This window comes from Thalassophryne amazonica, chromosome 1 (assembly GCF_902500255.1).
Source record: "Thalassophryne amazonica chromosome 1, fThaAma1.1, whole genome shotgun sequence".
Classification (NCBI taxonomy): domain Eukaryota; kingdom Metazoa; phylum Chordata; class Actinopteri; order Batrachoidiformes; family Batrachoididae; genus Thalassophryne; species Thalassophryne amazonica.
The window spans coordinates 90,283,789-90,414,827 of record NC_047103.1 but is presented as its reverse complement, the minus strand read 5'-3'; the positions used below and the strand labels follow the sequence as shown (position 1 = coordinate 90,414,827).

The 131,039-nt window shown below is 41.1% G+C and overlaps 1 protein-coding gene across 1 annotated transcript; it reads right to left on the bottom strand.

The window, feature by feature from the left end:
* Positions 1-25,986: 25,986 nt before the first annotated feature.
* On the bottom strand, positions 25,987-126,002 carry mtpap (mitochondrial poly(A) polymerase). Its single transcript, XM_034172433.1, has 9 exons — positions 125,821-126,002; positions 122,324-122,490; positions 114,472-114,705; positions 109,129-109,353; positions 70,058-70,269; positions 55,461-55,687; positions 49,385-49,477; positions 49,120-49,193; positions 25,987-26,598 (listed from the first exon to the last, which is right to left on the bottom strand). The coding sequence occupies exons 1-9, from the start codon at positions 125,999-126,001 to the stop codon at positions 26,260-26,262; spliced, it is 1,752 nt and encodes a 583-aa protein (XP_034028324.1). The 5' UTR covers position 126,002; the 3' UTR covers positions 25,987-26,259.
* Between the last annotated feature and the right edge of the window lie 5,037 nt (positions 126,003-131,039).

The window sequence follows — 131,039 nt, the reverse complement described above, 5'->3', positions numbered from 1 at the left end:
GATAAAAGTGAAATCTGCCGGAAAATGGCTGATGTCCAGCTCTTGTGATAACCAGAGAAATTGCACACGATGGTCCCGGATCCATACAGCCATCCGTTTAGAAATGAAATGGTCGTTTCAGCTTGTTGATTGCGGCTCGGAGCGCGGCGCGCTGTGCGCCATTGTGGGCCGTCCTTAAAGTGGTAGTAACACTCCTTAATCTCTGTGAAGCCCATAAAATTTTCACCGAAAGCCATGTGAATTTTCCGAATGGTTTCCAGCTGCCTGTCTCTAACAGTTTCTGAAAAAATTCTGATGGAACAAAGCCGAAATCATTCCGCCATTTCCTCACAATGAAAAATGACGAGAGGGGTGGACCAGTGCTCACTCAAAGCCTGCCCACAGGCGAATGACGCAACCGACAGGCGTGAAAAAACTCACGCATGCGCACGAAGGTTCAAGCTTGGCTGACGTAAAAACATATGAATCAAATCCATATATTTTTTGCATAAAATAAAAAGGTCTGATACTTTTCTCACAGACCTCGTATGACAACGGAGACCCCGGACTGTTGAACAACTGAAGTCGTACATCAAGCAAGAGTGGGAAGAATTCCACCTACAAAGCTTCAACAATTAGTGTCCTCAGTTCCCAAATGCATATTGAGTGTTGTTAGAAGGAAAAGTGATGTAACACAGTGGTAAACATACCACTGTCCCAGCTTTTTTGAAACGTGTTGCAGGCATCCATGTCAAAATGAGCCAGTATTTGCACAAAACAATAAAGTTTATCAGTTTGAATATTAAATATGTTGTCTCTGTGGTGTATTCAATTGAATATAGATTGAAGCGGATTTGCAAATCATTGTATTCTGTTTTTTATTTATATTTTACACAATATCCCAACTTCATTGGAATTGGGGTTGTACTTCATTATTGTGGTGTGTGTGTGACAATGCTATTTCTCAAATCAAAAGTCACGTTGTGTAGACATCGACATGCTCGGGCCACAAACCTGCAGTGTGAGCAGGGAATGGGAAAAGTCAATCTAGGGCGCAGCCTAAAGCACCTGGGTCAAGTGAGTACACCCTCATTCTTATGGCCCGGTCACATGGCACACAGTCTTAACTGAACGATGGAAAAAAGTCCCAAAGTCACAAATCGTCGAGAAAACGTGGACAAATGAGCCTGGACTTCTCCCATCACCGAAATGTCTGCGAGTGCAGAGCACATAAAAGTTTCTGCAGCGAGTCTGTGCTGTCCACAGACACCTGCAGCTGCGTTGTCTTGACAACGTTGCTGTCATGATTCTCAGGGGAGCTGGGAACAGCAGGTGGTGGGAGACACAATCCAGACTCACAAGCAGGTGGCAGGATATAAAAGGTTTTATCGAAAATTCAGGCAGTGGGTCTGGTACACAAAAGGCAGTCAGCAAGGCGAAGGTACAGGCAGGTGTAAAGCAAGGGCGTCATCAAAAATACAGGCTGAGGTCTAAGCACTGCAAACTTAGTGACAAGGGCTGAGACAAGACAAGGTCAAGACAAACAGGCACGGTTGGCAACAAAGAACTCTGGCTAGGAAATGGGATACGTGAGCTGGAATGGAGACAGAACATCAAAGAACAAGCACACAACACACAACTCAAAGGGTTTAAATACTAGGGGTACCAGAAAAAAATCGATTCACGTCCGAATCGCGATTCCTATTTATTAAGATTCTGAATCAATCCAAAATGTCCAAGAATCGATTTTTAAAAAGCATTTTTTAAACATTTTCTTGCTTACTCACTGTGTGTACTATTTGTCAGGCAACGGCCTCCGTACTACAGCGTCCCCGCGAGGGGAGGGTCCAGCATGCTTCAAACATTTGTGAGCTGCATCTTAGCATGGCGGATGAAGAGCTAATTCAGCCAGCACCGTCTTTGCTGAAGGCAAATGTTTGGGTGCATTTTGGATTTTATTTTTTGCTGCGTAAGAAGGAGCTTGACATGACTTATGCAGTGTGCAAAATGTGCATAGGTACTTCGGAAACACTTCAAATCCACAAGCCCACATGCTACGCCATCACCCGGAGCTAAAAGAAGCGGAGCAGCGGTCTCTGCCGACTACTGACCAGCACGTACTCCATCACTAAGCTAGATAGTAGATAAGTAAATTTACATCTTTAGAATCACTTGATTAACCTTGTAAAGCTGTATTTTCTTAAACATTTTTTAAGTAATGTAACTATTTTTCAGAGCTCTTTGAATCAAAAATCTATTCTGAATCGAATCGTCACCCCAAGAATCGGAATCGAATTGAATCATGAGTTGTTGTAAGATTCACATCCCTATTAAATACACAGAAGATAATTAGCAGTGATGTGACACAGGTGTGGTGAGCTGGCAGAAGGAGGGTGTGGACAAACAAAGATGAGACACTGTGACAAGAAAGTGCAGTGACAAGATGACAGACAAAACGAGAAGTGGCCAACAGAGATAAGGAAGTGCAGGTGCAGGACAAGAGAGTGCAGGGATCAGAGGGAGACAGTGATACAAAAGAAACTAGGTGTGACTATATGAGAACAGAGATGGGGAGTGTAGACAAGGGAGTGCAGAAATAACATGGACATGACTAATAACCATAAACTAACAATACTGAAGTAACAAGACCGAGAAGAACTAATGGATAAAGGATGCATGGACTCTTGACAAGAAAAGATTAATACTAGACCATAAACAGAAAAGCAGGCATCAAGAAAATCAAAGGACCGAAACTCGAACAGAACTGACATAAACCGAAGACTAATATGATAAACCTGACAAATTAAACTAGTGACATAAGCAATCATGAAGCAATCAAAAACAGTGGATCAAAACTAAACTAAACAAGAACAGAACTCAACATGTGGCAAAAGTGTGATGAACAGAAAACAACAAGCTGTGACAAAAGCAATGATGAACAAAAATCAAAGACAGTGGATCAAAGAATGAACTAAACCAGAATGAAACTCACGATGTGGGTGAAGTGTGGTGAACAGAAAACAAGCAGTTGTGACAAAGCAAAATAAACAGATGATCAAAAAAGCAGACAAAAGAACTCAGTCAAGACAAACTGACAGAAAATCGTAAAGATCACAGATGGAGCAGGGGCAAATCATGACATTTGCAGCCAGAGACGTTGAGAGGCTGGAGAGAGAGAGAGGCTGGAGGCTGGTCGAAGTTGGACAACAATCAAACGGAACGCTGACGGTACGGGAACTACGCAAATGATGAGGAAACATCAAAACAGAAAGCAAAACGGAATACAAACGAATTGAGGTTATCGTCAGGGTTCATTCACATTTTTCAACAGTTTGAAAATTCTGACGAAGTGCCAGCTACAGAAACGAAGCTGGATGACAATTAAATGATGTCTCTGAAAGTCCAGAATTCTTGTTTCAGTTTGGCTTCAGTGTCCTTCGTTAGTGCCGTGTGACCGGGGCTTAATGTGAACTGGCCATTGTCTCACTCCACCCAGCTGTAAAGGCCCTGTCACACCTTGACAATGTAGCCTGCATCTGCCAACCGTATTAAAAATGCTGGCATACGTCTAGTAAATTAATGCAGCTGTCACGTCTTGACGATTAGCCAGCGTACGCCGACAGCCCCGTTTCCACCGAGTGGTTTGGGTCGGTACTGCGCGTTGTGGTGCGGGTCAGAAACAGAGTAATTTACCATTATTTTATTTTATTCTGTTTTGTCTTGGTGGACCATTTTCATTGTGACCACAGTGTTGATGAGTTAATGGCTGTGGCTGCCGTGAATGAATGAAGTGATGTGACTCTTTAAAGTTTTAAAGTGTCGGTCGCAGTCTTGCTTTAAAATGCTACCTTTCCAGCGACAATGCGGAATTAAAGTATTTTCAGATGTCATTTTCCAAAATCAGGAGGCTTTATGTTGGGTTTGCACCCTGTTTTTAAAGAAATGAGAGGCACAAACACTGTAAAGAAACCAGTCAGAGAGAGACAAATATATATATTTTATACTCTGCGCAGAGGAGGAGGATAAGAAGCAGCTTGTAAGTGCTCAGCTCCAAAGCTCTCCTGAAATCCCCTCCTCTGGCTCAGCTTTTTATTTAGTTCACCAACATGAGAAAAAACAAACAAGGACAGTCAGGGAGAGGTTACACATGAGTCATGTCTCCATGAGGGAGATAGCAAAGCAAGGTGGCTGGAACCTTCCATTCCTGCAACATGAGCCTTGTGGCTCGTCAAAGCAGGATAAGGCACTTATGCAAAATGAAAAATAGTTTGCTCAATCATGAAGAATGCAGACAACAAGTCTTTCTTTTTAAAACCTCCTCTTCTCACAAAGAGGAAAAGTACACGTAGTCATAAAAGGAAATAAATGTTAATATAAGCATGAACTATATAAAATAAATGATAATATAAGCATGAACTATATAAAATCCTTGACATAATCCTCCCTGTTTATCGTTTATTTACATAAGTTTGTCATGTCCAAAACACACTTCAATAGAAAATTTGTCCACTTTAACCACTTGTCTTATTACATTTTCAGCTAAAGCTTCATGGGCTAAGAGTGTGTTAACTCATCACGTCAACAGTTCAAGCTTAAACTGGAATTATGGGCTTTTCAATATCATCATAATTCTCAACACAGTCATTATAATTTTCTCCACTAAGGTCTGACTGTTTCAATGCTTGATATTTTAGCATAGTTTGTTGGAAAGCCAGATTACACTGTACAAATGTATTTGAAACCATTTTGCCAACCATTGTTTTGATACAAGGGATCACACAACAAATGCAAAGTCCAATCAGAATTAGGAATACAATAACTGGTGTCATTATTTTCAATAGTAACTGCCACCATGGTCCTGAAGTCAACCAGGACCAGGGATCCCACTGGCTCATGGCTAGAGTGTCTTTATGCATTGCATCACAAAGTTTATTCAGCTCTTTGCTTGTGAACTGCTGAACCTTTTGGGATGTTCTTTTCGTACCCAATCAAATCACTCACCTGTTTTCAATTTGGTGTTCTTTGAGCATTCATCAACTTTCACAGTCTTTTGTTGCCCCTTCCCAACTTTTTTGACACGTGTTGCAGGCATCCATTTCAAAATGAGCAAATATTTCCACAAAAACAAATGTTTATCAATTTGAACATTAAATATCTTGTCTTTGTGGTGTATTCAATTGACTATAGGTTGAAGAGGATTAGCAAATCATTGTATTCTCTTTTTATTTTTATTTTACACAACGTCCCAACTTCATTGGAATTGGGGTTTTATGTTGGTAGGTAAATGACCATATTTCATGCCAGAAATGAGGTCCAGGTTGTTAAAAGCACATTTCTCCTTTAATTTGGGTTGCCTTATATATGCATTTGTCTCCAGTGATTTTTAAACGAGCAGGCAGCTATTGATTGTATAACCTCTCAATTTTGCTGCCTGAAGGACTTAAAAATACACATCACACAGTGTTTCTCAATTGTACTCAAAAGTATTGGAACACTTGGTATTTCACACATTATAATTTGTTTATGCCATTTCAAATACCAATAAATAAAAATAAATCCAAATATATTATATTCCTTAAACTCAAACTGAAAGCAGATGACTTGATATAAATTAATTAAAAATATAAAATCCAGCTTCCCGATGAAGTGGAGTAGAGGAGTATTTTCTTAAAGAAGACCTGAACGTTCAAGCTACAATTTGTCTGAAAGTCCATTTGAGATGAAAGCCTAGATTTGATGTTTTGGTGGAAAAAAACTTTTGTATTTCTTCATAATTGATGTAAATAAAGTCCAAGACATATTCAGTGATTTTAAAATGTTCATGTTTCCATCCCCTGACTTGTCTGAAGAAAACTGGCAATAAAACTGATTATTATTTACAGGCATTATCAAGTTTTAGAGATTTGTTTTCAGTCTGAGTTTGAGGAAGACAATTTTAGAAATTTTTATTCTTTATATTTTTGTATTTCTTGTATTTGAAATGGCAAATTAAATGACAAATTAAAATGTGTGAAATACCAAGTGTTTCAATGCTTTTGGAGGGCACAGTATCCTAACCTTGTGATGAGTGTGGTATTATTACTGTTTTGTTTAAAAATGTTTAAATTTCACTGTTGCTGCACTCTGTGTAAAATCATACGTCATATATATTGATATGACAATATTGAGATATGATAATTTGGCCATATTGTACAGCCCTACTGTCAACTAGCTGAATACTTTGAATATTAATTTACATAATTAATGTTAAAGTGGCACGGGGTTAAGAGGGCTGGCATTATGGGGTCTGTGGGGTGAATCCCCCCAGAAGCTGAAAGGTTTTAATCATGCTCATGCTCCCAAGAACCATTTTACTGAAAAAAGGATGTAAATGACATGGTTAGATGGTGAGGAGTTTCCAGACATTTGAAGCAAATAAAGAAAAATACTTAAAAATGCGGGGGTCTGGGGGGGTGGAGCTCCTCCTCCACAGAAGCTGAAAGGTTTTAGCCATGCTAATGCTCCCCTGAAGCATTTACTCAAAATGCTCTGTGGGCATTTGCTTAAATGACATGTTGAGATGCTGTAGAGCTCTGCTCGGTCATGTCTGCGACATATACATATTATTTATATTGTTATGGCTTCGTAAACCAGTTGAATTTTCCTTCCTTCTTATGAGTTAGATAATGTATCTGTAAAATTATGTTTTTTGTCGATGTTGCAGCTCGTCATAATCGTTAAGATGCACTGCGGCAATGAGATGCATTGACTCACAGTCACACACAGTGTTTTCGAATAGACTGCACAATGTTCCCGATTTTGAACATTTCAAAATTTTCTTTGTGCACTTGCACACAGCCGTGTACACCTCATGCACAGTTTACAACTAGTTTGCTCTCTGGCACGCTAGATTGCGTGCCAGTGCAAGGATCACATTTGTTTAGGTGTCAAGGTGGCTTAACACACACCATCAGACTGGATTTTTTTCCACTGCAGCTGCTAGTCTTTGAGTGTTTTGATTTCTGGAGGTGTTTGTTTGGATTCGAGTCAGGTGATTATCTTCAACAGTCAACTTCTTTTCCTGAAAAGAACATGACTTGTTTTCACAGCACCCTTTGCTGCCATGCCCCTCCTAAAATTTGGTCAGCAGTTACATCAGGGAAGCACCTCCATGCATGTCCACAGAGTGACGTGCAGTCTGGGGAAGCAGGTGAGGCTGTGCCTCACCTATATTTATCCAGTGATTTGCACTATAAAGTTATTTTCCTATTAAGTTCACCAGTGCAGATTATATTTTATTCAAAATCGCTGAATTTTCACATTTGCCGTTCAGATACTGAGAAGAGACGTGCGATGTGCCTCACCATGGATTGTGCAATCACTGGGCTGATGGCACTGATGGCATGCTATGGTATTATTGTCTCTCTGTATGTTGCTCTTAAAACGGTCAAACACTTTGGTTATATGACCTTAAATTCCATAGTTTGGCTGATGTACATAATGTAGAGTGTTTAGGTCAACAGCCGCCATAGGCATAGGAGGTGGGGTCTATTTGGGGGGGCGAAACCAAATTTGCCCAAATTTCAGAAACCCCCAGCGGGTTACATTTACATTTAAACCATTCCATTTATATATATATATATATATATATATATATATATATATATATATATATATATATATATATATATATATTTATTTATTTATTTTTTTTTACACAATTATCCTTTATTGACCGAGTTTCATTCATGAAGTCAGTGGGGTGTGTAAGTGAAGAGTTAATGGTCCATGTCCTCGGATTACAGGCATGGGCAGGAAACATACACCTGTTTATCAACCCACAAAGTGAGATCTTGCATGGAATCCCAGACCGAGGGAGATTGACAGTCATCTTGTTTCTTCCACTTTCTAATAAATAATCATAACAGTTGTTGTCTTCTACCAAGCTGCTTGCCTGTTGTCCTGTAGTCAATCCCAGCCTTGTGCAGGTCTACAGTTTTGTCCCTGGTGTCCTTAGACAGCTCTTTGGTCTTGGCTATGGTGGACAGGTTGGAGTGTGTGAACAGGTGTCTTTTATACAGGTAACAAGTTCAAACAGGTGCAATTAATACAGGTAAAGAGTGCAGAATAAGAGGGCCAGAATTCTTGCTGGTTGGTAGGGGGTCAAATACTTATTTTATGCAATAAAATGCAAATTAATTATTTAAAAATCATACAATGTGATTTTCTGGATTTTTTAGATTCTGTCTCTCAAAGTTGAAGTGTACCTATGATAAAAATTACAGACCTCTCCATTCTTTGTAGGTGAGAAAACCTGCAAAACTGACAGGGGGTCAAATACTTATTTTCCCCACTGTGTATAACCTCTTTGGTTGGTCCACAGGTGGCCCTTAGTTCTCTTACTCTCCACCAGGAGGCAGCACTGCTTGGGCTTTGGACTGGAAGGAGTGGGCTTCATGCTGGCATTTACAACCCTAGACCCTGGCACTAGACTCTATAGAGTTGAAGACATCTGTTCTACTTCTACACTGATGATGGTCATCACACTTTCGAGTAAAATTTCATCATCAATTTTTTTTTCTTGGCCGTTGGAATATTTTTTAGACATAAACATATTTTCCTTAACATGGCCCATGCCCAAATTTCCCAGCCCATCTGCCCGAATTTGAGCATTTTCCCAAGCCCAGCGGGGGCGGCCCCCTGCCCCCCCCCACCTCCTACGCCTATGAAAGCTGCATGTGTGTGTAATGTGTTTCGTGTGCTGAGCGATCATAAAACTGCAGCAAAAAGGCACCAGGTGAGGCATGCAGTTCTGCCTCATGTTAGGGCCACTAGTTATACTAGGGGTTTTTCTTGCAGCAACTCCTCAGCTGCAGAATAAGTGACAGCAAGCTACAATTTACAGTTAGAAAGTTAAGAGCAACCGTTCATTTATTTTTTTTTCCTCTCGCCTGACCTTTAGTTTCAGAATGAAGGATTACATATCCAAACTGAAACAACTGTCTACTACATGTTGTGTGGGCCGCTGAAGAGGAGGTACTGCTGGCCCACTACCAAAGGGCGCCCTGCCTGAAGTGCGGGCTTCAGGCACGAGAGGGCGTTGCCGCCTCACAGGAACAGCCGGGAGTGACAGCTGTCACTCATCAACTACGACAGCTGTCACCAATCACCAGGTCATCACCCACACTACAAAAGCCGTCGACATCTCCACCTCGTCGCCGAGATATCATCTACCTACGAGGTAAAACTCTCAGCTGTTATTGTGCCGAACGCACGTAATCTGTGTTTGAAACTTTTGCAGACTTACCTGTTGATTACTCTCAGCCGGAGCTGGGGTTTGCGGATTGTGGAGCAGTCGACGCTCTTCACTCCTCACACCAAACCTGATAAGTAATTCTTCAGGCTCTGCACGTACTGTGTACTTGTTTCGAAGGTGGAGGTGTCTTTCCCACCTTAACAGAAACCATTGTTCCAAGCTGACTGTTTACTGGGTGTGTTTTCACACACTCATTATATCTGTTCCTCTGTTTCCTGCCAGCAGTACCAGATCCGACAGTCGGAGACGGTGACCACCTGGGGACTCAGGACTTGGCGGCTCCAGTATCCTTCGGCAGTGGAAATCGTGTGGGATCCGGTTCTTCTCGGGACGGACGTCTCCTATCCTCGAGCCTGCCCACACGTCACCTTGTATATTTTGATTGTAACCCAAATTCTGTGTTTGTCTGTATTCTCGTTGTGCACATTTCACAACAGTAAAGTGTTGTATTTTGGCTCATCTATTGTCCGTTCATTTGCGCCCCCTGTTGTGGGTCCATGTCATTACACTTTCCCAACAGGATATCTCGGCCAATCGTCATGGATTCCGAGGGGCGGCAACCATCGAGTGAACGACCAATGGAAGAGCAGGGTGCACAGGCATCAGCAGGAGGCGTGGTAGGTGAGTTGCAGCAAATCCTCACCGCCTTCACTGCTCGATTAGATTTCATGAACGAGCAGAATGTAATACTCAATCGCAGGATGGAGGCTCTCACCACGCAGGTGGAAGCACGCGCACAGGACGCAGCTGCAGCTTCTCCTCCTGCTGTCCTGGTGCCGAATACAGACGTTCCTTTGGTCGTTCAACGAACCCCCCCACCATCCCCTGAAGCATTCATAAGAACAATTATGAACAATTGTACAATTAGACAATCGGCTAGAGGAACGCCGTCGGGAGCGAGACAAAGGACGTGGCCGGGTACGCGCCGTCCCTCTCCCTTCTGGGTCCGAAAAGGTTCCGCCCTCCCCACGCTCCACTTCCTCAGCGCTCCGTGTGGTGATAGCTCCCCCTGCTGACGATGCTATGGATACGAGCAGGGCTAAAGTCAGAGCTACTAACAGACAAAGGAGACTGGCCCACGGGGAGTGCTTTATCTGTGGCTCAAGCGAGCATCAGCAGAGAGACTGCCCCAAACAGTTAAAACACCAATGCCCGCTCTTAGAAACTGGGCTAAGGGTGGGTCAAGAAATTCACGTGGGACAAATCCGTCTTTCTGCACGGCTCCCAGTTACGATCCTGAGTGGGGATCTAACCCTTCAGGCCCCTGCACTGGTGGACACGGGGTCAGAAGGGAATCTGCTGGACAGCAGATGGGCAAGGGAAGTTGGGCTCCCTCTGGTGGCACTTTCTTCCCCATTGAAGGTGCGGGCACTAGATGGCACCCTTCTTCCCCTAATTACACACAGGACACTACCAGTTACTCTGGTGGTGTCTGGGAATCATCGGGAGGAGATTGAGTTTTATGTGACTCCTACCTCCCGCGTGATTTTGGGCTTCCCATGGATGATTAAACACAATCCCCGGATTGATTGGCCGTCTGGGGTTGTGGCTCAGTGGAGCGAAATCTGTCACCGGGAATGTCTAGGATCCTTGGTTCCGCCCGATTTGACCGCTAACGAGGAGGTTAAAGTCCCCCCAATCTTGCGGCGGTGCCTGAGGAGTACCACGATCTCGCTGACGTCTTCAGCAAAGATCTGGCACTCACTCTTCCCTCGCAACGTCCGTACGATTGCGCCATTGATCTGATCCCAGGCGTTGAGTACCCGTCCAGCCGGCTGTACAACCTCTCACGTCTGGAACGCGAATCAATGGAGACCTACATCCGGGACTCGTTAGCTGCCGCGCTGATCCGGAACTCCACCTCCCCGATGGGTGCAGGTTTCTTTTTTGTGGCCAAGAAAGGTGGCGGCCTCCGTCCATACATTGACTACAGGGGACTGAATGAGATCACGGTTCGCAACCGGTACCCTCTACCCCTGTTAGATTCGGTGTTCACACCCCTGCATGGAGCCCAAATATTCACAAAACTGGATCTTAGGAATGCGTACCACCTGGTTCGGATCCGGAAGGGAGACGAGTGGAAGACGGCATTTAACACCCCATTAGGTCACTTTGAGTACCTGGTCATGCCGTTTGGCCTCACCAACGCCCCCGCAACGTTTCAGGCTTTGGTAAATGACGTCTTGCGGGACTTCCTGCACCGATTCGTCTTCGTATACCTAGACGATATTCTCATCTTTTCCCCGGATCCTGAGACCCATGTCCAGCATGTACGTCAGGTCCTGCAGCGGTTGTTGGAGAACCGGCTGTTTGTGAAGGGCGAGAAGTGCGAGTTCCACCGCACTTCTTTGTCCTTCCTGGGGTTCATAATCTCCTCCAACTCCGTCGCCCCTGATCCGGCCAAGGTTGTGGCGGTGAGAGATTGGCCCCAACCGACAAGCCGTAGGAAGCTGCAACAGTTCCTCGGCTTTGCGAATTTCTACAGGAGGTTCATTAAGGGCTATAGTCAGGTAGTTAGCCCCCTGACAGCTCTGACCTCCTCCAAAGTACCATTTACCTGGTCGGATTGGTGTGAGGCCGCGTTTAGGGAGTTGAAAGGCCGGTTTTTGAGCCCGATCCTAGCCGCTAGTTTGTGGTAGAAGTAGATGCCTCGTACTCAGGGATAGGAGCTGTGCTGTCCCAGAGCGGGGAGTCCGATCAGATTCTCCATCCTTGTGCCTATTTTTTACGCAGGTTGACCCCAGCTGAGTGGAACTATGACGTGGGCAATCAGGAACTCCTCGCGGTGAAAGAGGCTCTTGAGGAGTGGAGACATCTGTTAGAGGGAGCCGCGGTACCATTTACGGTTTTCACGGACCACCAGAACCTGGAGTATATCAGGACCGCCAAGCGGCTGAACCCCAGGCAAGCCCGCTGGTCATTGTTCTTCGAGCGTTTTGACTTCGGAATCACCTACCGCCCCGGGACCAAGAACCAAAGATCGGATGCCTTGTCCCGGGTTCACGAAGTCGAAGTCAAAACTGAGCTGTCGGATCCGCCGGAATCCATCCTACCTGAGTCCACTATCATGGCCACTCTCACCTGGGACGTGGAGAAGACCGTCCGGGAGGCCCTGGCATGGAACCCGGACCCAGGCAACGGACCGAAGAACCGCCTCTACGTCCCACCAGAGGCCAGAGCTGCCGTCCTGGACTTCTGTCACGGTTCCAAACTCTCCTGTCATCCAGGGGTGCGAAGGACCGTGGCAGTGGTCCAGCAGTGTTTCTGGTGGGTGTCCATGGAAGCCGACGTCCGGGACTATGTCCAGGCCTGTATCACCTGCGCCAGGGGTAAAGCTGACCATCAACGGGCACAGGGACTCCTCCAGCCGTTACCTGTGCCCCATCGCCTCTGGTCCCACATCGGCCTGGACTTCGTCACGGGCCTTCCGCCGTCCCAGGACATGACTACCATCCTCACAATAGTGGACCGGTTCTCCAAGGCGGCCCACTTCGTGGCCCTCCCGAAGCTCCCTACGGCCCAGGAGACAGCAGACCTCCTGGTCCACCACGTCGTGCGTCTGCATGGGATACCTGCGGACATCGTTTTGGATCGAGGTCCCCAGTTCTCCTCTCAAGTCTGGCGGAGTTTCTGCAGGGAACTGGGGGCCACCGTGAGCCTCTCGTCCGGGTATCACCCGCAGACCAACGGACAGGCAGAACGGGCCAACCAAGAACTGGAGCAAACCCTGTGCTGTGTGACGTCCGCGCACCCGACGGCCTGGAGTGAACATCTGGCCTGGATCGAGTACGCGCATAACAGCCAGGTGTCCTCTGCCACCGGACTCTCCCCGTTTGAGGTGTGTCTGTGGTACCAGCCCCCATTGTGGAGGGAGAGGTCGGTGTGCCCTCGGTCCAGGCCGACCTACGGAGATGCCGTCGGGTGTGGCGCACCGCCCGTTCTGCCTTGTTGAAAGCCCAGACGAGGGCCAAAGCCCATGCAGATCGCCGGCGTTCCCCGGCCCCTGCATACCAGCCCGGGCAGGAGGTATGGCTTTCCATGAAAGACGTTCCTCTACAAGGGGACTCCCCGAAACTCAAAGACAGATACATTGGACTGTTTTAAGATCCTCAAAGTCATCAGTCCTGCCGGGAGCTTCACTGCGGATCCACCTGGTTTTTCATGTCTCCAGAGTGAAACCATATCACACCTCACCCCTCTGTGCTCCCGGACCGGCGCCGCCTCCTGCCCGGATCATCGACGGGGAGCCGGCTTGGACTGTGCGTCAGCTCCTGGACGTCTGCCGGAAGGGCCGGGGTTTCCAGTACTTGGTGGACTGGGAGGGATATGGACCTGAAGAACGCTCCTGGGTGAAGAGGAGCTTCATCCTGGACCCGGCCCTCCTGGCCGATTTCTACCACCGCCATCCCGACAAGCCTGGTCGCTCTTCACTCCTCACACCAAACCTGATAAGTAATTCTTCAGGCTCTGCACGTACTGTACTTGTTTCGAAGGTGGAGGTGTCTTTCCCACCTTAACAGAAACCATTGTTCCAAACTGACTGTTTACTGGGTGTGTTTTCACACACTCATTATATCTGTTCCTGTGCTTCCTGCTAGCAGTACCAGATCCGACAATCGGAGACGGTGACCACCTGGGGACTCAGGACTTGGCGGCTCCAGTATCCTTCGGGTTCGGTGGCAGTGGAAATCGTGTTGGATCCGGTTCTTCTCGGGACGGACGTCTCCTATCCTCGAGCCTGCCCACACGTCACCTTGTATATTTTGATTGTAACCCAAATTCTGTGTTTGTCTGTATTCTCGTTGTGCACATTTCACAACAGTAAAGTGTTGTATTTTGGCTCATCTATTGTCCGTTCATTTACGCCCCCTGTTGTGGGTCCGTGTCATTACACTTTCCCAACACTACACTTTCAATTGAAGCAGGAGAAAGTTAAGACCAACAGCATAGCTAAAAGGTTTGCTTCATGCAAAAGAAGACCCGCTCTTTTCAAACGGAGCGGCACACACAAAACGTCTGACTGCGCAGACATCCAGCAAGGCACTGTTGTGGCCAGCCTTTTGTCTGCCTCTCTGCCTTCCCTTTTTAACCTCTTGTGTGCAGTTTGTCTATTTTCCCTCCAGGTGGCGCGCTCCAGAGCCAAGGAACACCTGCTGCTTGTCAGCTACTCACACCTGAGGCTCATCTGCAGCTCACCAGGAGTGGGCTACTTAAACCCCGGCTTTGAGCTCAGCCAGTGCCGGATTCTACATGTTGACTCTCCATGAGCAATCCATGGCCTTGACCTTGCCAGAATCTCAGTGTGAAGTCTGAGCTTTCCACAGCTCATCTCAAGGTAACCTGGACTCCTCTAACGTCCACATTAGAGCTCATTGATCTTTTGGTGTTTCCAGTCACCTTCGATGCTGCACGACTCCTGGCTCCCACACCACTCTTTGCACAGCGTCACTTTGGAACTCATCTGCTCTGTGCCTCAGAGCACACAGCTCTGCCACGTTCAACTACATTCCTGCATGTCTCTGAGATCTCATTCTCACACTGCTTCTGTTTGTGACTGTGCATGACCAAGAACTGTCTCCAAGAACTGTGTTCAAGAACTATTACCAAGAACTATATGAACTCATACAACAGAACTGCCAAGAACTTTCCAAGTTGATTCTGAAGCCAAGTCCTGCTTAATTGGAACTACGTCACAAGACGTGCAGCACGTGACCTCTGAAGAGATTAATGAACTGTGAACGATTTCTGAACGGTGAACCTTATTTCCTCAACAGTGAAGCTTATTTCCAGAATGTGAACATTCTTGTTTTAAGCCTTCAGTGAACTGCTTGTTGTAAAAGGCTCAGTGTTCTGATTGCAGTCACTCACCTCTGTTCGCCTCCATTATCCTAGTTCCTTGTCTTCGGCTCCACTCTGTAGGCACCCTCAATGCAGCAATATTATTTATTTATTAATTGTAAATAAATCTGTTTTTGTTCACAACCATTTCTGTTCCTTGCTTCCAGCATTTGAGTTCATCGCTTGTCATGGTTCAGTCCCGTCCGGACCTCTAATAATAACAGGAACTGCCATTTCCTGCTTTATTTTCTGAGCTTGTTACAATGTCTGGAGTCAGATGGGATATTGTGACCTGAAGAATTTACAAAGAAATCTCATCACATATGAGCGGTTGACCACTCACATTCAAAGCCACAAAAGACTCAAAACATACAGTCGGAGCAGGACTGATGAAGGACGACTTTCTTCCCTGGCAGTGATCTCCACTGAGACAGAGACTTTTAAAACTGAAGGAAGATAAGGTAAACTTCTACAAACAAGTCACTGATGATTTTGTTCAGAAGGAGTGGCACATGGACTTCATTTATAAAGTAAGACCATAATGTTTTTTTTAATTAAATGTGCTTTTTGTGTGCTACAGTTTGTATGTGTAAAGAATGCTGTTATATTTTAAACATAACCTGTTAACTGCTGCCAATAAAACAGTGAAGAAGCTGCTCTGTGGGGTTTATATGTTTGTAAATCTGATTGTGATGAAATTAGTGCCTTACCAGCCATCAACCTCACCGGATATCACTGGTCCACACCTTGACATAACGTCCTCTGTACTTCACAGGGAGCCTCAGATCATCAAAGACTTCAGCTTTCTCCATCCATTCCCCTGAGGTGCTGATTTCTCCACCCAATGCTCCTCTAACCAGCAGCTTTCACAACCACATTGCTGCCCCACCAAAATCCAAAAAAGTCACTCAGGAAAATAATCTCTTCTATTCAGGGTTGCAAGAATTTGGACAGTGGCAGCTTTTACATTTGTACCTATGCAGGCCTCGACAGCAAGCATTTTGTGCCACAAGCAGCACTCAGAAATTTTTGAAAAACTATTTTAAAATGAGACCATTTCCTGCAATCTGGCACTCTACAGTGCATCTGGAAAGTATTCATAGCACTGGACATTTTGTTTATTCAAAATAAGAAATCACATGGACATAAGCATTCACATTGGACTCGGATACTACTACAGTATTGGTGTTGCTGGATCTCCATGCTGCATTTGACACCGTTGATCATCATATTCTACTTGATAGGCTAGAAAACTGTTTCGGGATTACTGGAACTGCTCTTGCGTGGTTGACATCTTATTTGTCTGGTCGTTCCCACTGTGTTTTGTGCAACGACACTACCTCTAATTTTAGGGGCATGAAGTTCGGGGTTCCGCAGAGATCCGTTCTGGGTCCCCTGCTTTTTTCCCTGTATATGGCACCTCTTGGGAACATTTTGCGGTGTTTTGGTGTTGCTTTTCATTGCTATGCTGACGACACTCAGTTGTATATGCCAATAGCTGCTGGAAATCCTGTCCACGTAAAATCTTTACAGGACTGTCTCACAGCAGTGAGAAGTTGGATGTCTAACAACTTTCTACTTTTGAACTCTGATAAGACTGAAATGAAACTCTTTGAGATCGGATTTTAAAGTATTACTATTGGCCTATAAAACTATTCACGGACTGGCACCCTCCTATCTGACCGGCCTGGTTGAGTCCTATGTGCCGGCTAGGGCTCTACGTTCACAGGGTGCAGGACTATTGTGTGTCCCGAGGGTGAAGAAAAAGTGAGCGGGTTACAGAGCTTTTTATCACCGCGCCCCAGCTCTGTGGAATGATCTGCCTGTGCTGATACGAGAGTCGGACTCTGTGGAGACTTTTAAAGCTAGGCTGAAGACACATTTGTTCTCCCTGTTTTATCATTAGTATTTTATATGATTGTGTGTCTTTTTTATATTCGTTTTATTTCTTTTACCTTTTTATGGTTAAATTTTTTTATTGGGTTTTAATCTTATTTCATTTTATTCTGCTTTTAAATGTTTGTGAAGCGCCTTGAGGCAATTACTCATGATTTGGTGCTATATAAATTAATAAATTATTATTATTATTATTGGAGACCCCTAATGCTGGACTGCGGTTAACCAGAAAATAGAACATTGCAGTAGTCCAATTTAGAAGAGACAAATGCATGAATCATGGTCTCACCATCAGCCATAGACAGGATGGGATGAATCATCGCAATATTTTGCAGGTGGAAGAAAACAGTCCTCATAATATCTCTAATGTGGAGGTCAAAGGCCATCTTGGGATCAAAAATTACCCCAGGGTTCCTCAGTTTGTCAGTGTGATGTATGACATACAAGCCTAGGCTAAGCGTTAGCTGGTCAAATTGATGCCGATGTCTCAATGTACCAAGAACCATTTTTTTCAGTCTTATCAGAGTTCCATCCAGCTTCTCATTGATGCAAGGCAATCTTCTAAGGATTTTATGTGGATGAGATTACCAGCGGTTATCGGCATGTATAACTGAGTATCATCAGCATAGCAGTGAAAGGTAATCCCAAAACGCTGCAATATGTGCCCAAGGGGTGCTATATAAAGTGAGAAAAGCAGGGGACCAAAGACGGACCCCTGTGGAACCCCAAATTTCATGCCACTAAGGTTGGAGGTAGTGTTACTGTACAAAACACAGTGAGAATGACTGGTCATGTATGACGTCAACCACAGAAGGGCACTCCCAGTAATCACAAAATGATTCTCCAGCCTATCGAGTAGAATATGATGATCCATGGTATCAAACGCAGAGATAAGAGATCTAACCATGGGAATATAGACCTGTAATGGGTGTGCACACCTCACTCTATTAGTGTCACTAAACACAGGGTGGCGCCATTGCTAAGGGCTGAGATGAGCAGATCGTAAATAATAAACTGAACGCTTTTTTTCACACTAGCGTCGCTATTTCTTAACAGATTTTAATAAATGTAGGTTTGTTTTAAAGGCCTTTGAAAGCTCTTTCCAATGAACCTATGCATGTGTGGGTGAAAAAAAACTGAAGCATGGTGGTACAAGCATCATGATATGGGCATGTTTCTCCTACTATGGTGTTGGGCCTATAATCACATACAGGTATCATGGATCAGTTTGGATATGTCAAAATACTTGAAGAGGACATGCCCTTAGGTGTTTCAACAAGACAATGACCCCAAGCACACTAGTAAACGAGCAAAATCTTGGTTCCAAACCAACAAAATTATTGCCTCGCAGATGTGAAGAAATCATGAAAAACTGTGGTTATACAACTAAATACTAGTTTAGTGATTCAAAGGATTGCTAAAAAAGCAGTTTGAACATAATAGTTTTGAGTTTGTAGTATCAACAGCAGATGCTACTATTATTGTGAACACCCCCTTTTCTACATTTTTTTTTACTAATAGCCCAATCTCATAGCCTTAAGAGTGTGCATATCATGAATGCTTGGTCTTGTTGGATTTGTGAGAATCTACTGAATCTACTGGTACCTTGTTTCCCATGTAACAATAAGAAATATACTCAAAACCTGGATTAATCTTTTTAGTCACATAGCACTACTATTATTCAGAACACTACTGTATAAGATGCCTGAAAGTAGGTTTAGGTTTGAGACATTCCACATGGGTTGTAGGTAGCAGACACAAAACACTGGGGAGGCGACCAGATACTATTAATCAATGCAGACACAACTTTTTGGCAAGGTCACAAGTCCTCTCTATGTCCATTTTTGTGACCTCTAAGTGCTTCATCCTGATATCATTGGTGCCGACGTGAATAACTATATGACTATCTCGTGTCATGTTCCTTTGTCTGTCTATCCTTCTGCAGCGTCAGCACCCTAAGATGGGAGGCAGTGTCGGGAGCTCTGTGTTTTGACGGACATGTGTGTGTGTGTGTGTGTGCTTGTATGAAAATACATAAAAATGGACCGTCAGTCCATTTGGAAAATACGTTTATCTGCTTGTTGATTTTAGCCATTTCATGTGCCCATTACAAGACTGTCTGGTTATCAGAGTGTGTGGGGTCCAAATTCCATGAGTGTTTTTTTTTTTTTTAACCAGGGTTATTTAATTGCAGGTTTCTGTATTGCATCCCCTTTTATGTATTATTTATATCAACCCGGTGATATTTTATTTTCCTCCACTTCAGTGGTGCAATGTGTTCCTGCTCAAAAGATTCACAACATCCCATAACGACATGTTTTGTTTTGTTTTTCTGCCAATTTATTAAAAATAAAAACTAAGAAATCACATGAGACCAGGGACCTAAGTGGCTCTACTCTATTCTTTTCTACTCTTCTACTTTTTAGATATTTAAATATACCTTAGTATATATAGAAGAAATTACAGCCTCAAGTCTTCTTGAATATGATGCTACAAACTTGGTGCACCTATCTTTAGGCAGTTTTGCCCATTCCTCTTTGTAGCACCTCTCGGGCTCCATCAGGTTAGATGGGGAGTGTTGTTGCACAGCCATTTTCAGATCTCTCCAGAGGTGTTCAATAAGATTCAGGTCTGGGTTCTGGCTGGGCCACTCAAGGACAGTTTTCCTGAAGCCACTCCTTTGGTATCTTGGCTGTGTGCTTAGGGTCATTGTCCTGCTTATAGATGAAACGTTGTCCCAGTCTGAGGTCAAGAGTGTTCTGGAGCAGGTTTTCATCCAGGATGTCTCTGTACATTACTACATTCATCTTCCCTCAATCCTGACTAGTCTGACTAGTCCCAGTTCCTGCCGCTGAAAAACATCCCCACAGCATGCCTCACTGCTGTGTGCCTTTTAATAAGGAGTGGCTTCTGTCTGGCCACTCTGCTATTAGCCCAACAACCAGTCCTGAATTGGGCCAGATACTTCTCTCTCCTAGCCTGTGATTGGTTGGCGGCTGCTGATGTCAGCCCATGCGTCAGCCTCATGTTGATGTGGTGCAAGTGATCGTCAGCCTCATGTTGATGTGGCGCGAGTGCTGCTCTCCTATTGGTCGTTTATGAGAGGGAATTCCAGCACTGCTCTCGTATTGGTCATGTAGGAGTGGGAAATCTCACTCCAAAATGGAGGCCAGTATCCGGCCAATTCATAGCTGGGCTGGCTGTCAGGCTACTCTTCTCTGTCCTTCTGGATTCTGGAAGAGATGGTTCTCCTCTCTCCACAGAGGAACACTGGAGCTCTGACAGAGTGATCACTGGCTTCTTGGTCACCTCCCTGACTAACGGCCTGGTCACACGGCATACGCTGATTCCTGAACGAAGGGAAAAAAGTAAAAAGTCACAAATCATTGAGCAAAGGTGGACAAACGAGCTTTATCACCGTATAGCCTGCGAATCATGAGCACAAAAAGAACGAAAGAGGAACAAAATGAAACCGAAGCTAATGTTGATCTCGACGTTTTAAACGAAACGCACCTGGAACCACTGTTGGAGCAGCGTGTGTCTGTATCTTGGTATTCCAGGACTCGGCGCTGGGATGGAGTGCATAGGCCTGAATCCTGGAGAAACTGCAAACATAAGCGCGTGATCCGACCCACTGTGGAGATATGTTCGCACATCGGTGGATCCACCTGCTCTGGTTTCTCGTCCAGAACAAAAGAGGGATCATCTCCTTCATCATCAAAATCCTCACTGTCTGGTTCAGACTCTGACAACACGCTGCATGCTATAACTGAACTGCAAAACATCCATAAGACACCTAATTTTTTTTTTACAAAAAAAAACCCACCACCAGACTAACCACACGTGCTAAATAATCCACCAAAATTATACACACTGCAAACACACCAAATATTTCTCAAATCTCTCATATACCAAAACTCTGTTCGCTGCCTGTACACCCAAAACGCACGCGTACGCAGCCTTTTCCGCGGCGTTGCGTTTGTAGATTTGCTTGCAGCTGCGCATGTTTAATGTATACGTTCTGTCATGTGTAGCCCTTGCCACATTCCTGCCTTCGTTCTTTTGTTTTTTTTTGCACTGCAGAAATGCGCTCCATTTACAAAACGGTAAAGCAAACGGCACTCAGGTTTGAAAATGGACTCCCAACATCACACGCAGCGGCAGAAGCCCCACACTGCACAAACCAGCTAAGCTGCGGAGGAGCTGCATCTCTCCTCCACAAAAGTGCTCACAAACTGGCTTCTGCACTGTGTGAAAACATTCAGCTGGTCAAACGAATTCAAACTAAATGCTAACGTTACAAAACTAAGCAAACAATAAAAAACCGTCAAGAACTACAGCAAAACGAATTGAGGTTTTTAGTGCCATTCATTCAAATTTTTCAAAAGTTTAAAAATCCTGACAATGCGCCAGCTGCAGGAGCAAAGCTACGCGAAGGTTAAACGATGCTAACGAAAGTCCAGCTTTCTTGTTTCGTTTGGGCTTCGCTGCCCTTCGTTTGCCGTGCCGTGTGACCGGACCTTAAGGCCCTTCTCCCCCGATCACTCAGTTTAGATGGGTATACTTCAAATGATGTAAAATCATAGTTTTACCAAAATCATATTAATATATGTTTTTCCATAACATGGGTGGTAATCAGTTTAATTTTTTATGGAATGCCCCTTTAAGGTTCTAAAATTTGTCAATTTGGTACCAATAACAAAAAAAAAAATGTCAGTGGGTGTATTGAACATATTTTGAATGGTTCTGATACTTGAGATATCAAGTGTATGTTGTGTAATGGAAACAATGAATCATAAAAAATTATTTTAATAAATTAGCCATAGTGTACTCTAAAATGTCTCTGTCTTCTTTGCTTTTGTATTCTGATTTTCTTTATATGCACAAAAAACATACTTAGGCAATTTTTATATTTAATTAATGTGCTTGATGTAAAAGAGGCCAATTATGATCAATTTTGATGTCATAACCATTTTGAAGTTGGATAAAGTTAATCAATAGACCCATTTTATCTGACATACACTCAACAAAAATATAAACGCAACACTTTTGGTTTTGCTCCTATTTTGTATGAGATGAACTCAGATCTAAAACTTTTTCCACATACACAATATCACCATTTCCCTCAAATATTGTTCACAAACCAGTCTAAATCTGTGATAGCGAGCACTTGTCCTTTGCTGAGATAATCCATCCCACCTCACAGGTGTGCCATATCAAGATGCTGATTAGACACCATGATTAGTGCACAGATGTGCCTTAGACTGCCCATAATAAAAGGCCACTCTGAAAGGTGGTTTTGTTTTATTGGGGGGGGATACCAGTCAGTATCTGGTGTGACCACCATTTGCCTCATGCAGTGCAACACATCTCCTTCGCATAGAGTTGATCAGGTTGTCAATTGTGGCCTGTGGAATGTTGGTCCACTCCTCTTCAATGGCTGTGCGAAGTTGCTGGATATTGGCAGGAACTGATACACGCTGTCGTATACACTGTTCCAGTTCATCTCATACAAAATGGGAGCAAAACCAAAAGTGTTGCGTTTATATTTTTGTTGAGTGTAATTGTATTTTCATAGCTAAGACTGGCATAATGGTCTATGTAAGTTCTCTTATTGGTTTTCTTGTGCAAGAAAACATATAATTAGACACCAAAATTGTCATAATTGGACCATCATAACAGATTTTACGAATGTGACCCTTCACGAAAAGTGCGTTGACGTATTTTTGAACTCTACTCGTCAAGACGAGTAATTTGATATGCATATCAAAAGGATTGGACCATTTTTGAATTTTGACCCAAAAATGGGGGTTTTGGCCCACAAATGGACAAAAAAATGATTTTGGCATTGCCCCTGATGTGAAACCTTACTATATAAAGACTTGATCTAGCATAGATGGCTGCTTGTAACAGAAAACGCAGAAAAAAAAATTTTTTTTGAAGCACTTTTCTGCCTTCTGCTTGGCTGTCTGTTGAGACAACCCTGTCTCAGAGGTTTACAGACAATTTCTTTGACTTCATGTCTGGTTTCTGCTCTGACATGCAGTAGTGGACACAGCTAACCAAAAGGTTAGCTTCGATAACAGATAATCAGCTAACTTAAAAGATATCTTTTATGGAGCTAAACCGATAAACCACCCAAAAATGATCAGAAGCTACAGCTAACCGATAATTTTCAGTACTGTCTCCTGTACACTTGCAACTAACATGCCGAATCGCTTCTGGTAGCGTCAAAGATGACCACAAACCCAAACAATTAGTCAGCACTTGTATCTTTGTGCGCCCTGTCCACTGCTGGAAGCGCCTATTTACTACATAACTTGCAGCAGTGAAGCAGCTGAGAGGTGCATCAAAGCTCAACTCTCAACGCAATAGCAATGGTGCCATGAGGTGGAGGTCTCGGAAAATAAAGCGCTGACTTATGGTTTTGAAGTGTAAATAAAATTAATACAGATAGAATAACTCCATTAATGTCAATTCTGTCATTTGTACAAAGTTAAGACATATTTTAATTTTAAATAATGCACTAATTCTGAAGTTTTGTAACAAAAGACAGATGCCAAATGGATTATGGGTAAATAAGCCTTCGTTAACACTGATAGGTTGACTCATTCATTTTATGTAAAAACCAACATGTTAATGTGAGGTGTGTGTGTGTGTTGGTGTTTGCATATAAATGTGCTTTTGTAAAATATGCCATGTTTTTATTTGTAAAAACACTGAACACTGCCATCTACTGGTGCCCAGACGCTTAGTACTTAGGGCGAATACTGCCATGAACACTACTGGCCAGTAGATGGCAATAGAGACCCTAAAAACTTGCAGTTTTCATACGGATCATTTATTATTCCAAATAAATAATCCGTCCGTGTCTACTACATTTAAGATGCGGAGAATTTAACGCAAACCGAATTTCAGACATCTTTTATATATATATTACTCTGGAACAAAGAGGAGTCAGTGTTTGATAAAAGCAAGATGTTAAAGAACATGAAGCGTTGCAGCTCACAGTGATTCCAATTGAAAATAATGAAGCAACCTGGCATTTTTACATAAAACAAACACAGTAACATCTATAAACCCAGAGAATATATTCACGAGAGTTTTAGGCACAATATACAAAGGGTTTAATGCTGTTATCCGTGCGGAGCCTGATCAGAGCATCGCAAATGCATTTCTCCTATCGTGAATGTACTGAGATTACCCATAATGCACTTTGTGGAGACACAGTCCATAACAAAACCTTCAAAATTAGTGCGTTACTTTAAAACTAAAACATATATCTGATATTTTCACTTTATAAAACTTCAGACGTGATGTTAGTTATGTTTGTATGATGATGTTAGTTTTGTTAAAATTTTAACCATAAGTTAAAATTGTATGCCTCTGGATGACTTGGGTGATATTGCCAGCATAATAGTATGGGTTTAAAAGAAATGAACTTTTCTTTTCTGTGACCAGTTCTTCTGTGCCTGCAGAGGATAGAGCGGTTTCTCCCAGAATCAGCTCTTCTCTTTTTGCAGAGGATAGAGCTATGCATCTACTGCAAAACATTTAACAGGTAGATACTCAAATCTTTGATTTCAGACTTCATAAATGTTTGTAACTGTTAAACTTTGTTCACCATGCCTGCAAAAATAGATTAGCGGTAATATTTATCGGAAGATATTTAGTCCACTGATGGTGTTCAAAGTTATCTGAAAATCTAATCCGATAATGAAAACATTAGCTTTGATAGTTATCGGTTAGCAGAACTGTGCCCACCACTGCTGACATGCACTGTGAAATGTGGGACCTTATATGTAGACAAGCGTGTGCTTTTCCAAATCATGTCCAATCAACTGAATTTAGCCCAGGTGGACATTAAGCTGTAGAAACATCTCATAAGATGATCAGTGAAAATAGGATGCACCTGAGCTCAATTTTCACAAAAATCTAAAAAAAAAAAAAGAAAAAAAAAAAACATGTTCACATTGTCATTATAGGGTATTGTGTGTAGAATTGAGGAAAAACATAACAAAATGGCGAAAAACTGAAGTGCTGTGAATACTTTCCGGATGCACCGTATAAGATGCTAGTTTGCAATTTGGTACAAGTAGGGGTTAATTGCCTAGCCTGTCGCTGTATTTAATGGAATACACATGGATGGCACCAATTCCTTATTGTGTTTAGGAGCATGACAAAAATCCAAAGAATTGAGCCATTACATTTGGAGAAAACACTCCTTTGGGACCACCTCTAGAAGAGCTAATGCATAATGCATAACTTGTTACACAAAAATACAAGAATACTGGTGGGATCATAGACTTTTTAGACTATTTTGGAAGGAGGCTCAAACTAACACCCAGGGATGAGTGACCTTAAAGTTCAAAATGTCAAACAAAAGTGCAGAATCACAACTCAAGAATTGATGGCTCCATAACCATGGTGTAAATGGCTGTCCTTCAACAAGGAACTCATTATTCCAGAGCTGACATAAAAGGCTAGACAGAGATTTGTCGCTGATCACCAAGATAAAGGCAGAGCCTTCTGAAAGAATGCTCACTGGTCATGTGACAAAAATGGAACAGTTTGGCCTCAATCATTAGCACTATGTCTGGAGGAAAGGTGGTGCTGCCATTAATGCAAACACCATGACCCCAACTATGAAGTATGGAAAGGCAGCTTCGCGTTTTGGGGGTGTTTTGCTGAGATATGGTCTGGTGCACTCCATAAAATAAATGCATTATGAAGGAGTATTCCCAAGACTCTAGCAAGATCTCCAGACATGAGTCAGAAACCTAAAGCTTGGTTTGTGTTTTGTTTGTAAAGAAATGTATAATCTATGTTATACAAGTGATACAAGAGAAAATTTCATCAATAGTGATCGTGCTGTCATCAGTGGTAGTGAGGACACTGTTGGAACACAGATTTTAAAGTAAATCTAAAGTTTTAGACCCTAATTTAAAACAAACAAAAAAGCCTCTGAGTGAACTTGCTTCAGTTTCCACAGTATTGGTTTTAATTTTGACAGACCAGAAAATAAAGTACACATCATTCACTGGCTTTGCCCCAAAACATATGCACATACAAGTCTTAATGGCGCCCTCCGGTGTTTATGTTTAAAACTGCAGTCGAGTTTCAGTTTTTCAGCAGGTACGTAGTTTGTGTTCTACGATCTTCCCCGTGCTATGCATGTCTGTCAGATTCCCAGGACAGCAGTGAACACATCGACAAAACAACGACACTGATTTCTGTGAGTTCAGAGTATCTCAGCTGTCGTTCGTTTGATTTTGATTCATCTTCAAGTATTCCAACAGTTTGCCGATTCGTTCAGTGGTTGCCTGCCTGCTCTTCTTTTGCTGGCGGCTCCTTGCAGAGTGAGTGGGCAGGAGGAGGGCAGACAGTCCCCAAGGTGCCACAGTGTTGTTCTTACTGACACTTTTGGGTTTTTGGTTTTCACTCTGATGCAGCAGCCAGGAGCTCTCCTGACACAGCGTCACGAAGCGGTCGAGTTGGCTGTTGTTGACATTCTTGCTGACATTTAGAGACTGTTCAAATGGGTTCTGGATGTGCAGTGCGGCCACTTCTGGTTTGTTCTGCTCTGTGCCCTGGAGAGAGGCACAGAGAAATCAAAAACACAAAGCCCACTCATAATTTTGTTACTTTCTCACTGTGATGGTGATGAACACATGCTCCCAGATAAATAAAAGTTTCAGTTATTTTAGAAGAAGGAAAAAATAAAGGAAAAAAAAAAATAGGTACAATGTAGCCAATATGCCACCACCCATGCCAAATCCCCCCCCCAAACAAAACAGACAGGCATTCAAATCCAAACTGGGTACAAATTAAGGCATGATTTCTGTCATCCCCAGGTTTTGAAGGCAACAAACATAATTAGGTCCTCTAAACTATAACTTTTAACATGTTTTCAAATCTTGAAGTCTACAACACAGACATCAGAAAAGAAAAACATTCCTCAGTGGGATTTGAGGACCTCAAGTGTGTTTTTACATGCATTTTTCCCCTCCTTCAGAGAATTAAAGTACACATCATCTATCAAACCAAATACCCTCTTGTGGTTAAGGTGACATTAATGAATATCCAGGGCTACATTTATGTCACTATCTATTGATCACCTGACTTGGACTCAACTGTTTGTACAGATTACTGAAGAGCTTCATCGACACATTTTCCAGTTGATGCTCTGCCAGATTTCCACTGTTGATGTGTGCAGTTAGGATTTACCTTCAACGGGGGTGGTGGTGAATGATGAGTTTGATAAGTTGGGCTTCAAAAAAACAAAACAAAATCAAAGTGTGCAAACATATATACCATATTTTCCGGAGTATAAGATGCACCATTCAAAAAAATGCCTTTTGAAGTGGAAAAAACCCATATGCAAGTCACAAAGGTCACACCTTTTTCTGTGTTGTGAGTGCTTTAAACTGGGATTTTTGTAGTGCATTTATTACTGGCATCTTTGTTGCTCTCAACCTCTACTGGTGGTTGGCTCTCACTGCGGTATTGTATCACTTCCTGTACCGGAGCACAGCGGTGTTTTGCTGTATCTGTTAGCTGTTTAATCTGCGTAGTTAGATTGATCTAGATAACGATTTATTTCACAGTGTAATCTTCACGTGCCTTAACTAAAGCACTCTCTCTGCTGAATCACCTCTAAATTATTTTCACATTCTTCACTTTGTGTGTTTTTAGGAATCCGCTAGCTTAGCGCAGCTATTAGCTCTTAGCTGGTTTAGCATGGCGGCTTCTCCTGTCTCTCCCGCACTTTTCTGCGCTGGGTGTAAAATGTTTAGTTATTCCTGGCCTGCTTTAGCAGTAACGGTACTTGTAATAAGTGTAGCTTGTTCGTAGCTTTGGAGGCCAGGCTAGGCGAACTGGAGACTTGGCTCCGCACCTTGGAAAATCCTACAGCTAGCCAGGCCCCTGTAGTTGGTGCGGACCAAGGTAGTTTAGCCGCCGTTAGCTGTCCCCCAGCAGATCCCGAGCAGCCGGGAAAGCAGGCCGGCTGGGTGACTGTGAGGAAGAAGTATAGTTCTAAACAGAAGCCCCATGTACACCACCAACCCGTTCACATTCCTAACCGTTTTTCCCCACTCGGCAACACACCCGCCGAGGAACAAACTCTGGTTATTGGCGACTCTGTTTTGAGAAATGTAAAGTTAGCGACACCAGCAACCATAGTCAAATGTCTTCTGGGGGCCAGAGCAGGCAACATTGAAGGAAATTTGAAACTGCTGGCTAAGGCAAAGCGTAAATTTGGTAAGATTGTAATTCACGTCGGCAGTAATGACACCCGGTTACGCCAATCGGAGGTCACTAAAATTAATATTGAATCGGTGTGTAACTTTGCAAAAACAATGTCAGACTCTGTAGTTTTCTCTGGGCCCCTCCCCAATCGGACCGGAGTGACATGTTTAGCCGCATGTTCTCCTTGAATTGCTGGCTGTCTGAGTGGTGTCCAAAAAATGAGGTGGGCTTCATAGATAACTGGCAAAGCTTCTGGGGAAAACCTGGTCTTCTTAGGAGAGACGGCATCCATCCCACTTTGGATGGAGCAGCTCTCATCTCTAGAAATCTGGTCAATTTTATTAAATCCTCCAAATTGTGACTATCCAGGGTTGGGACCAGGAAGCAGAGTTGTAGTCTTACACACCTCTCTGCAGCTTCTCTCCCCCTGCCATCCCCCCAATACCCCATCCACGTAGAGACGGTGCCTGCTCCCAGACCACCAATAACCAGTAAAAATCTATTTAAGCATAAAAATTCAAAAAGAAAAAAATAATATAGCACCTTCAACTGCACCACAGACTAAAACAGTTAAATGTGGTTTATTAAATATTAGATCTCTCTCTTCTAAGTCCCGGTTAGTAAATGATATAATAATTGATCAACATATTGATTTATTCTGCCTTACAGAAACCTGGTTACAGCAGGATGAATATGTTAGTTTAAATGAGTCAACACACCCGAGTCACACTGTCAGAATGCTCGAAGCACAGGGTCGAGGAGGAGGATTAGCAGCAATCTTACACTCCAGCTTATTAATTAATCAAATACCCAGACAGAGCTTTAATTCATTTGAAAGCTTGACTCTTAGTCTTGTCCATCCAAATTGGAAGTCTCAAAAACCAGTTTTATTTGTTATTATCTATCGTCCACCTGGTCGTTACTGTGAGTTTCTTTGTGATTTTTCTGACCTTTTGTCTGACTTAGTGCTTAGCTCAGATAAGATAATTATAGTGGGTGATTTTAACATCCACATAGATGCTGAGAATGACAGCCTCAACACTGCATTTAATTTATTATTAGACTCAGTTGGCTTCGCTCAAAATGTAAATGAGCCAACCCACCACTTTAACCACACTTTAGAGCTTGTTCTGACATATGGCATAGAAATTGAAGACTTAACAGTATTCCCTGAAAACCCCTTTTTGTCTGATCATTTCTTAATAACATTTACTTTAATGGACTACCCAGCAGTGGGGAATAGGTTTCATTACAGGAGAAGTCTTTCTGAAAGCACTGTAACTAGGTTTAAGGATATGATTCCTTCTTTGTTATGTTCTTCAATGCCATATACCAACACAGTGCAGAGTAGCTACCTAAACTCTGTAAGTGAGATAGATTATCTCGTCAATAGCTTTACATCCTCATTGAGCACAACTTTGGATGCTGTAGCTCCTCTGAAAAAGAGAGCCTTAAATCAGAAGTGCCTGACTCCGTGGTATAACCCACAAACTCGCATCTTAAAGCAAATAACGCGTAAGCTGGAGAGGAAATGGCATCTCACTAATTTAGAAGATCTTCATTTAGCCTGGAAAAAAAGAGTCTGTTGCTCTATAAAAAAAGCCCTCCATAAAGCTAGGACATCTTACTATTCATCACTAATTGACGAAAATAAGAACCCCAGGTTTCTTTTCAGCACTGTAGCCAGGCTGACAAAGAGTCAGAGCTCTATTGAGCCGAGTATTCCTTTAACTTTAACTAGTAATGACTTCATGACTTTCTTTGCAAATAAAATTTTAACTATTAGAGAAAAAAATATTCATAACCATGCCAAAGACATATCTTTATGTTCGGCTGCTTTCAGTAATGCTGGTATTTGGTTAGACTCTTTCTCTCCGATTGTTGTAAACCATTACTTAAAAAGCCATCACTTGACCCAGCTATCTTAGCTAATTATAGGCCAATCTCCAACCTTCCTTTTCTCTCAAAAATTCTTGAAAGGGTAGTTGTAAAACAGCTAACTGATCATCTGCAGAGGAATGGTCTATTTGAAGAGTTTCAGTCAGGTTTCAGAATTCATCATAGTACAGAAACAGCATTAGTGAAGGTTACAAATGATCTTCTTATGGCCTCAGACAGTGGACTCATCTCTGTGCTCGTCCTGTTAGACCCCAGTGCAGCTTTTGATACTGTTGACCATAAAATTTTATTACAGAGATTAGAGCATGCCATAGGTATTAAAGGCACTGCACTGCAGTGGTTTGAATCATATGTATCTAATAGATTACAATTTGTTCATGTAAATGGTGAGTCTTCTTCACGGACTAAGGTTAATTATGGAGTTCCACAAGGTTCTGTGCTAGGACCGATTTTATTCACTTTATACATGCTTCCCTTAGGCAGTATTATTAGAAAGCATTGCTTAAATTTTCATTGTTATGCAGATGATACCCAGCTTTATCTATCCATGAAGCCAGAGGACACACACCAATTAGTTAAACTGCAGGAATGTCTTTCAGACAAAGACATGGATGACCTCTAATTTCCTGCTTTTAAATTCAGATAAAACTGAAGTTATTGTACTTGGCCCCACAAATCTTAGAAACATGGTGTCTAACCAGATCCTTACTATGGATGGCATTACCCTGAACTCCAGTAATACTGTGAGAAATCTTGGAGTCATTTTTGATCAAGATATGTCCTTCAATGCACATATTAAGCAAATATGTAGGACTGCTTTTTTGCATTTGCACAATATCACTAAAATTAGAAAGGTCTTGTCTCAGAGTGATGCTGAAAAGCTAATTCATGCATTTGCGAGGTCTGTCCAAAAAGTATCGGACCTTTTTATTTTTTGCAAAAAACATATGGATTTGAATCACGTGTGATTGCATCAGCCAAGCTTGAACCTTCGTGCGCATGCGCGAGTTTTTTCACACCTGTCGGTTGCGTCATTCGCCTGTGAGCAGGTTTTGTGTGAGCACTGGTCCACCCTTCTCGTCGTTTTTTTATTGCGAATAAATGTCTGAATGATTTGGAGCTTTGCTGCATCAATTTTTTTCCAGAAACTGTGAGAGACCTCCAGGTGGACACCGTTCGGAAAATTAATATGGCTTTCAGGGACGATTTTGTGGGGATTACACAGATTAAGGAGTGTTACTGCCGCTTTAAGGATGGCCCACAACTGCTGAGAGCTCGCCGCGCTCCCAGCGCTGATCGACAGGCTGAATCAACCAGATCATTTCCAACGTGAAGGCTTTGTTGATCCGGGACGTCGTCTGACTTCCACAAAAAAAGGAAAAAGGCGTGGACATCAGCACTTTTTCGGCACATTCCACTGTTAAAGGAATTTTTTTTTCATTGAAAGAAAAGCGGACGGATGCGTCACCGTGCCGTTCATGGTGCGGGACAAAACCACCTCCGTGTTGGTCTCACAGGATGGCTTTGAGATGGCTTTCAGACGGCTGTCGGTGGGTTTTCAGTCGTGTGACTAACCGAGAAATTGTGGATGAGCCTGGACATGCCAGAACATGTCCTGTGAGGCTTCATCACGGCGTTGCTTTGCGCCATGCGGCTCCACCGCGACGTGCGGAATTCCTCCGCTCCCCTTTCCATGACAAAAACTCCTGTAACAGTGGAATGTGCCGTTCATTTCCAAACTGGACGCTGTGTTTTATCCGGGACATCCTCTGACTAGCACAGGAATTGCGGAAGACGTGGACATCAGCACTTTTTCAGCACACTGAGACAGACGTGCGGAGGAATTCCGCGTGTCGCGGTGGAGCCGCATAGTGCAAAGCAACGCCGTGATGAAGCCTCACAGGACATGTTCTGGCATGTCCAGGCTCATCCACAATTTCTCGGTTAGTCACACGAATGAAAACCCACCGACAGCCGTCTGAAAGCCATCTCAAAGCCGTCCTGTGAGACCAACACAGAGGTGGTTTTGTCCCGCGCCATGAACGGCACGGTGGCGCAACCGTCTGCTTTTCTTTCCATGAAAAAAACTCCTTTAACAGTGGAATGTGCCGAAAAAGTGCTGATGTCCACGCCTTTTTCCTTTTTTTGTGGAAGTCAGAAGACATCCTGGATCAACAAAGCCTTCACGTTGGAAATGATCTGGTTGATTCAGCCTGTCGATCGGCGCTGGGAGCGCGGCGTGCTCTCAGCGCTCTCAGGGCTGTCCTTAAAGCGGCACCAACGCTCCTTAATCTGTGTAATCCCCACAAAATCGTCCGTGAAAGCCATATTAATTTTCCGAACGGTGTCCACCTGGAGGTCTCTCACAGTTTCTGTAAAAAAATTGATGCAGCAAAGCTCCAAATCGTTCAGACATTTATTCACAATAAAAAAGCGGCGAGAGGGGTGGACCAGTGCTCACACAAAGCCTGTTCACAGGTGAATGACGCAACTGACAGGCGTGAAAAAACTCACGCATGCGCACGAAGGTTCAAGCTTGGCTGATGCAATCACACATGATTCAAATCCATATGGTTTTTGAAAAAATAAAAAGGTCCGATACTTTTTGGACAGACCTCGTATTTCTTCTAGGCTGGACTATTGTAATTCATTATTATCAGGTTGTCCTAAAAGTTCCCTGACAAGTCTTCAGTTAATTCAAAATGCTGCAGCTAGAGTAATGACAGGGACTAGAAGGAGAGAGCATATTTCACCCATACTGGCTTCTCTTCATTGGCTCTCTGTTAATTCCAGAATAGAATTTAAAATTCTTCTTCTTACTTATAAGGTTTTGAATAATCAGGTCCCATCTTATCTTAGGAACCTCATAGTACCATATCATCCCAACAGAGCGCTTCGCTCTCAGACTGCAGGCTTACTTGTAGTTCCTAGGGTTTGTAAGAGTAGAATGGGAGGCAGAGCTTTCAGCTTTCAGGCTCCTCTCCTGTGGAACCAGCTCCCAATTCGGATTAGGGAGACATAAACCCTCTCTACTTTTAAGATTAAGCTTAAAACTTTCCTTTTTGCTAAAGCTTATAGTTAGGGCTGGATCAGGTGACCCTGAACCATCCCTTAGTTATGCTGCTATAGACTTAGACTGCTGGGGGGTTCCCATGATGCACTGAGTGTTTCTTTTTATTCACCTCTTTTTGCTCTGTATGCACCACTCTGCATTTAATCATTAGTGATTGATCTCTGCTCTCTTCCACAGCATGTCTTTTTCCCGATTCTCTCCCCTCAGCCCCAACCACTCCCAGCAGAAGACTGCCCCTCCCTAAGCCTGGTTCTGCTGGAGGTTTCTTCCTGCTAAAAGGGAGTTTTTCCTTCCCACTGTCACCAAGTACTTGCTCACAGGGGGTCGTTTTGACCATTGGGGTTTTTCTGTAATTATTGTATGGCTTTTGCCTTACAATATAAAGCGCCTTGGGGCAACTGTTTGTTGTGATTTGGTGCTATATAAATAAAATTGATTTGATTTATGCTTTTATTATTGGAGTTTATTTTGTTTCGTGATTTGATTCTTGGGAAAGTTCTACAGTGCGGTAAAAAGTATTTAGTAAGTCCCTGATTGTGCAAGTTACCCTTTGCAGAAAAACAGCCCCAAAGCATGATGTTTTTCAACCCCCATGCTTCACAATAGGTATGGTGTTCTTGGAATGCAGCTCAGCATTCTTCTTCCTCCAAACATGATGAGTTGAGTTTTTACCAAAATGTTTTATTTTGGTTTCATCTGACCACATTCTGTGGCAATGTGGCTAGCTGTGTAGAAGACCAGTCCTCTTCTGGATCATCCATATGCTCTCTGGCAAACTTCAGACGGGCCTGGACACGTATTGGCTTAAGCAGGGGGACATGCCTGGCACTGCAGGATTTGAGTCCCTCTCTGCGTAGTGTGTAGCTTTTGTTACTTTGGTCCGAGCTCTCTGCAGGTCATTTATCAGGTCCCGTGTAGTTCTCAGATTTTTGTTCACCGTTCTCATGATCATTTTGACACCACGGGATGACATCTTGCGTGGAGCCCCAGATCGAGGGAGATTATCAATGGTCTTGTATGTCTTCCATTTTCTTACAATTGCTCCGACAGTTGATTTATTCACACCAACCTGCTTGACTATTGTAGACTCACTCTTCCCAGCCTGGTGCAGGTCGACAATTTTCTTCCTGGTGTCCTTCGCTCTTTGGTCTTGGCCATGGTTGAGTTTGGAGTCTGACTGTTTGAGGCTGTGGACAGGTGTCTTTTATACAGATAAGTTCCAACAGGTGCCATTAATACAGGTAACAGGTAGAGGAAGAAGAGCTTCTTAAAGAAGAAGCTACAGGTCTGTGTGAGCCAGAAATCTTGCTTGCTTGTGGGTGACCAAATACTTATTTTCCACTGTAACTTACAAATAAATTCTTCAAAAATCCTACAATGTGATTTCCTGGATTTTTTTTTCTCATTTTGTCTCTCTTAGTTGAAGTGTACCTATGTTGAAAATTACAGACCTCTCTCATCTTTCTAAGTAGGAGAACTTGCACAATCAGGGACTGACTAAATACTTTTTTCCCCCCACTGTATATAAAGTCATTACAATTACTACTGTATTCACACATCTGAGGGCCCAGGGCTGAGCATCAGCCCACCCCCATTTTTGAAGAAAGTTGGTTAAACACCAGCCATAAACAATTTTTTAATTAAAATTTATTACAACCCACTTAAAAATGAATGAATGAATGAATGAATTAATTAAGTCCATTACCACCAACGCAAAAACTCTTCACAATGCCGCCCCCCCATCTCTTCCATGACTGACTTGTGATGTCATTGTCATTCATTTGACCTGTGCTTTTATTGTGAAAGACTTGTGCAAGAAACGGGAAGTTCTGTAACAATGTGGCTAGCTGTGTAGAAGACCAGTCACATGGTGAAAGAGCGACTGAGTTGGTTTCTTTTTGTTGACAAAATTTTTACATCTGCAAAACGACTTCCTTGTCAACGTATATCTACAAACCTCAAAGTTCTGTGCGCTTTCAAAGCTTTGAGCAGAGATGAGGTGGATACTGTCTGCACCTTCGTTTGCTGGCTTGTGGCGTTTGTCCATATATATATATATTATTATTATTATTATTATATCAGAATAATAGTAGTGCTGTGTGACTAAAAAGATTAATCCAGGTTTTGAGTATATTTCTTATTGTCACATGGGAAACAAGGTACCAGTAGATTCAGTAGATTCTCACAAATCCAACAAAACCAAGCATTCATGATGTGCACACTCTTAAGGCTATGAAATTGGGCTATTAGTAAAAAAAAAAAAAAAAAAAAAAAAAAAAAAAAAAAAAAAAAGTAGAAAAGGGGGTGTTCATAATAATAGTAGCATCTGCTGTTGACGCTACAAACTCAAAACTATTATGTTCAAACTGCTTTTTTAGCAATCCTGTGAATCACTAAACTAGTATTTAGTTGTATAACCACAGTTTTTCATGATTTCTTCACATCTGCGAGACATTCATTTTGTTGGTTTGGAACCAAGATTTTGCTCGTTTACTAGTGTGCTTGGGGTCATTGTCTTGTTGAAACACCCATTTCAAGGGCATGTCCTCTTCAGCATAAGGCAACATGACCTCTTCAAGTATTTTGACATATCCAAACTGATCCATGATACCTGGTATGTGATATATAGGCCCAACACCATAGTAGGAGAAACATGCCCATATCATGATGCTTGCACCACCATGCTTCAATGTCTTCACTGTGAACTGTGGCTTGAATTCAGAGTCTGCGGCCCTTGGACCCAAAAAGAACAATTTTACTCTCATCAGTCCACAAAATATTCCTCCATTTCTCTTTAGACCAGTTGATGTGTTCTTTGGCGAATTGTAACCTCTTCTGCACGTCTTTTATTTAACAGAGGGACTTTGCGGGAGATTCTTGCAAATAAATTAGCTTCACACAGGCATCTTCTAACTGTCATAGCACTTACAGCTAACTCCAGACTGTCTTTGATGATCCTGGAGCTGATCAATGGGTGAGCCTTTGCCATTCTGGTTATTCTTCTGTCCATTTTGATGGTTGTTTTTTCTTTTCTTCCACACGTCTCTGGTTTTTTTGTCCATTTTAAAGCATTGTAGATCATTGTAGATGAACAGCCTATAATTTTTTGCACCTGCGTATACGTTTTCCCCTCTCCAATCAATTTTTTAATCAAACTACGCTGTTCTTCTGAACAATGTCTTGAACATCCCATTTTCCTCAGGCTTTCAAAGAGAAAAGCATGTTCAACAGGTGCTGGCTTCATCCTTAAATAGGGGACACCTGATTCACACCTGTTTGTTCCACAAAATTGACGAACTCACTGACTGAATGCCACACAACTTTTATTGTGAACACCCCCTTTTCAACTTTTTTTTTTTACTAATAGCCCAATTTCATAGCCTTACGAGTGTGCATATCATGAATGCTTGGTCTTGATGGATTTGTGAGAATCTACTGAATCTACTGGTACCTTGTTTCCCATGTAACAATAAGAAATATACTAAAAACCTGGATTAATCTTTTTAGTCACATAGCACTACTATTATTCTGAACACTACTATATATATATATATATATATATATATATATATATGTACACATACACACACACTGAGGAAATAAGTATTTGAACAATTGAAAAATTATCTTCGATAAAGCTAAAATGATAAGCCACCCAAAAATGTATCGGAAGTTACAGATAACAGATAACCGATAAATTCTAGTATTGTCTCCGGTACACTTGCAACTACTAACAAGCTGATTTTGAGTTTTAACATCATGATCGCTTTTGGAAGAATCAAAAGCGACAACAGACCCAAACAATGAGTCAGCACTTCTGTCTTTGAGCGTCCTGCCCCCTGCTGGAAGCTCCTGTTTACTACATGGCTTCCAGCACAGAAGCAACTGAGAGGAGCCACAAAGCTCAACTCTCTACTCGATCACAACGCTGCCGTCAACCCGAGGTCTTGGAAAATAAAGCAGTGCTGAGTTATGGTTTGGTGTATAAATAAAATGAATACTGATAGAATAACTCCATTAATGTCAATTCGATGAATTGTGCAAAGTTAAGATATAACATACAGTGAGGAAAATAAGTATTTGAACACCATGCGATTTTGCAAGTTCACCCACTTAGAAATCATGGAGGGGTCTGAAATTTTCATCTTAGGTGCATGTCCACTGTGAGAGACAATCTTAAAAAAAAAAAAAAAAAAAAAAAAAAAAATTGGAAATCACAATGTATGATTTTTTAATAATTTATTTGTATGTTACTGCGGCAAATAAGTATTTGAACCCCTACCAATCAGCAAGACTTCTGGCTCACACAGACCCGTTAATTTTTCTTTAAGAAGCCCTCTTATTCTGCATTCTTTACCTGTATTATTTACACCTGTTTGAACTTGTTACCTGTATAAAAAGACACCTGTTCACACAATCAATCACACTCAAACCTGTCTACCATAGCCAAGACAACAGACTACAGGACAACAGGCAAGCAGCTTGGTAGAACACAACAACTGTTATGATTATTTATTTGAAAGTGGAAGAAACACAAGATGACTGTCAATCTCCCTCGGTCTTGGATTCCATGCAAGATCTCACTTTGTGGGGTAAGGATGATTCTGAGAAAGCTCAGAACTACACAGGAGGACTTGGTCAATGACCTGAAGAGAGCTGGGACCACAGTCGCAAAGATTACATTAGTAACACATGATGCTGTCATGGTCTAAAATCCTGCAGGGCAGCAAGGTCCCCCTGCTCAAGCCAGCACATGTCCAGGCCCATTTGAAGTTCACCAGTGACCATCTGGATGATCCAGAGGAGGCAAGGGAGAAGGTCATGTGGTCAGATGAGACCAAAATAGAGTTTTTCTGAATCAACTGCACTTACCATGTTTAGAGGATGAGAACAACTCCAAGAAAACCATCCCAACCATGAAGCATAGGGGTGGAAACATCATACACTGGGGGTGCTCTTCTGCAAAGGGGACAGGACGACTGCACCATATTGAAGGGAGGATGGATGGGTTCATGTATTGCAAGATTTTGGCAAACATCCTCCTTCCCTCAGTAAGAGCACTGAAGATGGGTCACGGCTGGGTCTTCCAGCATGACAATGACCCCAAACACACAGCCAGGGCAACTAAGGAGGGGGTCCGTAAGAAGCATTTCAAAGTCCTGGAGTGGCCTGGCCAGTCTCCAGACCTGAACTCAATAGAAAATCTTTGGAGGGAGCTGAAACTCCAAACATGAAAGATCTAGAGAAGATCTGTATGGAGGAGTGGACCAAAATCGCCGCTGCAATGTGTGCAAACCTGGTGGAAAAACTACAGGAAACGTTTGACCTCTGTAATTACAAACAAAGGCTACTGTACCAAATATCCATCCATCCATCCATCCATTTTCTTCCACTTTATCCGGAGTCAGGTCGCGGGGGCAGCAGCTCAAGCAAAGCCGCCCAGACCTCCCGATCCACACACACCTCCCCCAGCTCCTCCGGGGGAACCCCAAGGCGTTCCCAAGCCAGCCGAGAGATGTAGTCCCTCCAGCATGTCCTGGGTCTTCCCTGGGGTCTCCTCCCAATGGGACATGCCCAGAACACCTCTCCAGCGAGGCGTACAGGGGGGCATCCGGAAAAGATGCCCGTCACCTCAACTGCCTCCTTTTGACGTGGAGGAGCAGCGGCTCGACTCCGAGCTCCTCCCGAGTGACCGAGCTCCTCACCCTATCTCTAAGGGAGCGCCCAGCCACCCTGCGGAGGAAACTCATCTCGGCCGCTTGTACTCACAATCTCGTTCTTTCGGTCATGAGCCAAATCTCATGACCATAGGTGAGGATCGGAACATAGATCAATCGGTAAATCGAGAGCTCTGCCCCCCTACTCAGCTCTCTCTTCACCACGACGGTCCGATACAGCGACCGCATCACTGCAGATGCTGCACCGATCCGTCTATCGATCTCACGCTCCATCCGTCCCTCACTCGTGAACAAGACCCCGAGATACTTAAGCTCCTCCACTTGAGGCAAGGACACTCCACCGACCTGAAGAGGGCAAAGCACCTTTTTGCGGTCGAGAACCATAGCCTCGGATTTGGAGGTGCTGATTTTCATCCCGAATGCTTCACACTCGGCTGCAAACCGCCCCAGTGCACGCTGAAGGTCCTGATTTGACGAAGCCAACAGAACCACATCGTCCGCAAACAGCAGAGACGAGATTCTGTGGTTCCCAAACCAGACCCCTCTACACCCTGGCTGCGCCTAGAAATTCTGTCCATAAAAATAATGAACAGAACCCGTGACAAAGGGCAGCCCTGGCGGAGGACAACGTGCACTGGAAACAGGTTTGACTTACTACCAGCAATGCGAACCAAGCTCCTGCTGCGGTCGTACAGGGACCGGATAGCCCTTAGCAAAGGACCCCGGACCCCGTACTCCCGGAGCACTCCCCACAGGGTGCCCCAAGGGATACGGTTGAATGCCTTCTCCAGATCCACAAAACACATGTAGACTGGTTGGGCGAACTCCCATGAACCCTCAAGCACCCGATGGAGCGTGTAGAGCTGGTCCAGTGTGCCGTGACCAGGATGAAAACCACACTGCTCTTTCTGAATCTGAGGTTCGACCATCGGTCGAATTCTCCTCTCCAGTACTCTGGAATAGACCTTACCGGGGAGGCTGAGGAGTGTGAGCCCCCTATAGTTGGAACACACCCTTTGGTCCCCCTTCTTAAACAGAGGGACCACCACCCCGGTCTGCCAATCCAGAGGCACTGTCCCCGATCGCCACGCGATGTTGCAGACGCGTGTCAGCCAAGACAGTACCACAACATCCAGAGACTTTAGGTACTCAGGACAGATTTCATCCACCCCAGGAGCCTTGCCACCGAGGAGCTTTCTAACCACCTCTGTGACTTCGGCCTGGGTAATGGATGAGTCCGCCTCTGAGTCTCCAGTCTCTGCTTCCTCTTCGGAAGACGTGACGATGGGATTGAGGAGATCCTCGAAGTACTCCTTCCACCGCCCGACAACATCCCCAGTCAGGGTCAACAGCTCCCCACCCGCACCATAAACAGTGCTGGTGGAGAGCTGCTTCTGCCTCCTAAGGCGTCGGACGGTTTGCCAGAATCTCTTCGAGGCTGACCGATAGTCCTCCTCCATAGCCTCCCCGAACTCCTCCCAGACCCGAGTTTTTGCCTCTGCGACCGCACGGGCTGCGGCACGCTTGGCCTGCCAGTACCTGTCAGCTGCCTCTGGGGTTCCACCTACCAACAAAGATAAGTAGGACTCCTTCTTCAGCTTGACGGCATCCCTTACTTCCGGTGTCCACCACTGGGTTTGGGGACTGCCGCCGCGACAGGCATCAGAGACCTTGCGACCACAGCTACGAGCAGCCGCATCGCCAATGGAGGTGGAGAACATGGTCCACTCGGACTCCATGTCTCCAACCTCCCCCGGGATCTGGGAGAAGCTCTCCCGGAGGTGTGAGTTGAAGACCTCGCTGACAGAGGGTTCCGCCAGTCGTTCCCAGCAGACCCTCACGATACGTTTGGGCCTGCCAGGTCTGACCAGCTTCCTCCCCTCCCAGCCGATCCAACTCACCACCAGGTGGTACTGTACCAAATATTAATATTGATTTTCACAGTTGTTCAAATACTTATTTGCAGCAGTAACATACAAATAAATTATTTTTAAAAATTCATACATTGTGATTTCTGGATTTATTTTTTTAAGATTACGTCTGTCACAGTGGACATGCACCTAAGATGAAAATTTCAGACCCCTCCATGATTTCTAAGTGGGAGAACTTGCAAAATCGCAGGGTGTTCAACACGGAGAGACACGGAGGGGGGTGCTGTAGACTGATGAAACTAAAACTGAGTTATTTGGACATAACAAGGGGCGGTATGCATGACTGAAAAAGAACACAGCATTCCAAGAGAAACGCTTGCTACATATAGTAAAATTTGGAGGTGCTTCCATCATGCTGTGTGGCTGTGTGGCCAGTGCAGGTACTGGGAATCTTGTTAAAGCTGAGGGTCACATGGATTCCAGTCAATATCAGCAGATTCTTGAGAACAATGTTCATGAATCAGTGACAAAAGTTGAAGTTGCACTGGGGCTGGATCTTTCAACAAGACAATGACCCTAAACACTGCTCAAAATCTACTAAGGCATTCATGCAGAGAAACAAGTACAACATTCTGGAATGGCCATCTCTGTCCCCAGACCTGAATATTATTGAAAATCTGTGGTGTGATTTTAAGTGGGCTGTCCATGCCCGAAAACCAACAAACCTGAGATGTTTTGTGAAGAAGAATGGTCCAAAATACTTTCAACCAAAATCCAGACTCTCATTGGAAGCTATAGGAAGCGTTTAGAGGCTGTTATTTCTGTATTTTTTTCTGTTGGGAATTTTTGCACACTTTCTGTAAATCCTAGAAACTTCATTTCACTTCTCAAATATCACTGTGTTTGTCTGCTATATGATATATTTAACTGAAATTGCTGATCCAAACAACCAATGATTTATAAAGGAAATTCACAGAAATCATCAGGGGTGCCCAAACTTTTACACACAACTGTATAATGTTTTACAATCACATTTGCTGCAGTAGTGTTTTAGTGGGAAAATGCAAACAAAGTTAGAACAAACAGTGTTGTAAATGAGCTGACCGGATTCCCTCAGGATCTATATCAAACTTTGTGTTACATTAAAATTTGAATTTGTACATCCCTAGGACAGCAAGGTGGCTTTGTGGTTAGCACAGCTGCCTCACAGCAAGAAAGTCCGGGGATTGCGTACTGCCTCAGAGTTTCTTTGTCAAGTTTACATGTCATCTCTGTGTTCGTATTTTTTTTTCAGAGTGTGCCAACTTCCTCCCACTTCCAAAAACAGGCAAATTAGGTGAACTGGTGACTTTACATTGTCCGTAGGTATATGTGAATGTGTCTACAGACCCTTTGCAGTCATGTAAACCGGACACTTCCCGTCGCCATGTTGTCGGTCATGCGCAGTGCTTCCAGGATTATTTACGAGGTCTGTTAGAAAAGTAACGGACCTTTTTATTTTTTGCAAAAAATATATGGATTTGAATCATGTGTGATTGCATCAGCCAAGTGTCAACCTTCGTGCGCATGCGTGAGTTTTTCACGCCTGTCGCTTGCGTCATTCGCCCGTGAGCACGCCTTGTGGGAGGAGTAGTCCAGCCCCCTCGTCGGATTTTCATTGTCAGGAAATTGACTGATCGACTGCTGCTTTGCTTCATCAAAATTTTTTCAGAAAGTGTGAGAGACAGCCAAGTGGAAACCATTTGGAAAATTCAGATGGCTTTCGGTGAAGATCTTATGGGGTCACACAGATTAAGGACAATTACAACTGGATTAAAGACGGCCCACAGCGGGGGATGGCGCGCTGCGCACCGAGCGGCGATCGACAGGCTCAAACGACCAGATCATTTCCAAAGTGAACACTTTGTTGATCCGGGACGTCGTCTGACTACCAGAGAAATGGCAAGACATAGCACTTTTTCGGCACATTCCACTGTTACAGGACGTTTTGTAATGGAAAGAGGAGAGGAGAAATTCGCCACGGAGCTGCTCATGGCGCGGGACAAAAGCACCTCTGTGTTGATCTCACAGGACAAGCCCTAACATGCCCAGCTCTTGCACCATTCGGAAAATTCAGACGGCTTTCGGTGGCTTTTCAGTTGTGTGACTATCCGAGAAATTGTGGATGACCTGGACATGCCACAACATGTCCTGTGAGGCTTCATCACGGCGTTGCTTTTTGTTCTGTGCCCTGCGCCTCCGTCCCGACGCGCGAAATCCTCCGCACGTCTTTTCATGCCGAGAAAGTGCTGATGTCAAACTCTTCTGCCATTTCTGTGGTTGTCAGACGACGTCCCGGATCAACAAAACGTTTACTTTGGAAATGAACGGCACATTCCACTGTTACAGGAGTTTTTCGGCATGAAAAGACGTGCGGAGGATTTCGCTGTGCATGTTAGGGCTTGTCCTGTGAGACCAACACGGAGGTGCTTTCGTCCCGCGCCATGAGCGGCTCCGTGGCGAATTTCTTCGCTCCTCTTTCCATTACAAAAACTCCTCTAACAGTGGAATGTGCCGAAAAAGTGCTATGTCCAGCTGTCTTGCCATTTCTCTGGTAGTCAGATGACGTCCCGGATCAACAAAGCGTTCACTTTGGAAATGATCTGGTCGTTTGAACCTGTCGATCGCCACTCGGTGCGCGGCACGCCATCCGCCACTGTGGGCCGTCTTTAATCCTGTTGTAATTGTCCTTAATCTGTGTGATCCCCATAAGATCTTCACCAAAAGCCATCTGAATTTTCCAAATGGTTTCCACTTGGCTGTCTCTCACACTTTCTGAAAAAATTTTGATGAAGTAAAGCAGCAGTCGATCAGCCAATTTCCTGACAATGAAAATCCGACGTGGGGGCTGGACCACTCCTCCCACAAGGCATGCTCACAGGTGAATGACACAACCGACAGGTGTGAAAAAACTCACGCATGCGCACGAAGGTTCAAGCTTGGCTGATGCAATCACACGTTTCAAATCCATATAGTTTTTGCAAAAAATAAAAAGTTCTGTTACTTTTCTAACAGACCTTGTACACAAGAAACGACGTACATACAGCAAAGTGTAAGACAAGCTTAGAGATAAACTCATCATGTTTGAACCTGATAGTGGAGTAAGTGAACATACCTGGCATCTTTATGGCACTGAATTACAGCGGTACAAGGAGAAAATTGCCATTTTGGGTGCTTGTGACCCACACACTGCACCAGGCGTGTTCTTTTCTTTGTTGACCACACTTGTAGCGACACTGCCGGCCTTGGAGGTCACTACTGGGAGACTCTAGCCCCCGTGACCTTCAACTGAAATAAGCTGGTATGTAGTTATGAATGAATGAACCAATGAACCTCACCAGTACGCCAATATATTAGTTTTGTCCAAGAATTCTGATATTTTCTGTATTCATTGTATTTTTGTATGTTGTATCATGTCATGCCTATGTCTCTTTGCACTCTTCTGCACAGTGGTTGTCTGTACTACTTAGCCAAACAAAAAGCCATTTTACTTCACGTTAGGATGTCTGCAGAACTGAAAAATTCTGCTACATTCCAGTTTAATTAGAACATTAATCTGACCGCATAAACACAATATTAGAAGAGGATACAAGACCTTCATGGCAAGAAGAAAGGAACTTCTAAAGGTTACCAACAATTATTTAGAAACATTGTAGATGTGAAGCAGTGGACTATGTTTGCAGATGACATTGTGATCTACAGTGAGAGCCGCAGTGCCTCTAGGGGGGCTGGGGACCTCCCAACATATATTTTAAATATTACATGCAATTTGGTGCAATTCATAAGGTAAATGAGAGATAATTCTCAGTCACATTTTCTGGTTCATTTTAGTCATTCTGTAAATGAGAACAACAAATTTTTCTGCCCAGTGCTGATGTAAAGCAAGTATCTCACTGGGCTGTGACTGTTGGCAACAAATTGCAAACAGCATTCAGGAGGGATTTTCCAAAATATCTTGAAACATTTGGGGGGGTTCTCAATTTTCTCGCATAAGCTGCAGGGTCTCACTCTTGTTTCACTGGAATTTTGAACATCTCCAAAAAAATCCATCCATTTTCTATACCTGCTTACTCTAATTAAGTGTCATGGGGGCTGGAGCCTATCCCAGCAGTCATAGAGCATGAGGTGGGGTAAACCCTGGACAGGATGCCAGTCTATGCACGACAAATTTTCTCTCAAAATAGTCAGTCATTGCGAGTATCTCAAACCCATCTCAATTTAGTTACTGTGAGTACGAAAAGTGCAGAAAATGGGAGAACTTTGTGAGGGGTTGATGATCCATGAAAGTAAATTGTGACTGTTTGGAGACAAAAATGACAATCGGACCTTCCGAGAGTGAAACAGGTGAGAATGGGCTTGGGGCGCAACAAAATTGCGAATACAGGTCATTGTGAAACTTGTCGCTAATTTACGTATTTCTTCAGAAGGTTGTGTCTCCAAATACTCACCTCCAGTCAGATACTAGCTTCAGGGCTAGTATCTGACTACTTACAGTTTACAAGTAGTGCAAAATGACAGCTGTTTTTCATGTCAATATTTGACTTGTACAAGCATGTTAAACTAGCTGGGGTACCCGGTGCTGCCCGGGTTAACCTGTTTTAGACATAAGCCAAATGTCAATCATTTTAATCAAAGCAATTGCCCAACATTTGTTTTTGTAATGCTGATGTCTTATAATAGTTAATGGGCTAAAGTTTGTCCAGCAGAAATATAAGGGGTGGACTCCCAAAACTAAGTGGAAATACTTGGTTAAAAGACAAACACATTTGAAGTCCTTCATGCAGACTGTTTTGCAATCAAATTTATAGCAAAATTACACGCAAAAGGTAGGTAACAGTAAATGTAAATATCAATGAATCAAAACTGAGGTAGCGGTGTATTTCACTGGTTTTACATTGCAATTTTACAAACATAAAATGAATGTATTCAGACAGGAAGGCAAACTGGGTTGTACAGGACAGTCAGGTACTTAACAGTTGAGAACATAAAGTAGCTGAAGAAAGGGATTAAATAAACAGATATGGCCAACACACATACAGGGCTGTAAATTTGAATCTGCCTGGTCATACCCACAGCCTCAGCCTAAGCATGTTGTTGTTGTGCTGAGTGTGCTGTAGAAAGGAATTAAATAAACAGAGATGGCCAACACATATACAGGGCTGGAAATTTGAATCTGCCTGGTCATACCCACAGCCGGCTATTTTGGGGGTAATTTTCAGTTCAACTTAAAAAAAAAAATGGTACCAGTTTGTTCCCCATGTCATGAGGATTCAGAATATATAGTTTTAGGGCTACATATTATAGTTTGGAAGTTTATCCCTGACAGAAAGACAGACAGAAGTGGCAATATGAAAAGCACATGGTACAACACTGTGGTCTTACATAAATGACTATTTTGGGGGTAATTTTCAGTTCAGTTTTTTAAAAAATGGTACCAGTTTGTTACCCATGTCATGAGGATTCAGAATATATATAGTTTTTAGGGCTACATATTATAGTTTGGGAGTTTATCGCACATGGTACAACACTGTATGGTCTTACATAAATGGCTTTTTTGGGGGTAATTTTCAGTTCAATTTTTTAAAAATGGTGCCAGTTTGTTCCCCATGTCATGAGGATTCAGAATATATATAGTTTTTAGGGCTACATATTATAGTTTGGGAGTTTATCCTGGACAGACAGATGTAGCCCTTTATGTATATAGATGTTTATAAATTTTTTCCAGCTTCAATATTTCACACCCATGTAACAGAAGAAGCCATAAAAAGCACATTTTGTATGCTAGGTCAAAACAAAAATAAACATATCAAGTTTGCCTGTAGACCGTATGACGATTCACCCAAGATAGATCTGTGTGAAATAACTTGAATCATATCAATTGATAGCAAATTTATGGAGATTACTACTATCTGCACCATCAACAATACAATAGAAGATTAAAGACATACACCAGGGGTGTTAGTTTTTCCATATAAACAGTGATTAAAAAAGGGTCACCATTTTGGTCCTCCTCCTTTAAACAGGCCCATTTGAATTTATTCCTGATGGAACTGTCACACTTTAAATATCTCCTTGCAGTGGTGGACACAGTTCTGCTAATTAGCGAAGCTAACTTTTTTGTTAGCGGATTAGCTTTTCAGATAACTTCAAAAGCCATCAGTGGACCAATTAGCTTCTGTTAAATTTAGATAGGTCAAAATGCATAGAACACTGCCATCTAATGGATGGCCATATGAATGGCGCCCGGTTATTTCACACGGTTGTAGAGTTGAATCACAACTTAAACAGAATTTTCAGTTTACATTAAAATTTAAATTACATATTTTACAAATACATATTTATTTGTAAAAACCAACATGTGCTACAGTCACTTGTGTATTGGTTTTTACATCAACCAATCAGTGATGAGGGGAGGCTCATTTTACCCATAATGCATTTTGGTATCTATGTGTGTTAATGTTTAAACATTGAAAATTAGTGTATTAGTTTAAAATTAAAAGATATGTTATATTTTCACTTTGTAAAAATGCCAGAGTTGACATTAATATAGTTAAACTATCCAGATTAATTTGATTTATAAATCAAAACCATAAATCAAACATGCTTTCCTTTTCAGGACATCTGCCTCACAGCTGGACCACTGTATGCTGTTAATGTAAATGACTCTTTCTTACAGCAGTGGGCAGGGCGCACAAAGACAGAAGCGCTGACTCATTGGTGTTTGTGATCATCTTTTATTCTAATCAGAAGCATTGCCGGTGCTTAAACTCAAAACCGGCTTGTCAGTAGCTGAGAGTGTACTGGAAACAATACTGAAAGTTACCGGTTAGCGATTAGCTGTAGCTTCCGCTCATTTTTTTGGTGGTTTATCAGTTTAGCGTTATAAAAACTAACTTTCCAGTTTGCTGATTAGCGGTTATCAAAACGAACTTTTTGGTTTGCTGTGTCCACCACTGTCTCCTTGATGCAGAACAGCATTTCCATAGAAGATTTGCTTTGTTGCTTCTGTAGAAGAATTTTTAGGTCCTTATTTGAACAATGGCCTAACACCTGCTTAGGGTTCACTAGAGGACGCTTCCAATAGAAAACCATGTCTTGGGAATGAAATAAATAAAAAAGTCGAAGGAGGAGCGATGCCCGCGGGTCTCCAATAAATAGATGAGCGCGGTTGTCACATATTCAGTCTCTCTAGAGGACTCAGTTTGTCTAAGCTCTGTGTCGAAGGCTTAAATAAACTTAAAAACTCTGTGCATTTTATCTTGCTTAAGGCTGAATTATTCTAAAGTGTTGTGTCCTTTCCTAGCATATCACTTGCAATTAGTTTGTGTTATCTAAAAGACGACATCCCGAGAAGACTAAAGACGAACCACGACACTTCTATACAAAGTAGTTGTGTTCAGGAAACCACAGATTTCTCGGTAAAATCTGTAACAATGCCTCTCATTGGCTGCAGCTTGTATGATCAGCAGCTCTTGATAAATAGGATTACATTAATTTTTCCCACTCTCAGATGTTTGGAATGAAGATGTGAAAACATGACACTTCATATAGACTATGGTGCCTCATCGGACAGATGTCCGATTAAGTTAGCAAACAATACACTGTTCCGGCAAATATGTACCTGAAATCCAGCCTGGACCACTACAGAAAACAAAAATAAACCAGAAAATGTTGCCACAGATTGCAAAAAAAAAAAAAAAAATCCCATAAGGGAATATACCCTTAAAACTCACATCACAGTTTATCTCAGAGGCAGTGGCACAAAAAAAAAAAAAAAAGAGAGAGAGAGACAGGAGGTCGAGCTGAAAATGCTGCGATTTTCTGGGAATGATGTTTTGGAAAGACTGTATCAGAAGGACAGGACATGTAAGATCATTTGGAGACAAAGTGATATAGGCAAGACTTAGATGGCTTGGACAGATACAGAGGACCCAGGGTATATAGGGAGACCGATGCTGAGAATGAAGCAACCAGACAGAAGGAGAAGAAGTAGTTCAAAGAGGAGATATATAAATGTGGTGAGGGAGGACATGCAGGTGGTTAGTGTGACAGACAAAGATGCAAAGGACAGAGAGATGGAAGCAGATTATCTACTGTGGCAATCCCTAATGGGAGTAGGCAAAAGACATAAGTAGGTCTAAAGTAAATTCTGCCAAAAATATAACAATGCAGAATAAATAGAGTGGCTCACTGGATATCATCTTGCAATCCACTGAATTTCAACAATAGCTAACATGTTACCATTGGGACAATAATCTGTTGTATTGTACAGCATGTTATAGAGATGAAAAAGATGTGTACCTTTCTGATATTTACTGACATCTTGTTGAATGCAAAAGTGGCGTAGAAGTCAAAAAATTCAAACAGCAGTTGTTCTAAGGAAAGAAACAAAAACAGTATAAGTTACTGAGCAGAAACCACACACACACACACACACACACACACACACACACACACACACACACACACACACACACACACACACACACACACACACACACACACACACACACACACACACACACAAGTGTAGCCTCCGGCACTAATTCTGTCATCTCATGCTCACCCAATGTTTCGGTGTTTTTCTGGAGCTGAATCTTGCTGGAGTCACTGACAAATGTGCAGTCGTTCCCCTCAATCACCATCTTGTCTGCGGGACCTTGTAGGAAATGAGGAAGGACGAAAGCTAAATGGCTACTGCTACATATCTCTGACAGCCATAAACAAGGTGTGGACAGATGGATTCACAGCAAACATGGACAAGAAACAAGGGTGGGGGAAGACGGCCTTTATATAAATGAACAGGGTGAGTATCCAAAGAAAAGAAAGTGAAAAGTAGTGTCAGAATGTCTATGCGTACCTCGATTTACTTCTTCAGCAATGACCGGATCATGTCTCTTTGAACAAATATGGTGGCGGAGTGCACGTTTATGTTAGATGAGGGTTACACAAATAGGTGAACATCTGTCTCTAAGCTTGTCTGTGCCCAGAAGAGAAGAGGTCACAGACCTTCCTGTAGTGATGGGCTTTTTATTGTCCCATAAGCACTCTGTGTGATGGAGTGTGCACTGAGGGGGCAGAGGAAGAAGTAGGTAGTAGATTGCTTTTGGAAGCCAATTATCAGACAGCCAAGGTGACACACATACAGAGGGAGGGGGACAGAAGAAAGTGAGCAGCTGCAAACTACAGGAAGACTGAGTGATTGTGGTCATGAAAGATGACATAGGATTGTCTTAAATGACATTAGTTTGGGATGTATATGCAGTAATAAGAGGCTGCTATGTGTCCTGTCCATTAGTGAATATTAAATCTACCTTAGACCCTGAGTGTAATATCTGTGTAGGTGTTTTAATGTAATACTTCTAACAGCAGAGCATCTCTGTCAAAAGCCAATAATCTGCAAAGTCTGAATTATCATCTGAACCACACTACATTTTAGAAAGTCAAATGTTTCTCACATGTTCCATTTACTTCAACAAGTACATATCCACCTATGTATCAGTATAATCTACAAACTGGCATGAAGGCAGCATGGTGGCCAAGTGGCTAGTGCACTTGCTTCCAGAGAAAAAGAATAAAAAACAGAATAGAATAGAAGGGCCTTTAAGGCCCTGTCACACCATGAAGATTTAACCAGCGTATGCCAACCGTACTAAAACAAAAATGCTGGCTAAGTCTAATAAGTGCCGACAGACCACACAGACAGCCACAGCACTTTAAAAGTTTAAAGAGCCGCATCACTTCATTCAGGTCTTAACACACTTGATAGCAGTCGACTGAAGCTTTAAAAGTTGAAATTATCACAGCGTTTCATTATTCAGGTCTGTGATGAGCTGATCAGAAAGCAACCGGCACTTTAAAATGTTAAAGAGTCACAGCACTCCATTCATTCACCGCAGCGTTTACCACAGCCAGTACCATCAGCATTCTGTACACAATGAAAATGGTCCACCAAGATAAAAAATAAAATAATGTTAAATTACTGTTTTTGACCCGCACCATAACCATGCAGTACCGACCCGAACCACTCAGTGGAAACAAGGCTGTCAGCATACACTGGCTAATCGTCAAGGTGTGACATCGGCATTAATTTATTAGATGTACGTATGCCCGTGTTTTTAATATGGACGGCATAAACAGGCTAAATCGTCAAGGTGTGACAGGACCTTTATTGTCATTGTACATTCATACAATGAAATTTGTTCTCTACATTTAACCCATTCCAGTTTCAGTTAGACAAAATCCAACCACTAGGAGCAAGGGGCAGTCGGAGTCCAGGGCCCCTTGGGCCAACTCCAGATGTAGAGATGCTGCCTAGGAGCAGACCCTAAATAAGCATGTTTCTGATTGTGGGAGGAGGAAACACACAGACATGGGGAGAACATACAAACTCCACACAGAAAGGAGCAGGTGGGAAGCGATCCCATGACCTTCTTGCTGTGAAGCAATAGTGCTAACCACTAAAGGCCCTGTCACACCATGACAATTTAACCAGCATATACTGATGTTTGAAAAATGCACTGAATACGCTGGATATGTCAAATCCGTTATGCAGCTGCCACACCTTGACAATTTAGCCAGTGTATGCTAACAGCCCTGTTTCCACCGAGGGGTTTGGATTGGTACTGCACGGTATGTTGGAACAGTTAAGTCTAGGGATGTCCCGATCCGATCACGTGATCAGAAATCAGGCCTGATCACGTGGTTTCAGACTTGATCGAAATCAGATGTTGCATCTCGATCAGGAATCCGATATAGATTTTATCCTCATTATTTTGATCAGTGCTATTTCAAGCTCATTATTGCAGATTAATGGGCCTTTCAAGTGTCGGAAGCGTCAGAGGCGCCAAGAATCTGTCTAAAAAGCATTATTTTATTCACGTGTTGATTTTTAGAAGTGTCAGAAGCTTTCCGTCAAAAGCCGAACTATAGCGACGCTTCTGACGAGAGCGCACATTGCCGCTTGTCGGCAGGCTGACGTGGTCAAAGTTCAACCCAATCTTTTTTAAAAAAATTTTTATTTTTTTATTGAACAAAAGAAAAAACATAAGTTCAACCCAATCCAACTTTCGACGCTCTGAGCTGTGACGCGTCGGACCAAAACACGGAAGACTAGTGGCAGAAACCACTGATCTGTACAAAAAGGAGCAGTTTTCTGAAGAAAAACCCTTGGAAATGTTTTTTGTTGTTGTTGTTTGTTACCTCAAAATTTCTGACTACCGTTTTAAAAAAAGTTTAGAACACTTGTAATTAAAATAGTTAAATCAATAAATGGTTCTTTAGAAACCTTTCATCTGTAAAATAAAACCACCTGTTATTTCAGATTAGATAACTTCTTGTTTAAAATAAGAAACCTTGGACATTTATTTTCAGACAAATAAAACAACATGGAAATTTGTACATTTTTTAAGTCTGGGGACATTTATTTTCAGACAAATAAAATAACATGGAAATTTGTACATTTTTTAAGTCTGGTAGATTATTACTTGATTGTTCAAGCTACCTCAAGGAGAAGTGCACTGTTTAAGTGATAAATAATAAAATAAGGTGATTAAAATGAAAATATTATATATTTAACATTTGTTCATTGTTCATTCAGTTTTTTAAAGTATCGGATTGGGACTCTGTATCGGCAGATACTCAAAATCAGATGACTCGGAATCGGATCAGGGCCAAAAAAAAAAAAAAAACTGATCGGGACATCCCTAGTTAAGTCTGGCTTAGTTTGCATTTCCAAAACCAGCAGAACCATTTTGTTTGGCTAGCAGAACACAAATATTGACAAATATGGCCTCTACACTCCACACGGAGGCCACAGTAATTTAACATTTTTTAAATTTTATTTTATTTGTGTCTTGGTGTAACATGGGATTTATCTTCACTGGGTGGAGAATTCTGAAGAATCGACTGATGAGGCACTGTGACTCTCAACTTTTAAAATAAGTTAATTGTCTTGTTGTGGCACAAAGTGCATTCTCTGGTTCAGGCTGAGAAATACGTCTTTAAAATGCTACGTTTCTTCAGCCACAACAAAGAACTAAAGTACGAGGGCTGTCAATAAAGTATAGGTCCTTTATATTTTTTCAAAAGCTATATGGATTTCATTCATATGTTTTTACGTCAGACATGCTTGAACCCTCGTGCGCATGCGTGAGTTTTTCCACGCCTGTCGGTGACGTCATTCGCCTGTGAGCACTCCTTGTGGGAGGAGTCGTCCAGCCCCTCGTCGGAATTCCTTTGTCTGAGAAGTTGCTGAGAGACTGGCGCTTTGTTTGATCAAAATTTGTTCTAAACCTGTGAGGCACATCGAGGTGGACACGGTTCGAAAAATTAAGCTGGTTTTTGGTGAAAATTTTAACGGCTGATGAGAGATTTTGAGGTGATACTGTCGCTTTAAGGACTTCCCATGGAGCGAGACGTCGCGCAGCGGTCCCAGGCGCCGTCGTCAGCCTGTTTCAAGCTGAAAACCTCCACATTTCAGGCTCTATTGATCCAGGACGTCGTGACAGAACAGAGAAGTTTCAGAAAAAGTCGGTTTCAGCATTTTATCTGGATATTCCACTGTTAAAGGAGATTTTTTTAATGAAAGACGTGCGGACAGGTCCGCGTGTCGGGACGCAGCTGGCGCGGTGCGGCAGCACAGGAAAAACACCTCCGTGTTGATAACCATTTATAAAATCCAGGCGGCTTTTGATGGCTTTCAGTGGAGTGAGTATATGAGAAATTGTTTAACAGCTGGACATGTTCCAACTTGTCCTTAAGGCTTCCAACAGAGGTGTTTTTCTTGTGGCAGAGCGTCGCAGCGGCTGCGAGCCGACGCTGCAATCCGTCCACGCGTCTTTCATTAAAAAAAATCTCCTTTAACAGTGGAATATCCGGATAAAATGCTGAAACCGACTTCTTCTGAAACTTCTCTGTTCTCTCACGACGTCCTGGATCAATAGAGCCTGAAATGTGGAGGTTTTCAGCTTGAAACAGGCCGACGGCGCCTGAGAGCGCTGCGTGACGTCTCGCTCCATGGGAAGTCCTTAAAGCGACAGTATCACCTCAAAATCTCTCAGCCATTAAAATTTTCACCGAAAACCAGCTTAATTTTTCGAACCGTGTCCACTTCGATGTGCCTCACAGGTTTAGAAAAAAAATTTTGATCAAACAAAGTGCCAGTCTCTCGGCAACTTCTCAGACAAAGGAATTCCGACGAGGGGTTGGACGACTCCTCCCACAAGGAGTGCTCACAGGCGAATGACGTCACCGACAGGCGTGGAAAAACTCACGCATGCGCACGAGGGTTCAAGCATGTCTGACGTAAAAACATATGAATGAAATCCATATAGTTATTGAAAAAAATAAAAAGGACCTATACTTTATTGACAGACCTCGTATTATCAGACGTCATTTTCCAAAACCAGAATGCTTTCTGTGGATACATTTTCATCAGGCTGTGATGATGAATTGGACTGAAAAACATTTGCACCTGGCATTATTTTACATTATTTCATCAGTGTTATTTTTCATTGGCATTATTATAAAATATTTTCCATCCTGGTGGGGGTTCTCTTTAGCCTGGCACGCAGCCTGCAGAAGGAGAAACACTGACTATTAAATGTGAATAGCACTGAAAATACTTGCTCTTTTTCTTGTGGCCAGTCATCCAGAATTGAGCCTGTATGTTTCCTTATTGGCTGTGACATTATTTAATCACATTTTTTTAAACGTCTTCTGTCTTTGGGAACTGTTAACCACCGTAGCACCAGACTGACTCTGCTGTCACCACAATGTTTTAAAATTTACTGTACTTTCTTTGTTTTACTGAAGATGGAAAGGCTGACATCATGTCCCTCTCTCACACACACACACGCACACACACACACACCAGTGTGGCATTTCACCCCAATGTGGCTGCAAAAAAAAAAAAGTATTTAATAAACTAGCAGTGGTACCCAGCTTCACTTTGGGGGAACAATAAATAAGACAATAATTCATAAGTGGACATTAAATATTTCACTGGCTCATTTTGCAGAACCTCGGGACATATCAAGTTGTGTGTGTGTGTGTGTGTGTGTGTGTGTGTGGGGGGGTCAGACATATCCATTCATTCACTCAGATAGCCGTATACAAGACGTTCATGTTTTAATAACTACGCAAGATATCAAAATCCTACAGTGTGTGTTGAAGTCTTAATTACAACATTTTGTCGCTACAAAATAGCTACATGAATGGCAATGAGGTGTCCTCTTCCGCCTTCCCTCCCCCTGCAGCTTAAAATTATTAAATGAAATGCCACTGATCTCAAAAATGATCTTTTAGGTAAAGAAAGATCAGAAATCTGCCAAAAGTTGGAAAAAACAAAACAAAACTTATGTCTGACATCTAGATTCCAACAAACAACTAAATCTTTGTTGAGATCCGGTGACACTGGCAAATTCCAACAAGCTTCAATGACATCTGCTGAAAACTCAAAATGACAGCACCCAAACGAACAAACTAAACCTAAAACATAACCTCTGAGGCACACGTGGTCAACAATGTTACGGTCGACCAGCAAATGTTCATGTGACTAATGTGCCATGATCTTTAAGAATGGGGGGTGCAGCCATAAGGTAACATATATCCAGGTGAAGAGTTGGTGCTGAGTAATGTACCTGCAAGCTCTTGGAGGTGGTTGAGGGCAGGGATTATAGGAGGGTTCCTTTTCTGCAGGAAGAACAGCACCATAACTGTGAGGGAGAAGTTGCTGATCCAGGCACCTGGGATGCTGCTGGTAATGTTGTGAACTCGTGCCCAGCAGCGTATGGTAAAAATGAGACAACGCACACGATGGTCTAACTCTCCATACAGGTAGAGCAGCTCTGTGGTCTTCATTGCCACCCTATGGAGAACATACAAGACAACTGTTGTAGACAGAAGCAAAATTATTTAATGAAATATCTGATAAAATTATCTGATGAAATTATTTAATGAATGTGGACAGAAGCAAAATTACAAAAGTTGCAGCACTGTCCAAATACTGCCTGTATTAGTCAATGGGAGAAACAGGTTTTCAGTAGGGGTTAACCGATATGGATTTTTAAGGGCCGATACTGATCAGCAAGGTTTGGAGGCCAATAACGATATTTGAGGAAGATATTTGCTTGCAGTAAAAAAGTTTCAAAAAAGGTTTCAAAATTTAGTATAACATACTCTTAACACAAAACTTTCTTTAAATGTTTTGCAGCACATGTTTAATTCACAGAACCTTTCAACAGGAACTTCACGCAAGAAGTGCAAGGAGCTATAAATTAACAAATAAATAAATACAGCCAACACAGCTCCACTGCTACCTTATTCTATGCCAGGCTTCAGCACTGACAGGCTGAACTTCTCTAACAAATCAAGTACCGGGTGGGACATTTGCTTTCTGGTTTGCTACAAACCAGAAATCAGCTATTCATATTTTAAAAGTATAGTATGGGCTAATAGCCCCTCAGTCACCAAAGTAAGGGACTATTTTCTCCATATGATGGGTACTTGTCAGACATCAGTTGGTCTATGTGAATCAGAATAACTTAAAGATTTAGAGTTTTGCAACTTACTGTATGAGCCACAAATTGGGGTAATTTAACTTAAATGATGCAAATTCCATATTTCTGTTATTTCACGTCATTTTATGTTATGCATCGGTCATAAATAAAGCTTTAATCCAGTCAAGCAGAGTTTTTCTGTCATCTTGGCATCTTTTTCTTTCAACATTTTTGAGTGGGATTGCATTACTTTTTAAAATTAATATAATCACTTTAATAATCGTCTTATTTGAACAGCTGAACATGGACTAATTTCATTATAAACCTGCTCTTTAAAGAATAGAACCTGCATGAAAATTTTGAATAATTTTTCACAATTTTCTGTTTGACTGTGAGGCTGTGCACTCAAGATTAACGTTTATGATTAAGTTGCTCCAATGCTTTAATGAGTGTGTAGTGCTAGTCTGCTGTTCACACAAATAATCAAATAATATCATATTGTGTAAACAGTAAATACATTGCACAGTTTAAAAACATACCATGAAAACTTTTAGCTTTTGTTTTTATGCAAAAAAGAGTGAACCCTTCGCCTCCTCTCTGCTCGCCCCTCCCCGTCTGCTCCTCTCTCTCACATGTTTCCCCCTCTCCCCCTTCCTCCCCTCCTCTCTTTTTGATTCAAACACAGTTTCTGTGTTTTCCGCTGTTGAGGAAACACGGAGCTTTGTGGAAACACAAAGCATTTAATCTGTAAAATAAACCGTTAATTTCTGAATGTAACAGGAGCTACAGACACAGGAGGAGTTTAGGATTATTTAATGAAGGATTTTGATGTGCAGTGTATGAAGGAGGAACTTGGTTACCAGTGAGTCGGTACATGCAATGCTACAAAAATAAGATGGCATATCGGCTGGTTAAAATGGCCAATAAAGATATCTGCGCCAATAACTGGTAGACCCCTATGTTTCAGTACCACTTTAGGGGACTGAACATTTACAGTCCAGCATGAATATATCATGTTGTACAAAAACTATATGCTAGCCATCCCAGGGTGGTAGCTATAGTCAGGTAGGGGTCAGTGAAGGATTACACAGGGGTAAACATTTAAACATACTCCAATTACATTATTTGACTGGCCATAAAGATATTAAAAAAGGTATAGTTTGGGCTATGAACTATGGAGTAAAAACAGCAAAAATGGTGACAAAGGTCAATTTCATTTTATACAGGACTCAAAAGATAAAAATTGCTCCAATTCTGGTAAAAAGCGAGGCAAAAAAAAAAAAGAAAGAAAAAAGATTACACCATTTGTTATATAACTGAGTGGATGTCAACCTTGTTTGACCACTAGTTTGGAGATGAAGCAAACAGTCAAAGCTATTCCATTTATTAATTAGCTCAATAAATAATGTAAACCCTTTGTACAAAAATTGGCGCAACTTTAAGGGCTCCTTCACACATAGTATGAATTTGGTCGAATTGCGCATGAACTGCGCATGAAGCAGGAATCGTATGCAAAACATGTACAATCATAGTTGATTCCAACACCTCATACACCTGTTGCTACAACTATTTGCGCACACTAGCGACTGAAAGACAGTGTGCACTGACAGAGCCCATCGAACCCTCTTGCGGCAGGTGTCGGCCAAATTCCAGCTGACACACACAAACATCTAACACCACTCGTTTGGCACTTAGAAAATGTGTGGCCATTCACACTATCATCACGAAAACAGTCAGCAGACGATCACTGTCGAGCTGGATGTGAAATTTGTCTAAGTGCCCCATGACTGTGGAACTGCAAAAAGCCATATACATGTGGTGCATGTGTCTCACAAGTGTGTGCGTGTGTCATGCTCCCCCTCCACTCCCCAAAACACATCTGGCATGCTGGGAGGGGGGGTGGGGCACACATGCATAAAATGCTTATATGTATATGCTTGCCTCTACTGGTGGTTGGCTCTCACTGCGGTATTGTATCACTTCCTGTTCCGGAGCACAGCGGTGTTTTGCTGTATCTTTTAGCTGTTTAATCTGCGCAGTTAGATTGATCTAGTTACCTAGATCAGTGATTTTCAACCTTTTTTGAGCCGCGGCACCCTTTTTATATTTACAAAATCCTGCGGCACACCACCAACCAAAATAATATTATAATGCTATTACCTCTGGTTTTGCGCAAAACCCAATTATCGCAATAGAAAATTGATACAGAAAACACCGCATTTCGAAAATCCTCAAGCATTTTGCGCTCTGATCTCAAGTAGGGCTGTCACGATTAGGAATTTCTGGAGACGATTAATTGTCAGACAAATAATTGCGATTGATGAATATATTGTCTATTTTTTCCCCTTCTTTATATTCTACTATTGTAGTATAATTACACAACTCTGGAAGAACGTTTGGCTTCTGTGAGTGGAGAAACTGGGAATGGTGCAACATTTTTATTTTTATCTTCATTTTACATACAGTCCCAACTTTTTCTGATTTGTGGTTGTTTCTGTTGCATTTCTGAAATTGTTTCTCCTCATCAGTCACGTTTTGTGCTTAAACACTGCATTAAGCTCAAGATTGAACAAATAAATACCTTTGGAAAATAACAGCTGTTAAAGTTCAGAGTTCTCACCTGCTTTTTGTGATCTCTGCGTCTGAACATTTTTTTTTTGTGGCTCAGTTCATTCATATATTCTCATTTTTTTAAATATGTTTTTAAAGATATTTGACCATTTATTTCAACTCATGATCTCATAAATTCAGCATACGATGCGCACATGTTGTGAACAGGACGGTAACGACAGAATCACACCTTTAGAGAAAGTTCAGAAAGAAGTAAAGGCAGCTTCATGTTTCCGTTCACTTGGGTTAAAATCCTCTCTCTGCTCCGCGCTCGCTGCGCACTGAACGTGTCGCTTTTGAAGGACACGGCACTGTTTTAATCGGCCGTCAGCCTCCTTGTTATTGTCCCGCCTTAAGACGAGAGCGAGGCTGCAGTATGTTTGACATCAGATTCTGAGTCGTTTTATGCTTTATGAACAAAATAAATAATTCACGGTAATCGCGAATATGAAAAATACCCACGGCACCCCTGACGATCGATCACGGCACCCTAGGGTGCCGCGGCACCCCGGTTGAGAATCACTGACCTAGATAACGATTTGTTTCACAGTGTTATCTTCACGTGCCTTAACTAAAGCACTCCCTCTGCTGAATCATCTCTAAATTATTTACACATTATTCACTTTGCGTGTTTTTAGGAATCCGCTAGCTTAGCGCAGCTACTAGCTCTTAGCTGGTTTAGCATGGCGGCTTCTCCAGTCTCTCCCGCACTTTTCTGCTCTGGGTGTGAAATGTTTAGTTATTCCTCGGCCTCCTTTAGCAGTAATGGTACTTGTAGCTTATTCGTAGCTTTGGAGGCCAGGCTGGGCGAATTGGAGTGGAAAATTCTACAGCTAGCCAGGCCCCTGTAGTCGGTGCGGACCAAGGTAGCTTAGCCACCGTTAGTTTCCCTCTGGCAGATCCCGAGCAGCCGGGAAAGCAGGCCGACTGGGTGACTGTGAGGAAGAAGCGTAGCCCTAAACAGAAGCCCCGTGTACACCACCAACCCGTTCACATTTCCCCACTCGGCGACACGCCCGCCGAGGAACAAACTCTGGTTATTGGCGACTCTGTTTTGAGAAATGTGAAGTTAGCGACACCAGCAACCATAGTCAATTGTCTTCCGGGGGCCAGAGCAGGCGACATTGAAGGAAATTTGAAACTGCTGGCTAAGGCTAAGCGTAAATTTGGTAAGATTGTAATTCACGTCAGCAGTAATGACACCCGGTTACGCCAATCGGAGGTCACTAAAATTAACATTGAATCGGTGTGTAACTTTGCAAAAACAATGTCGGACTCTGTAGTTTTCTCTGGGCCCCTCCCCAATCGGACCGGGAGTGACATGTTTAGCCGCATGTTCTCCTTGAATTGCTGGCTGTCTGAGTGGTGTCCAAAAAATGAGGTGGGCTTCATAGATAACTGGCAAAGCTTCTGGGGAAAACCTGGTCTTGTTAGGAGAGACGGCATCCATCCCACTTTGGATGGAGCAGCTCTCATTTCTAGAAATCTGGCCAACTTTCTTAAATCCTCCAAACTGTGACTATCCAGGGTTGGGACCAGGAAGCAGAGTTGTAGTCTTACACACCTCTCTGCAGCTTCTCTCCCCCTACCATCCCCTCATTACCCCATCCCCGTAGAGACGGTGCCTGCTCCCAGACCACCAATAACCAGCAAAAATCTATTTAAGCATAAAAATTCTAAAAGAAAAAATATAGCACCTTCAACTGCACCACAGACTAAAACAGTTAAATGTGGTCTATTAAACATTAGGTCTCTCTCTTCTAAGTCCCTGTTAGTAAATGATATAATAATTGATCAACATATTGATTTATTCTGCCTTACAGAAACCTGGTTACAGCAGGATGATTATGTTAGTTTAAATGAGTCAACACCCCCGAGTCACACTAACTGCCAGAACGCTCGTAGCACGGGCCGAGGCGGAGGATTAGCAGCAATCTTCCATTCCAGCTTATTAATTAATCAAAAACCCAGACAGAGCTTTAATTCATTTGAAAGCTTGACTCTTAGTCTTGTCCATCCAAACTGGAAGTCCCAAAAACCAGTTTTATTTGTTGTTATCTATCGTCCTCCTGGTCGTTACTGTGAGTTTCTCTGTGAATTTTCAGAACTTTTGTCTGACTTAGTGCTTAGCTCAGATAAGATAATTATAGTGGGCGATTTTAACATCCACACAGATGCTGAGAATGACAGCCTCAACACTGCATTTAATCTATTATTAGACTCTATTGGCTTTGCTCAAAATGTAAATGAGTCCACCCACCACTTTAATCATATCTTAGATCTTGTTCTGACTTATGATATGGAAATTGAAGACTTAACAGTATTCCCTAAAAACTCCCTTCTGTCTGATCATTTCTTAATAACATTTACATTTACTCTGATGGACTACCCAGCAGTGGGGAATAAGTTTTATTACACTAGAAGTCTTTCAGAAAGTGCTGTAACTAGGTTTAAGGATATGTTTCCTTCTTTATGTTCCCTAATGCCATATACCAACACAGTGCAGAGTAGCTACCTAAACTCTGTAAGTGAGATAGAGTATCTCGTCAATAGTTTTACATCCTCACTGAAGACAACTTTGGATGCTGTAGCTCCTCTGAAAAAGAGAGCTTTAAATCAGAAGTGCCTGACTCCGTGGTATAACTCACAAACTCGCAGCTTAAAGCAGATAACCCGTAAGTTGGAGAGGAAATGGCGTCTCACTAATTTAGAAGATCTTCACTTAGCCTGGAAAAAGAGTCTGTTGCTCTATAAAAAAAGCCCTCCATAAAGCTAGGACATCTAACTACTCATCACTAATTGAAGAAAATAAGAACAACCCCAGGTTTCTTTTCAGCACTGTAGCCAGGCTGACAAAGAGTCAGAGCTCTATTGAGCCGAGTATTCCTTTAACTTTAACTAGTAATGACTTCATGACTTTCTTTGCTAATAAAATTTTAACTATTAGAGAAAAAATTACTCATAACCATCCCAAAGACGTATCGTTATCTTTGGCTGCTTTCAGTGATGCCGGTATTTGGTTAGACTCTTTCTCTCAGATTGTTCTGTCTGAGTTATTTTCATTAGTTACTTCATCCAAACCATCAACATGTCTATTAGACCCCATTCCTACCAGGCTGCTCAAGGAAGCCCTACCATTATTTAATGCTTCGATCTTAAATATGATCAATCTATCTTTATTAGTTGGCTATGTACCACAGGCTTTTAAGGTGGCAGTAATTAAACCATTAATTAAAAAGCCATCACTTGACCCAGCTATCTTAGCTAATTATAGGCCAATCTCCAACCTTCCTTTTCTCTCAAAAATTCTTGAAAGGGTAGTTGTTAAACAGCTAACTGATCATCTGCAGAGGAATGGTCTATTCGAAGAGTTTCAGTCAGGTTTTAGAATTCATCATAGTACAGAAACAGCATCAGTGAAGGTTACAAATGATCTTCTTATGGCCTCAGACAGTGGACTCATCTCTGTGCTTGTTCTGTTAGACCTCAGTGCTGCTTTTGATACTGTTGACCATAACATTTTATTACAGAGATTAGAGCATGCCATAGGTATTAAAGGCACTGCGCTGCGGTGGTTTGAATCATATTTATCTAATAGATTACAATTTGTTCATGTAAATGGGGAATCTTCTTCACAGACTAAGGTTAATTATGGAGTTCCACAAGGTTCTGTGCTAGGACCAATTTTATTCACTTTATACATGCTTCCCTTAGGCAGTATTATTAGACAGCATTGCTTAAATTTTCATTGCTACGCAGATGATACCCAGCTTTATCTATCCATGAAGCCAGAGGACACACACCAATTAGCTAAACTGCAGGATTGTCTTACAGACATAAGGACATGGATGACCTCTAATTTTCTGCTTTTAAACTCAGATAAAACTGAAGTTATTGTACTTGGCCCCACAAATCTTAGAAACATGGTGTCTAACCAGATCCTTACTCTGGATGGCATTACCCTGACCTCTAGTAATACTGTGAGAAATCTTGGAGTCATTTTTGATCAGGATATGTCATTCAAAGCGCATATTAAACAAATATGTAAGACTGCTTTTTTGCATTTACGCAATATCTCTAAAATTAGAAAGGTCTTGTCTCAGAGTGATGCTGAAAAACTAATTCATGCATTTATTTCCTCTAGGCTGGTCTATTGTAATTCATTATTATCAGGTTGTCCTAAAAGTTCCCTGAAAAGCCTTCAGTTAATTCAAAATGCTGCAGCTAGAGCACTGACGGGGACTAGAAGGAGAGAGCATATCTCACCCATATTGGCCTCTCTTCATTGGCTTCCTGTTAATTCTAGAATAGAATTTAAAATTCTTCTTCTTACTTATAAGGTTTTGAATAGTCAGGTCCCTTCTTATCTTAGGGAGCTCATAGTACCATATCACCCCAATAGAGCGCTTCGCTCTCAGACTGCAGGCTTACTTGTAGTTCCTAGGGTTTGTAAGAGTAGAATGGGAGGCAGAGCCTTCAGCTTTCAGGCTCCTCTCCTGTGGAACCAGCTCCCAATTCGGATCAGGGAGACAGACATCCTCTCTACTTTTAAGATTAGGCTTAAAACTTTCCTTTTTGCTAAAGCTTATAGTTAGGGCTGGATCAGGTGACCCTGAACCATCCCTTAGTTATGCTGCTATAGACTTAGACTGCTGGGGGGTTCCCATAATGCACTGAGTGTTTCTTTCTCTTTTTGCTCTGTATGCACCACTCTGCATTTAATCATTAGTGATTGATCTCTGCTCCCCTCCACAGCATGTCTTTTTCCCGGTTCTCTCCCTCAGCCCCAACCAGTCCCAGCAGAAGACTGTCCCTCCCTGAGCCTGGTTCTGCTGGAGGTTTCTTCCTGTTAAAAGGGAGTTTTTCCTTCCCACTGTTGCCAAGTGCTTGCTCACAGGGGGTCGTTTTGACCGTTGGGGTTTTTCCGTAATTATTGTATGGCTTTGCCTTGCAATGTAAGGCGCCTTGAGGCAACTGTTTGTTGTGATTTGGCGCTATATAAATAAAATTGATTTGATGTACAGATATGATCACATGGGGGCCGGACTGCGAGGTCTGATCACACCCAGCATGGGGAGGAGCCTGCCAGCTGATCACAGCACACTGACATCTAGATGACAGCTCAGTGCACACATTACAAACACAGAAACCACCATCATGATAGTTATATAAATAATGACGACAATACCTACATATGCAATTACATAACAAATAGCAAAAAATAGCAAAATGAATGACCACATAACACAGAGTGACACGGTCTGGGCGCTGAATGGACCGGGGGGGGGGGGGGGGGGGGGCGACAGCTGCGGCTGTAAAGATCTCTTCTCCTTGCTCCTAGACATCCCAGCTTGAGAACACATTCCATGCTTGGAAGTACATGAACTTACAACATTCCTCTGTGAGGCGCATATCTCTGCCTGCTGTCATCATGTGGAAATATATAAAACATTTTTCGCCTTTGCACCGGGCTGCAGTGGCTGCACACAGCGCACCTCCTTCATGTCTTCACTGATTTCAGGCATTTTTCCGCACTGATTATCGGCCAGCGATGGTCGCACAGTGGTAAATTTTCCGTCTGGTAATCAGAGCTTACGGGTTTGAATCCTGTGAGTTACATTTTTTTTTAACCTGGGCTATTTAACCTTTAATGTATTATTTATTACACTCTTAACCCGGATTTTTTTCTTTTAACTTAAATTTTGGAGTTATTAATTATTCTTTCATGTTTTGTAAAAAAAAAAACAAACAAAAAAAACAAAACACATTCTCATTACTAAACTAAATTAGTTGATTGCACTATTCAACTAAAATTTTCAGTGCAATGATGTTAAGCAGAGTTAACTTTTTGTCTTAAGTTTCTGTAATGGAGGGGAGGAGCCCATTTGAAATTCTACCTAGCAACGCAACCGGTGTGGGCGTGTCCAGTGTGAATACTCCACTCATCCTGCTGCTTCTGCTGCTCATGGCTTCGATTTTTGAGAGCAACACATAACTTTTTGGTCAAAAGCATGTCAGTATTTTTCAGATTTTTCCTGTTTTTACTTGTCTTTTGGTTGACAAGGTGTTCATGAAGTGTTCATTTTTTTTTAAGTAAGTCTTTGGAATATTTAAATGTATTGTAGCAATCGCCAGGCTGGTTGCTACGACTGTGAACTGTTATGCCACAATGCATCATGGGAGTACAGGGTTGTGGGAGTTTTAAGCGTTGTTAATGTGTTTCATGTTAGTTTAATAGTGTAGTTAGTATTATTGATTTATTGTTTTGAAAAGTTCACTAGGGTTAGTCAAGTTTGGTTAACTATTCTGTTGCCACCATAAGTGAAAAGTGTATTGCGTTTGATGCTTTCCACCACTTTGTGTTGTTGGGGCTGAAAATTAAACGGCACCTCCTTGCGGCAGAGTGCAGAAAAGCTCAGAGTGTCTCATTCTTCCACACTGCTCACCACAATGTTCTTTAATTCCTTCCCTTCCATACACTTTGTTGAAACAATGCATTATAATCTCAAAATCAAAATGGTATAATTAACTAAAGTACAAGAAAAGACATTACTTATATTAAATTGTTTTAAGTATTAATTAATAATGTTTATTATGTTATTTGTTATATATGTTTATGTATGTTTAACTTAAAATACTGTAGTTATTTTATACACCAATGAGAAATCATTTATGTGAAGTACAGCCCAACCGATATCGATTTTTTGAGGCCGATAATGATATTTGTATGAAAAAATGCAGATAATCGATAAATCGGCTGATTTGCCGATAGCCGATAAATCAGCCGATATTACTATTTTTTTTTTTTTTTTTAATGAATAAAATGTTCTTTTTCGGACCGTTAACAAAAAAGGTATGAGCTAAAAGCTGAAGCTTTGTCCTCATATTGATCAACTTTAAAAACATTTTCAAAAAATGCAAAAATGCAATTGGAGCAGTTAGGGGGCTATTCAAATGGGCCAACTAGTAAGATATCACTCCTGAAAACGATGTTTGCCAAATCACATGAGGTAAATCTGCCCTACGATTGGATTTTGGAAAACCATGTGACGGAGAACCAATTCTGATTGGACACTTACAATGCGCACATCATCACACATCTTCTATGAGGAGTACCAAGATGGCCGACGGTGGATCGAAAGTCCACGGAGTTAACTTTTCAGCAAAAAAAAAAAAAAAGATAGCAAGTTTCTATCTTATATCATTAAAAAGTTATTTACAATTTAGTAAAGCTTGGTCCCAGCCGTCATATACAACGGCATTAACCCAGAGGGTTAATGGCTAATGGCAGTAATTCCCAGAACCCTTCTGGACGACCAGTGAATCTGAATGTTTCAATCTCTTAGCAGTAAATGAAAGTTTTTCATGCTAGAAATAAGATCTACACAATGTGGGCTTAATAAAAAGTATGACCGATGCAATGAAGCACATTTGACACATTACTACATAAACTGAGTTAATCAAACTGAGTTAAACTGAAACGGGAGAAATGTGGGGTGAATGTAATCGCAAAATTATTACAAACAACATCCTTATAAACTTACATGTATACTACGGGGGCCGGTGATGAACACATTTAAGCAGGGGTGTAAGCAGCTCTCAGTTGAATGGAGTCAGAGCTCCATCTACTGGACAAACGGTGCAAGGACATTTTACATTGCCAACACAAACATTATTTCAGTAACTGTCCTGTTTATGAGAAATTATCGACGTTCTATCGGCAAAAGTTCGGCCGATAGTGAGTACTTTGAAAAGGGCTTATATTGGCCGATATATCGGTCGGGCTCTAATGTGAAGTAATGATTTTAAGTAACAACTACTACTGTGATGCGTTAATACAACTTAACCTGATTAGTTTTAGCTTGTGTAAAAACTAAAGTGGCTTAAGGCAATGGGTTTCCACGCAATTTTCTCGTAAACTCAACTAATTCGGGTTAAGAGTGTACAACCCAGTGATATTCACTAACTATACAGCTGTTTTTTTTTATTTTATTGTTCTCCACATCAGCAGCATGATGTGGTGCAGCTGCTTGCACTGTATTCCTGCTCGAAAGACACAGACGCGTGCACAAACCATCGCACCGGGATCGCATACGCCTGCTTGTCGGTGCAATGTTTTCGTGGTTCGCTCATATGAGCTGTTTCACCGTGAGCTGTCCTGAGTTGTACTTATTTGTACTATGTGTGAATGAGCCCTAACCTTTGACCCCTTACAAACTGAAACTGACCTTTTGTCACCATTTTTGCTGTTTTTAACCCCATAACAATCAGTTAGAGATAGTCCAAACTATACATTCTTGGAACCTTTATGATCAGACGAATAATGTGGTATAGTTTTCAACATGATTGGAACATTTGTAAATGTTGACCCATCTGTAATCCTTCCTTGACCCCTACCTAGCTATAACTTAATCTTGGGACTGCTTTCATATTTTTTGTGTCTGCCATGGTACATTGAGGCTGGATTGTAAGTGTTGTTTAGCCCCCGTAAGTGGTACTCATTAGAACAGAATAGGCTTCAGGCAAATGGCCAATATGTCTGAAACATGTCTGTAAAGTGCACATCCATTTGATACTAAGATGTCATAAAGCTGCATTAAACGGACATAAGGGTCACTGAAACCACCTGAAGCAGTTACACAATCACTACTAAAGGGCAGCACTGAGGTCATGACTGTGACTCACGTTAACAGTCAGCTGCCTTTTCACAAACACACACAAACAGGAAACATGCCTGCAAGCACATTTTCAGAAAACTCCCTTTCACATCCACCCACAGTGTGTCACTCGACTGCAAAATAGTTTTCTATACGTTGGCAAGTGTGTGTGTGTGTGTGTGTGCATTGCTGTAATCAACGACTACAATATCTTAAAAAGGTCAAAATGGGAAAAAGTGAAACATGTGACCCATCTTTGGTTTATTCAGTTCAACAATTGGAATCACAACTGAATGATAAGAGCAACTTCTGCTAAAGACTGATTTCTGTTTGCACACAGTTCTGACCACAACAGACGGTTTCTGTATGTATCGAGAGTACCTTCAGGGTATCAAACTAATCCCGTCTTCAACAAATGCAAATCATCACTTTTATAGCCAGTTTTCTTCGGACCAGTCAGAAGATGGATGCATGAACTTTTCCAAAACGCTGAATGTGTCTTGAACTTCATTCATGTCAATCATCAGTAGGGGTGTTATGGATCACAAAGGCCACAGTTTGAACACGGTTTTCAAATCACAAATCAGATCATTTTTCAGATGAGAAAACAAGATACTACTTTGTTTTCCATTTTTAAAAACAAAACTAGCAAATTCAAATTCCTTTTCAAAAAGATGAAGTCTTCAATGTCTGGTGAGAGGTTAACAACTATTTTATAACCCTTCCAAGATGAATACATTTGTCCTATCACCACTGATCTGAATTCATTCAGGTCAGCAGTCCTGCTGAGCAGATACTCGGAAAAAGCCAGGAAAACTCACTTTCCACAGCTCTGGACTTTCAGCCACTTTGGCTGTTCACATGCTTGAGTACAGTACTCAGTTCAGCTAGCTGTAACTGTTCATACTTGCTTATACATACTTATTTCAAGCAATATAATGTAAATTTCTCATAAAAGCTAAATAAACATCAGAAGGCTTATTCAACTGTTGATAAGGAAGCTTTGGGATTGGTCTTGGCAGTGAAGCATTCTGAGGTGAATGTGTGTCATTCTGGCTTAGACAATGTGGTGTATAATGATCACAAACCCATGTCTTTCTTGGCCAAGTTGAAAATATCGAACCACAGGGTGTTCAGGTGGGTATTGGTCCTACAGCAATACAATTTGGTTGTGCAACATGAGGAAGGGACAGAAAACATCTTGTATGCTAGTTGGGAAGCCAACATGAGAATCTCACTAATCCACCCCCTGTTCAGTTTTCACGTGTTGCGACTTCTTTCAGAATACAGGAAAGTGTTTGATCTCTTTTAGCAGCAAATGTTAATGAAATTAAAAAAAAGTGTGTATAAGTAAATAGGTGGCATGGAAAAAATAGAGGAAAAAAAATGAAGGGTGTCCTTTTCTTTCTTTTTCCTATTTATAGGGGCGGGATGTGATGAGTGTTGAAGGGAATTCATTTAGGGAATAACCCTGTTCTGTCTGATGATTTGCGGACGTTCATGCTGGATTTTACAGTTTCAAATTGAGTTTTACCGACGCATCAGATTCACAGAAAAAAATGTAATTGGATTAGAACTGGGTTACTGATGTGAAGCAGTAGGTGGGGTTGAGGTAGGTTGACTGTAGGGTCATTGCTGGTATGACATCTGGTGTATGTGTGGTGATCTGACTCACCTGCCTATCTGAGTCACACCTGTGTGAGGAGAACAGTAGTAGTTTTGTTGTGTAACTCGACCACGCTAACTACACCACTGCAACGCTACAAGAGGAAGAGAATGTCTATGCACACCACAAGGATTTACTTGCATCTTTCTTATACCTCTGAAGAACTTGAACTGTCTGTGTCACAACAGTCTGTCATTACTTGCCCAATGGAATAGTTGTTCAAACAACTAATGCCCAACCCTGCAAAATGACATGGGGGGGATTCAAACTGACACTAAAATACAGCCAGGTCCAGAATTAGTTGGACAGTGACTTTTGTAAAGAACTTTCTAAATATGTTTAACAGTTATGAGAAGTTCAATATGATAAATTGTCATATTTGAGACGATAATAGGCAACAGCATTAATTCACAAGTAAAATATGACTGATAGCCCTGAGGTAATTCTGCATTAATTTGAGCTTTTAATTTGAATCTCACAGTTAAAAAAAAAAAAAAAAAAAAAAAAAAAAAAGCTTGGCATTTCAGACTCCACATTTCAGTTTGTCACTACTTTATTTAAAACACCAAAGTAGATTTCAAGTTTTGGTAAAGAAAATAAGAATGGGCTCAGATAAACCTGACATAGCCTCAAATGCCTTAACCCCAAGGCTAAGACGATCCTGGTGGTAACAATGAAATGCATCTCCTTCTATAGATACTGATCCAACATAAAATACTAATATCAGGCCCAACACCAATCTTATGGATCAGCTTCAGACAATACAAAACCATGTTCATACTGTACATACTGTCTGTAGTGAATACCTGTTGTTGGCTGTGAGGTCACAGTGAAAACCAGAAGGCTGGTGAGCAAAACGGACCAGAGGGCATCGAGCATGAAGAATCTTCTGCACCCCAACACATCCGGGTCCAAACTGGTCCACACACTCTCCAAGAACAGACAGGATGCGCTGGGTGACAGTCCTCTCAGACTTGACCTGCTTCATCTGGTAACTCAGGGACAGACCTGATTTTGACTGCACACAGAAAAATGTTTTTATGAGCTTTGGTGAATAACAAATCTGATTACATTCAGTTATGTCATGCAAAATACTTTACTGTGGATAAGACAACCCATTAAGTAACAACTGGAAACAGATCTGATACTTACAGTTTATGCAAAAGTTTGGGGACCCGTGATAATTTTCATGATTTTCCTTTATAAATCATTGGTTGTCTGGATCAGAATTTTCAGTTAAAATACAGTACATCATATAGCAGACAAACAGTGATATTTAAGTGAAATGAATTTTGTAGGATTTACAGAAAGTGTCCAATAATTCTTTAAACAAAATTAGGCAGGTGGATAAATTTGGGCACCCCCCCAAAAAAGAAAATCAATATTTAGTAGATCCTCCTATTGCAGAAATAACAGCCTCTAAACGCTTCCTATAGCTTCCAATGAGAGTATGGATTCTGGTTGAAGGTATTTTGGACCATTCTTCTTTACAAAACATCTCAGGCTTGTTCACACCACAGATTTTCAATAATATTCAGGTCTGGGGACTGAGATGGTCATTCCAGAACGTTGTACTTGTTGCTCTGCATGAATGCTTTAGTAGATATTCAGGAACATTGTTCCCAAGAATCTGCTGATATTGACAGGAACCCATGTGACCCTCAACTTTAACAAGATTCCCAGGACCTGCACTGGCCACACAGCCCCACAGCATGATGGAAGCAAATCCAAATTTTACTGTTGGAAGCAAGTGTTTTTCTTGGAATGCTGTGTTCTTTTTACGCCCCTTGTGATGTCCAAATAACTCAATTTTAGTTATCAGTCCACAGCATCTTATTCTAAAATGAAGCTGGCTTGTCCAAATGTGCTTTAGCATACCTCAAGTGACTCTGTGGCGTGTACGCAGAAAAGGCTTCCTCTGCATTACAGCATCCTAGAGCATCTCTTTGTGCAAAGTGCACTGTATAGTTGAACGATGCACAGAGACACTATCTGCAGCAAGATCATGTTGAAGGTCTTTGGAGCAGGTCTGTGGGTTGACGATGACTGTTCTAACTATCCTTTGCTTCAGTTTATATGAGATATTTCTTAGCCTGCCACTTCGGGCCTTAACTAGTACTGTGCCTGCGGTCTTCCATTTCCTCACTATGTTCCTCACAGTGGAAACTGACAGCTGAAATCTGAGATAGCTTTTTGTGTCCTTCCCCTAAACCATGATGTTGAACAGTCTGTTTTCAGGTTATTTGAGAGGTGTTTAGAGGCTCCCATGTTGCCACTCATTAGAAGAGATGCAAAGAGGGGAAGCATTTGTAAATGTCCACCTTAAATGCCCTTTTTCATGATTGGATTCACCTGTGTAAGGATGTCAAGGGTCAATGAGCTTACCAAACCAATTTTGTGTTACAATAATTCATGCTACATGTTTTCAATTCAATAAAATAACAAGGGTGCCCAAATTTATGCACCTGCCCAATTTTGTTTAAATAATTATTGCACACTTTCTGTAAATAGTAGAAACTTCATTTCACTTCTCAAATATCAGTGCCATCTACTATATGATATATTTAACTGAAATTCCTGATCCAGACAACCTATGATTTATAAAGGAAAATCATGAAAATTATCAGGGGTCCCCAAACTTTTGCATATACAACTGTACATTCCTGTGGGTGCATCTAATAACAAGAAAGATCTGATAGCAGTTCACATACATACAAATTAATCCTACACTGGTAGGAACACAAAAATATTATTGATTCTAACACATTTAAGCAGTAACATAGACAGACCATAGTGTTTTCTGGAATGAGCTGAAAACAGACTGCACTGGTGTATGTTGCATGCTAAAGATGATAAACTATGATTCTTCATCCAACTAGTTGAGTTTTTTTTTAATGACTATTTGACTAATTTTTGCTGACTTTCAGCTGACCACGTGTGTTCAGAGTCAGAACAGCAGATCCAGTACAGACCTACACTGGGATTTGGTATACGTTTTATGCTGAATGCCCTTCCTGACAACTCAAGCTCTACCTGTCAAAACAGGTACAGCCCTTGGTGTTGCGAAGAGGTCTCCCATCTGAGTACTAACCAGGATCCACTGTGTTTAGCTTCTGAGATCTAACGGATCATGCTCATACAGAGCAGAGTCAGCCATATTTTTTTTATCTTTTACATGGGGAAAATGGTATTTACTTTTCCATAGCCTCTGGGGGGGACTACACAGAGGGAGCATGAAGATACTCTGTGGAGGGGATTGTCACAACTGCAGGAGGCAGGAGTCACTCAGTGACAAGTATGATATCTTGAAGAGCAAGCTAAAGCTCATGGGGCAGGTCATTGAGGCATCAGTGCCAAGTGAATGCAGTGAGGGGCATCCAGGAGCCCAGAACCATCAGTGTGGTGAGACGCTTCCTGCTGATAGCAAACTATTTGGGGATGTTCCTATCTCACCTGTGTGAGAAAATGAGTCCTTTGGAGAGCTAAGAAAGTCAAATGTGGGGCTGGGGACCACAACAACAACAGGTCAAAGAAGAACTGACAACACTCCAGTGACTAGCACTGTATGACCCAATATGGATACAGCTGTCTCTGCTGATTCATCCTCACACAGGACAGGTGCATTACTTCTTCAGCAGCAAGCAAGCACTAGCTGGAAACCAGTGGCATATGCTTCGATGGCCCTTTGCAGCCCAGATCAGCTATATGTCCAGATTGAAAAAGAGAGCCCCCCCCCCATTATAGGCCTGTAAGAAATTTCAAGAGTTTCTCATTGGGAAAATTGTCCACATTGTGGCTGACCATAAACCCCTGTTCCCCCTGGTGGGCACAAAGAACTCAGATAAACTTCCATCATGCATACAGCATCATTGCATGTGACTCGTGGTGCTGGAATATGATATCAAACACAGCCAGCAAAGTTATTGCAACTGCAGATGTGCTCTCCAGAGATCAGCATAACAGAGAGTGCACAAGAGGACGAAATCAACCTTGACATTGACTCTGTCATAGTGAGCCTCTCAGCTACAGAAGAGAGGCTCAGAGAAACCCAGACACACCTGCACAACAATGTACAGAAAGAGAGTTTCAGCCATACCCACCATTCTCAGGCAACCTCAATGGTCAAAACAGTCTGCTATATTATAGGACAAAAATAGTGATGCTAGCATCATTCAGAGAAGACATGTTGTCCAAGCTGCACCTGGAAATCAACAAATGCAGAGAGAGATCTACACAGTCTGTGTGGTGGCTGGGCCTCAGCAAAGAGATGACAAAAACAATAGAGAACTGGGACACATGTAGTCACAAGAGAACAAATTTCTGAGAAACTATGCTGTCAACTGAATTCCCATCAATACCTTGGTCCATGATAGGTGCATATCTGGTTCAGATTGAAAAACAAACTTTACTTGGTCATGATTAACTACTTTGAGATCTTTTCAAGTAGCCAAATTGACTTGCATTGGACAAGAAGCAGCGATTGCGCACTTCAAATCTAACGGACCGCAGTTTGCATCCGAGTCCTAAAGAAAGTTTACGGAGGAATGGGGTTTCAGCCATGTAGTGTCCAATCCCCATTTCCCTGAGAACAACAAAGAGGCTGAGTGGTGATAAGAACCATTAAAGGTCTTTTTAAAACATCCAGAGATGCCTACCTCACCCTTATGGTCTACTACGTTGCTGCTCTGGCAAATGGATAAAGTCCCACAGAGCTCCTCATCGGGAGGATAATCAGAACAACTGTTCCCACCATTCCATCCCAGCATAGCCTGAGATGTTCCAAAATGGAGAACCTAAAGTGCAACTGACGTGATTTGTTTGCCATCGATTCACATAATTTTCTGAGAATATACACTTTGTTCTGTTGGGAAAAAAGTATTGAATGGTTGAATTGTGATCTCGACATATGCGATTTGTGCCAAATATTACCCTTGCAGTGACAGTTTGGCTTCAAGAAGCATAAAGTAGATGAAACGTGACAACAGCAGCGCAAAGTTCTCTTTTGTTCCTGCAACCATTGCTGTTCTGAACGCAGGCCAAGGAAGGAGTTAAAACTGGAATAATTTTAATGGACTGTATTTTAATGTTTGGACTGTAATTGTTTGTGATGCTGCACTATGGTAATGGTACTGGTGTGTGTTTTGTGTGTCATGTGCTTTTGATGTATTCTCAGGCTGCAGAACTGGTTGCCCCATGGGGGACACAAAGTGAAAAGTGAAAAAAGTCAGAGATACTTCAGCAGGCTCCCTATACTGAAAACAATAGCAATCCCCACAAGCTACAACGAGGAAAAACATTATTTTGTCAGTGTCTGAAAGCTCTTATGAAATATACACTTCAAACAAACAGAAGACAACATGTCAGTTATATTTGGGGATCAGCCCGACAGCTTTGAGCCTGATTAATCTGAAGCAGACAACAAAGGGAGCAAATATAGCAGGTGATGTGAACGGAATTCCCCACAATTCACAATGGCTTAATAATATTAAATGCTATTTACATTCATTAATTATATATTATACATAAAATTCCAGGGTTTTGCTAACTTAAATGTAACACCACATTGCTTTGTTAGTATTATTAATTTTATTTATTTATTATTAAACAGGGATTTTCCCCATTAGTTCTTTAAATAAATCCTGTTTGCACAAGCACTCAAAATATATCCATTCAGTAAGATTTCTTGGATGGAATGTACACCGAAAAGAGATGTGGCCTATGATGACTTTTACCCAAGGCCATTCAATCTGGCCATCAGGTATTGCAAACACTGTGCTTCCTTCCGTCTGTCTCTACTCAGCATAGGTCCAGTCCTATTACTGCCAGAGTCTTCAAATTCACAGGGAACATTCTTGGGACACAGACCTTGGACAAGTTCAAAGATGGCTAACCTTGACCTAAAACCCCAATTCCAATAAAGTTGGGATGTTGTGTGAAATGTAAATAAAAACACAATACAATGATTTGCAAATCCTCTTCAACCTATATTCAATTGAATACACCACAAAGACAAGACATTTAATGTTCAAACTGATATACTTTAGTAGTGAAAGAGTGCGGGTACTAGACTGGCCTGCCTGCAGTCCAGACCTGTCGCCCATTGAAAATGTGTGGCACATTATGAAGCGCAAAATATGACAACGGAGACCAACTTTAACTTTTGACTCCTGTACAAACTGAAATTGACCTTTGTCGCCATTCTAGTCATTTTAGTGAAGTTTAGGGCTAGGGGCTGGCGATCACCTTAGTATTTCTTCTGTTTTTCTCATTGTTTAATGCTGGCAAATTATACAGTATTTTTTGTCTTTCTGATGCCTGATTCTGTTTTTTCTCTCTGTTTAAGGTGCAGCTCCATCCAGAGATGGGAGTTGTATTCGTGTTGGCGACCCTCCTGTCCTGTGCGCCAATAGCATTTCTTGTATATTCGTCCGTGAATTGTTCTGTAATTTATGTTTGTAGCATGGCCCAAGCAGAGGGTCACCCCTTTGAGTCTGGTCTGCTTGAGGTTTCTTCCTCAGAGGGAGTTTTTCCTTACCACTGTTGCTCTGATTTGGCGCTATATAAATGAAAATAAATTGAAATTAAATTGTAATTCTTGCTGTTTTTACCCCATAACATTCAGTCATAGATAGTTCAAACTATACCTTTTTGGAATCTTTGTGATTAGACACATAATGTGGTATAGCTTTCAATATGATTGGAGCATTTTTAAATTTTGACCTCTGTGTAATTCTTCACTGACCCCTACCTGGCCGCCATATTGGATTTTCAAATGGCAAGACCTTTTTTCCTCAAACACTAATTTATGAAGAACATTCATGCCAAATCTGATGCTTGTTTCACCATATGAAGGATTGTTTCAGTTATCTGCTGCACTATGACAGCCAATCAGACTGGAGTGACACAGAGACATTAGTGGCAAGTCTCTCTAAAAGATCATTTTTTTTGCACTTGTAATGACAATAAATCCTCATTTATTCAAAAACGCTTTATGTGTTTATATAACGTTTCTCATATTCTGTAAAAGTGAGCGAGAAATAAACACTGAATAAAAAAACTGGACACTGTTTTTGGAACCTAATAACACCTCTGAAGTGATTTACAAGATATTTAGTGGACATTAGCGTGGAGACGTCACAGGCTGGTAACTAGATGCAAACTGTTTCCTCTGTGTGTAAATATAAAGTCTTTCTCATATATTATGTAAAAGCTAGCTATAAATGAACACTTCTAAAACTGAAAATGCCATTTTTGTAACTTGGTAACACATTTAGACTGATTTACAATATATTTCGGATGTCAGCATGCACGCTAACTTCTGCTAACTCAAAGCTAACTTCCACGCTTAACAAAAGCTCATGCAACATAAATATTGTTTATGATTGATTGAGGGGCATTATTGAACATGTACAAATTGTAAGAAAGACAATAAGACCTTAATAATTAATGTAACTACACACACACGCATATATACTGCAAATTATAAAGAAGACAATGCTCATACGGCCAAGGGTATTTTAGCATTGCATTATATTTAAAATCTGTCTAGAGTGACGTTTTATCAGATGCTGTCATTTGCACAAACACACAAACTTAATATTGATTTTAAAAAAAAGAAAAAAGAATGCAGTCTGGTGTGAGAGCATGACATTGACAGTAAATAAAAAACAAACAAACAAAAATTTACTGAGCTAATTGTTGTCCATTCAGCTGCTCCCGTTTTTGTTCGGGGTCGCTACAGCGGATAGAGCCAGATCCGTATTGGTATTTGGCACAAGTTTTACATTGGATGCCCTTCCTGCTGCAACTCCAGTGTTACCTGGAGAAACATACACAGCCGCAGGTGTTCCAAAGAGAACAACATTTATGAGCTATGCATAACCTCAAATGACATGAACATTACAAATGCTGAATTATTCATTTTATTCTACTTCACATAGGCTTAAGGGGCCATCATATGGAGAAAATGGTCCATTACCCATAACACACTTTTGAAATGTGGATCACTGCTTTATGGTCTTTAGTAATGTCCCAGTCAGAGCACTACCTGACTTGTCAGATGTCACAAGTTTAGCCCATGAATACTGACGGCTACCATCACACAGACAGACATGGGAGAAGGTAGCGATGTGCAGACTGGAGCTGTGCCAAATGTGTTTATTTATTTGCTTGTTCAAGTTCAAAATAATGCTGCTTATATCGGAACTTATTGTGTGAAGGTCATGTCGAACAGCTCTCTGATTTAAACATATGCAGGTTAATATCTGTTTCAAACATCCATTATTGGTCTCCTACATTAGCAATAATCCACACTGGTACTGGCCTGAAAAACCCATATTCGTTGACCTGTAGCTTTTGGGTCATGTTTATTCCCATTTCAGACAAAAGCATAGGTCCTGGGACTTCCGCTTGGATGACGATGGAGTAGAGACGCGCTTAGATCGTGCTCCCGCTGTCTTTACTTTTTTGAAGCCCATTTGTGCATTTTTATTCAAACCTTTTGATTTACCAGACTTTTGTCAGTCCATTTTTTACTTTTCAGACCAATAATGCCTCCTACACCAGCTAAAATGACTGAAAGAGGTGGGTCGGAGGCTGCCATGAGTAAAGCCGATCTGCTAGCTGCATTACCAGAGCACAAGCAAGCCTTAATTTTACGATACGATACACTTTATTGTCCCCTCAGGGAAATTTGTCTTGGACTCATGCTAAGTGCCTTTACAAAAGGAAAACAAACAGATACAAGTAAAAACACAACCACATCCATAACAAATTAACATGACAGGAAGTCAGGAGAAACACCATAAGTATTGTACAATTCCAATTTTAGAGATTATTGTTTAGCAATTTGATGGACATGGGGACGAATGAATTTTTGAGTCTATTCAGTCTGCTCCGAGGGACTCTATACCTTCTCCCAGAGGGAAGGAGAGTATACTCTGTGTGAAGGACATGAGCTGAATCCATCAATATCCTCTGAGCTGCTTTCAAGACAGACTCTTCATAGAGTGAGCTGAGGGACTATTGTTGCTTTCCAATTATCTTCATTGCATTATCAATTTGTCTGTTAAGTTTTGTTTTAAGCTGTACAGAGAGGTTGCCGTACCAGGCAGTCATGCCATATCTGACTAGGCTCTCTAGCACTGCCTGGTAAAACAACATTATTTTTTGATTGACACCATACAAACAAAGTCTACGAAGAAAATAAAGTCTCTGATGGAGTCGAGAACACAAACTGTCCACATGTACAGTCCAGCTGAGAGTATTGTCTATGTGCAGCCCCAAGTACTTGTATGAGCTGACCTGGTCAATAGGAGTACTATGTATGACCACAGGAGTATGGTCCCCAACAGTCCTTGGATCCAGAATCATTTCCTTGGTTTTATCAACATTTAAAACCAAGTGGTTGTCATCACACCACTGCACAAAGTGTTTCACTTCAGAGAAGTACTTTGTTGGACTTGAGTCTTTGTGCAATAGGCTCAAAATGGCTGTGTCATCAGAAAATTTAAAAACCAAGTTATTACAGTAATTATTTGTACAGTTATTAGTATAAAGAGTGAAGAGAACAGCAGAACTGACACAGCCTTGTGGTGCACCTGTGCTTGATGATTTGAGTACCGAAAGAGCTCGGTTAACTCTGACTTCTTGTAATCTATTAGTTAAAAAAGAATGATATCATCTAATTAAAAATGGGTTGACATTCATTTCCTTTAACTTAGACAGCAACAGGTATGGTTGTAATGTATTAAAGGCTGAACTGAAATCAACCAATAAAATCCGTGCATATGCAGTAGGATCTTCCAAGTGCTTAAGTGAAAGGTGTGTTAAGCTGTTGATGGCATCATCAGTGCCTCTACCCTGCCTATAAGCAAATTGGAGTGGGTCAAGTACAGGATTAACATCCGTCTTGAGGAAAGATAGCATAATCTTTTCGAAGCACTTGCTTACAACAGATGTTAAAGCTATTGGCCTATAGTCATTGTTTCCAGATGAGCACGATTTTTTGGCAATTGGAACAATAATGGATCTTTTCCAGAGGGTTGGTACAGTATGAAGGTCTACAGACTGCTGGAAGACAGGACACCAAGCAGGGGCCAATTCTTCTGCACATGCTTTTATAAGCATTGCAGAGATGCCGTCTGGACCGGTGGATTTTTTTGTAGACACCTTCTTAAAGATTGATTGAACTCTCCATGGGTCGACTGCAATCCTGGTATTTTGGTCAATAGGAAGGTTTTCCAAAATATTCTTACAATCATCGGAAAAATCTTGTATTTCAAACCTCAAAAAGAAGTCATTTAGCTCGTTTGCTTTTCCTTGATCATCATTTGTTGCAAGTGTCTTTTTAGCTGGGTTCATGTTTGTTATTGTCTTGATGTTATCCCACAGCCTTTTAATGTCTGATTCTCTAAAGTTCTTCTCAATAGTTTCCCTGTGTAGTATCCTGGCCTTTTTCAGCAATGTATTAAGTTCTCTTTGTACCGCTTTCACACTCATTCTGTCTTTGTTCTTAAATGCTATTTTTTCCTGTTAATACACTCTTTCACCTGTTTAGTTATATACGGCTTATTGTTTGGATACACTGTAACTTCTTTCTTACTCATAACACTGTCTACACAAAATTTAATGTAATCTGTTATTGTTTCGGTGGCTTCATTTATTTCCATTTCATTGAATATTTCCCAGTTAGTGCAGAGAAAAGATCCTTTAAGCGTCTCCATATTGTCTCTGTCCCATAAAGTCACTGTTTTTGTTTGTGGCTTACTCCTTTTGAGAGCGGTCTTATAGAGCGGGATCAGCTGGACAATATAATGGTCCGCATTTGAGAGTGGGGGCTTTGATTTGGCAATGTAAGCTTTTTTCACATTGCCATAGCATTTATCTAACACTTTGTTTCTACGTGTGTCACATTTTACATATTGTTGAAAACCAGGGAGGGATAGTTCTAATTTACAATGATTAAAATCACCCAAAACAAACACTGGAGCTGGCGGTGTATGTTGCAGCTGTTTATGAATACATTCAGCTATAAGGCTTGCTGCTCTTACTGCATTTCCACTGGGTGGAACATAAACAACGCAAATAATTATATTCCCAAACTCCCTCGGGAGATAAAAGGGCCTCAGTGACAGACAATAATTCTACATCCAATGTACACGTGGTCTCCCTCACGGTGTAGTGCCTGCATCAGCTGTCATTCACAAGCAGACAAATCCCGCCCCCTCTGTTCTTTCCTGACAGCTCGGATCTGTCCGCTCGGATAAGAGAGAATCCTTCAAGCTCAACAAGAGAGTCAGGGATATCTTGATGAAGCCAGGTCTCAGAAAAGGCCAACACGCCTGCTTCCCGGTATTCCCAGCAAGCTTTGGCGTTTATGCGGAGCTCCTCGATCTTGTTTTTTAGTGATCTTACGTTGCCAAACAATATGCCAGGTAGTGGAGATCTAGTTCCTCTCCGCCGGAGACGCTGGCGTATTCCCCCTCGTTTGCCTCTTTCACTGTCTGCCAATTGTTGGTTGTGCTTTTATAACATCGAGGAGAGCCACTGGTGCTATTATTTCCCGGGGACGGAGGGCCAGGAATGCGTCTTTGGAGTACCGCCACGGTAACGGATCCATGACTTCGCCGTGGAGCATTGTTTGGCACGCCGCCAGCCCCAGCAAAAAAACAACGGACAGCAAAAGTTTGTGTGCAAAATTCATGATAGTGTTTCTATAAGCATACCTGTCATCTCACACACTCGCATGTTAGTGGAACAAAGAACATGTTAAAAGGCATAAAAAAGGCATCAAGACCAGCATGAGCCCGGGTCGCCAGCCGTGCAATGCCACCGGAAACTCAGGAAGGATTTTAAAAAGACTAATGATGAATTGGACGGGCTCCAGGAGACCATCAACAGCCACGGCGGCCGCCTGACTTTGCTGAAGGAAAACGCGACGCACAGTGTCTTCATCAGCATCTGGAAATGGTGGAGAAGTGCTGCAAGGGGATACAATCTGAAACAGAGAAGCTAAAGGTTAAGTTAATCAAGCTCGAGGGGAGATGCTGGAGGAATAATGTTCGCATTATTGGTCACACGGAGAATATAGAAGGTCTACAGCAAGGGAAGTTTTTCCTCAGAACTACTACAGAATGTATTCGGGCATGAGACCTTTCCCACACCACCAGAGTTGGACCGTGGACACCGGAGTTTGGTCCCGCACAGCTCATGCATGGTAATACTTCCATTCGGTTTTACGAAGATTACGAGGTCTATTAGAAAAGTATCTGACCTTATTATTTTTTTCAAAAACCATATGGATTTGAATCACGTGTGATTGCGTCAGACAAGCTTGAACCCTCGTGCGCATGCGTGAGTTTTTCCACGCCTGTCGGTTGCGTCATTCGCCTGTGAGCAGGCTTTGAGTGAGGAGTGGTCCAGCCCCTCGGCGGATTTTCATTGTCAGGAAATGACGAGATGATTTGGGCTTTTTTTTCCATCAGAATTTTTTCAGAAACTGTTAGAGACTGGCAGCTGGAAACCATTCGAAAAATTTATCTGGCTTTCGGTGAAAATGTTACGGGCTTCACAGAGAATAAGGACTGTTACTACAGCTTTAAGGACGGCTTTAAGGACGCTCGGCGCACCGCCATCAAGAGCCACAAACCACCGGATCATTTCTAAACGGATGGCTCTGTGGATCCGAGACCGTCGTGTGCACTTTCTCTGGTTATCACAAGAGCTGGACATCAGCCATTTTCCGGCAGATTTCACTTTTAACAAGAGATTTTGTTATGGAAAGCCGAGCGGAGGCTTCGCGCGTCACGACCGATTTGCTGATGGAAAAAGGAACACCTCCGTTTTGGTCTCACAGGACGGCTTTGAGATGGCGTTCAGACAGCTGTTGGTGGTTTTTCCATCGAGTGATTATCCGAGAAATTGTGGATGTGCCTGGACATGCCAGAACATGTCCCGTGAGGCTTCATCACGGCGTTGCTTTGCGCCATGCGGCACCGCCGCGACGCACGGAATTCCTCCGCACGTCTGTCTCAATGTGCCGAAAAAGTGCTGATGTCCACGTCTTTTCACAATTCCTGTGCTAGTCAGACGACGTCCCGGATAAAACACAGCGTCCAGTTTGGAAATGAACAGCACATTCCAATGTTACAGGAGTTTTTGTCATGGAAAGAGGAGCGGAGGCTTCGCGCGTCGCGGCGGTGTCGCATGGCGCACAGCAAAGTTGTGATGAAGCCTCACGGGACATGTTCTGGCATGTCCAGGCACATCCACAATTTCTCGGATAATCACTCAATGGAAAAACCACCGACAGCTGTCTGATCGCCATCTCAAAGCCGTCCTGTGAGACCAAAATGGAGGTGTTCCTTTGTGTCGCTCCATCAGCAAATCGATCGTGACGCGCGAAGCCTCCGCTCGGCTTTCCATGACAAAATCTCTTGTTAAAAGTGAAATCTGCCGGAAAATGGTTGATGTCCAGCTCTTGTGATAACCAGAGAAAGTGCACACGACGGTCCGGCTCCACAGAGCCATCCGTTTAGAAATGATCCGGTGGTTTGTGGCTCTAGATGGCGGCACGGAGCGCGCGTGCCGAGCGTCCTTAAAGCTGTAGTAACAGTCATTCTCTTCACCGAAAGCCAGATACATTTTTCAAATGGTTTCCAGCTGCCAGTCTAACAGTTTCTGAAGCAATTCTGATGGAAAAAAAAAAGCCCAAATCATTCCGCCATTTCCTGACAATGAAAATCCGCCGAGGGGGTGGACCACTCCTCACTCAAAGCCTGCTCACAGGCGAATGACACAACCGACAGGCGTGGAAAAACTCACGCATGCGCACGAGGGTTCAAGCTTGTCTGACGCAATCACACGTGATTCAAATCCATATGGTTTTTGAAAAAAATAAGGTCGGATACTTTTCTAATAGACCTCGTACACCCCTGAAGTGTCATGGTCTGCCTTTGTCCTTGGTCTTTTTAACCTCTTGTGTCTAGTTTGTCTGTTTTCCCTCCAGGTAGTTTTCACCCAAGACGACACACATCTGAACACACATCGGAGCTGCGTCAGTCACAGTCAGTCAGAGCTGCGTGTCGTCAGAGCGAGCTGCAAAAAGTTTGTACCTGAGTTTTCAGAGGTGGTGTTTGTGGTTGCCATCTGCCACGCCGGTGTTTGCCAACCCGGACAGTGGGAATACCACCTCAACCGGCAACTTAGCCCCGCGACTGGACAGCAACAACGTCCGAGGCCCGCCCAACGTGGTGAATTCACTGAGGCCGCGCGCTGCGTCATTAAAGCCGCGCGTCACGAGTGCCGCTTCCCCGAGGCCTCGTGCAGCCACCGCGGATCCATCAGCGCGGAAACACAGAGGCCGCAGTGCAGATCCATCCCTGTGACAAACAACGCAGGCTGTTAACATCGGCGATCGACAAGCTGCTCATAAGCCGACCATGGGGCCTAAGAAGGTTCTGACAGTGGAGGAAGGTGACGATATTAAAAAATCTCTGGACTTTCTATCAGAGGAGATTTCTGTTGTGAAGCAGCAACAGAAATCAATCATGGATCTGGTGGAGGAGGTGAAGGCATTACGGCTCCAGAACGACGAGAAAGACCGGCATCTGGTGCAGCTGGAAAATAGAGTGGCTGAATTGGAGCAGTACACCAGAATTAACGACGTCATCATCACAGGTCTTCACATCAAACCACGGTCCTATGCACGGGCGGTAACAGATGAGAGCGGAGGGGAGCCCAGTGAACAGGAGGTCAGCTCTGTGGAAAAACAGGTTGCTGATTTCCTCCTATCTAAAGGTATAGAAATGGATTTAAATAACATTGAAGCATGCCACCCTCTGCCCCGGAGAAATGACGGTGATAAACAAACCGTCATCATGAGATTCATCAACAGAAAACACAAAACAGCACTGTTAAAACAAGGAAGAAAACTGAAAGGGACAAACGTATTCATCAATGAACATCTCACCAAACAGAATGCCGACATTGCCAGGAAAGCACGCTTCTTAAAGAAACAGGGAAAAATCCAGCACACATGGACTTCAAACTGTAAAATATTCATCAAACTGAACGGATCACCAGAACAAGCAAAAGTCATGGCAATAAGGAACATCGAGGAGCTGGAAAATATGAACAATAGGTATGAGGACTCAAACACATCACAGCACCATGATGCAGACTGGAGCAACCCACTCATCCACATCATCTACACCCGGAGACAAGAGAGACATAATGACTAAGGATAATGATCCGTTTATTTCTGCCCAGGAGCTCTGTCTAGATACATTTAATTATAATAACTCTGCTAACCACCCCTTCGAATCTGAAAATGATCCTGATACCTTTTTCAGTGAGAATATTGTGAGACAGTGCAAATATTTTACAGAAGAACAATTCAAAAATTATAAAATCAATGACGAAAATTTTTCAATTATACATTTCAACAGCAGAAGTCTTTCTCGTAATCTGTCCACTATTAATGATTGTTTGAAAACATCCAAAAAACGTTTTTCAGTTATTGCAATTTCAGAAACATGGTTAAATGAGGATAATAAAGATCTGGTATATCTTGATGGTTATGAATTGTTCCTGGTTAATAGGCAGACGAGAAGGGGCGGAGGCATTGCATTATATGTAAGGTCAGATTATAACTGAACTCATTAACAACATGTCATTTACAGTGGACAACATCATGGAATGTGTTACCATAGAAATGACATCTATAAACTCCAAAAACATAGTTGTTAGTTGCATTTACAGAGCTCCTGGGACAAATATTGACACCTTTGAAGACATTATCTTAGGAATGTACAACAAAATCAACAGAAATAAGCATTTATTTGTCTGTGGAGATTTCAATATAGATTTTTTAAACCCTCACAATCATCCACAAATTACCTCATTTATAAACACCTTGTACTGTTTAGGACTGTTTCCAACCATCATTCATCCTAGCAGAATAACTATGGACTCAACAACTCTCATTGACAATATTTTAACTAACGTTATATCCGGTAATCTTAGTGGGGGACTACTGGTCAGTGATATCAGTGATCACTTGCCAGTTTTCTCAGTCTTTGCATTGGAGGGTTGTTGTAAGTATCGAAGCAATATCAAATTCATGAGTAGAAAAGTAACACCTGAAACAATTGATAATTTAAGGGAGGATTTATCAAGTCAGAATTGGTCAGATGTTTTTGTTGATGATGTTGACAGGTCATATGATGCTTTCATTTCCATTTTTTCCAGTTTGTATAATAAACACTGTCCATTTGTTGACAAAATATATAGAAATCAATATAGCAACAAACCATGGATAACTAAGGGACTTCAGAGGGCATGTAAAAAGAAAAACGCACTATATAAACAATTCATAAAACTACAAACTAAGGAAGCTGAAAGTAAGTATAAAACATATAAGAATAAGTTAATCAATATCATGAGACTCAGTAAAAAAACATATTATAATGAGTTACTTGTCAAAAATAGAAATAACATCAAAACACATGGAACATATTAAATGAAATAGTAAAAAAGAATAGAGTAACTAGAGATTATCCTTCATTTTTTCAGAGTAACAACTACATCACGATTGATAACGACGAGTCTATTGCTGAACACTTTAATGAATACTTCGTTAATGTGGGTAAAAATCTTGCCAGTAAGATTGACTCATCAACTAATAACTTCTGGGTAAATAATTCAACGTTTAACAAATCTGTTTCAATGTTCATTGGTGGTACTCATGAAAGGGAAATACTTGATCTGGTTCATGGTTCAAAAAGTAAGAAATCGACTGATTTTAATTTGGATATGGCTTTATTAAAAAAAAGTTTTTATTAAAAAAAAAGTTATTGATTGTATAGTAAAACCGTTCAATTATATTTGCAATATGTCACTAAGTACTGGTAAATTTCCTTCTCTGTTTAAAACTGGTGACAAACACACATTTTCTAATTATAGACCTATATCACTCCTGCCACAATTTTCCACAATTTTGGAAAAAATATTTGCTAAAAGATTAAATGATTATTTACTGAAGCATAACATCATTTGTGAAGAACAATATGGATTCAGAAGGTCTCGAACTACATCACATGCTTTGATGGACTTTGTGGAAAGTATAGCAACTGCAATTGATAATAAACAATACACAATAGGTGTTTTTTTTTATTTACAGAAAGCGTTTGACACAATTAACCATGGAATACTATTAAGTAAACTGCAGAAATATGGAATCAGAGGTCTGGCATATGAATGGATAGCTAGTTATTTACAAGGCAGATTTCAGTATGTTCAATTCAATAATACAAATTCTGAACTCAGGGATGTCACATGTTGGGTGCCGCAGGGCTCAGTGCTGGGTCCTTTGTTGTTTATAATCTATATAAATGATATAAGTTGGGTGTCGAGTTCACTGAGATGTGTCCTTTTTCCGGATGATACAACTGTGTTCTGTAGCGGTGAAAATCTTGAACAGCTTCTGGACATAGTGGAGAAAGAACTGGAAAAATTTAAGGTTTGGTTTGACGCTAATAAGTTGTCACTCAACCTTGGGAAAACTAAATGTATTATATTTGGAAATAAACAGGCACCCAAATGTAAAAATTTAACTATAAACAATAAGGAAATTGAGTTAGTAACAGAGAATACATTTTTAGGTGTTATAATTGATAATAAACTTAGCTGGAAACCACATATAAATTATGTGAAATCAAAATTGTCAAAAACTATAGCCATTTTGTATAAAGCCAAAGACCTACTGCCGCAAGAAGGGTTACTTACTTTATATCATTCTCTGATGGTACCATATATGACATATTGTGTTGAGTCATGGGGAAACGTAATGTAACGAAATGTAAAGGGTTTTTGTGTGTCTGTGGTTGGGGTGAGGAAATGGAACAAATGTTCAACAGAGGTTAGAATGAGTAGTACCTTAGTGAGATTTAAGAAACTACTCAAAAAGAACATTATGTCTAAGTATCATAAAGAAGCAAATATAATTTGATTTATATGGAATGTTCAATTTATAAGTGGGACTTATTGTATATTTGAATGTCTGGGTATGTATATGCGTATGTAGTTATATAGATATGGGTAGGTGTATATGTATATGTATGTATATATTTATGTTTGTAAAGTATATACGTATGTATATAGGTATATGTGGCACAGCCCAAGCAGAGGGTCACCCCCAAGAGCCTGGTCTGCTTGAGGTTTCTTCCTTAGGGAGTTTTTCCTCACCACAGTTGCCTAGTGCTTGCTCTGGGGGTTGGTAAGGTTAGTCCTTACTGGCGTAAAGTGCCTTGATTCGACTTTCTTATGATCTGGTACGATATAAATATAATTATAAGTGAATAGTATATTGATGTGTATGTCTGTGTGTCGACATGTAGTAGTGAATTTATATTTATGTAAATATGACTGATTAGAATTGTTGGACTTGTACTAGCAGGGGTGGGCGCTAATAAGCTTTGCTTCAGCCCACACCCTTTCGGACTCACTAGTTTTGTCTGTGTTTGTTTGTGGAATTGTTCATTTTTTTCTATTTGAATATTTTGTGTGCCGAATTAAAAAAAACTTTGTCACTTTGTCACAGATGGCGCGCTGTAGAGCCGGGGATACCTAGAGCTCATCTATTCCTTACAGCTGATGCTCATGAGCTCCTGATCAGGAGCCAGCTCCTTAAACCTCGACTCTGAGCTCAGTCTTTGCCAGAGTCTTTGGTGACCCTTATCTGCAAATGTCTTCTGTGACTTTACATGATACTTCATGAGCCTTCCATGAGAAATCCATGACCCTGTCTAAACTGACGCTTCCATGAGCTCTGACGTCTGAGCTTCCTGCAGCTCATCTCAAGGTAACCTGGCCACCTCTAATTCCCGTAGTAGAGCTTGTTGATCTTTTGGCATTTCCAGATGCTTTCCTATGCGGCTCCCATGCTGTATGCTCCTGGCTCCCATGCCACCTTCTGCACAACATCACTCTGGAACTCATCTGCTCTCAGCCTCAAAGCGCATAGCTCTGCCACATTCAGCTAAGTTCCTGCATGTCTCTGAGATCCCGTTCTCACACTGCTTACACTGTTTGTGACTGTGCATGACCAAGAACTGCATTCAAGAACTGTTTCCAAGAAGTAGTACCAAGAGTTAATTCTAAGAACTGTATTCCAAGAACTGTACTGTATGAGCTCTGATGCAGAACTACTAGGAACTTTTCAAGTCATTTCTAAAGTCAAGTCCAGCTTAATTGGAACTGCATCACAAGACACACAACAGCTGACCTCTGAGGACAATTCATGAACTGTGAATGTTCCTGCCTTAAGCCTACAGTGAACTGTTGTGTTGAGGGCTTCCAGTGTTACGAGTGCAATCACTCACCTTTGTTCTCCTCCAGACGCCCAAGTCTTTCCCTGTGTGCACTACGGCTCCCGAACTTCCACCACTATACGTGGGCCCAGTCTCAGCTGAGTAGGTTTCCTCCAGCTCAGCACCTCAGTTATTTATTATTGTAAATAAAGCTCTTTTGGTTCACAACCTGTTCCGGTTCTTGCTCCCTCGTGTTTGAGTCTATCACCTGTAATTGGAAGGTCCCGTCCAGACCTCTAACCACAACATGAAGTGGGCAAACAGAGACGGGAGTACAGAACTGTAATGGTGTCGCTGTACACAATGGGCCTGAAACCTGCACTGTTTTACCCTGCTGCCCTTCCGATCGTTAAAGCAGATGGGACACGCGTAGCGCTCGGCTCTGTAGCCGAGACCAAGAAGTTTATTCAGAGCTTGAAGGACTCTTCTTAAAGGTGGTTTTTGAAGCCTATGGGACACAATACTAGTGCATTTTTCTCACTGGTAAATCCTTGTTATTTTTGTGAGTCAAACATTTAACTTTCCTCAGGTATTTGTGTTGTTTTTATATGTTAATATTACTGCACTCGTTCACTGTGCACTTTTCAAATTTTATTTTTGACTTGACCGGTTAATATCTGGGTGTTTGTTTTTCCTTTATAAATTACTTGCTGGGCGGGACACAGAATTTTATTTAGGTTGTTAGCATAGAAGTGAATCAGTTAGTTACGAAAAGTGTGCTGTTCGTTCTAGCAGCTATTTTCACTGGGTTGTTTTGGGAAGGGGGGTTTTACTGTCATTAATGAAGAAGCATTTTTATTTCTTCTTTTTTTGTCCAACCAGAACATTCCTGTTTACACAACTTGTCACCTCAATTTAAGTAATTTATCTCTGCTCTCTTTAATTAGTGTAACATGCCGAATAACGTAAAAAATTGTGACCTAATGTCAAAGGCCTGAACTATCCTGCGAAAAGAAAAAAGGTAAACCTGAAGAATCTGGGCGCAGGAATCGCTTTTCTTCAAGAAACACATCTGAGGAAGCTTGATAGCGTGTGGTTGAAGTGCGGCTGGGTGGGGGCAGCTCTTCAACTCAGCTTTTCAAGGTAAAGCCAGGGGGTTGCAGTATTCATAAACAAAAGCACAAATTTCTCCCCATCAATAATTACAGTGGATACCAATGGCTGTTATGTAATGGTAACTGGCAAACTAAATACAATTACAATACATACAATACATACATACAAATACAATACATTTGGCAAATGTCTATACCCCTAATAGACGACCCGCTTTTTTTCTTCTCGTATTTTTAGACTGTGCCCGAACCTAAATTCAAATTTGCTTATGGGAGGGGATTTTAATGTGTCTGGACCCTGGACTGGACAGGTCATCTGCTAAGCCAGGTTATACAACATCCAAATTGGTTTCTTTATGTCAAATCCTTTCTTTTAGACTATGGTTGCCTGGATCTTTGGCTTTTTTTTTTTTTTTTTTTTTTTAAAACACCCACAAGATAGACCGTATTCCTTTTTCTCCCATGAAAGAAAGTGACTTCTGAGGGTCCATTTCTGGGGTAGACAGAGACCAGGGATGTGTTTATGCCAATTCTGCTTTCATCACATTTTTATGATGAATGAAGAAAATCAGTGGTTACCAAAGTAGAGAAGCTTGAATATGTCATTCAAAGCGCATATTAAACAAATATGTATGACTGCTTTTTTGCATTTACGCAATATCTCTAAAATCAGAAAGGTCTTGTCTCAGAGTGATGCTGAAAAACTAATTCATGCATTTATTTCCTCTAGGCTGGACTATTGTAATTCATTATTATCAGGTTGTCCTAAAAGTTCCCTAAAAAGCCTTCAGTTAATTCAAAATGCTGCAGCTAGAGTACTGACGGGGACTAGAAGGAGAGAGCATATCTCACCCATATTGGCCTCTCTTCATTGGCTTCCTGTTAATTCTAGAATAGAATTTAAAATTCTTCTTCTTACTTATAAGGTTTTGAATAATCAGGTCCCATCTTATCTTAGGGACCTCGTAGTACCATATCACCCCAATAGAGCGCTTCGCTCTCAGACTGCAGGCTTACTTGTAGTTCCTAGGGTTTGTAAGAGTAGAATGGGAGGCAGAGCCTTCAGCTTTCAGGCTCCTCTCCTGTGGAACCAGCTCCCAATTCAGATCAGGGAGACAGACACCCTCTCTACTTTTAAGATTAGCCTTAAAACTTTCCTTTTTGCTAAAGCTTATAGTTCGGGCTGGATCAGGTGACCCTGAACCATCCCTTAGTTATGCTGCTATAGACGTAGACTGCTGGGGGGTTCCCATGATGCACTGTTTCTTTCTCTTTTTGCTCTGTATGCACCACTCTGCATTAATCATTAGTGATCGATCTCTGCTCCCCTCCACAGCATGTCTTTTTTCCTGGTTCTCTCTCTCAGCCCCAACCAGTCCCAGCAGAAGACTGCCCTCCCTGAGCCTGGTTCTGATGGAGGTTTCTTCCTGTTAAAAGGGAGTTTTCCTTCCCACTGTAGCCAAGTGCTTGCTCACAGGGGGTAGTTTTGACCGTTGGGGTTTTACATAATTATTGTATGGCCTTGCCTTACAATATAAAGCGCCTTGGGGCAACTGTTGTTGTGATTTGGCGCTATATAAAAAAATTGATTGATTGATTAATTGATTGAATCTTCGACTGGACTGGGTTGCTTGACGTGAGGACATTTTGCTTCAAATCACAGAAGCTTCCTCAGCTAAAATTCCTTGCTCTGGTAGTCTGACTTCTGTCTTGACTCTTCAAGAGTAGAGTCTCTACAAGAGTCAAGACAGAAGTCAGACTACCAGAGCAAGGAATTTTAGCTGAGAAAGCTTCTGTGATTTGAAACGAAACGTCCTCACGTCAAGCAACCCAGTCCAGTCGAAGATTCAAGCTTCTCTACTATGGAAACCACCTGGACAACTGAGAGCCTACACAGAAACAGTGGTTACCAAAATCTTCCTAATCAACACGTAAAATAGTATTTCCTAAAACTGCACAACTTCTTTACCACAGCAAAATAAATAGTCCAAGCAATATATGGATACACCCACCACTAACTGCAATAGTTTCTGTGTTTTAGTTTCTTCTATGGGGTCTCTGAAATGACACACTAAAAGTCAACAAAAATCTATCAACATGAAGAATGTTTTCAGCCATCATGTAAAAATTCTGGCAATATCATGAACCTGCCTCCTGCTGTGACAGCATACTAGTTGGAGATGACACCCCCCTTTGCTGGTGCCCCTTTGTTATGATGGAAAGAACACACCTCACAATCTATATTTCATACCACAGCCATCCAATCCAAAAGGATCCCCAGAGCATGGAACATTAAATCAATGTGGACCAACCTTGGCAAATCTGTGTGACAGCATCCCATTCATACATGCTATCATGGGATGTGATACCACTTCCAGACATCATGTAAATGGAAAATATACAGCTCTGACTAGAATAAAACATGACACCTTCACCCAACAAGCACAAATTTTTGTCCAAAGACAGTATCATCATTGCTGCAAAAATAGCAGTTGTGTCACTGTGCAAGGGTTTAGATGGAGAAACAATAGATGATAGATGAGTAGATGAGTTAAACCTTTCCTCATATGCATGGGAAGCATAATAGCACTGCCGAAACGGCAAGCTAAAATGTGCAATGTCATTGGTTACTTTTTCTACAACAACGAACTTTCAGCCAATCAGAATCTGGGTAATAAAGTCACTGAAAGTACCCGCTCACACTGATGAAGACCTAGTCGAAACGCGTCTGTGCTCCTGATCCTGTCGTCTTGCCGTGAGTCATTAAAACTTTTATTAAGAAGGACACTTGAGTGTTGCTGGCTATATTTTTATATCGACTTAGTTTTTGAGCCCTGCACCTCCACTCCTGGTCCCTGTGAGTGCTGTTTTTTTTCTCAGCTTTTCCTTAGTCTGGGTCTCATTAACATAAGATCACTCACCTCAAAATCAATGTTGATTAATGATCTAATTACTGATCATCACTTAGATATGATTGGGTTATGTGAAACTTGGCTTAAACCTACAGCTGTCCTCTTAAATGAGGCCTGCCCACCAGCATATACATTAATCACCTCCCTCGTGATGCGAAGCAAGGCGGGAATGTTGCTCTTATTTATAAATCTAGGTTTAGCTTATTAGCTGTGGGGGTCACAAATATAATTCGTTTGAGCGGCTAATTCTCCGCTCTGCTCAGGATATTACGCATTGTCAAGGTCAGAAGAACAAAAATCAGCCGTATTACTTTGTTACTGTATATATGCCTCCTGGCCCATTTTCTGAATTTGGTGCGTTCATCTCTAACTTGTCAACTAGTGCAGATAACATTCTGATCATTGGTGACTTTAACGTTCATTTAAGTAAGCCTTCTGATCCCCTCTGCAAATCATTTATGGAAATTGTGGATGCATTAGGATTTCGGCAATGCATTCGGGACTGAATGAAAACTGTTTATTTCGAACATTTGATACAACAACAATTACAAGATAGATCAGTAAAGACAACAACAAAAAAGTTCCTACTGTGTACCCAACATGTCCGAAAAGGGGTAGGGTGAAGCATCAGCTTATTTATCCCTACCCCTTCTTCCCCACAACCAGTAATACCCTTTGCCACATATACACATAAATTCCTACACACCTAAACCGATATCAATATATATATATATATATATATATATATATATATATATATATATATATATATATATATATATATATATATATATATACATATATATACACATACATATACACATCAACATACATACACATATACACACATATATACACACAAACATAAATATACACCTACACATACCTACTTACATACAAAATACTATATATTTACAAGCCGAAGCAAAAAACAAAAACACCCTAACCCTCATTACCCTTCCTCCTCCCTATACCCAGAAAAAACATATTTTTGTACCGCTGTTTGAACTGGTTCATGCTTGGACATTGCTTGAGCCCACTCCCAATCTGTTCCACATCCTCACCCCACAGACAGAAATACAGAAAACCTTTTAATGTTGTTCGTGCCCACTGATGCTTTAAATTAAATTTCCCCCTCAGACTGTAATCCCCTGATCTGTTTAAAAAACATATTTTTAATATTTGCTGGAAGTAAATTGTTTATTGCTTTATACACAATTTGTACTGTTTGAAAATGAACCAAGTCTGTGAATTTTAAGAATTGGATGGTAAAAATAGGGATTTGTATGATCTCTATAGCCAGTATTATGAATCATTCTTATAGCTCTTTTCTGCATTACTGATAGTGATTGTGTTGTACCTTTATAAGTATTACCCCATACCTCTGCACAGTACTGTAAATATGGTAAAACCAGTGAGCAGTAAAGAATGCGGAGTGAGTTGTGGTCCAGAATATGTTTCGCTTGTTTAGAACTGAAATGCTTCTTGACAGTTTACTTTGTATATGTTTTATATGAGTCTTCCAGTTTTATCTTATCATCTATTATCACCCCAGAAACTTATTTTCATGTACCCTTTCAATATCTACCCCCTCGACTTGTAACTGAACCTGTATGTCTGTATTACAATAGCCAAATAACATGTATTTTGTTTTACTAGTTAATGATAATTTATTTCTGTCAACCATATTTTCAATTTTCCCATTTCTATACTGATCCTCCTCAGTAACTCCTGCAAATCCCCCCCTGAACAAAAAATGCTTGTGTCATCTGCAAATAATACTAATTTTAATATTTTGGAAACATTGACAATATCATTTATATAAATTAGAAACAGTTTTGGACCCAATACTGACCCCTGTGGGACGCCACAAGCATTGTCCAAGCATGATGATGTATATTCCCCAACTTCACAAACTGTTTCTGTTACTTAAGTAGCTTCTCACCCAGTGCAACACCAACCCCCTAATCCCATACTGTTCAAGTTTATTGATTAATATGTCATGATAATTGTATCAAAAGCCTTTTTAGGGTCTATAAATATTCCAACTGAATGTAATTTTGTGGTCTATGGTGTTTGTAATCTCCTCAACTGATTCTATTAATGCAAGTGATGTTGAACTATGTGCTCTGAATCCATATTGACTATCAGTAAGTAATTTATGTTTATTTATGAATTTGTCTAATCTATTATTGAATAACTTTTCTAATAATTGGAAATTGTGGAAGCAAAGAAACAGGTCTATAATTTGTGAAGTGGTGTCTATCCCCAGTCTTATACAGCGGCACAACCTTAGCTATTTTCATTTGATTGGGAAATTACGGTTGAAATGATAAGTACAGATGTATGTTAATGGTTCTACAATCCATCAATGACCTGTTTTACCACCACCATATCAATTTCATTTAAATCGGTAGATGTTTTCTATTTACAATTATTCACAATGTCTATAATTTCATTTCCATCACTGCTGTGAGGAACATGAACAGGGATTTCTTTCTATGAGATTATTATCCCAATCCTCAGGTTGGGAATCGGGAATTTTTTCTGCCAAGCTTGGTCCAATATTTACAAAAAATATTTTAAACCGTTGACTACCTCATCCTTATTTTCCTCTCTTGACATATTATCAATGAATACTGAGGGTAACTCTGTTTTTTATTACCATTTTTGATAATGCTATTTAATATATCCCATATTCCTTTAATATTGTTTTTGTTATTATATAATATGTTACTATAATATTCCTTCCTACATACCCGTATAATATTAGTTAATCTATTTTTGTATTTCTTATATCTATTTTCTGCCTCTTTAGTCTTTAGTTTTATGAATTCTCTATACAGTGTATTTTTCTTATTACATGCATTTCGTAACCCTTTCGTCATCCATGGTCGAGTTTGGATTTTTTGTTTTCTGTAGTCTTGTTTAATTGGACAATTTTTATCATATAATGATGTAAATATTTGTAAAAAAGTTTCATATGCACTATCAACATCACTTTCACTGTATACCTTTTCCCAGTTTTGCTCCTGTAAATCCTTCTTTAGTGTGTTCATGTTTTCCTCTGTCCGCACTCGCCTGTATTTTATTTTCTCCTCTGGCTGATTCCGCCGATGGTTTCTATTATAAACGATGAAAACTGGTAGATGATCACTAATGTCATTGATTAATAATCCACTCACAGTGTTATTCTCAATATCATTGCTGAATATATTATCAATTAAGGTGGCACTATGGGATGTAATTCTGCTTGGCCTGGTGATTTTTGGATATAAACTCATACTGTACATTATACTGATAAATTCATCTGTTATTTTATGCTTATTTGGATTGAGCAGATCAATATTTAAGTCACCACAAATGAACACAGTTTTTTGATTAGTTTTTGAGAACATTTTTCCCATACAGTCAGTGAATGTTTCAATACTAGATCCTGGTGCTCTATATATACAGCTGACTAATACATTTTTGCTTTTTTCTTCACATATTTCAATAGTTATACATTCTAATAAGTTATCAATCACAGTTGTCATATTGTCTACTATTTTATAATCCATGTTCTTATCCACATACACAGCCACTCCTCCTCCACTCTTATTTTTTCTGTTTACACAATTAAATTCATATCCATCCAGTTCAAAATCCATTCCTTTATCTTCATTGATCCATGTTTCTGATATAGCAATTATGTTAAATATTTTTTTAAACTGACTTAAATATTCTTTAATGTTGTTAAAGTTTGCATATAGACTTCTGCTGTTGAAATGGATTATTGATAATTTGTTATCCGTTCTAATGATCCGATTAAACTGTTCATCTGTATAATAGCAACAACTGTCATTGATATTTGAGAAAAAATTATTGTCCGGGTCTATATCGTGCTCCAAGTCCAGTACATTGTGGTCTGTGTATTTAAATGTTCTCAGTTCTACTTTTCCATGATCAGCAATCCTTTGAGTTATATCCTTCTTGTCTCCAGATGTAGATGAATAGGTAGTAGATGAATAGGTTCCTCTGGTCTGTGTCATGGTGTTGTGATGTGTTTGTGTCCTCATACCTTATTGGTCATATTTGTCCAGATCCTCACTTTAAGAAACACTATTGTTCATATTTGTCCAGCTCCTCGATGTTCCTTATTGCCATGACTTTTGCTTGTTCTGGTGATCCGTTCAGTTTGATGAATATTTTACAGTTTGAAGTCCATGTGTGCTGGATTTTTCCCTGTTTCTTCAAGAAGCGTGCTTTCCTGGCGATGTCGGCATTCCGTTTGGTGAGATGTTCATTGATGAATACGTTTGTCCCTTTCAGTTTTCTTCCTTGTTTTAACAGTGCTGTTTTGTGTTTTCTGTTGATGAATCTCATGATGACGGTTCGTTTATCACCGTCATTTCTCCGGGGCAGAGGGTGGCACGCTTCAATGTTATTTAAATCCATTTCTCTACCTTTAGATAGGAGGAAATCAGCAACCTGTTTTTCCACAGAGCTGACCTCCTGTTCACTGGGCTCCCCTCCGCTCTCATCTGTTACCGCCCGTGCGTAGGACCGTGGTTTGATGTGAAGACCTGTGATGATGACGTCGTTAATTCTGGTGTACTGCTCCAATTCAGCCACTCTATTTTCCAGCTGCACCAGATGCCGGTCTTTCTCGGCATTCTGGAGCCGTAATGCCTTCACCTCCTCCACCAGATCCATGATTGATTTCTGTTGCTGCTTCACAACAGAAATCTCCTCTGATAAAAAGTCCAGAGATTTTTTAATATCGTCACCTTCCTCCGCTGTCAGAACCTTCTTAGGCCCCATGGTCGGCTTATGGACTGGACGCACATTAGTGGAAATACCCTGGATATGGTTCTCGCACGTGGTATTGCTGTCAAGAATATTGACGTCATGCCTCTTACATCAGTGGTCTCTGATCACTCATTAAGTTCACAGTTTCGCTGCTGTGTTTAGTGGAACAACAACCTTATATATCACTACGGTGATGCGTCAACTCCTCAACTAAGACTGAACTCGAAGATAGACTGCCTGATGTCTTAGCTTCACATCTGGCAAATACCCAGTCAGTAGACAGACTTGTGGATAGTTTAAACTCAGTCCTCAAAACTGCACTTGACATAATTGCGCCACCTGTGTTAAAACTGCGCTCCCCAAAACACAGTCACCTTGGTTCAATGATTACCTGCATGACCTCAAGCAAAAGGCTCGAGGTCTCAAACAGAAATGGCGTAGTTCAAAATTAGAAGTATTCCACCTTGCGTGGCATGATGCCATCTTAGACTATAAGCATGCATTACTGGCTACAAAGAGGTTCCACAGGGGTCTGTCTTAGGCCCCCTGATTTTCTCCCTTTATATAGCACCCCTTGGGCACATATTGCGGCGTTCTGGGACTACCTCTCACTGCTATGCTGATGATACTCAGTTATACATGCCGATAACTGCTGGTAATCTCATTCACTTAAAATCCTTCAAAGATTGCCTTGCATCAGTGAGAAGCTGGATGTCTATTCTGATAAGACTGAAATGATGGTTCTTGGTCCAGTGAGACATCAGCATCAATTTGACCAGTTAATGCTTAGCCTAGGCTCATGTGTCATATGTCACACTGGCAAAGAGAGGAACTTAGGGGTAATTTTTGTTCCTACATTGTCCTTTGACCTCCACATTAGAAATATTACAAGGACTGCTTTCTTCCACCTGCAAAATATAGCGAAGATTCCTCCCATCCTGACTATGGCTGATGCTGAGACCCTGATCCATGCATTACTGGCTACAAAGAGGACCTATTATTCTGATTTGATCAACAAAAACAAGCATAACTCAAAGTTCTTGTTCGACACGGTGGCAACACATTCATGGAAAACCACCTGTAGTTCGCTCTCCTTTTACAGCGCAAGATTTCCTAGATTACTTTGAGAAGAAAATAGAAGACATTAGGTTAAACATATCCCAGCATGCCTCAACCCAGCCACTACACCCCTGAGACCCTGATCCATGCGTTTATCTCTTCTAGATTGGACTGCTGCAATGTTCCATTTTCTGGTTTACAGCAGTCCACATTAGGGCTCTCCAATTGGTTCAAAATGCTGCAGCCAGACTTTTGACACAAAGCAGAAAGTTTGACCACATGACACCCATTTTGGCATCCCTTCACTGGCTTCCTGTCCCAGTGAGATCAGATTTTAACGCTCTGCTACTAGTCTATAAAATTGTTCATGGACTGGCACCTCCCTACCTAGCTGACCTAATTAAATCTTACGTATCCGCCCGAGCTTTGCGTTCTCAGGATGCAGGACTACTTTGTGTCCCCAGGGTGAATAAGAAGTCTGCGGGTCATAGAGCTTTCTCTTATCGTGCCCCTGTTCTGTGGAATGATCTCCCGCATCAATAAAACAGTCAGATTCTGTAGAGATTTTCAATTCCAACCTTAAGACGCACTTATTTTCCCTTTCGTATGACTAGCACAATGGCATAGTATAGTTATGTGCTTTTTATTCGGAAATGGAGCGTACCGCGGCCTCAACTTTACCTAAATTCTGGGTCTTTTAGTGAAGCTTAGGGCTAGTGGCCGGCAATCACCTTAGTATCCTGTTTTTCTTGTTGTTTAATGCCGGCAAATTATACTGTATTTCTTGTCTTTCTGATGCCTGATTCTGTTTTTTCTCTCTGTTAAAGGTGCAGCTCCATCCAGAGACAGGTGTGGTATTTGTGCTAAAAACCCTCCTGTCCTGTGCACCAACAGTATTTCTTGTATATTTGTTTTGTGAATTGTTCTGTAATTTGTGTCTGTAGCATGGCCCAAGCAGAGGATCACCCCTTTGAGTATGGTCTGCTTGAGGTTTCTTCCTCAGAGGGAGTTTTTCCTTACCACTGTTGCTCTGGGGGTTAGTAAGGTTAGACCTTACTTGTGTGAAGCGCCTTGAGGCAACTCTGTTGTGATTTGGCACTATATAAATGAAAATAAATAAAAAAAAAAAATTGAAACTGTGTGTGTTGGCCTGTGGGGTTTTCCTGGTGACTGGCATAAGTAGTTGGGGTACAAACTCACACTTTGTGATTTAGGAATTTATTATGGGGCAACAATTTTTAAGCATACATTAGAAGTATGCACTGTGTTCATGGTGTTTAAAACTTTGGGGAAGCCTCACAGAATAAACTAAAGTTTCAACTACATGGACTTTTGGTTTATTCTGTCAGGCCCATTTACTCAGCTACATATTCACCCAGGCAGACAGATAATGAGTACTACAGTACCTGAAATGCAAGAAGTAGTGACAACTGATTGAACATTAATTTATATTGAAACATAAGGGCTCGAAATAGTACGTGCATGAGCTAGTATGTGCACGTATTATTCTAGCGGTGCATGTAATTTTATACTGCACTTGCACTGGTGCAAGTAACTTTATCCAAGTTTTATCAACTATAAGCACCAGTAAAATGAACCAATAAAGGAATAAATAAGGAAAAAACAATTTCCAGTGTGTTGTCTTCGTCTTCCCTGCGTTTTATGACTCTCACACATGGAGCAAGATGCTGTGCTGTGCTTGTTGTGTTCATATGAACAAAGAAAAGAAAAAAAAAAAACTGGCTGGCTGCGGTTCCTCTCTCTGTCTCCCCCTCAAACTCTGTCATCATTGTGTTATAAACCAGTCACCATTTGTTTTATACACATCTGTGTAGTTAATAAAATTATCTTCACGGACGATTAGTTGGCGTGTGCACGTGGAAAAAAAAAATAAAACTGGCTGGCTGCGGTTCCTTTACGGAACCCGGGGAGAGGTCACTTAAAGTGATTTTTTTTTTTCTGGCCATAATTTGTGCGCACGTTTTCCTTTAATTGAGCTCACGAATTCATAAAACGTGCTCTCAAGTTAATAAAACGTGTGCACGTTTTCCTGGCCGTGATAATTCGTGCTCACGTTTTCCTTACGTTCAAAATGAACTCCATAATATGACCTAAACTGTCATCCTGACGACAGGGAGACGCGTCGCCCTCAGCATCCTTTTTAATGTGCTTAAACTCCAGATGATGCCATGCTGGGTTGCTGGAGTTCTCTGTATGTCCTTGTGCGCCCAAACCATGATAATACACCCTGACCACATCCATTTCTAATGGGGAAATGTATTACTGGCTCCTGGTTTGTTGGCTAATAGCCAACATTTATGTGTCAAGACAATATTGAGTGCACGTTTTACAAATTGTGGCCACGTTTAAGTAGATCGTCCCTTTGTTTTACTCAAACAATGCTTAAAACGTGTGCACAATATAATAAAACGAGCGCACATTGGGCCTCATGTATCAACGTTGCGTACGGCGATATTTGAGCGTATATGAGGTGTACGCCAAAACGGCTGCGCTACTTGGCATTTATCAATGTGGTCATTGGCGTACGCTGCGCTGAAAATATACACCAGATCGAGAAGTGGCATAAATATACACCAAAATGAACCAGCGCTGGAATCCACATAAAAATGAAGATGATCAACATGATAAACAGTGCCATTATACAAATCAATGCATATGTTACATAAATAACACTTTCCTGATTATACTACATAATAATCAATACAAATCCCACTGTTGCGGGATTGTTATGGAGCACGATCCGTGGTGCTGACAGGAAGGAAAGCGCTGCTTGCCTTTTTCTCTAGACATCGCGCTTGGAGCCAGAGCAGCGCTGAGCTTAACTTCATGTGGTGTGATCATTTTAGACAATGAAATTGATAACAACTGTAGTTTCGTCATTCCCTTAATTCGCCCGTGCTGCAACCAGGTTTTGTCGACTCCATACGGTTTTCACAATAAAATAAATACAGAAATACATTTAAAAAATAAAGAAATCTGACAGATTAGGCGTGTCTTATTAATTGAGTGAGCAAATATCCACATGTCAAGAATTATTGACGTGAAAAGAGAATACAGTGGTCCCTCGCTATAACGCTGTTCACCTGTTGTGGCCTCGGAGTCTCGGAGTATTTAGTCCAATTTTGCATGCCTTTTTTCTTTTTTTTTTTACAGTGTTCTGTGTTCTGCGTATCTGTTTATAAGAATCTTGTTGCCCAGAAGAGAAAACAGCGCCAACAACTACTCATAACTGTGTTTGTCACACGGAAACAAACACCTGCTGCAGCGAGATGTGAGTGGGAAAAGGTGCGGCGTCAGGACGCAGAGGCCCGATCTGTGAAATACTGGTGAGTCACTATTAATAATTTCTTATGTGTCCGACCTCGTTCGTTGATCGTTAAAATTAATTCGTTAGTTCTAAATGCCATCATAATTATTTATAGGAAAATGTTCTACTTTTATTTCTCAAACAAATGTTTGGGCCTGAAAACAGTTTGGTATTATTTTCCTACTAAGGTTTGAACTTTGAGAGTGTTTACACACGAAAGAAAAGTGAGAAAATGTTCATGCCTGATTGAGAAAGTGTATAAACTGTGTAGTGAGGGGTTTTACAGCTTTGAAACGTCTATAATAATTGTAATAAATAACGCTGACTATGTCGCGGTTTCGCGTATTACGGGCTATTTTTTAGAACGTAACTCCAGCGATTAATGAGGGACCACTGTAACACTTTATTGATTATATACTACAAAACAATTGATACGACAGCTGCTTTTGACGCTCTATTGGCACGCGTCGTGATTGGTGAAGTTCTTTTTCATTACCGTCTTCCATGTCGTAAAATGAGGGTGTGTCTGAAGCGGAGTCTGAATATTTAAGGGTGTGTTTATTATAATTACGATCGTTTCCACCCGCCGCATTTATCAAGATCACGTCAGGCGTACGCCAGAAATGGGCAGGTGCGCACTGCTTGATACATGTCACGGCGACTTTGGTGTATTTCAAGTTTACGTCGTAAATTTACGCCACAAGTGCGCAACATTGATACATGAGGCCCATTGTCTCCACATGCAAAACATTTTGCGATGACACTTCCAGGGCTCCATAGTTTCTCGCTCTCTCTCCCCTGAAACTCTGTCATAATTGTGTTATAAACCAGTCACCATTTGTTTTATTATACATCTGTGTAGTTAATAAATAAAATAATCTTCACGGACGATTCATTCGCGCATGCACGTTAAAAAAAAATAAATAAATAAATAAAAAAATAAAAATAAAAAAAATCTGTCGCTGCTGCTCTCCCCACAAACTATCCCCAGAGAGGAAGAGTCTGACACATCAGAGGAGGAGTTTTAAGGTTGAAATAAGACTGACTTTTGGTTGTGCAAGTAACTTTTTTTGGTGCAAGTAATTTTTTTGTTACTAGCACCAGTGCAAGTAGGTTAAAAAAAAAATGTATTTCTACCCCTGTTGTTTGTTTGTTTTTTTTTGTTTTTTTGGCAAAGGTTCTTTCACATCATAGCAGAGCACTCACTGCCAATGACCGTGGCCCCAGTCATAATCAGTTGGCCAAAGACAAAAAGGCTCTTGGCTGTTTGTCAATGCACCAGACCAATGCATCATACAAAATGCAATATGGACTTAAAAAGATCATACTAGAAACGACACTAAATAACATCCAACAGTGTCCATTTTCACTAAACATTACGAGAGCACCTTTTCTGTCGAAATGGGGACAGATGTGGTGGAGCATATTAGCTTATTGGAGGTGACCAAGGCTGATTCAGAGATGCTCTTCTGTGAACTTTACGATCTCTTCAAACGATGTGACGTCCTTTGGAGAACCTGATCGCCATTCTTATGGATCCATGTGCTGTCATGCGTGGACCAAAGTCAGGTTTAGAGAAAAGGATTTGTGATGAGAGGATGCCTCACAAGCTGGATATTGATGGAGACATTTGCCAACATGTGCATAACGCAACCAAGCAGTTCTGCAGTCCTTTTGACAGATGGGCAGAGAAGTTGTTTAATGACATCCACAATGACTTCAAGTGGTCTGCTGATCTGAGAGAAATCTTGTAAGATATGTGAGCTGATTGGATTGAAGTTCACTATGCCAGAACGTTTCAACTATCACAGGTATAGCAGCTGTTTTATCAGGCCTTCATTCCCAAGGACCCGAAGTCTGCAGACCAGCCTGTGATGTTGGCCATCTTCAGAAGGTGTAATGTTTGTAAACAGGTCAGAGATAAGGTCAAGGAGCTGCTTCAGTCAATGGATGGAAAGAACAGAAAGAAGACGATCCTAGAGAAAGTCCTGTACCAAGCCAAAAAAAAAAAAAAACACCTGCTGATCATGACCTTTAATCAGTCAGCCCAGCCAGTGATGAAACAAAAGAGCCACTGGTTCACAAGCTGCACAACAAACAGGAGAAACTATTTTAGAGAGTTCTTGGCCTGTGTCATGAAACAAGAAAATATTATTGGGAAATCAGCTCGGCGGCTGGAGGAATTAAACCTGGCAGAGGACAATGGATAGTTCTTGAAACAGCCTGTTTTGTGGTAATGGTGTGAGGCAGATTGTGAAGGATAGTCATAGAGGACAAAACCAAGCATAAAGTGTGGACAATATCTGCAGAAAAAGCTGACACTGCAGAACATCACTCTTAAGTCAATGCCTGCAATAGACTCAGAAGCTCGTGGGCATCATGTCAGGCACTGAAGGAATTAAGGATGGTTTTTCCCAAACAGTGGTGCCCCAACAAGTAGTGGATGCTTATAAGCCCAACAATTCCAGGGCAATGCTTCTCTACCAGCTCATGATGTTCGCATAGACAAGTTTTGGGCAAAAGTAAGATAAGATAAGCCTTTATTCATCCCTCAATGGGGAAATTTCAGTGTTACATCGCAGCATAGAACAGCAGGAATAGAAGGGCATGCAATAAAACAGACAAGTACCTCTAAAAAAAAAAAAAAAAAAAAAAACAAGAACTAAAAAAAGCACCGAGTGCCGGGTAACGCTAAGGCTACCATTGTTCAGTTCAATGCTGCACTGCCGGGATGATATACACTGTCAGGATGCAAAAGTGATCAGATAAAGTGACTTCAGCGTGAAATGTACGCTAAGTTTCTCTGATACAACCCCTGGCAAAAATTATGTAATCACTGGCCTCGGAGGATGTTCATTCAGTTGTTTAATTTTGTAGGAAAAAAAAAAAACAGATCACCGACATGACACAAAACTAAAGTCATTTCAAATGGCAACTTTCTGGCTTTAAGAAACAGTATAAGAAATCAGGAAAAATAATTGTGGCAGTCAGTAACGGTTACTTTTTTAGACCAAGCAGAGGGAAAAAATATGGAATCACTCAATTCTGAGGAAAAATTATGGAATCATGAAAAACAAAAGAACGCTCCAACACATCACTAGTATTTTGTTGCACCACCTCTGGCTTTTATAACAGCTTGCAGTCTCTGAGGCATGGACTTAATCAGTGACAAACAGTACTCTTCATCAATCTGGCTCCAACTTGCTCTGATTGCTGTTGTCAAATCAGCTTTGCAGGTTGGAGCCTTGTCATGGACCATTTTCTTCAACTTCCACCAAAGATTTTCAATTGGATTAAGATCCGGACTATTTGCAGGCCATGACATTGACCCTATGTGTCTTTTTGCAAGGAATGTTTTCACAGTTTTTGCTCTATGGCAAGATGCATTATCATCTTGAAAAATGATTTCAATTGATGGGATAAGAAAAGTGTCCAAAATATCAACGTAAACTTGTGCATTTATTGATGATGTAATGACAGCCATCTCCCCAGTGCCTTTACCTGATGTGCAGCCCCATATCATCAATGACTGTGGAAATTTACATGTTCTCTTCAGACAGTCATCTTTATAAATCTCAATGGAACGGCACCAAACAAAAGTTCCAGCATCATCACCTTGCCCAATGCAGATTCGAGATTCATCACTGAATATGACTTTCATCCAGCCATCCACGATTGCTTTTCCTTAGCCCACTGTATCCTTGTTTTTTTCTGTTTAGGTGTTAATGATGGCTTTCGTTTAGCTTTTCTGTATATAAATCCCATTTCCTTTAGGCGGTTTCTTACAGTTCGGTCACAGACGTTGACTCCAGTTTCCTCCCATTCGTTCCTCATTTGTTTTGTTGTGCATTTTAGTTTTGGGGATGAAAATTTACAGGGCGATTCCATAATTTATTCCTCAGAATTGAGTGAGTCCATATTTTTTTTCCCTCTGCTTGGTCTAAAAAAGTAACCGTTACTGACTGCCACAATTATTTTCCTGATTTCTTATAGTGTTTCCTAAAGCCAGAGTGTTGCCATTTGAAATGACTTTAGTTTTGTGTCATGTCTGTGATCTACTTTTTTTCTACAAAATTAAACAACTGAATGAACATCCTCCGAGGCCGGTGATTCCATAATTATTGCCAGGGGTTGTATTTACAATATGGACAGGTTAAAATATAGTAGGTAAAGTGACTTAAGTTTGCAACATAAGTTAAATTATTGCACCTAATAAATACAGCAGGTAATGACATGATTATTGTCCTGGTTGCTATGGTTACCACAGTACTAGCATTGTTCATTGTATAGTCTGACAGCAGCCGGAAGAAATGATCTGCAGAATCTCTCCCTCACACAGCGAGGGTAGATGAGTCTGTCACTGAAACTGCTCTCCAGAGCAGACAGAACGTCCAGCAGGGGGTGACACTCGTGGTCCAGCATAGATGTAAGTTTAGCCAGGACCCTCCTGTCCCCCACCTCCTGCACAGAGTCCAGAGGACAAAGCAGGATTTCCTGATGATCTTATCCAGCCTTTTCCTGTCCTTCTCTGTGATGCTGCTGCTCCAGCAGACCACACCGTACAGGATGGCTGAAGCCACCACATAGTCATAGAAGGTCCTCAGGAGTGGCCCCCTCACTCCAAAAGACCTCAGCCTCCTCAGGAGGTAGAGACGGCTCTGACCCTTCCTGCAAAGTGCATCCGTGTTGTGAGTCCAGTCCAGTTTGTTGTTCAGATGAACACCCAGGTACTTATAAGAGTCCACTCTCTCAATGTCCTTTCCCTGGATGTTCACTGGGGAGTGTAGTGGGGCGGCATCTGAAGTCCACCACCATCTCCTTTGTCTTCCCCGCGTTGATGAGCAGGTGGTTCCTCTGACACCAGTCCACAAAGTCCTGCATTAGTCCTCTGTACTCCGCGTCATCGTCGTCCATAATAAGTCCAATGAGGGCGGAGTCATCGGAGAACTTCTGCAGGACAGCTGTCTGTGTTGTGTCTGAAGTCTGCAGTGTAAAGAGTGAAGAGGAAGGGCGCGAGGACCGTCCCCTGGGGGGCCCCCGCACTGCAGGTCAGGAGGTCAGACAAGCAGTTCTTGGTCCTCACAAACTGGGGCTGGTTTGTGAGGTAGTCCAGGACCCACTCAGCCAGATCCTCGTCCACTCCTGCAATCACCAGCTTGTCCCTCAGGAGCCGCGGCTGGATGGTGTTGAAAGCGCTGGAGAAGTCAAAGAAAAGAATCCTCATAGCGCTGCCGGGCCTCTCCAGGTGGGACAGCGAGCGAGGTGACACATGACGAGGCGCTCTAGGGTCTTCATCAGGTGGGATGTAAGTGCCACTGGCCTGAAGCTGTTGAGGTCCTTGGTGTGCAGTGTTTTGGGCACTGGACCACACACTGCACCACAAAAGTGATGCGGCGAGAGAAATATACAGTCTTGTGCAGAGTCATCCAGGCAGCACTAAGCATTTTCCATGGTCCTCATGTGAAATCCTCATTGAATACTACGGGTGACGTGACTGACTGTAAATCTTGCTAGATGAAAGTTGAAACCGACAGTGCCATACAAATTGTAAAAAAATGGCTGAAATAAAAAAAAAAAAAAAAAAACTCCTATCAAAACTTTCAATAGAAAGACTCATGATCCAGTGGACGCCAATCTGTGCAAGAATAGGAAGGCGGCTGCATGTCACTACAAGAAAGATTTGGAAGCAAAAAGGCAGGCACAGGAGGAGAAGAGGAGACAGCTAGAAATCAGAGAAGCAGTGGGCAGTAAGACTCAGGTAAAATCACAAGCTAATGAAGCAGGAAAAGCAGCCAGAGCTAGATTCAAGCTAAAGCAAAAGAGGTAAGCCCATGAGCATCTCCTTAGTGAGTTGGCCCAAAAAAGGAAAACACAAGTCATAGTATATGTATGGAACCCTAAATAACTTAAAGACTGAAACAAGGAAACTCATATTGTATTAAGGTCATATCTGAGAAGAACTTTAATATCTTTAAATTGACATATTCCTTTCATCATAATGGACAACTGGGACAAAAAGAGGTAGAAAAGTGACATTTTGTTGGTCAGTGGTTTCCATGATGGCCGTGGTTCCATCCAAGTTTTCATATTAAAAGTGCCTATTTGAATATAAAAATTCAGCATGGTACATGTACTATATGATTTGGATTTCATTTTATAACCAAAAAACAAAAACAAAGTTTCAGAAGTCTGAAAAATAGGATTTGTTGTTTGTTTTTACCAATCATGACATAATTATTTTGTCAGTGTTTTGTATTGATGTGTTTTGTTTAACTTCAACAGTTTTGCTTACTATGGTAACCAGGAAAATAAGTCATGTTTTTTTTTCCTGAAATGTTTAGTCCAACAACAGACCCAAGGACTAATTTAACAGTGTTTCATACTACACAAGTGGGAACAGCTGAAATCCACGTAGTTTTACATAAATTACCAACAAGTTACAGAATGCCAGACATAAGCTACGATGGATGCAGCTAATGGAAATATAAATAAAGTCACTGTTCTATACAACAAATACTGTTGTTTTGATATGCTTTAACTTCTTTAAATTTTAAAAGCGATAAATGATTATGCATGAAGTTCCAGTATATTTCAGAGCTCATTGCAGGTTAAGGAAAGACACCTGAAGAATAGTTATGGTAAGTATAGTTATATCTGATCAATGCTATGGTATTTATACTAAGTACATATGCTAGAGCATGAGGCAGGTATCACTGAAAGAAGGTCTACATAGACAGGTTCTTTTGTTTACAGTAAGGTTTCCACATACCTCAACATACAAAAAATATAAAATGGAAATTCATGAAATACCTCTAAAATGCTCCAAACCTGTGAGTTTCAATGGCCCCCACCACGGGCACTGCCCCGGGACCTGCTGGGGGCCTACAGCATCAACCAGACTCCTGCCCATTTTCAGAGGTTTTTCTTCTTTGCCCATTCTCATCTCTGGATCAAGGTATTTACCATATTTTCTAAACTATAAGTTGCACTAGAGTACAAGTCGCATATGTCGAAAATATATCATGAAGATTATACACGTCGTAGAGATTGCAGACATATTTGAAACATATGTAACATATATATTTAATGATAAAAAAAAGATATTGGGTATCATGTTTCTTCTGAAAGCGTAGCAAACCATAATGTTTGTATGCCATTAAACCCTTATTTTTTTTAATCTTGTGGCCGTATTATTTTTGTATATATATGTCACTTTGGAATATCAGTCACAGGACCTCCTGAACTAGTAAAAAAAAAAACAAACAAACTGGAGTCCAGAAAATACATGCATTTCTGCTGACAATGTTGACTTTAATTATTAAGCCAACTCATAAGATGTTATCTCCAAATTTGCGTAATTACCTGTTTTTCCTTTCTTCCACTGATGGCATCCAAGTCCAGAAACATGTCCAGGTCAGAGCCTAGCTTTCCAAAACCATTCACTGACGAACCAAATGGTTTAATGGTGCATTCTGGAAAATACGCAGCAGCAATGTCCTTAAGCAGGGAGCAAACCAAGTAACGCAGACAGGTGTTCTCCTCAGTTATCTGGTAGGCTTGTGTCAGGGAGGTCATCTGTTGGTCTATCTAAGTGGGAATGAAACAAGTTACATTTAAGCATCTGCAGTTAAACATCTAAATATTAATTGTCATATGCATATAATAAAAAGAATACATGGTCAGCCATAACATTATGACCACCTGCCTAATATTGTGAAGGACAGCCTTAACCAGTGGAGGCTTGGATTCAACTGATCAAGGTGCAGGAGGTGATGGTCTAATGATTAAGCAGGGAGCTTGAGACCAGAAGATCCTCGGTTCCAACCCGTCAGACCAGAAAAATTACTAGGGGCCCTTAGCCAAGGTCGTTAATCCCCCCACTTGCTGCCAAAGTGCACTTGAGCACCTTGCATGGGAGCACACCGACATCAGTGTGTGGATGAATTGGTGAATGTGAGGGATCATTGTGTAAAGCTCTTTGAGCTTCTGATTCAGATGAGGAAAAAGCACTACGTAAATGCAGTCCATTTACCATGGACTCTGAGACTGTTCAATTGGATCCAGTATGACCTTTTTCAACACATTAGGCTACAGGAGCTTTTTTGTTGAATTTGACCACATGGGCCAGCCTGAGAGAATCTATTAAATGAGCTAACATACAGTTAGAGAATGAAGTTAATAAGCTAACACAGTTTTCTGTAAGTCAGTCATTTTCAAATCTCTCTAGAGATGCTCAAGGACATTCACAGAGTTGTCCTGAAGTCACTCCTTTGATATCTTGTCTGTGTGCTTAGGGTCATTGTCCTGCTGAAAGATTAACCTTCGCACCAGTCTGAGGTCAAGAGCACGCTGGAGCAGGTTTTCATCCAGGATGTCTCTGTACATTGCTGCATTAATTTTTGCCTCAATCCTGACTAGTCTCCCAGTTCCTGCCACTGAAAAACATCCCCCCAGCATGATGCTGCCACCACCATGCTTCACTGTAGGGATGGTGCCTGGTTTCCTCCAAACATGACATCCCACACAGACCAGAGAATTTTGTTTCTCATGGTCTGAGAGTCCTTCAGGTGCCTTTTGGCAAACTCCAGGTGGGCTGCCATGTGCCTTTTACTAAGGAGTGGCTTATGTCTGGCCACTCTACCATACAGGTCTGATTGGTGGATTGCTGCAGAGATGGCTGTCCTTCTGGAAGGTTTTTCTCTCTCCACAGAGGAATGCTGGAGCTCTGACAGAGTGACCATCGGGTTCTTGCTCACCTCTGACAAAGGCCCGTCTCCCCCGATCATTCAGTTTAAACCTTCCCCAGATTTGTGCCTCGAGACAATATTGTCTCAGTGGTCTAGACAATTTCTTTGAATGCATACTTTGTGCTCTGACATGCACTGCCATCTGTAGGACCTTGTGTATATGTCAACAGGTGTGTGCAATTCCAAATCATGGCCAATCAACTAAAATTATGCCAGGTGGACTCCAATTAATCTGTACAAAACATCTCAAGGTTGATCAGTGGAAACATGTTGCACCTGAGCTCAATTTTAAGCTTCATGGCAAAGGCTGTGAATACTTAAGTACATGTGATTCCTAGTTTTTCTTTTATTTTTAATAAATTTGCAAAAAATCTCAAAAAAAATTTGAGGAAAAAAATAATTTCATCCATTTTGGAATAAGCCTGTAACATAAGAAAATGGGGAAAAGGGGAAACGCTGCGAGTACTTTCCAGCACTGTACATAAATGGCAGCTGGTCACTTTGCCTGTGTCCCTTGTAGCTAATGTGACCAAGCAGTGATGGTGTTCCAGCCATGCTTGACAAGATTGTAAACAATGCCACAGGAAGACACCACATAATGGCATAATTTCAAAACAGCCAAAAATGTTTTTGTGCATTGTTTCTTCAGAAATACAATTTTTTTTAATCACTTCATCATGAAGCTGTATAACTGGTGATGCAACAGGCTATGCAGTTTCTCCAACCACAAACACAGAAGGGTACAACTCCTTCAGAGCTGTCTGGGTGTCTTAGCTGGAATGTTTTGCATGGCTTAAATGAAGGAATGGATGTATATTAGCAAAAGAAATGAAGCTGACAACATAAAATATGAAATATCTTTGGTTCAGTTACAAACATTTATTAAGTCTGACGAAGATTTCAGTACCTACCTGTTCAATGTTTAGCACTACCTGTACAATCCCAATGAAGTTGGAATGTTGTGTAAAATGTAATAAAAACAGAATACAATGATTTGCAAAACCTCTTCAACCTATATTCAATTGAATACACCACAAAGGCAAGATATTTAATTTTCAAACTTTATTGTTTTTGTGCAAATATTTGTTCATTTTGAAATGGATGCCTGCAACACGATTCAAAAAAGCTGGGACAGTGGTATGTTTACCATTGTGTTACATCACCTTTCCTTCTAACAACACTCAATAAGAGTTTGGGAACTGAGGACACTAATTGTTGAAGCTTTGTAGGTGGAATTCTTTCCCATTCTTGCTTGATGTGCGACTTCAGTTCAACAGTCCGAGGTCTCCGTTGTTATATTTTGCGCTTCAAGATGCGCCACACATTTTCAATGGGCAACAGGTCTGGACTGCAGGCAGCCCAGTCTAGTACCCGCACTCTTTTACTACAAAGCCACGCTGTTGTAACTGTGCAGAATGTGTCTTGGCATTAACTTGCTGAAATAAGCAGGGACGTCTCTGACGTCTCTCTTGCTTGGATGGCAGCATGTGTTGCTCCAAAACCTGGATGTACCTTTCAGCATAGATGGTGCCATCACAGATGTGTAAGATGCCCATGCCATGGGCACTAACACACCCCTAAACCATCACAGATGCTGGCTTTTGAACTTTGCGCTGGTAACAATCTGGATGGTCTTTTTCTCTCTTTTTTTTTTTTTTCTGGAGGACACGATGTCCATGATTTCCAAAAACAATATGGACTCATCAGACCACAGCACACTTTTCCACTTTGCGTCTGTCCATTTCAAATGAGCTCGGACCCAGAGAAGGTGGTGGAGTTTCTGGATGTTGTTGATGTATGGCTTTCGCATTGCATGGTAGAGTTTTAACTTGCACTTGTAGATGTAGCAACAAACTGCGTTAACTGACAATGGTTTTCTGAAGTGTTCCTGAGCCCATGCGGTAAGATCCTTTACACAATGATGTCAGTTTTTAACGCAGTGCTGCCTGAGGAATCGAAGGTCACGGGCATTCAATGTTGGTTTTCGGCCTTGCCGCTTACGTGTTGAAAGTTCTCCAGATTCTCTGAATCTTCTGATTATATTATGGACTGCAGATGATGGAATCCCTAAATTCCTTGCAATTGAACATTGAGAAACATTGTTCTTAAACTGTTGGACTCTTTTTTTCATGCCGTTGTTCACAAATTGGTGATCCCCGCCCCATCTTTGCTTGTGAATGGCTGAGCCTTTTGGGGATCCTCCTTTTATACCCAGTCATGACACTCACCTGTTTCCAATTAGGTGTTCTTTGAACATTCATCAACTTTCCCAGTCTTTTGTTACCCCATCCCAACTTTTTTGAAATATGTTGCAGGCATCCATTTCAAAATAAGCAAATATTTGCACAAAAATAAACAAGGTTTATCAGTTTGAAGGTTAAATGTCTTGTCTTTGTGGTGTAGTCAGTTGAATATAGGTTGAAGAAGAATTGTAAATCATTGTATTCTGTTTTTATTTACATTTTACACAACATCCCAACTTCATTGGAACTGGGGATGTACAGTTCTATCCTCTGCAAACAGAGGAGAGCAAGTTCCAGGAGAAACCGCTCTATCCTCTGCAGACAAAGGAGTTGCGTTTGCGTTTAATAAATTCCATACATCTTAAACGTAGCAGACACAGACAGATTATTTATTTGGAATATTTGTTTTAGCAAGTGGTCAGGGTCTCTACTGCCATCTCTTGGCCAGTAGTGTTCATGGCAGTATTCGCCTTAAGTATTGATATATCGCTTAAACCTTTATGCACCAGAGTTGCAGCCTCTTACTGCAGCTGATGAAAAGAAATAAAAATGTACATTTTGGTTGTGCAATGTTCATTTACAATTGTCGTCGTGGATTCTCTCTCTGCTGTTTAAACCGCAGCAACTCTCTGACGCTCATAGTATTATGGGTTAGGGTCTGAGTGTCTCGGCACCAAAAATGGCACTGATCTATTTATTTTGACCCCGGTTATATCAGACTGTTGTCTAATCACAACTTGACTTTTGGTTTTTGAAAATGTTTTTGTTTTTTTTTACAAATAAAAAAATGGCACATTTTACAAAAGCACATTTATATCTAAACACCAACACACACCTCACATAATGTGTAGGTTTTTAAATAGAATGAATGAGTCAACCAATCAGTGTTAGTGGAGGCTCATTTTACCCATAAATCCCTTTGGCATCTGTGTGTTTGTTACAAAACTTCAGTATTAGTGCATTATTTAAAATTAAAAGATATGCATTATATTTTAACTTTGTACAAATGACAATTGACATTAATGGAGTTATTCTATCCAGATTAATTTGTTTTATAAATCAAAACCGTAAGTCAAAACTGCTTTATTTTCCAAGACTTCTGCCTCACGGCAGCACTGCTATATGCTGTTAAGGAATAATGGCATATTTTTGTGTGTATATAGAGTTGAGCGTAGCTCCTCTCAACTGCTTCACTGCTGCAAGATATGTAGTAAACCGGGGCTTCCAACAGTGGGGAGGGTGCATAAAGACATAAGTGCTGACTCATTGTTTGAGTCTGTGATGCTACCAGAAGCGATCATCGTGTTAAAACTCAAAATCAGCTTGTTAGTAGTTGCAAGTATACCAGAGACAATATTGAAAGTTATTGATTATTGGTTAGCTGTAGCGTTCGATCATTTTCGAGTGGTTTATCTGTTTAGCTTCATAAAAGATAACTTTTCAGTTAGCTGATTAGCTGTTATTGAAGCTAACTTTTTGCCCACCACTGTTGGGGAGTGATTCAGAGTTGCAAACACTACATGTTGTAGGTACATAACTGTAAATGTGACAAATACATATCTTGATCTTGACAACTGATTGGCCATTTAGCTTTCAAAATGATTAAACTTTCAACAGATTTCATTTATTATGTATTGGCTTGTTTGTTTGTTTACCAGTATGTCTTATTTTTGATATTATCTGACAAATTTCACAAAAGTTTCATTTACACTCACACTCTCTTCCATGGACAGCATCTCTAGGAGCTTACTGATGGGAATGGTCGACTGTGGTTTGCATGGGAGGTTTGGCTGCTGACTCGCTTGGTCCACTGCACTGAGATTCTTGAGCAACAACAGTCTTGATTTGAAAGGTAACATGCACTCGTGTTTGACAGTGGGAATTGTGGCATCTTCAAGTAATGAGGCAACACTTTCTCGTCTTGCAAACTCCACTAGTGCATATATTCCCTAAAGAGAAAAAAAATCAATACATGACATTTAATCATTTAACTGAATCCCAGTGACACAATTACTGCATGCTCAGCTAGGGCACATCACAGTAACTACTTTTGTCAGATGATACTACTGAAATTAATGATTACTTCTATAATGAATCAATAATCTAAATGGATTTTATCAGTATATGGATTATTTCCCGATTAGTCGATTATACTTCAGTTAATTTACCAGCAAATCAAAAGCAATTTTATTTTTTTGTTATCTCAAAATATAACCTAAAGTGTCAGAAATAAAAAAGGCATTCATGAAAAAAAAAGAAAAAACATCAAAGATAGCTATGTCCTGTGCAATGACCAATTACTTTCATTATCTATTAATTTCTTATTTTCTGCATGAACCAATTTGTTGTTTGGGCTATAAAATGTTATTAAAATAATTATCAATGCTTCACTAAGCCCAAAATGATGTTCTCAAATACCTTGTTTTGTCCACAACCCAAACATGAAAACAGCAGCAGATTGACCAGAAATAAAACATTTAACTTATTTTTTTCCCCTTCATTCATCTTACATGCTGCACCCAAGTCTTACAACGGAAATGAAACCTGTCAGTTTATTTGGCATCGTGTGTCTAAAATGTTGGCACATTCCTACTGAGGGGTGGGGGGCAGCATATTTATATATATATATATATATATATATATATATATACATACATTCCCCCCCCCCCCATGGACAAAAATCACATGGCCACATTAAAATACACTGATATCGAAATTATCGAGACAGACCTACAGTTGTGGTTGCAAATTTACATACAAATGACAAAATTATTTGCCCTTTATAAACTTTAACATTTCTTCTTCAAAATTTTTCCAAGGTTTTTTTTTTTTGTTGTTGTTTTTGCCCATGCCCATGATGAGTATACACATAGGTGGGCTAATAATTTTGTCCTTATCTGAGATGAGGACAAAGTTCCTATAAAAATTTAATGTTTTCTTCAAACTTTTCCCCATTTGCTTTTTTATTTCTTAAACAGAGCAACACATTTCAACACAGCATTTCTAAAAAATCCTAGTCTTATTTGGATGCTTACTTATTGTACGATGCACATAGAAACAAAATTATTTCACAAGAACCAAAAGCTACCAGGGTCAAAATTATTAACCCCCTGATGCTAATAGTTAATTCTGTACCCTTTTTGCTGGATAACAGCCTGCAGTCATTTGTTGTCTCCTGAGGTATCTCATCCCCTTCTTCTTTGGCAAAACCTCTCAAGCTCCTCCAAATCTGATGGTCTTCTGGCATGAACCTTGGTCTTCAGTTCACTCCACAGATTTTCAGTAGGATCCATGTCAAGGCTTTGTGCAGGAGTGTCAGTAACTTTTACTCTGGTCTTCTAGAGATATAACCCCAATTCCAATGAAGTTGAGACATTGTGTAAAATGTAAATTAAAAACAGAATGCAATGATTTGCAAATCCTCTTCAACCTATATTCAATTGAATACACCACAAAGACAAGATATTTAATGTTCAAACTGATAAACTTTGTTTTTGTGCAAATATTTGCTCATTTTGAAATGGATGCCTGCAACACGTTTCAACAAAGCTGGGACAGTGGTATGTTTACCACGGTGTTACATCACCTTTCCTTCTAACAACACTCAACTAAGCCTTTGGGAACTGAGGACATTAATTGTTGAAGCTTTGTAGGTGGAATTCTTTCCCATTCTTGCTTGATGTACTACTTCAGTTGTTCAACAGTCCGGGGTCTCCATTGTCCTATTTTGGCCTTCATAATGTGCCACACATTTTCAATGAGCGACAGGTCTGGACTGCAGGAAGGCCCGTCTAGTACCCGCACTCTTTTACTACGAAGCCACGCTGTTGTAACACGTGCAGAATGTGTCTTGGCATTAACTTGCTGAAATAAGCAGGGATGTGCCTGAAAAAGACGTTGCTTGGATGGCAGCATGGGTTGCTCCAAAACCTGGATGTACCTTTCAGCATTGATGGTGCCATCACAGAAGTGTAAGTTGCCCATGCCATGGGCACTAACACACCCCTAAACCATCACAGATGCTGCCTTTTGAACTTTGCGCTGGTAACAATCTGGATGGTCTTTTTTTTTTTTTTCCTCTCTCTTTCTGGAGGACACAATGTCCATGATTTCCAAAAACAATATGGACTCATCAGACCACAGCACACTTTTCCACTTTGCGTCTGTCCATTTCAAATGAGCTCGGGCCCAGAGAAGGCAGCAGCATTTCTGGATGTTTCTGATGTATGGCTTTCCCTTTGCATGGTAGAGTTTTAACTTGCACTTGTAGATGTAGCGACGAACTGTGTGAAGTGACAATGGTTTTCTGAAGTGTTCCTGAGCCCACGCAGTAAGATCCTTTACACTACAACCCCTGGCAAAAATTATGGAATCACCGGCCTCGGAGTATGTTCATTCAGTTGTTTAATTTTGTAGAAAAAAAGCAGATCACAGACATGACACAAAACTAAAGTCATTTCAAATGGCAACGTTCTGGCTTTAAGAAACACTATAAGAAATCAGGAAAAACATTGTGCAGTCAGTAACGGTTACTTTTTTAGACCAAGCAGAGGGAAAAAAAATACGGAATCGCTCAATTCTGAGGAAAAATTATGGAATCATGAAAAACAAAAGAACGCTCCAACACATCACTAGTATTTTGTTGCACCACCTCTGGCTTTTATAACAGCTTGCAGTCTCTGAGGCATGGACTTAATGAGTGACAAACAGTACTCTTCATCAATCTGGCTCCAACTTTCTCTGATTGCTGTTGCCAGATCAGCTTTGCAGGTTGGAGCCTTGTCATGGACCATTTTCTTCAACTTCCACCAAAGATTTTCAACTGGATTAAGATCCGGACTATTTGCAGGCCATGACATTGACCCTATGTGTCTTTTTGCAAGGAATGTTTTCACAGTTTTTGCTCTTTGCCAAGATGCATTATCATCTTGAAAAATGATTTCATCATCCCCAAACATCCTTTCAATTGATGGGATAAGAAAAGTGTCCAAAATATCAACGTAAACTTGTGCATTTATTTATGATGTAATGACAGCCATCTCCCCAGTGCCTTTACCTGACATGCAGCCCCATATCATCAATGACTGTGGAAATTTACATGTTCTCTTCAGGCAGTCATCTTTATAAATCTCATTGGAACGGCACCAAACAAAACTTCCAGCATCATCACCTTGCCCAATGCCGATTCGAGATTCATCACTGAATATGACTTTCATCCAGCCATCCACAGTCCACGATTGCTTTTCCTTAGCCCACTGTAACCTTGTTTTTTTCTGTTTAGGTGTTAATGATGGCTTTCGTTTAGCTTTCCTGTATGTAAATCCCATTTCCTTTAGGCGGTTTCTTACAGTTTGGTCAGACGTTGACTCCAGTTTCCTCCCATTCGTCCCTCATTTGTTTTGTTGTGCATTTTCAATTTTTGAGACATATTGCTTTAAGTTTTCTGTCTTGATGCTTTGATGTCTTCCTTTGTCTACCAGTATGTTTGCCTTTAACAACCTTCCCATGTTGTTTGTATTTGGTCCAGAGTTTAGACACAGCTGACTGAACAACCAACATCTTTTGCAACATTGCGTGATGATTTACCCTCTTAAGAGTTTGATAATCCTCTCCTTTGTTTCAATTGACATCTCTCGTGTTGGAGCCATGATTCATGTCAGTCCACTTGGTGCAACAGCTCTCCAAGGTGTGATCACTCCTTTTTAGATGCAGACTAACGAGCAGATCTGATGTGATGCAGGTGTTAGTTTTGGGGATGAAAATTTACAGGGTGATTCCATAATTTATTCCTCAGAATTGAGTGATTCCATATTTTTGTCCCTCTGCTTGGTCTAAAAAAGTAACCGTTACTGACTGCCACAATTTCTTCCTGATTTCTTAGTGTTTCTTAAAGCCAAAAAGTTGCCATTTGAAATTACTTTAGTTTTGTGTCATGTCTGTGATCTGCTTTTTTCTACAAAATTAAACAACTGAATGAACATCCTCCGAGGCCGGTGATTCCATAATTATTGCCAGGGGTTGTATGTCAGTTTTTAATGCAGTACCGCCCAAGGGATCGAAGGTCACGAGCATTCAATGTTGGTTTTTGGCCTTGCCGCTTACGTGTAGAAAGTTCTCCAGATTCTCTGAATGTTATGATTATATTATGGACTGTAGATGATGGAATCCCTAAATTCCTTGCAACTGAACATTGAGAAGCAATGTTCTTAAACTATTGGAGTATTTTTTCCACGCAGTTGTTCACAAATTGGTGATCCTCACCCCATTTTTGCTTGTGAATGGCTCAGCCTTTTGGGGATGCTCCTTTTATACTCAATCATGACACTCACCTGTTTCCAAACATATGTTCTTTGAGCATTCATCAACTTTCCCAGTCTTTTGTTGCCCCGTCCCAACTTTTTTAAATGTGTTGCAGGCATCCATTTCAAAATGAGCAAATATTTGCACAAAAACAAAGTTCAATTGAACATAGGTTGAAGAGAATTTGCAAATCATTGTATTCTGTTATTACTTTACATTTTATACAACATCCTAACTTCATTGGAATTGGGGTTGTAGTTCTTCACCAGGAGCAACATATGTTTTGGGTCGTTATGTTGGAAGACAACGTAAAGTCTCAGACCCAATTTTGCTGCTGACTGCTTGAGGATTTCATTCAAAATCTTCATATATCCTCCTTTCTTCATAGTTCCTTCCAGCTTGTGAAGATTCCCAGTTCCAGATGCACTGAAACAATGCCAGAGCATGATACTCCCAAAATGTTTCACTGTGGGGATGGTGTTCTTTGGGTTATGCGCCTTTCCCGTCTTCCTCCAAACATAAGCAACACATTTAGTGCCAAACAGCTCTCATCTGACCAGAGGACACACTTCCAGTATGCATAATCTTTCTCCAGAGTGTCCTTAGCATACTTCAGTGTGGCTTGATTGAAGGTGTCTCTTTTGCAGAAGTGGTGTTTTTGTTGGTCTGCAACCTCGCAGTCCATTCCTGTCCAGGGGTCTAGTGATTGTATTCTTTGAGACTACAATTCCCAACTTGACCAAGTCATTCACTAGTGCCTGTTCTGGGACTCTTTAAACACATCTGACTAGTTTTCATTCCAGAGTCTCTGAAATATTTTGCATCCTACCTCCTCCAGGCTTGTTCTGTACTGTGAGAGTCTCTTTGAATTTCTTGATGGATACTTCTCACTCCAGTTCTTGACACTTGGAAATGTTGTGATAACTCCTCCTCCTGTTTTGTAAGCAATAACAATTATCTTTCCCATGTCTGAAGTGATTATTTTTGATGCTTTCTCAAGCGACAGCTCAAACCCCAAAGGTTTTATACTGTGTGTATATTGGGAGGGAACCCTCAGATTTAACTTGACAAACTTTGAGCATTACAAAGTGAAAGCACATCATTGCACAACAGTGGGTTGTCCTATGGCTCAACATTTCTGTGAAATAATTTTGTGTGTAAAGTAAAATAATGTAAGCATCCAAAATAAAACTAGATGTTTAGAAATGCTGTGTTGAAAATTCCTTGCTCTATTAAAAACACCCGTTGGGATTTTTTTTGAAGAAGAAGAAAACATTAAATGTCATAGGTTCCTAGCCCACCTATCTGTATACTCATCATGGGCATGAATGGGCAAGAATTTTGTGCACACGTTTGCATTTATTTAGGATCTTCTCTAATCCACACAGGGTCAAAGTTATACATATGAAGCTGAAACATATGCACTTAAATCTTTTAATAAGTGCTGGTGAAGGTTCTACAATGTCTGATAATGTGACAATGATAGGCCTATTAACTCCTATTTAATGACGATTGTTATGACGCTGGGATCGTATATAGTATGTTTGTGGTGTAAGGCACCTAGGTGAGGTGCTGGTCATCCTTTGAGTTTCCTTTTCCATGTGAGCTAGTACAGATGGCACCGGCTGCCTGGCCCAGCAATAAAGGCTCCAGCGTTAAAAGGTTGAACCCAACATCAAACACTTCACCTTCTTCCTGCTCTCAGCTGGTGTGTGTGTGTGTGTGTATATATATATACACACACACTTTTTTTTGTTGTTGTTACTTTTGGAAATACTGTAACCACTAGCTTGGGAAGCAGTCCACATTCTTTTTCAGGACAGGTGATAAGCTGTTTTATTTTGATCACATTTTCTCCAGTTTCTTCCCTAGGAGTTTTAGGTAACAGACTGTTTTTTTGGTTTTTATTTGATAACTAGGTAAAGGAAGGTACTTTAAAGATTGTTTTGTTTGTTATTCTGGGTGTTTTCTCACCCTGAAGCCTTTTGTTTAAGAATAATAAATCTATTATATTTTGGACTGCAGATCCTTGTAGTTTGGTCATCCTTGGGAGTGGGGAAGGAAGAGAGTCACTTTATGTTTTGCTGTGGTTCACCCCTTGTCCAGGGGGGGTAACATCATGGTTGACTACAGCTGGCAGTTTCTCTTTGCCAGCATGAAAAGGTTGCGCTTGACAGCACTCATTGGACTGACCAATGCTTAGAACCTATGGGAAAGTCCTAAGGACTCAATGTCTTCTGGAGAAGAGTTTATGATCAGATGAGACAAAGATTATCTATTTGGCCGCAATGACAATGGTTTGTTTGGAGGAGTAAAGGTGAGGCTTTCAAACCTAAGATTGATTGATTGATGACACTACCAACACATAAGTGTCATATAAGTGTCAAACAGTTGCCAAATATTCATCTGAAACAAACACAAAATACATCACAATATCCATCATCATAGGTTAAAGAGCAGGTTATCAGTAGCTTAGGAATGTGACTACTTCACCGGAATAATTCCCTGCCCTTTACGACAAATGAAGCAGCTCCGTTAGCGAACAAAAGGTGTGTCTCCCCCTACACGGGCCTGACGGCTGAAAGTCTCCTCCAAAAAACTAGGCAACTGGAATAAAATACCTTGCCCAAAGATATAACTGGTGTGATTCAAACCTAAGAACACTGTACCAACTGTCAAGCATGGTGATGGTAGCATCATGCTCTGGAGCTGTTTTACTGCCAATGGTACTTGTACATTGCACAAAATGGATAGAATAATGAAGGAGGTCACCTCAAATCAACAACTCGATCAACTTGGCCATAATTAGGTTTTCCAACAGGACAATGATCCCAAGGACACATGAAGACTGATTGTGGGTTGAAAAAAAACAAGCTAGCATTAATCTTCTGGAGTGGCCTTCCCAAAGCCCCAACTGAAAATTTGTGGACTACGCTTAAAGGTCATAATTTTGCATAAATGCATAATTTTGGCTTTGTGTGGATGAGAGAAAATCCAAAATAAATTAAAATTTGTGCACCTAACTCTTGTTTTTTTTTTAAAGTCATGAAAGATGCATGCTGTACAATCATTCCAGCTTGGCAAAAGAAGAGTTCAAAGACATTATTAAAAGCCAAAAATTACCATGGCATTCATATCCATGAGTGTATGTAAACTTCTGACCTCAGCTGTATGTACAGTACAGGTAATAAATATGTTTAAAAAAACAGCCAAAAAAAAAAAAAACTCCACAACTCATTTATCAATGGTGCTCCAGCACTCACTTACATAGCTTTCATAATAAAAATATTTCTTGATGTCACCATGCCTGGATACAAACTTGAGGAATGTTTTCTCTCTTATTTTGGAGTGGTAGCTAATGAGAACAGATCTCTCAGCTTGTTCTTGTCTCTCCGCCTGGACAGCTTGCAAATCCTTGAATCCACCTTTTTCTTCTGACAACACAAAAACAAAGTATTAAACAACATTCCTTGGAAATTCCTCATAACTAAATTGATTTCTGAACCACCGGCTGTTGTGAAGTAGTATATCTTGTCACTGTTCAAACCTTGGTTAGCTTATATTTGTCTTGCAAAAAAGCTTCACAGTAGAAGTCTAACATTTAGTTCCATTACTGACTCATCTGTTCTTTACTGTTTTGATTATGTTATTAAATTATGTAATAATAATAATCTGATTTTTTTTTACCGAAAAACAATGTACAGATTTCACGAGGTAGATTATTCCAGAACACTGAAGCATGACAAGCGGCAGGGGTGGTGGCCAAGTGGTTATTGCACTTGGTTTCAGTGCGGAAGGGTCCCGGTTTAAATCTCACCCCTGCCACATTTCTCCGTGTAATGGGAGTTGCGTCAGGAAGGGCATCCGGCGTAAAACTAGTGCCAATTCAACATGCAGATCCACCTTGGATTTGCTGTGACGACCCCAAGTGAAAACAAGGGAGCAGCCGAAGGGGCTTACTTTACTGAAGCATGACAAGCAAAAGGTCTACTGCATACAGCCTTCTTTTTTACCTGAGGAATGCGTAATAAGGCAGCACCGTGAGAAAAGGGGCGTGGCCACTGAGGAAGCACCGGCTGCCCCTGGAATCTGATTGGCCACCTTGCCTGGTCACACCCCACCAGAGCTGTCAATCAGTTTGTTTGATCAGGGTAGCGTTTCAAAACCCAAATTCCCACCTGTGGCCTTTCTGTGTGGCTTTTGCATGTTCTCCCCATGTTTGCGTGGAGTCCCTCCGGGCGCTCCGCCTTCTTCCCACATCCAAAGACATACGGGTTGGGTGAATTAGAAACTTTAAGTTGTCCGAAGGTGTGTATGCAGCTGTGAATGTGTTTGTTTGTCTATATATGGCCTGCGACAGACTGATGTCCTGTCCTGGGTGAACCCACCTTGCGCTCTATGACTGCTGGGATAGGCTCCAGCCCCCTGTGACCCTTAATTGGACTAAGCGGTTGAAGATGAGTGTGTGATTCATTTATCAATTAATTATCCAACTATAACATACAACTGGACTTTTCTTTCAGACAGAATAACACTCCATGTTCAAACATGTTTTGTTTGCAAGTGATAACTGCAACATGATGATTATGTTGTCATGTGTTCCTCCAGACACTGACTTGATTCAGCTACTAATGCTCAGTTATTTATAGCTACTGGTGGATACAGCTAACCACAAAGTTAGCTTCAATAACCGTTAATCCGCTAACTAAAAAGTTAACTTTTATAAAGCTAAACCGGTAAACCCCTAAAAAATTAGTGTAAGTTACAGCTAAAAGCTAAACCGATAACTTTTAGTATTGACTCCAGTACACTGGCAGCTACTGAATAAATTCAAAGGCAATCACAAACAACAATGAGCCAGCATTCTGTCTAAGATCAGCCTTCCCTCAGCAAAAGAGACCTGGTGACCAGAGAGAAAAGAAGGAGAGGAAAAAAAAAAAAAATCATTTATTTTCACAGCCATACAGTTTTGTCGATGTGTTGCAGGAGACATGTACAGCAAGGCAGTTTTGGCTTATGGTAAAATTTTAAACAAACTAATTCTGGACAAGTTATCGAAATTAACGGCACACCTCTGTCGTTTTCACAAAGTGAAAATATCAGCTATATGCTTTTGTTTTAAAGTAATGCACTAATTTTGAAGGTTTTACTGTTTACAGACACACATGCCAAAAGGCATTATGGGAAAATGAGTTTCCTGTCATCAGTGGTTGGTCGGTTATATATGTGTAAAAACCAACACACAAGTTACTGTAATGTGTGTGTTGGTTTTTACAAATAAATCTGTCTTTGTAAATATGTAATTTTTTCCCATTTGTAAAAAAAAAAAGGCAGTCTGAAAACTGAAAATTCTGTTTGTTAGGCTAAGTGATTCAGCACTTAGCGAATGTGTGGTATTTGGTATTCACACTGCCATCCAGTAGATGGCAGTGTTCATGCCAGTGTGAATACCAATTGCCAAACTTTCGCTAAGTGCTGAATCATTTAAACAGAATTTTCAGTTTTCAAATTGCCTTTTTTTTTTTCCCCAAGAATGACTGCAGACAAGAATTATTGTGAATGCACATCATCATCATCACAATCAGTTTTCTTTAGAAAACACAGAATCCAGATTGACAAATATTTCCAAGTCACCGAACAGGAGTTGGACTTCACATTTTGTATCATTAAATATGAAAAAACAGTATTGTACTGCATGGCAAATCTGTCTGGAGTAGGCAGTTCTCAAAAACTAAGCAACTGCACAAGAAGGAAACTAGTGAGGGAAGCCACCAATAAGACACCTATGACAACTCTGATGGAGGTATAGGCTTCTGCAGCAGTTACTTGAAAAACTATGCAGTGCAACTTTTGTCTGTTTTTTCACCAGATACACAGCTTCATGTGGAACAGACAAGGATTTCCTGAAAAAAGAAAAAATTCAGCTGGTTTGCCAGAAGGCCCATGGGAGACTTGATGACCTTGAGCAAAATGAGAAAAGTAACAATAACAATGAAATTTGTTCTTTTTTTTTTGTAGTATTTCACAATATCTACTACTCATACAATTTTCTATTATACATCTATCTTCAGTTGAGAAATTGTTGCTAGCCCAAAACACCAAGAAGCACTGACTAGACTGAGTTCCATCCCTCACATCCCTTCAGGTTCTCGCTTCTTTTCACTCTGGGTCAACACAGTAGATCCAAGGTGGATCTACTGTATATTCCCTATCTGCGCATGCGTGAAAAACAGGAAGATTCTTCCGCACTGAATTTACCCTTTCTGTGTGTGAACCAAAATCAGGCTTAATGTGAATAAATTCTGATCTTATCTCTTAATGATATTACTTCCCTGGACTCATTCAACAATACTTTGTCTTGACAGGATTTAACTCAAATGAATAGGCGAGTTATTTTTCTCAATAAATTGAAACCAGCTCTCAGTCATGTTGGGTCAAAATCAGTTCAAAGCATGTTAGAAATGTATTTGTTTTTGAAATACGTAAATGTACCCCCACAGTGCTCCAAGGCTAAACAGCCACACTTCTTCCACAACACACTTACAAACAAAAATTATTTTGGTGTTTACAGCTAATATTTGGTGAAATATCTTTCAGCACCTAGTTTGGATGCGAAAGTGAATTTAAGTCTGTAATACAGGAGAAAAGTGGATAAGCAGCAAAAACAAAAGTTATTTTTAAGCTACAGTTAAAAATGAAAGTTTTGTATGACAGCATGTACTAGCTTAGCTTCAAGTTTTCCCCTCAATTCGTTACGTCCTAACCTGATTCATCATGACGGCCTTCAGTTTGAGCAACAGCGACATCGATCCCCAGATTTCTGCTCAGTAATCTGTCGGTTTTGTGCAGAGAGTTCAACACACCGCCGCTCGGCCACGAACGACACAACCTGCACACTCCGAAGGGCGACGCCATTTTTCTGAACAAGAAGGAGCCTGCGCGCATGCGCAGGCCTCCTTGAGCTACGGCAAATGAAAGGGATCAAGTTTAATTGCTTGCAGCGGTCAAGAGGAAAAGGACGACTCCAGCAGAAAAGTACTGTAGGTTCATCCACCACCTCTGCCCTGCATAGATTTGACTCCGAGGGGTGACCATCTGCTTTGGCCATAACACAAATTACAAGTAATAAATAATACAAGGCATAGAGAGTACAGATCTATCTAGCTTTTAGAATGCTGTCACTTTGAATAACATTTGCTTCACTTTTTGCATTTATTTTATTGTGCTACAATGGACCAAAAAAAAAAAAAAAAAAAAAAACCTGAGCATATCAACTGTTTACATCATAAGAAAAAATGTGCAAGAATCAAGAATTGTGCAACCTCAAGCCAGGGGGCAACATCATATGTGGGACAAATAAACACACACACGCACACTTCAAACATTTCATCCTGATTTTACATCTGGTGCCAATGGCGGTCGTAACTACTGCGTATACAACGTTTTTGTTCAAGGTTGACAAAGATGGATCAAGAAGTTACTAGGGATGGGAACTGTGAAATACTGGTGAGTCACTATTAATAATTTCGTATGTGTCCAACCTCGTAGGTTGATTGTTAAAATTAAATTTGTTAGTTCTAAAAGCCATCATAATTATTTATAGGAAAACGTTCTACTTTTTTTCTACTAAGGCTTGAACTTTGAGTGTTTACACCGGAGAGAAAAGTCAGAAAATGTTAATGCCTGTTTGAGAAAAGTGTATAAAGTGTGTAGTGAGGGGTTTTACAGCCTTAAAACATCTATAATAATTGTAAAAAATAATGCTGACTACTTCGCGGATTTTGCCTATCGCGGGTTATTTTTAGAATGTAACTCCCGCGATAAACAAGGGACCACTGTATATGATAAAATTATCAAGTTGTTCACCAATGAATATGGCTTTTTACACCCTTCAGAAAACCATACAACATTTATCATTTATAGTTATATGATAAAATTGTTATCAAGTTGTTTACCAATGAATATGGCTTTTTACACCCTTCAGAAAACCATACAATATTTATCATTTATAGGTATATGATAAAATTGTTATCAAGTTGTTTACCAATGAATATGGCTTTTTACACCCTTCAGAAAACCACACATTTATCATTTATAGGTATATGATAAAATTGTTATCAAGTTGTTTACCAATGAATATGGCTTTTTACACCCTTCAGAAAACCATACAATATTTATCATTTATAGGTATATGATAAAATTGTTATCAAGTTGTTTACCAATGAATATGGCTTTTTACACCCTTCAGAAAACCATACAATATTTATCATTTATAGGTATATGATAAAATTGTTATCAAGTTGTTTACCAATGAATATGGCTTTTTACACCCTTCAGAAAACCAGACAATATTTATCATTTATAGGTATATGATAAAATCGTTATCAAGTTGTTTACCAATGAATATGGCTTTATACACCCTTCAGAAAACCATACAACATTTAGCATTTATAGTTATATGATAAAATCATTATCAAGTTGTTTACCAATGAATATGGCTTTTTACACCCTTCAGAAAACCATACATTTATCATTTATAGGTATATGATAAAATCGTTATCAAGTTGTTTACCAATGCATATGGCTTTTTACACCCTTCAGAAAACCATACAACATTTATTATTTATAGTTATATGATAAAATCGTTATCAAGTTGTTTACTAATGAATATGGCTTTTTACACCCTTCAGAAAACCATACAACATTTATCATTTATAGTTATATGATAAAATCGTTATCAAGTTGTTTACCAATGCATATGGCTTTTTACACCCTTCAGAAAACCATACAACATTTATTATTTATAGTTATATGATAAAATTGTTATCAAGTTGTTTACCAATGAATATGGCTTTTTACACCCTTCAGAAAACCATACATTTATCATTTATAGGTATATGATAAAATCGTTATCAAGTGTTTACCAATGAATATGGCTTTATACACCCTTCAGAAAACCATACAACATTTATCATTTATAGTTATATGATAAAATCATTATCAAGTTGTTTACCAATGCATATGGCTTTTTACACCCTTCAGAAAACCATACAACATTTATTATTTATAGTTATATGATAAAATCGTTATCAAGTTGTTTACCAATGAATATGGCTTTTTACACCCTTCAGAAAACCATACAACATTTATCATTTATAGGTACAGTATGTTAGAGAAATTATGCACCTGACTATATATCATCACAAAATAATCATGATATCATCGTATTATCACCAGCACAACTTATATATTCATATTATGTTGTCCCAACGTATATTATCGTTTGTTCTGCATCACATGTCGTATGCATGCACCAGATACAAATTCCTGCAGTTCATGAATTCATCCTTGACCTTCACAAAGGCCACTTCGGAGGAACTCACCACTCTACGACTGATGGTGCTCCAGAATCGCATGGTTCTCGACCTTCTGACCGCACCACAGGGAGGTGTGTGCGTAATAGTGGGAACTGCATGCTGCACCTTCATAACGGACAACACTGCAGACAGCGGAACCATCCAAAGGGCGATCGCTGAAATGACCACCACCAGGAATGCTGTGCTGACTACCATGAACTCGAAAAGCTGGGACTTCTGGTCTTGGTTCACATCAGGAACTTGGTGGCAACTCCTTTTGAAAATGTGTATACCACTCGTTGTTTCGATTATGTTTTGTGTTCTAATGCTCTGTGTGCTTCCATGTATTCATAGCATGTTTTCTCACGTGATGACTCGTTCCTTCCTACAGCACCAAGTCCTAAAGCAACAACAACAAGAAGAACCCCGTGACCCTGAACCTGTGCAGCCTGTCGGTATCAGTGCGGTATATGAAAATGTGTGCTGCCTTAATGATGTGCTTATTGAAAATGTGTCAAATACAAGTGATAAGCATCTGATGTTCTGCATTCACATACGATAAACAGGAGGGAAATGTTAGAGAAATTATGCACCTGACTATATATCATCACAAAATAATCATGATATCGTATTATCACCAGCACAACTTATATATTCATATTATGTTGTCCCAACGTATATTATCGTTTGTTCTGCATCACATGTCGTATGCATGCATATATCTTTTACACCATGTAGTTTTGCACGTCTCTGTTGGGATTACGGCCTTGAAGCAAGGACAGTGTCTGTGGGAGGACAGCGAAACAATGGAATTGATGTGCACCGGCTGGATTCACGTCTGTCGGGTGACATGTTGTTTGATGGGGGAAAAGGAGTACAGGCAGACAGCAGCAAACCCACGGAAACACATATTAGCTTGCAATAGCTCACCAGCTGCACAGGATGTTTTGCTCCTATTCATTGCTTTTATTCATGATATTCACAATAACCGACAATGTCGTCATCACGCCCAGCTTGTATGCCACTTTTGCTTAATAAAAACACTGTGCACAGGAAGTCAGTTTGACAAGAGTCGAGAGAGAGGTGGTGACTGCTCTGAGACTGCTCTTCCCGCTGCATGCAGTTGACAAAAGAGTTGCTGGTCTCGTGTTCACTCATTTATAGATGTCCGTAAGGGGTAATGTGTTTTGACCCTGACACAGTATATGATAAAATCGTTATCAAGTTGTTTACCAATGAATATGGCTTTTTACACCCTTCAGAAAACCATACAACATTTATCATTTATAGTTATATGATAAAATTGTTATCAAGTTGTTTACCAATGAATATGGCTTTTTACACCCTTCAGAAAACCATACTACATTTATCATTTATAGGTATATGATAAAATCGTTATCTGTTGTGTGGGCCGCCAGAAGGGGAGGTACTGCTGGCCCACCACCAGAGGGCGCCCTGCCTGAACTGCGGGCTTCAGGCACGAGAGGGCGCTGCCGCCACGGACACAGCCGAGGGTGACAGCTGTCACTCATTATCTCATGACAGCTGTCACCCATCTTCACTTCATCGTACTACTCCATAAAACCCAGACGTCATCTCCACCTTGTTGCCAAGATATCATCGACCTGTTAAGGTAAAACTCTCAGCCGTTATTGTGCCGAACGCACGTAATCTGTTCTTGAGACTTTTGCAGACTTACCTGGTGATTACTCGCAGCTGGAGCTGGGGTTTGTGGATTGTGGAGGAGTTGACGCTCTTCACTTCTCACATGAAACTCGATAAGTAGTCATTCAGGTGCTGCACGTTACTGTGTTACTGTGTTTGAGGTGGAGGTGGAATCTCCACCATTGTTGTTACTGGGTGTACACACACCCACATCTTATTGTTTCTGCTCCTCGCCAGCAGTACCAGATCTGACACTCGGAGACGGTGGCCACCTGGGGACTCGGGACTTGGCGGCTCCAGTATTCTCCAGGTTCGGTGGCGGAGGAAATCGTGTGGTTCCGGTTCTTCTCAGGACAGACGTCTTCTATCCTCGAGCCTGCCCACACGTCACCTTTGTGGATTGACTGTTTGCAAAATTCTGTAGTCCTCTGTATTGTGGTTGTGCTCATTCACAACAGTAAAGTGTTCATATTCGACTCTTTCATTGTCCGTTCATTTACGCCCCCTGTTGTGGGTCCGTGTCACTACACTTTCCCAACAGGATATCTCGGCCAGCGTCATGGATCCCGAGGAGCGTCACCCATCTGTTGAACAGCCAATGGAAGAGCAGGGTGCACAGGCGTCTGCAGGAGGCGTGATTGGTGGGTTGCAGCAAATCCTCACCACCTTTACCGCTCGGTTGGATCTGATGACCGAGCAAAACACCATCCTTAATCGCAGGATGGAGGCTCTCACCGCACAGGTGGAAGCGCGCGCTCAGGGCGCTGCTGCAGCTCCTCCTCCTGCCGACCCAGTGCAGAATATAGACGTTCCACTGGTCATTCAATGACCCCCCCCCACCATCCCCTGAAGCATACATAAGTCCCCCAGAGCCGTACAGAGGTTGTGTGGAGACGTGCGCGGACTTTCTTATGCAGTACTCACTCGTCTTTGCACAGCGTCCTATAATGTACGAGTCTGAC

What these genes read in the sequence shown, in the direction of transcription:
- mtpap (XM_034172433.1), bottom strand. Translation starts at nt 126,001, where the DNA reads ATGCGCGCAGGCTCCTTCTTGTTCAGAAAAATGGCGTCGCCCTTCGGA. An exon ending in GACCTCACAGCCAACAACAG is followed by an intron (nt 55,688 to 70,057) that starts GTATTCACTACA and finishes TGTTCTCCATAG; the next exon opens with GGTGGCAATGAAGACCACAG. An exon ending in GAAAAACACCGAAACATTGG is followed by an intron (nt 49,194 to 49,384) that starts GTGAGCATGAGA and finishes TTCTTTCCTTAG; the next exon opens with AACAACTGCTGTTTGAATTT.